This window comes from Tasmannia lanceolata, unplaced genomic scaffold, assembly GCF_043159265.1.
Source record: "Tasmannia lanceolata isolate RefF3 unplaced genomic scaffold, GAP_Taslan_0.1 ptg000044l, whole genome shotgun sequence".
Taxonomy (NCBI): domain Eukaryota; kingdom Viridiplantae; phylum Streptophyta; class Magnoliopsida; order Canellales; family Winteraceae; genus Tasmannia; species Tasmannia lanceolata.
This window is the reverse complement of record NW_027518721.1, coordinates 24,543,513-24,654,632: the sequence shown is the minus strand read 5'-3', so window position 1 is coordinate 24,654,632 and position 111,120 is coordinate 24,543,513. Positions and strand designations below refer to the sequence as shown.

General features: G+C 39.8%; 9 protein-coding genes and 4 pseudogenes across 15 annotated transcripts; 2 read left to right on the top strand and 11 right to left on the bottom strand.

Moving 5' to 3' along the window:
- Positions 1-1,685: 1,685 nt before the first annotated feature.
- LOC143863552 (trimethyltridecatetraene synthase-like) lies at positions 1,686-9,978 on the bottom strand (annotated as a pseudogene). The gene is made up of 3 exons (XR_013240899.1): positions 9,691-9,978; positions 3,165-3,788; positions 1,686-2,455 (listed from the first exon to the last, which is right to left on the bottom strand). The product of XR_013240899.1 is annotated as a trimethyltridecatetraene synthase-like (transcript).
- Positions 2,951-9,922, top strand: LOC143863553 (uncharacterized). Its single transcript, XM_077374260.1, has 2 exons — positions 2,951-5,926; positions 9,157-9,922. The coding sequence occupies exons 1-2, from the start codon at positions 5,221-5,223 to the stop codon at positions 9,222-9,224; spliced, it is 774 nt and encodes a 257-aa protein (XP_077230375.1). The 5' UTR covers positions 2,951-5,220; the 3' UTR covers positions 9,225-9,922.
- A 20,487-nt stretch (positions 9,979-30,465) lies between the features above and the next one.
- LOC143863619 (trimethyltridecatetraene synthase-like) lies at positions 30,466-39,216 on the bottom strand. The gene is made up of 2 exons (XM_077374342.1): positions 38,286-39,216; positions 30,466-31,231 (listed from the first exon to the last, which is right to left on the bottom strand). Exons 1-2 carry the CDS (start codon positions 39,198-39,200, stop codon positions 30,602-30,604), a joined length of 1,545 nt encoding a protein of 514 aa, XP_077230457.1. The 5' UTR covers positions 39,201-39,216; the 3' UTR covers positions 30,466-30,601.
- Positions 39,217-40,802: 1,586 nt separating this feature from the next.
- LOC143863718 (trimethyltridecatetraene synthase-like) lies at positions 40,803-48,428 on the bottom strand (annotated as a pseudogene). The gene is made up of 2 exons (XR_013240952.1): positions 47,557-48,428; positions 40,803-41,546 (listed from the first exon to the last, which is right to left on the bottom strand). The product of XR_013240952.1 is annotated as a trimethyltridecatetraene synthase-like (transcript).
- A 2,195-nt stretch (positions 48,429-50,623) lies between these two features.
- On the bottom strand, positions 50,624-53,201 carry LOC143863726 (trimethyltridecatetraene synthase-like). The gene is made up of 2 exons (XM_077374484.1): positions 52,270-53,201; positions 50,624-51,386 (listed from the first exon to the last, which is right to left on the bottom strand). The coding sequence occupies exons 1-2, from the start codon at positions 53,182-53,184 to the stop codon at positions 50,757-50,759; spliced, it is 1,545 nt and encodes a 514-aa protein (XP_077230599.1). The 5' UTR covers positions 53,185-53,201; the 3' UTR covers positions 50,624-50,756.
- Positions 53,202-55,089: 1,888 nt separating this feature from the next.
- LOC143863449 (trimethyltridecatetraene synthase-like) lies at positions 55,090-55,728 on the bottom strand. The gene has a single exon (XM_077374112.1). It carries the CDS (start codon positions 55,726-55,728, stop codon positions 55,090-55,092), a length of 639 nt encoding a protein of 212 aa, XP_077230227.1.
- A 1,336-nt stretch (positions 55,729-57,064) lies between these two features.
- LOC143863824 (heparanase-like protein 3) lies at positions 57,065-72,082 on the top strand. Of its 5 annotated transcripts, XM_077374600.1 has the most exons (7): positions 57,065-57,488; positions 65,428-65,521; positions 65,700-65,747; positions 66,620-66,764; positions 70,649-70,774; positions 71,360-71,459; positions 71,536-72,082. In XM_077374600.1, exons 5-7 carry the CDS (start codon positions 70,668-70,670, stop codon positions 71,905-71,907), a joined length of 579 nt encoding a protein of 192 aa, XP_077230715.1. In that variant the 5' UTR covers positions 57,065-57,488; positions 65,428-65,521; positions 65,700-65,747; positions 66,620-66,764; positions 70,649-70,667; the 3' UTR covers positions 71,908-72,082. The 5 variants fall into 5 exon arrangements, with proteins under 5 accessions (XP_077230715.1, XP_077230716.1, XP_077230714.1 ...); XM_077374601.1 differs by lacking the exon at positions 66,620-66,764; XM_077374599.1 differs by having other exon boundaries at positions 65,700-66,764.
- A 2,346-nt stretch (positions 72,083-74,428) lies between these two features.
- On the bottom strand, positions 74,429-75,121 carry LOC143863448 (protein FAR1-RELATED SEQUENCE 9-like). Its single transcript, XM_077374111.1, has one exon. The coding sequence runs from the start codon at positions 75,119-75,121 to the stop codon at positions 74,429-74,431; it is 693 nt and encodes a 230-aa protein (XP_077230226.1).
- Positions 75,122-75,139: 18 nt separating this feature from the next.
- Positions 75,140-76,847, bottom strand: LOC143863447 (protein FAR1-RELATED SEQUENCE 5-like). The gene is made up of 2 exons (XM_077374110.1): positions 76,623-76,847; positions 75,140-76,525 (listed from the first exon to the last, which is right to left on the bottom strand). Exons 1-2 carry the CDS (start codon positions 76,845-76,847, stop codon positions 75,140-75,142), a joined length of 1,611 nt encoding a protein of 536 aa, XP_077230225.1.
- A 7,664-nt stretch (positions 76,848-84,511) lies between these two features.
- LOC143863446 (trimethyltridecatetraene synthase-like) lies at positions 84,512-84,853 on the bottom strand. Its single transcript, XM_077374109.1, has one exon. It carries the CDS (start codon positions 84,851-84,853, stop codon positions 84,512-84,514), a length of 342 nt encoding a protein of 113 aa, XP_077230224.1.
- On the bottom strand, positions 84,854-85,204 carry LOC143863445 (trimethyltridecatetraene synthase pseudogene; annotated as a pseudogene).
- A 2,831-nt stretch (positions 85,205-88,035) lies between these two features.
- On the bottom strand, positions 88,036-90,615 carry LOC143863473 (trimethyltridecatetraene synthase-like). Its single transcript, XM_077374141.1, has 2 exons — positions 89,660-90,615; positions 88,036-88,798 (listed from the first exon to the last, which is right to left on the bottom strand). The coding sequence occupies exons 1-2, from the start codon at positions 90,569-90,571 to the stop codon at positions 88,169-88,171; spliced, it is 1,542 nt and encodes a 513-aa protein (XP_077230256.1). The 5' UTR covers positions 90,572-90,615; the 3' UTR covers positions 88,036-88,168.
- A 1,542-nt stretch (positions 90,616-92,157) lies between these two features.
- LOC143863846 (trimethyltridecatetraene synthase-like) lies at positions 92,158-97,808 on the bottom strand (annotated as a pseudogene).
- Positions 97,809-111,120: the final 13,312 nt, after the last annotated feature.

Below are 111,120 nucleotides of genomic sequence, written 5' to 3'. Positions count from 1 at the left end.
ACTAAACGAGCCGAGCCGACCACGAGCCTTCTGAAAAACTAAACGAGCCGAGCCCGAACACCCTAAAAGAAAGATGATACATTTAAGTAATAAAATCCGGGCGATGATATTTTCACTCCCCCTGCATTACGTATGCACCCCCTTTATAACTTGAATAGTGGGTAACTTTAACACTTTTTTACTTCAAATCAAGTCAAAAGGGGGGCGCAAACGTAATGCAGGGGGAGTGAAAATATCATCGCCCAATCCTTAACTCATCAAAAATGACAAAAGAGCCTTACATCTCAAGGGAAATTATTAAATACTCATATGTCATGAAAATTTTTCAAAATACTAATATAACCAAAACATTCATATCTCATAGGTGAGGAATGATAAATTGAAGGGTGCCCTTTCAAAAAAATACTACAAGGGCTCCCCCAATGGTCCTTACAAACAATTAAAGTGCATTTAATTATATGTTTGTTTGCACCATTTTATAGTTTTCGGTGCCCTTATTAATGCACTTTATTAGGGATGTACCCACGGGCCTTGTAGCTGGTCATCAAAGTATTCCTATCTTATAAAAAATAATAGACAGGGCCCCTATAATCAGTTTTGGACTCACAACTGGTTCTAAAAATAAAAAAATAGGAAAATTGCCAACATGGGACACCAAAATACGAGAATTCCCAACGGGGGGCACTCTTTTGAAAAATTATAAAGGGGGGTCGAAAACGGGATTATCAAGTCTAAAAAGGGGTTATCAAGTACGTCAACAGGGATTATCAAGTTCATAAAGACTTGATAACGCCTGTTTAGACTTGAAAACCCCTTGTGAGACTCAATAACCCTGTTGAGAACTTGATATCCCAGGGCGAGATTTGATAACCCTGTTTAGATTAGACTTGTTAAATCATATTTAGGCCTGTTAACGGGAAGCAAAGAATGGAATGTCTGTTCTATAACAAGAAGGTTGCTTGATTTGATTATTATTTTTCAAGAGCAAGCAATAAATACTCTGAAGATAACCCCCCTTTTAGACTTGATAACCCATAGTGGCCTTTTGGTCAGGTTTTCCCACAAATTCTGTTGTCGACCCCCATTTATAATTTTTCAAAAGAGTGGCCCCCATTGGCAATTCTTGTATTTTGGTGTCCCCCATTTGTAATTTTTCCTAAAAATAAACAGGTCGCAAATGAGGCTTGATGGAGACTTAATAAGGTACTAGAATCATTTGCTTAAGGTGATCTCAGCGTCATTTAGTTTTTTGTTTTTGGATGACGTAGGATGTCCCCACCCCCTTCGGGAGTAGGACTAGTCCCTACGGATACATGCAACGACCCACTCACCACGTGTATCAGGTAAGTTGGGGGCGGGATTCAAACACTCGTCAACAGGGAGCAAACCCGTGACTTTATGCCGAAGAGCCAACGCCTCGGTGGGTAGCGTCATTTAGCTGCCCTTATCTCAACAGTAAATAAAGCCTTTTGGGTCAATAAAAGCACTTTGCTTGACATTTTCATAAGGAAATAACCTCCCCAACCAAACAATTTGGACGGCTTTAACTCTTGGGCTCGTTTTGTTTTGGGATTTTAGTCCAAAACTGATTATTGGACTTAATTGTGTGTAATTTTTTTAATCAGTTCTGGACTCAAGCAATTCTCAAAATCCAAAACAAATAGGGCCTTAATTGTATCAATACGAGAGAAAATCTCAACAACCAATTTCCATAAATCAATTCACTTGATACAAACCAACTCGTTAGGGTAGCAAACTGCAACACTTTGAATTGCATATGACATATCAACCATAATTAAGTACTAAATCTGAAATATGATTTGTAATCACACTCGATAAACAGGAGCTGGAAGCCGAGGCTCAATGACAGCCTCGAGAGGGATCTTCCTAGTTGTCGAGAGCCCGAAGATCTCCTCCATGTTCAATTCCTCCGGTGAAATCTTGTCCTGCAATTTCCATTTGAACCCATGCAGCAGATTAGCCAGCGTTAATTGAACCACTTTTAGCCCCAAGCTATAGCCTGGACACATCCTCCTCCCTGACCCAAATGGCAGCAACTCAAAATCCTGGCCCTTGACGTCTATATCTTTCCCGATGAACCTCTCAGGATGGAATTCCTCGGGTGCATCCCAAATAGTAGGATCCCTTCCAATTGTCCATACATTTACGAACACACGAGTTCCCGCAGGTATATCGTAGCCATCTATGACTGAATCCTCTCTAGCGAGGTGTGGCGGTAGCAGTGTTGCCGGGGGTGCAACCTCAGTGTCTCTTTCAGAATAGCATCTACGAATGGAAGGTTAGGGATGTCTTTTTCTTCAACCCATCTCTCTTTCCCAATTACCTTATCGAGCTCTTTTGTTGCTTTTTCAAAGATATGCGGCTGTTTCAAGAGTTCAGATAATGCCCATTCAACAGTGAGGGCTGAGGTCTCTGTTCCCCCTGTTATCAAATCCTGGATCATCAATCATTGAAACATACAAGAAACAAGTGGGGGAAGATTAGATGTACAGAAGAAAAGGTTACTGATATTCACACCACCATGTTTTGATAGTTGCACAAACCTCTCTTGTCTTTTACTATTTAACCAGCTGTCCAAACGTTATTACAATTTTCAAAAAAACTCAAAGGAGGAAATTAAGGAAAAAAAAGACAAGGTGTGTTGAATTATTAGCCAATTTTGATCTGTTACATCAGTAAAAGGAGAATACGAGATGATGATGAATACGAGCATGTCCACACGTTAGTCTCCTTTGCGAAACCTATATCATTGTTCAGTCCAATATTTTCCACCAAATAGGATCGCCGCCCTTGAATTCAATTGAACTGCCTATTGACCATTTTTTCTTAACCTTGTATACACAAGATATATGGTGTATATAGATCTTAGTTCGACCACATAAACTGACAGATCAGATCAGATCAGATCAACCAATGGATGATCCTTCTCATAATTCATGTGCCACAATCAAGGAGTTAATGAACCGGGAGGATTCTTCGTGCGCTACAACTTCAATGAATCTTCCCGGTTCATTAACACCTTGATTGTGGCACAATCCGTCCGTTTTCAGATTGAACTGAGATCTATATTGTACACACTATGTCATCATCCATGGACCTAATCATAATTCCATGGTAGAATACTCTAGCAAAGGAATATTTACCTGCGTGAATGCCTTGACACCATTCCGACTGAGCTTGACATCGAGATTTGGGTCGTCAGCGAGCTGCAACAGAACGTCGACCATGTCTTTGGGGATGAAATCCTTGACCCCTTCCCTCTTGGCGTTGTGCTCGTCGAGCACTTGCTCTAGAAACCGATCGAAGTTTTTGCTAAGCGCTTTCATCCTCTTCACATACCCTTGCAAATCCAAGAAACCAAGCCATGGAATCGAGTCTCCGATGTTCAACACCCCGTTCAGCAAGAACCATTCGTCTACCATCTTCTTCAATTCCTCCGACGTAATGATCTGATTCTTCGATTTGGTCTCGTCCGTGTACGTTTTACCCAACACCATGCGGCTTATAATGTTGAGGCTAGCAGTAGAGAGGTGTTCTTTGACAAGGATGGCTTTTCGGGAAGCAACAAAGAGTCTGAACATCAATGAGTGAGTCTCTTCTACGCGTATGTACTGGTAGGATTCAAGTCGTCTAGCGCTAAAGAGCTCCATGAGGCATATCTTGCGGGCTTGGCGCCAGTAAGGCCCATAGGGAGCCCAAGCGATGTTGGAGTAGTTATAGTTGGCGTACTTGCCGGCGGCAGCTTTGGGGCGACAGGCGAAGGTGAGGTCTGTTGGGTATATCATATAACCCATGTATGTTCTAATATAAGCCAAATAGGTAATGGACCAGGTGTAGTGGGCTCATTTGGGCTGGAGCCATTAACCTCTTCTAACCCTAGTGTATCTCTATATATAGGGGCTGGAGGCAACAAACTTGGTATTCCAAATTAGATACCTTGGGTGTAATGCTTTAAGCATCCTTGCTTAAACCCTAATTCTCCTAACAATCTTAAAGCATTAAGATTTAGGGTTTCAATTTTTTTTGGATCTCTCTAACTCCCATAAAAGAAAACATCTGTATCTTTCTTGCCTCTCTTGGATCGATTTTGTGGCCGTCTCTAATTTCCGGTCGTGGGTTTCTCTAAAATCCATCGATTTGGGCGAAAAGGGGATTGCCTAACTCTCGTGGAAAAGCAAGGACGTCTGCACATCTCTTTCTCGTGTGATAAAAGAACATCAGGTTCTTTCTTTGTCTTGCTTGCTCATGGTGATTGGAATTAATTAATGGTGGCAACGACTTCTGTCTCTCTCGTGTGAAAGTGGGGACAATCTCACTGCCTTTTTTCTCATCTCGTTGCTTTCTCATCAATTTCTCTCACCCGTATATTTCCAACCGGATTTTCTTGAGAAAAAAAAAAACTCCTTTGTGGCTGTATTGGAGTCTTCCTCTAATTACTGGTGGTGGGGTGGATCAGAAACAAAAGGGGCGAATATTAATCTGGTTCGACGGATTATTTCCCCAAGAAAACCAACGACCACCTCTCTCTTGCTATGAGAGCCGACCTTGTCTTCACTTGGCAAGGATTTGTTGTTTGCTTTTCTATTGATCAAGGCTTGTCTTGGGCTACACCAAAATTGGCCGAACCCTCTTTGTAAGACCATCCCATTGGTTGTGGAGGTCGAACCTTGGTTTTGTAGTGGGCAGTATCACATCAAAATTGGATTCGGTTCTTGAAGCTGTCTTGGATTTGTTTCTTGGCGTTCGGCTTTGATTTGGTTCTTGGAGCTCAACTTGGATTTAGTTCTCTGCTTTCTTGGATTTGGCTCTGCATCTCCCATCTAGGTGCACTCTTTCCAATTTTTACTTCCTCTAAAATATACGATGGAAAAGATCTCTATGCCTTTTGAGATGGTCAAACTTCACTCCTTTGGTGGATCTGAGTTTACCTCATAGAAGCGAAAGACTCAATTCAGTCTAAAATACATGAACTGTTTTTACACTGTTTTGAGTACCTTTGCTGAGACGGATGAAGACGTTGATGAATCTCAATGGCTTAGAGATGAGGATTTCTGCAAAGACTACTTGTTGAATTGTCTTTCAGATCGTCTTGCATAAACTTATAGTAAATTTAACACTGCTAAAGCAATATGGAACAACTTAGATGCTCAATTCAAGAAGGAGGAGGAATTGTCCAAGACCCATCTGGTGGACAAATTCATGGATTTCAAGTTTCAAGAAGACAAGGAAATCACTCCTCAAGTTACTGATCTAGAGATTTTGAGATCTAAGTTGAATAATGAAAAAATAGCTGTCTGTGATTCTTTTCTTGTGGGTGCAATTATATATAAATTACCATCTGCATGGCACTCTTTCAAAACCGAGATGTATCGGAAAAAGGTGCAAGTGGGACTGGATGATCTCAAACGATTCATTCGAATCGAAGATGAGAATCGAGCTAGGAATAACTTGGAGATGGTTAGACAGCAACAGTCTGCTGCTAACGCGGTAACATATCCCAAGAAATTTCCTCGGAAATCCAAGTCACCTAAAAGTGACCATCCCAAGTTGGAGGCCAAAAAGACTATCTTTCAGAAAAAGAAGGGCAAGTGCCACAACTGTGGGAAATGGGGTCATTTTGCTGCAGAGTGTAAACAACCTAAGAAGGCTAAATCTGACACACCACAAAAGGAAGCTCATATGATGGTGGGCAGTGCTGCGCCTAAGAGTTTTATTGCCATGTTAGGCAATGGTAAGGCCAGTACTTCTTCAGACTGGTGGTTAGATACAGGAGCCACGTGCCATGTTTGCAACTCGAAGAAACTGCTTACGGATGCTGTTGGCGTGAAAGAGACCGTTACAGTGGCTAGTGGAGCTGAGGCAGAGGTGACTCACACTGGAACTGCGAACCTGGTTCTTTCTTCAGGTAAAATACTAACTTTAAAAAATGTTAAAGTAGTTCCTGCTATTCAAAAGAATTTAATTTCTATTAGTCTTTTAGACAATGCTGGCATGTGTTCATCTTTTTTGGGTGGTAGAGTAACTTTAACTGTCAACTCTTATTATTTTGGCTGTGCTTTCTTAATCGATGGTATGTATAGACTGAGTTTAGCAAATGAAACCGTTAGTCAGGTTAGTTCCACTTTGATTGATCCTCAGTTATTACACACTAGATTGGGACATGTGAACTATAGAAAAATGGTCAAACTTGCTAACACTTATAATATACCTTTAGATACATCGATTAGATTTGACAGATGTGAAGTGTGTGCACAAACCAAGATCACTAGAAAACCTTTTCGTTCGGTTTCTAGGAGCACACAACTTCTTGAGTTAATACATTCTGACCTCTGTGATTTTAAAAGTTTCACTACTCGAGGTGGTCGGAAGTATTTAATCACTTTTATAGACGATTTTTCTAGATATTGTCATATTTATCTCCTAAAATCGAAAGATGAAGCTTTTGATAAATTTAAAATTTTCAAGAATCGTGTTGAAAATCAATTGAACTTGAAAATTAAGCGATTTAGGAGTGATCGAGGAGGAGAATACACTTTGACAGAGTTCAAGGAATTCTGTGCCTCTCAGGGCATAATACTTGAAACTACTGCTCCTTACTCACCTCAATCTAATGGCATAGCTGAACGTAAGAACCGGACGTTAACTGAAATGTTAAACTCTATGTTATTGACAGCTGGCATGCCTACTAGCTATTGGGGAGAAGCAGTTTTAACTGCAAATCACATCCTGAATAGAGTACACCACTCTAAGTTGACCACTACTCCTTATGAGTTATGGCATAAACATCCTTGTAGATATGACACTCTTAAGACTTGGGGCTGTATTGCTTATGTGAGGATACAAGACCCTAGGGACCTAAGGTAGGACCTAGAACAAACACTTGTGTTTATCTAGGTGGTGCAGAAGATAGTGCTGCTGATCGGTTTTTGGATCTATCTACCAATTTGGTTATAGAATCTAGAGATGCAGTATTCTTTGAGAATAAATTTCTCAGAGATCATGGTTTGAACCTACCTGGCGATACTGAGATGGTTACAGAATCGCATGTAGAGTTTGAACAGAATACTTCTGACACCTGTCCTGCACTGATTTCTACATCAGAACCTTTAAGGGTTTCTACAAGAGATAGAGTACCCAAGAACTTTGGTGAGGACTTTGTGACCTACCATGTCGAGAATGATCCATCAACCTATAAGGAAGCGATGAGATCTAGGGACTCTTTGTTGTGGGCAGAAGCCATTGATGATGAAATGAGCTCTCTGCTACAAAATCAAACTTGGCAGCTAGTCGATTTGCCAAAAGGGGCTAAGACTGTGGGCTGTAAGTGGATTTTGAAGAAGAAACTTAATCCTGACGGATCCATAGCTCGGTATAAAGCACGTTTAGTAGCTAAGGGCTATACTCAAGTCAGTGGGATAGACTACTTTGATGTTTACTCACCGGTCTGTCATTTGGCAACGATAAGAATTCTTCTTGCTTTGGCTTCTATTGAGAAGTATGTTGTGCATCAAATGGATGTAAAAACGGCTTTCCTTAATGGAGACCTCACAGAGGAAATCTACATGAACCAACCTGAAGGGTTTGTCATGGAAGGTTTCGAGAACAGAGTTTGTAAGTTACACAAATCTTTGTATGGTCTTAAACAAGCACCTAAATTGTGGCATCAAAAATTTGACAAGGTAGTAAAGAGCTTTGGTTTTTAGACCAGTTATTCAGATAAATGCCTTTACTATCGTTCTGTGTCGAATAAGGTTGCGATTATTTGTTTGTATGTAGACGATATGTTGATTCTTGGTTCCGATCTCTCTGTAGTGAGTGACGTGAAAACCACTTTGGCTCAAGAATTCGACATGAAAGATCTTGGTGTGGTTGACACCATTCTTGGTATGAAAGTAAGTTTTGAAAGGCAAGGGATTACTCTTAGCCAAGCCCATTATATTGAAAAACTACTTTCTACATGGGGATACAGTGAGTGTAAACCGATTGAGACACCATTTGATTATACCAAGAAGCTGATCTCTAATGGAGGAGACAGTGTGAATCAGTTAGATTATTCTAAACTGATTGGTAGTCTCATGTATGCTATGAGTTGCACTAGACCAGACATAGCCTTTACAGTTGGCATGCTGAGTCGTTTCACTAGTAATCCTGGCCATGAGCACTGGGATGCCCTTATGAGGCTGATGAGATACCTTAAGGGTACTCAAGGATATGCTCTATGTTATACTGGCCATCCTCCTATCCTGGAAGGGTATTCTGATGCATCATGGGGATCAGAATTAGGAGACAGTAAATCTACCAGTGGTTATGTTTTTACACTGGGTGGAGCTGTTATTGCATGGAAGTCAAAGAGACAGACTTGTATTGCTCTGTCATCTATGGAATCGGAACTTTATGCTTTAGCTTCTACAGGAGATGAAGCAGAGTGGATAAGAGATCTGATCCTGGACATACCATTGACCCATTTAAAGATTAACTCTTTAAGTTTGTTCTGTGATAATCAAGCTACAATTACGATTGTGAAAAACTCACTCTTTAATGGTAAGAGGAGACATGTCAGGCTGAAACATGCCACGCTGAATTATCTTCTAGAACAAGGTATTATCACTTTGGTTGATGTGAGATCGAATGATAATATGGCCGATGCTCTTACGAAGGGACTGAACAAAGATCGAATATTCAAAACTGTGGGGGAGATGGGGTTAAAGACTGTGTAGACGTGTCTTAACCTACATTCATATTATTTTGAATTTTTCGAATCTCCCTATCTTAGCCAAGATAAGCACTTGATATGTTTCAATGATGTTTACAGTTATCTTTATGTCATTCCACATTTGATGACATGTCCTTCTTGGGAAAGGTTGTTTCATTCCAAACTTGATGATACAGCTTAACTCAATTTGGATATGATGCCTGTAACATTCCAAATGGAAACATGGAATGGTTCTTTGTAAAGAAACTGTTTAGGTCTGGTTCTTGATTGAAACTTGACATTGATGCTTATTGATATTGATATTTATTTTTCAGCCATTATGAAATTATACTAAGTTCTTGTGGTAGAACTAGATATTTTTAGTAAAATACACAAATGATTGGATTCATTTTTTAATGAAATTCATATTTGATAATTTACAGGAATTGGCGAAAATGGAGGAGATTGCCTCAATTTGGATCTTGATGAGGATGACTTACTTGATGAGTGAATCCTTATAGTGCAGTGGAACTATTATTTTCTTTTCCGTTGATTAAATAATTCACCTACATATAAAACTGCTTATGTTTGAGTTTAGATTATTTCTAAAACTCTTGGTTATTCTTTAAAGTATTTTTGTTTTTAGTTGGATTACAAATCTTTATTGATATGGTGATATGGATGATTCAATAATTTTGTTTGGACATCACATTATCTATCTATTGGATTGTGCTATATGTAGAACATAGGAGGAGATTGTTGGGTATATCATATAACCCATGTATGTTCTAATATAAGCCCAATAGGTAATGGACCAGGTGTAGTGGGCCCATTTGGGCTGGAGCCCATTAACCTCTTCTAACCCTAGTGTATCTCTATATATAGGGGCTGGAGGCAACAAACTTGGTATTCCAAATTAGATACCTTGGGTGTAATGCTTTAAGCATCCTTGCTTAAACCCTAATTCTCCTAACAAGGTCATGGGTTTTGAGGAATAGCTTGGCGGCCTCGACGGAAGAGCCCACGACGACGGGGAAGGATCCGAACTGGAGTTGCATTATGGGTCCGTATTTGAGGGAGAGTTGGTGGATGGACCGGTGTGGGAGAGATCCGATTAGGTTGAGATTGCCGATGATGGGCCATGGTTTGGGTCCGGGAGGAAGATTTAATTTCCGGCGACGGAAGTTACCGGAAAAGGCATTTAACAAGAAAATGAGTGATGCTAGGAAGGTCACTGCGTACAAGGGCCATGAAGCTGACTCCATTATTGGTTATCTGTGTGGGCTTTGTCATGGTAGTGATATTTATAGAGTTCTGCTAGGGAGACCGTGTGTGGAACCGAACAAATCCCCCACATGCCACATGTCACGGGAGGGGTAGTTTTGCCACATTTTCATTGTTGGCTCTCTATTGATAGTACTGTCTCCATATCATTTTCCTTTCCTTTAATTAGGTTTAGAAGTTGTTACAATTTCAAAGATGCTATCTAAACAACTAGTTAGAAAAGTAGTTAATAAATTGTGGACTGTAGACACCTCATTTTGACCGTGCCCTAAACCCTTCCAATTTTATGCAAAACCCCATCAAACCAATGTTTTAGGACTCCAAATTTCTCCCCAAGGTAAGTTAGGGTCCCAGCTAGGTCCCCGCAAAATTTCGTCAAAATCCGAGTACGTTTGCCTAGCGAACGAGCAGAGAAAGGACCGTAGTGTAAACCAGAAAAGGGGGGTGAATTATCCTGGAACGGTGCAGAGCAGATTTCGAATAAGACACGATTGGATGGTGCGCCCATCAATTTTCCCGCCAATAGTGCGCCCATCAATATTGGTAGTGCCAATATCACCACCCTGTTTTTATAAAATAAAAAAATAAAAAAAATCCATTTTTTAGAGAGAGAGAGGAGAATCGTCGGTTTTCTTTTGCATATATAAATATATATATATATATATATATATATATATAATATAAAAAAAAAACCATCATCATTGTCCCCCCTTTTTCTCTTTTCTTGAGCCCGCACCTCCCATTTGACGAAAAAAAAAAAAAACAAAAAACCATCATCACTGTCCCCCCTCCCTTTCCTTTTTTTCTTCATTTCCCCCTCATTTTCTTCACCTACCACCCCTCTTTCGTCAAACCAGAATAATATAAAAAAAAAAAACCATTGGAGGAGCTCTTCTGGTCTCGAACCCTCTGCAGACCGAGAACAGGAAAGAGCCACCTCCACCTTCTCTCGAACCCTCTGGAGACCCAAACCAAAAGAGCCACCTCCACCTTCTCTCGAACCCTCTGCAGACCACCTTCTCCGGCATCCTCTCAGCCAACCACCGGAGCTCCACCGGCATCCCATCTCCTCCACCCCACCTCCAGCGGGTCCTACATCAGCGGGTCCCACATCAGCGGGCCCCACATCAGCGGGTCCGACTCTGTCAACACCTTCTTGGATCTCTTGTTCCTCCTATAGCTAGCGTAAGTTCAGTTTTTATTTTATAATTATTCATTCTTGCACTACACGGGTCCCACAGCGGGTCCCACATCAGTGGGTCCCGCAGCGGGTCCCACATCAGCGGGTCCCACAGCAGGTCCCACAACAACGGGTCCCACAGCAGTGGGTCCCATATCAGCGGGTCCCTCAACAGCGGGTCCCACAGCGGGACCCACAACAGCGGGTCCCACAACGGGTCCCACAGCGGGTCCCACAACAGCAGGTCCCAGCGGGTCCCACATCAGCGGGCCCCACAGCGGGTCCCACAGCGGGTCCCACATCAGCGGGTCCCACAGCGGGTCCCACATCAGTGGGTCCCACAACAGTGGGTCCCCCAGCGGGTCCCACATCAGCGGGTCCCACAGTGGGTCCCATAGGGGTCCCACATCAGAATGTCCCACATCAGCGGGACCCAACGCCAGCGTGCTCCACACAAGCATACCGACTCTGTATTGGCAGCCACCTCATTTTTTTTTTTATATATATGTCAGCCCCCTCATCTTGATATCGTCAGCCCTCTTCACTTTAATAATGGCAACCCATTTCATTTTGGTTTGTACAGCCCTCTTCACTTTAATAATGGCAACCCATTTCATTTTGGTATGTGCAACCCTCTTGCAAATGGTGTTAACACCCCTATTTGCCCTCCATCTCTTTAAGAGACATGCCTTGTCTCATTAGCATATCTTTTTTAGAATTTCCAGTTTGAGAGTCAGTCCTTCAGTCAGTCCAGGAATTTTCCTATCATCATAGGGGTTAGGATTCTGTCCATCCTCTCATCAAGTCGTGATCTTTACCCGCTCCTGCAAGGTATAGGATGCTGTCCAACCCTTGCCGAGTTATTTTCCTGTTCGTTCCCCCGCAAAGTATAGGATGATGTCCAACCTTTGCGGGATTCCAGAAGTCTCCCTACCCTTATGATGATAGGATTTTATTCTCTGGTGTCAAAAAACAATAAAAACATTTCAAAAATACTTGAAAACAACAAAAACATTCCAAAAAACACTTGAAAATTCAAAAACATCTCAAAAACAATTCAAAATCCAAAAACATTTTAAAAATCAAAATTTAAAAAAATCTTGAGTCATGTGCAGAGTAGTTAGGAATTCTGGTCCGAACTACGTTGGCTTGATCCCTTTCAACAGGGTACGTAGTGCAGCTTGGGGTTCACATCCCAGGTCCAGCCAAACCTTTAAAAATAAACATTTCAAATATTCCCAAAAATACAAAAAACTTCAAAACTTCCATAAGCTTTCAAACCTTTAAAAATAAACATTTCAAATATTCCCAAAAATACAAAAAACTTCAAAACTTCCATAAGCTTTCAAACCTTTAAAAATAAACATTTCAAATATTCTCAAAATACAAAAAACTTCAAAACCTTTTCAAAAAGATCTTCCCCTAGAGTTAGGAGTCTGTCCTAGATATTTAGGGTGTTTTAGAGTTAGGAGTCGGTCCTGATTTGTATTGATATGGTGTGTCCTGTCGTGTGAGTGTCCCTAGAGTTAGGAGGCCTCAAGTCGATCGGTTAGACATTTAGTCGAATCGATGGCTAGACTAGGAAGCATATAGTCAACCCATGGTTTTCCTTAGAATGCACAGCCTAGGTACACATAGGATGTAGGGCCCACCTGCATTAGCCTAAGGCTAATCAACTTGCATTAGTTAGGGCATATAGAGTCCTAAAAATTACAATCCACTTGAATTTAAGCAATCGCACAAAAAGCTTTAAAAATCAGTCGAGTCTAGTGGATCGAGTCTAGGATAGCGGTCCTAGAGTTTTAGGCATCGTAGTTTAGAATAGGGCATTGAACTACGTTGACTCCGATTCTTCCCGAGGCCGGGATACGTAGAGCAGCTAAGATGGACGGCCATCTTGGTCCGAGTCAAGTCCTGCATTAGAGTTAGGATTTGTTTTCCTGTTATATATATAGTTTATTTGTGTTATGTATTTTGTTGTGTTTCTCTTATTTTTATGTACAGATCCTATACCTTTAGCTGTAACATGCATGTGCTTGTCCACCAGAACTTAGACACCAATTAGGCATGACACTCATAACCTAGCTATTCTTAGGCGACATATCTTTCATTTCTTTTGTGTGTGCTTCTTATTCATCTCCGAGACATGCATGATTAGCTAGACGTTATCTCGGAGATATTCGTTCCCATTTCGCATGATTTTCGCCCAAAACTCTTCAAAATTAATAATAAATGGCATAAGAGACCAGGTGCTAGCACTTGGGCGAATTGGGGGCGCCTAATCCCTTCCCCATTCGTCATCAGGCACGAACCCTATTTTATATCTCTGGTTATCCGTTGCAACAGAGCACAGCATGGGATCCAGGGCCCACTTCCTTGGATGGCGACTCTTCTTTGTTTAAGGTACGCCTCGAATCTGGGCTAGTCCCCGAATCGAGAGGTATCTCACTTTACATCGCCGCTCATGCTGTGAGGGGCACTCTTTCGAGAGTTCCTTGGTGGGGCTCTCCTTCACGTGGACGATCTCCTGAGACTCGCGTGGGGGCACGTCCCTCCACGCGGACTCGCGCGGGGGCACGTCCCTCTACGCCCGTCCCGGATCGGGGTCCACAGGCTGGCGACTCTGCTGGGGATTTCTTGAAACATTGCCTAACTCTGTAAAAATGCCATTGTTACTAATTTTGAGGAAATTTGGGCCAAAATCGAGTTAAATGGGAACTTTATCGTTAGAAATCCAGGGGCACCAAGTAGGCGCGTAAATAAAACAAGAGATTCACACATCGCACATCATACATTGTCATATTCTTTATTTCTTTCATCATTTTCATTATTGGCCTCAGGGAATAGATATGACGCGTACCAGATGGGAACCGTTGTATCTATTTCCGAGCTATGCGCCGGAGCTGCAGCCGTAGACACTGGGTGTGCTGGTGTTCTACAGCAGCCGATGAGCAATGAACATACTTTGTATAATGCTGGGTGTGCTGGCGTTATACATCAAGGGTATGGTCATAAGCATAGTACCCTGCAGAAATGCCCGGGCCCTACTTTTATTTCATTATATTATGTATATATATTAGTTTCTCCCTTTAGAACCAAAATTAGGGAACCCTTGCTAGGACACTATATATATGTACTCATATAGGACGAACATGTGCGACCAGCATATGTAAGCCTAGGATAGAAGTCAGCCTACCCATGTAGTGTAGAAGGGTAAGTCACACCGTGGTTACCCGCCGCGTTATCTAGTACACTCACAGACACTTCTGGGTCAAGATTTTCTTGGCTGCGCTAGATTAGACTAGGGTTGGTGCCCCTGGTTAGGATGTATATATATGTATATATTTATTATTAGATTAGGGCTTGCTTCTTAGTTAGGTTTCCTTCTAATCTAATCAATTTTTCCCCATCTATCCATTCTGTGGATTATCATCAGATTCTTGGCTCTTTTAGTCATGATCTGTTTTCCGTAAGCCTGATCATTTGATCGATCCTGATCAGATCACTCCGCATGTCGATTATGAGTCTATCTTGCCATCATCATTACCGGAGTGTGTGTTCTTGCTGAGAGCCCTGCTTTATCTTGACCATGACGGCATACTCTTCATGTTTAGTTGCTGAGACCCTCCTAGTATAGCCGTCATGCTGCCGATTTTCTTTCAGATACCTTGGGTTTGGTCATTATCCTTTAGACTTGCTCACAAACTCTATGTGCTTATCTTACCACATTTCCTTGCATAGATGTTATGCTGCCGGATTTTATCCATGGGAGGATATACTCGTATCATCTTTTGTCTCAGCTTGTATATGGGATTTTCATTTGATTGCCCTATATTGAACTCTAGTGTTTGTCGATTCCATGGCGAGAGTCTGACCTTATTGACCTCACTCATTTGCAGTACCTATTTCTATTCAACCCACACCAGAACCTATGGCTGAATCTGGAAATACTCTGGCCGAGATGAATGAGTTGATGAAGTCTATGCTCCAACAGATGAATAGTATGAGTGAGGAGATAGTCCGTCTGAAAAGTGATAGAGGTTCTGCTTCTGAAGAACCTGTACCCCGGCAAATTCCACTTATACCTCCCCCACCTCCTGCAATGGCCAGGCTTGCTGTTTTGAATGTCGAAGACGATGTCGAGGATGAGCAGTATGCAGAAGATAATTGTCTCCCTCATCTGGAGAGAGCCAATGAGGGCAGAGCGATAACAGATAGGTTGGATAAGCTAACCCGAGAAATGGAAAGCATGAAGTTCCAAGGCCCTAAGAAGTTGAGCATGTCCGACTTCATGATAGTCCCGGGAGTTGTTCTTCCTCCTAAGTTCACAGTACCTGATCTTGACAAGTATGATGGGACGGGATGCCCCACCAGTCATCTGAAATCTGTCATTCCTCTTCTACAGCAACATGGACTTTCTCCAGAGCAGATTGCCCTCGTATTCCCTCGATCTCTAGTCAGAACTGCAAAGAAATGGTTTTTGAGTCTGAAGTCTGAAGAGATCCGAACCTTAGAAGACATTGCTAACAAGTTTGTGGATCAATTTTCCATGGAGGAAGGGATAGAGGTAACCAAAAGGGATCTGAAAATGTTGAAACAGGGGCATAATGAAACTTTCACTTCCTTCATCCGAAGATGGAGGAGAAAAGCTGCTCAGATGACCCACAGATTGTCCGATGAAGATCAGATTAAAATTGTGGTGAAAAATCTGTCTCCACCGTATTACCATCATATGGCTATCCAATACTTTCTCGATTTCAACTATCTCATCAAGACGGGAATCCAAGTAGAGGATGCACTGGCTAAAGGCCTAAAGACAAGGACCTCAACTGATGTTAGAGACGGAAAGAGGACTATGGTAGCAGCTGAAGAAGTCAGTAATGTGGAGACCTCCCGTCAACCTTTCAAGAAGGTGGCTCAGAAAAGAAATAAGCCTATTCAGAAACCAGGTAAAGAGATTCCTCCATTGCCGAAGAATTTTGAAAAAGCTTTGAGAGGATTGGTCGAAGTGGGTAAACTTGAACTTCCTGAACCTTCTCCTCCTCCAAATCCTCTTCCTAGCAACTTTTATGAACGAGACTTCTGTGAGTATCATCGAGTTCATGGACATTCAACCAACAGTTGCCAAGCCTTGAAGCATAAGATCCTAAAACTTATCAAGGATGGTAAGGTAGTTGTTGGAGAACCCGGGGCTACCAAAAAACCAGTGCAAAGATCAGTTAGCCCTTTACCGATGGTAGGAGCTATCTCTACAGATGAACCATTATTGGATCCTGCATCCCTTATTCGTCCTATCTCAGAAATGCCACCTGTTCCATCAAACTTTCGACCAATGGAGGAATCTTTTGAAAGGTCGGCCCTCATCCGAATGGAAAACTGGATGGTTAAACTCTTTGGTCAGATGTCCATGTTAACTGAAGAAGTGAAGGAGATGAAAACTCAGATACGATATCTGTCTACCGGATGTGATTCAGCTCCTAAGCAGTTTGCCGATATGGGTACTATGACAGAAGAAACATCAGTTCAGAGTTTAATTCTTGACAGATATGTTGATTTGCATAGTGGGACGAAGCCTGTATTTGTTCCCAGTGAAGTTCAGAATGTTGAACCCTATCGTCAACCTTTTAAGAAGCCAATCATAGCAGTGGAAGAGAGGATGGGTCAGAGACTGAGGAGGGAATGTGCTCAGCTACCATGTTCTCAGGAAGTTATCATGAAGAAATGGGTCAGCGAAGGTCGTTTGACACTTTTAGATCCGAAGCTTATTCCTAACCCACTCCCCAAGCACTGGAGAAGAGATCAGTATTGCGAGTACCATAGAGGTATTGGTCATACAACAGAAAAGTGCCTGGCATTGAAACACAAAATTCAGGACGAGATAGATGAAGACTCTTCCCTTCTTCCTGAACTCTGTGCTTTCATGAATTATGCACCGGTTAGACCTATTCAACCCTTCAACGGTTCCACCACCTCTGTTTATGCTGCATCAAAGCAGAGGGATGCATCAAAAGGGAAAGAAAAAATGTCAGAATGTGAGCCTCCGAAGAATGTCAGGGCAGAGAGCATGATGCCACCAGCAGGTTTTCAGGGGCAGTTTGGGCCAGGTCGACAGAACTACATGGGACCACCTCTTCCGAGATTCCTATACCAGGACCGAAACCACTAGCCGACAACATCATGGAGAAAGACGTGTACTTTTGAACTTCAGTGCCTAGTCCTTGTCCGCGTCCAAGTGTCGTGTTTCAAGTGAGGTGTTCCAAATGTCATGTTTCAAGATTTAACTTCTATCGAGTGTATACCAACTCTTGTGTTGAAGGTTGGTGAGTCATAGTGTCAATGTCAAAAAAAAAGAAAAAAAAAAGAAGGGGGTGTCCTGTTTGTCAGTCTTTTTCATTTAGAGTCGGTGTTTTATTTTCTGTCAAGTCTGATGAAGAGCCCACTGAGGCGTGTTGAGAACTATTGATGTACTTGAAAGTTTTCAATTCAATAAAGTTTGATTTCAATATCTTCAATGTTTTATGATTCACTCTTGGATCTAATGTTTAAAATAACTAAAGACACCCTCCTCGGACGAGGATGCCGATGAAATTCTCCTCGTGATTTGAAAGATAATCAAACGAGAGGAAGAGCGTCGAGCAAAGCCACTTGCAGATGAAATCGATACCGTGGATAGTGGTATCGAAATCCGAAACTCGGGAAGTAAGGATTGGCAAAATCTCCCGAAGAGCGCAAAGAATCGATAAACCTATTTAGAGGGTTCAAAGAAGTGTTGCTTGGTCCTATGAGGATAAACCAGAAGCGTGCCTTGGCATCGTTCAATGTGAGTCACCCTCGGCTTCAGACAGGTCAAAAAAGCAAAAAAATTCAAATGAAGAATACCAAACATCAAATGCAGTGAATGAAAAATTGAGAGAAGACTTTCAGACAACAAAGTCATGAGCATAGGGCATGAACCCCAAAAAGAATACTTGGGCTATACATTGCGATGGAATTTCAAGTTAAAGCATTCCAGGCGTAGGGGCATTCCCCACATCCAAGCAAAAAAATAAAAATCAGAATGAACAAAGAAAAATAAGATAGAATCCAGAGAAGAAAGGAGAAGGGAGCATGCCCCACGTCAACTCCTCAAGAACGTCAGAATCGCAGGAAGCAGAGTCGATAAATGGATTGAAAATTTCAAAATCATCTTCAGCATTCATAGAAGACCCAGAGCCGTAGAATCCCGAATATCAGTGCGAGATCCCAAAGAAAAAGTGGGAATTCAATCAGTCTAGCTTGCACAGTGCAGATGAAGTCTTGCCAGGAAATGCCGCCAGACTCCTCAAAAAAAAAAGAGAAAGGAAAAAAGTTCAAAGCCATTGAACCTTAGCCATTCAAGAAGCTTGTATGCCAAAACATCAGAAGGCCATCCTTGGACGCCTGAGCCTTAAACGCCAAAAATCCCAAGTTCAAAAAAAAATCCTTTTGCGAACACCTTCGAGCCTCAACAAAATCAAACATTCTTTTCAAACACCCGCAAATTAGGGGCATTTCGGCCCGAACTACGTCTGACCTGATCCCCAACTCTTCGGGGGTACGTAGGCAACCTGATCAATTCAGGTTCGGTCAACCTTTGGGATAAAAATCAAATTATTCCCTTTCAACCTTTGGGATAAAAGTCAAATTATTCCCTTTCAACCTTTGGGATAAAAGTCAAATTATTCCCTTTCAACCTTTGGGATAAAAGTCAAATTATTCCCTTTCAACCTTTGAGCTTAAAAGCCAAATCATTCTGTTCCAAACCTCAGCGAACCACTCGAACCTGATCCTCCATTGTTGGGGTACTTAGGCAACCTGGCCAATCCAAGTCTAGTCGAAACTTTGAAATCCAAAAGAAATATCCAACCGTTTTGAACCCCAGCCCACTTAGAAAGTCCTTCTGGTGAACAAGCAGAGGTTCAAAGTCAAGAACAAAAAAACGATGGAATCTGAAGACCCGCTAGGCTGAAAACCCGGGAGGGCGGTCTAGGCAAAATTTAGGGTCATTCACCCGCTAAGTTGACAACTGAAAAGTCAGCTTAGGCAAAAGTTAGGGTATCGAGCCCGCTGGATTGAAAACCCGAAAGGGCGAACCAGGCAAAAGTTAGGGCAAGCGGTCCGTCAGATTGAAAACCTGAAAAGGCAATCTGGTCAATGGCAATGATTTCCAGCAAAAAGTGAATCATTGAGGTGGAGAAACAGTCTTCAACCAGGGTAAAATCTCGGAGTCCAAGTAGTGCCAGCAAGCTTACTTTAACATTCCTCTAAACTGAGGGCATCGAAACCGAGCAATCCAAAAGGGATAATAACCATGACATAAACACCGAAAAAGGAGAGTTGTGCATCTTGACACGGTCTTCGAAATACTCTAAGAGTGGCTAAGCCATACCCTTAAAAAATGACACATCAGATCCAAGAGTGAGTCAAAAGCGAGTCGAGTCCTTGGAACAATGAGAATCTTCTTTGATTGAGTCCTTGGAAATCTGTTCCTCCTTCATATTTGTGTTCCCTCTCCTTGCGAAGTCCAAACTGTCAGATGCTGGAAGAATGGGAGCGTGTCATCCAAAATGCGAAGAAAATTCAGAGTAAATCCTGGTTTAGGTATCAGAAGGGGCGGGAGACATCTTGTTCAAACCTACCAGAGACCTTAAGCCTCCAAAAGTGAGCAATGCGAAAGAAGAGATTTTCAGACTCAGCCATCATGGTTATTGTCCTATTCTCTCCATACAAAAGAACTTTACATCCTTGAGCCTTCATGAAATGAAGCATCTTTTCTTCAACCATCATTGTCCTGCCTCCTTAAAACTCCTGTCATGGAAACACAATATACTAGGGGCATCTTTTATGACTTGCGTCATAAAAGATATCAAGCACAAAAGGCAATCAGTGCCAATGTCTTCAGTAAGTTGAGATAAGAGATGTACGAGTATATCTCGAGCCAAACTTCAAACTTCTCAGACAAGTGCACTCTCTGAAAGGTCAACTTCCCCAGAAAATCAATTTCCTCAGTGGAGTCTAGAATTTGCTCGCGCAGCCTTCAATCCCCGGCAAAATTCAGTTCTCTCAGAAAAAATGGTCAATACTCAAAACCTCAGCAAGTTACCTGTGTCTGGTTCTCAACAGAGATCGCACACTCCTAACGTTCTCGGCAAGAGACGATCAATCTTGTAATGGACTCGATCACAATCTCGATTTCTTGAATCAAAATTGTTCCTTCTTGAGTTTCGTGTTCTTGGTTCCTAGAGTGGTTTGATCATGATGATTGTCTAATTATACCGCTTTGTTGATCTGCCTAGATGCTGTCTTCTCAGATCCCAATTTAGGTTTGATCATGATAACTGTCTAATCATTCCGCCGTGTTGATCTGTCAAGATGCTATCTTCCCAGATCCCAATTTAGGTTTGATCATGATAACTGTCTAATCATTCCGCCGTGTTGATCTGTCAAGATGCTATCTTCCCAGATCCCAATTTAGGTTTGATCATGATAACTGTCTAATCATTCCGCCGTGTTGATCTGTCAAGATGCTATCTTCCCAGATCCCAATTTAGGTTTGATCATGATAGCTGTCTAATCATTCCGCCGTGTTGATCTGTCAAGATGCTATCTTCCCAGATCCCAATTTAGGTTTGATCATGATAGCTGTCTAATCATTCCGCCGTGTTGATCTGTCAAGATGCTATCTTCCCAGATCCCAATTTAGGTTTGATCATGATAACTGTCTAATCATTCCGCCATGTTGATCTGTCAAGATGCTATCTTCCCAGATCCCAATTTCGGTTTGATCATGATAACTGTCTAATCATTCCGCCATGTTGATCTGTCAAGATGCTATCTTCCCAGATCCCAATTTAGGTTTGATCATGATAATTGTCTAATCATTCCGCCGTGTTGATCTGTCAAGATGCTATCTTCCCAGATCCCAATTTAGGTTTGATCATGATAACTGTCTAATCATTCCGCCCTGTTGATCTGTCAAGATGCTATCTTCCCAGATCCCAATTTAGGTTTGATCATGATAACTGTCTAATCATTCCGCCCTGATCATCTGCCAAGATGCTATCTTCTCAGATCCCAATTCAGGTTTGCATATCTTCGACCTTTCGGTTCATTCGCACCCAGGTCAATCCTTTGAGTTTTGACTCATTCGCAGTCTCGCTCATATCCTCGACCTTTCGGTTCATTCGCAACCAGGTCATAGGTTTGATCATGATAACTGTCTAATCATTCCGCCCTGATCATCTGCCAAGATGCTATCTTCTCAGATCCCAATTCAGGTTTGCATATCTTCGACCTTTCGGTTCATTCGCACCCAGGTCAATCCTTTGAGTTTTGACTCATTCGCAGTCTCGCTCATATCCTCGACCTTTCGGTTCATTCGCAACCAGGTCATAGGTTTGATCATGATAACTGTCTAATCATTCCGCCCTGTTCATCTGCCAAGATGCTATCTTCTCAGATCCCAATTCAGGTTTGCTTATCTTCGACCTTTCGGTTCATTCGCAGCCAGGTCAATCCTTTGAGTCTTGACTCATTCGCAGTCTCGCTCATATCCTCGACCTTTCGGTTCATTCGCAACCAGGTCATAGGTTTGATCATGATAACTGTCTAATCATTCCGCCCTGTTCATCTGCCAAGATGCTATCTTCTCAGATCCCAATTCAGGTTTGCATATCTTCGACCTTTCGGTTCATTCGCAACCAGGTCAATCCTTTGAGTTTTGACTCATTCGCAGTCTAGCTCGTATTTTCGACCTTTTGGTTCATTCGCAACCAAGTCAAAATCTTAGGCTTCCAACTCATTCGCAGTCAGGTCTATTTTCTAAACTCTTGACTCATTCGCAGTCAAATTAATCTCTTTGACTTCAGTTCGTTCGCAACCAAGTCATCATTCCGGCCTTTTTGGTTCATTCGCAATCGAGTCCAAATCTTAGACTCTTCGGCACGTTCGCTGCCAAAGTTCTCGCTGATTTCTTGATTCATTCGCAATCAAGATAATCTCCCGGACTTCGACTCCTTCGCAGTCGAGTCAATCTTTCAATTCTTAACTCATTCACAGCTAAAACCAAATTCCAGCCTTTTGGTTCATTCGCAACCAAGCTAAAATCTTAGACTCTTCGGCTCATTCGCTGCCGAGTTTCTTGCTGATTTCTTGATTCATTCGCAATCAAGCTAATCTCCCTGACTCTGACTCATTCGCAGTCGAGTCAATCCCTCACTTTATAGTTCATTCGCAACTAGGCCAGTATCCCTGATTTTGGCTCCTTTGCAGTCAAGTCAACCCTTCGCTTTTCGGTTCGCTCGCAACCAAGCAAATTTTGACCTTCCGACTCATTCGCAGTCAAGTCAATTCTCGGCTTCTGGTTCAATCGCTACCAAACCAATATCTTTCCCGGCTCTCTCGCAGCCAAATCAATCCTTTAAAGTTTTGCAAGAGAGGCTATCTCATCCATATATCCACTATTGAGTTACGAGTTCAAGAGAGGCTATCTCACCAGCGTTTGTGGAGTCAGAGTCCGGTGAAAGGCTATTTCACCATGTTATCTTTGTGAGTATCATTTTCAAAAATCCAAAAAAAAAAAAAAAAAAACAAAAAATCCAAAATTAAAAAAAAAAAAAAAAAAAAAAAAAAAACCCTCTGATTTTGGGCCAGTCAAAATGTGTTGTCTGTTCAGCTTTGACATTCGCGCGACAAGCACGCTCTGCCAAAGAGGGGCATCTGTAGACACCTCATTTTGACCGTGCCCTAAACCCTTCCAATTTTATGCAAAACCCCATCAAACCAATGCTTTAGGACTCCAAATTTCTCCCCAAGGTAAGTTAGGGTCCCAGCTAGGTCCCCGCAAAATTTCGTCAAAATCCGAGTACGTTTGCCTAGCGAACGAGCAGAGAAAGGACCGTAGTGTAAACCAGAAAAGGGGGGTGAATTATCCTGGAACGGTGCAGAGCAGATTTCGAATAAGACACGATTGGATGGTGCGCCCATCAATTTTCCCGCCAATAGTGCGCCCATCAATATTGGTAGTGCCAATATCACCACCCTGTTTTTATAAAATAAAAAATAAAAAAAATCCATTTTTGAGAGAGAGAGAGGAGAATCGTCGGTTTTCTTTTGCATATATAAATATATATATATATATATATATATATATATATATAATATAAAAAAAAAACCATCATCATTGTCCCCCCTTTTTCTCTTTTCTTGAGCCCGCACCTCCCATTTGACGAAAAAAAAAAAAAACAAAAAACCATCATCACTGTCCCCCCTCCCTTTCCTTTTTTTCTTCATTTCCCCCTCATTTTCTTCACCTACCACCCCTCTTTCGTCAAACCAGAATAATATAAAAAAAAAAAACCATTGGAGGAGCTCTTCTGGTCTCGAACCCTCTGCAGACCGAGAACAGGAAAGAGCCACCTCCACCTTCTCTCGAACCCTCTGGAGACCCAAACCAAAAGAGCCACCTCCACCTTCTCTCGAACCCTCTGCAGACCACCTTCTCCGGCATCCTCTCAGCCAACCACCGGAGCTCCACCGGCATCCCATCTCCTCCACCCCACCTCCAGCGGGTCCTACATCAGCGGGTCCCACATCAGCGGGCCCCACATCAGCGGGCCGACTCTGTCAACACCTTCTTGGATCTCTTGTTCCTCCTATAGCTAGCGTAAGTTCAGTTTTTATTTTATAATTATTCATTCTTGCACTACACGGGTCCCACAGCGGGTCCCACATCAGTGGGTCCCGCAGCGGGTCCCACATCAGCGGGTCCCACAGCAGGTCCCACAACAACGGGTCCCACAGCAGTGGGTCCCACATCAGCGGGTCCCACATCAGCGGGTCCCTCAACAGCGGGTCCCACAGCGGGACCCACAACAGCGGGTCCCACAACGGGTCCCACAGCGGGTCCCACAACAGCAGGTCCCAGCGGGTCCCACATCAGCGGGTCCCACAGCGGGTCCCACAGCGGGTCCCACATCAGCGGGTCCCACAGCGGGTCCCACAGCGGGTCCCACATCAGCGGGTCCCACAACGGGTCCCACAACAGTGGGTCCCACAGCGGGTCCCACAACAGCAGGTCCCAGCGGGTCCCACATCAGCGGGTCCCACAGCGGGTCCCACATCAGTGGGTCCCACAGCGGGTCCCACATCAGCGGGTCCCACAGCGGGTCCCACATCAGCGGGTCCCACAGTGGGTCCCATAGGGGTCCCACATCAAAATGTCCCACATCAGCGGGACCCAACGCCAGCGTGCTCCACACAAGCATACCGACTCTGTATTGGCAGCCACCTCATTTTTTTTTTATATATATGTCAGCCCCCTCATCTTGATATCGTCAGCCCTCTTCACTTTAATAATGGCAACCCATTTCATTTTGGTTTGTACAGCCCTCTTCACTTTAATAATGGCAACCCATTTCATTTTGGTATGTGCAACCCTCTTGCAAATGGTGTTAACACCCCTATTTGCCCTCCATCTCTTTAAGAGACATGCCTTGTCTCATTAGCATATCTTTTTTAGAATTTCCAGTTTGAGAGTCAGTCCTTCAGTCAGTCCAGGAATTTTCCTATCATCATAGGGGTTAGGATTCTGTCCTTCCTCTCATCAAGTCGTGATCTTTACCCGCTCCTGCAAGGTATAGGATGCTGTCCAACCCTTGCCGAGTTATTTTCCTGTTCGTTCCCCCGCAAAGTATAGGATGATGTCCAACCTTTGCGGGATTCCAGAAGTCTCCCTACCCTTATGATGATAGGATTTTATTCTCTGGTGTCAAAAAACAATAAAAACATTTCAAAAATACTTGAAAACAACAAAAACATTCCAAAAAACACTTGAAAATTCAAAAACATCTCAAAAACAATTCAAAATCCAAAAACATTTTAAAAATCAAAATTTAAAAAAATCTTGAGTCATGTGCAGAGTAGTTAGGAATTCTGGTCCGAACTACGTTGGCTTGATCCCTTTCAACAGGGTACGTAGTGCAGCTTGGGGTTCACATCCCAGGTCCAGCCAAACCTTTAAAAATAAACATTTCAAATATTCCCAAAAATACAAAAAACTTCAAAACTTCCATAAGCTTTCAAACCTTTAAAAATAAACATTTCAAATATTCCCAAAAATACAAAAAACTTCAAAACTTCCATAAGCTTTCAAACCTTTAAAAATAAACATTTCAAATATTCTCAAAATACAAAAAACTTCAAAACCTTTTCAAAAAGATCTTCCCCTAGAGTTAGGAGTCTGTCCTAGATATTTAGGGTGTTTTAGAGTTAGGAGTCGGTCCTGATTTGTATTGATATGGTGTGTCCTGTCGTGTGAGTGTCCCTAGAGTTAGGAGTCCTCAAGTCGATCGGTTAGACATTTAGTCGAATCGATGGCTAGACTAGGAAGCATATAGTCAACCCATGGTTTTCCTTAGAATGCACAGCCTAGGTACACATAGGATGTAGGGCCCACCTGCATTAGCCTAAGGCTAATCAACTTGCATTAGTTAGGGCATATAGAGTCCTAAAAATTACAATCCACTTGAATTTAAGCAATCGCACAAAAAGCTTTAAAAATCAGTCGAGTCTAGTGGATCGAGTCTAGGATAGCGGTCCTAGAGTTTTAGGCATCGTAGTTTAGAATAGGGCATTGAACTACGTTGACTCCGATTCTTCCCGAGGCCGGGATACGTAGAGCAGCTAAGATGGACGGCCATCTTGGTCCGAGTCAAGTCCTGCATTAGAGTTAGGATTTGTTTTCCTGTTATATATATAGTTTATTTGTGTTATGTATTTTGTTGTGTTTCTCTTATTTTTATGTACAGATCCTATACCTTTAGCTGTAACATGCATGTGCTTGTCCACCAGAACTTAGACACCAATTAGGCATGACACTCATAACCTAGCTATTCTTAGGCGACATATCTTTCATTTCTTTTGTGTGTGCTTCTTATTCATCTCCGAGACATGCATGATTAGCTAGACGTTATCTCGGAGATATTCGTTCCCATTTCGCATGATTTTCGCCCAAAACTCTTCAAAATTAATAATAAATGGCATAAGAGACCAGGTGCTAGCACTTGGGCGAATTGGGGGCGCCTAATCCCTTCCCCATTCGTCATCAGGCACGAACCCTATTTTATATCTCTGGTTATCCGTTGCAACAGAGCACAGCATGGGATCCAGGGCCCACTTCCTTGGATGACGACTCTTCTTTGTTTAAGGTACGCCTCGAATCTGGGCTAGTCCCCGAATCGAGAGGTATCTCACTTTACATCGCCGCTCATGCTGTGAGGGGCACTCTTTCGAGAGTTCCTTGGTGGGGCTCTCCTTCACGTGGACGATCTCCTGAGACTCGCGTGGGGGCACGTCCCTCCACGCGGACTCGCGCGGGGGCACGTCCCTCCACGCCCGTCCCGGATCGGGGTCCACATGGACCAATACAAAAGTGGAGATTGTATATGGTGTAAGCCCTTATAGTCTCTTATTTTTCAAAAAGTACTGTACAGACCACATCCTGGGATGATACAAACCGTCCATAAGATGGAACACAGCGTGTTCCCTAAAAATCATTTCCATACAATGATCCAAGCCCTCCGATCTATAGAGGTTCCCATAATAGCTTATGTGATGTTCAAGTAGAAGCATAAGTGACGGAAGAATGTTGAATCATAGTGTAAAAGATTTACGAAGTTAAATGATCTTATTCATAAGTGATGGAAGTCCCTAACAAGGGTTGTGCTACAATGTTTTACAGTGGTTAGTATTACAAAGATGTTCCAAAGCCTTAGTTGTGATAGTGTGAACAATATGCACTCTTTTCGCATAAGGATAAGGAATGAATCGGTCAGCATCTACGATTTCATTCTGGGTTTTCTTTATTACTATCTTTTTTTCTTCTTTTAAAAGATACAAAGATAAACCTTAATTTTCCTGGTTTGTATTGTTTTGGTGGGACAAACTTAGTTGCCACTTGCCAGGAAGGCCACATCACACTTCTCATTATCTAAATTTAACCAAATCACTACTCATTTTTAATAGCATTTATTTCATTATTTTTCCCCGGTCCATCGCACTGGGTTTCTTACTAGTGTTTATTTAAACCTATTGTTTGGAGGGATTTGCTTGGAAATATCCACACAGCTAAAATAAGGGAGAACTAATTTCGTCTCGCCCCTTACATTTATTTATCATAAGGTGATTTGATTTAGGGAAATGTTATTAGCACTACTGTATTTTGATGAGGGCACTCCTCACTTTATTCACTTTATTCAAAGTAGGGTATGGCCCACACCATAGGATGATCCAAACCGTCCATTAGATGGACCACAGTTTAAATAGGTTGTCCCCAAAATTATATCTATAGGTTGATCATAACCCTCGATCTATAGAGGGTTAGGACAAACCCTCTAACATTCAGATCGGAGGGTTAGGATCAACCTATGGAAATGATTTTTGGGGCACAACCTATTTAGGCTGTGGCCCATCTAATGGACGGTTTGGATCATCCTATGGTGTAAGTATCTTTACCCCATAGAAAATTAACCAAAATACCCTTGTCTCATAAAAAAAATACTTGTATCCCATGGGAAATGACAAAAATACTCATATATTACAAAAATAACCAAAATTTCCTTGTCACATAGGATATGTTCAAAATATTCATAAACATGGTTCCCTTCTCCGAGAATAAACAGGGCCTAAATGAGGCTTAATGGAGACTTAATAGTTCAACAGCCTAGAATCATTTGCTTGAGGTGATCTCAGTGTCATTTAGGCATACCAGAAAGGAGACTCTTCTCTGCCTTCTCTCTCTCTCTCGGTTCGTGTGGTTTTATTTCAGCGGAGCGAAAAGCAAGACGCTATTACGTCAGGCCGCACGTGACTTTGGATCAGGGTTTCAAGAAAAGAAGCCATGGATGTTAAGGAAATAACAGAAAGGCCATTCGGCCTTCGCTCTATTTTTGACCTTTTCCGGCTTTCGGTTACGTAGAGGGGTTCAGAGTCTCAGAAGGCCATTATTTATGGGGTAATTAATGATAAATTCGCTCCCCTGTAGGATGACTCACACCACTGTAAGGTGAATTGACGTTAAAAAAAGAGTATCATAGTCTGACAGGGGGGGGGGGGATTTATCCTACGTGGGGTGCGAATTATAATCTCCCTATTTATATCTCGACCGACAATTACGTTTCGGTTTGGTGGGCGATCTATCAACGTATGGATATCGGTGTTTTGGGACTTGCTAGGCAATTTCGCAGAAAGAGAATTCGCGGCTCACTTTTTTGAAGAGAGATCAGAGAACACTAGAACAGTCATCGAGTAGAAGATTTTGTCTTACTCATTTAGTTCATCTGAGGTGGCTGCTCTCTACTGAGAATGTGACCCGCACAATGGCTTTCTGCGAAATTGTCTATAAGGGTCATAAAAGGGTGCGAAATTGTCTATAAGGGTCATAAAAGCGATGAAATATCTGTCAAGACTAGCATTGTTTTCGTTAATGAGGGTCAGTTCCTTGTTTGTTACATTTATCCAATTGAGGAGAGAAATAATTTCTCCCGGACCCTTACATTATTTAGGGCAGTGATAAATCGACTCTCCATGTGTCTTTTTCTCTCTCTAAATTGACTCCCCAAATGGATAAATCGACTCCCCATGTGTCTTTCTCTCTCTAAATCGACTCCCATGTGTCTATCTCTCTCCTCTTCTCTCTCTAACCTAGAGGAGAGAGAAAGACATACGGGGAGTCCATTTATCCATTTGGGGAGTCCATTTATCACTCCCCATTATTTATTCAAGGTGATTTGATTTTTCTTCTTAAGAGACAAAATATCTCCTTCTCCTGAAAATGACAAAATATTCCTATAACATAAAATGACTTAAATACCCTTACTTATAAAAATTAACCTAAATACTTTCTTTCCGCTAGGTAAGCCCGAGATCCGGTTTATTAAATGAAAAGAAAGATGATACATTTAATAACAAAAATAACAAAAGAGCCTTGCATTTCAAGGGAAATTACTAAATACTCATATCTCATGAAAAATTTTCAAAATACTAATATAACCAAAACATTCATACCTCATAGGTGAGGAATGATAAATTGAAGGGTGCCCTTTCAAAAAAATACTACAAGGGCTCCCCCAATGGTCCTTACAAACAATTAAAGTGCATTTAATTATATGTTTGTTTGCACCATTTTATAGTTTTTGGTGCCCTTATTAATGCACTTTATTAGGGATGTACCAACGTGCCTTGTAGGTGGTCATCAAAATATTCCTATCTTATAAAAAATAATAAATTGCACCTCTACTCTAACTTCAATAATCAATTTTGGACTCACAATCGGTTCTAAAAATATAAAAAATAGGAACAATTGCCAACATGGGACACCAAAATCCGAGAATTGCCAATGGGGGATACTCTTTTGAAAAATTATAAAGGGGGGTCGAAAACGGGATTATCAAGTCTAAAAAGGGGTTATCAAGTACATAAACAGTGAGACCCTGACCAAAATGCCCCTAGGGGTTATCAAGTCTAAAAAGAGGTTATCAAGTACGTAAACATGGATTATCAAGTTCATAAAGACTTGATAACGCCTCTTTAGACTTGAAAACCCCTTGTGAGACTCAATAACCTTGTTGAGAACTTGATATCCCCGGGCGAGATTTGATAACCCTGTTTAGATTAGACTTGTTAAATCATATTTAGGCCTGTTAACGGGAAGCAAAGAAGGGAATGTCTGTTTGCTTGATTTGATTATTATTTTTCAAGAGCAAGCAATAAGTACTCTGTAGATAACCCCCCTTTTAGACTTGATAACCCATAGTGGCCTTTTGGTCAGGTTTTCCCACAAATTCTGTTGTCGACCCCCATTTATAATTTTTCAAAAGAGTGGCCCCCATTGGCAATTCTTGTATTTTGGTGTCGCTCATTTGTAATTTTTCCTAAAAATAAACAGTTTGCAAATGAGGCTTGATGGAGACTTAATAAGGTACTAGAATCATTTGCTTAAGGTGATCTCAGCGTCATTTAGCTGCCCTTATCTCAACAGTAAATAAAGCCTTTTGGGTCAATAAAAGCACTTTGCTTGACATTTTCAAAAGGAAATAACCTCCCCAACCAAACAATTTGGACGTCCTTAACTCTTGGTCTCATTTTGTTTTGGGATTTTAGTCCAAAACTGATTATTGGACTTAATTGTGTGTAATTTTTTTAATCAGTTCTGGACTCAAGCAATTCTCAAAATCCAAAAGAAATAGGGCCTTAATTGTATCAATACGAGAGAAAATCTCAACAACCAATTTCCATAAATCAATTCACTTGATACAAACCAACTCGTTAGGGTAGCAAACTACAACACTTTGAATTGCATATGACATATCAACCATAATTAAGTACTAAATCTGAAATATGATTTGTAATCACACTCGATAAACAGGAGCTGGAAGCCGAGGCTCAATGACAGCCTCGAGAGGGATCTTCCTAGTTGTCGAGAGCCCGAAGATCTCCTCCATGTTCAATTCCTCCGGTGAAATCTTGTCCTGCAATTTCCATTTGAACCCATGCAGCAGATTAGCCAGCGTTAATTGAACCACTTTTAGCCCCAAGCTATAGCCTGGACACATCCTCCTCCCTGACCCAAATGGCAGCAACTCAAAATCCTGGCCCTTGACGTCTATATCTTTCCCGATGAACCTCTCAGGATGGAATTCCTCAGGTGCATCCCAAATAGTAGGATCCCTTCCAATTGTCCATACACTTACGAACACACGAGTTCCCGCAGGTATATCGTAGCCATCTATGACTGAATCCTCTCTAGTGAGGTGTGGCGCTAGCATTGGTGCCAAGGGGTGCAACCTCATTGTCTCTTTCATAATAGCATCTACGAATGGAAGGTCAGGGATGTCTTTTTCTTCAACCCATCTCTCTTTCCCAATTACCTTATCGAGCTCTTTTGTTGCTTTTTCAAAGATATACGGCTGTTTCAAAAGTTCAGATAATGCCCATTCAACAGTGAGGGCCGAGCTCTCTGTTCCCCCTGCTATCAAATCCTAGATCATCAATCATTGAAACATACAAGTGTTATTGCACTATTACAGAGAAGTTTGTCACACAAACAAGTGGGGGAAGATTAGATGTACAGTTAAGAATAGGTTACTGATATTCACACCACCATGTTTTGATAGTTGCACAAACCTCTCTCGTCTTTTACTATTTAATCAGCTGTCCAAACGTTATTACAATTGCCAAAAAAGCTCATAGGAGGAAATTAAGGAAAAAAAAGACAAGGTGAGTGTTGGAAATAATCTTGGGTAAATAGATTAGTTCAACAATCTATTCAATATGTATTCCGGAAAAAATGAAATTGAAATTACCTTTGATGATCTTGAATGTAAACCTCAAACCCGTTAGCAAGAACCAAACTAAAAATAATAATAAAAATGAAATGAGAAATTTCAAATAGAGATGAGTGGTAGAGGCACGTTACGGATTAACGCTACCCTTAAGATAGATTATCGCCCCCTCCACGAATGGTATGCAATCGGGTTCTCTTGCGACCTATCTCCAGGATACAACACCACTATACTTGTCTTTGAAGGTGTGCACGCACCGGCTCGGACCTTGTGAACAAGAGTTGATGCCAATCAAATTGCCCACTTAAAAGAGAAACTTGCAAAGCTTTGAAAAGATTGAAACTTTCGAAACAGTACTCAAGAATAGAAAAGAATGAACAAAACTTCAAGAAGAGGAAAACGTGTGTGTGTCAGAGGAAAAGAGATAGCTACTATTGTATACACTGTTGTTGTGTATATATTAACACTCTTCAACGGCTCTTTATCTCTCTTAATGCACACAACGTTTGCAAAATAAAGACGAAAAATAAAAACGTATAAAATATTGAAAGGCATTAAAAGATTGCATAGTAACGATGAAATTTCAACCGTTTGAAATTTGATTCACATAAGACAAAAGAAAAAATCTTTAAAGCCAAAGCATTAAAAGCTTTAAATGATTAAAAAATTCAACAATCCCCCACATGAATCAAAATTCAAATTAAATATATTAAATCAAATATGGGCAAATTTGAAATATCATGCAATGGGTGAAGGTGTCTTATGGACTTGAACCTCCACTTAGTGTTCATATATTCCAGTCTATAAAGATTCCAAGTGAACTATGTCTTGAACTAAGAATCTTGAGTAATAGACCTTCATATATTACACACACGATATCGGCAATGTAACCGTGTTCTATCGGGGTAGCACATTTCGGCCATGCGCTGGTCCTGTTTCATGAGCGCTCTAGAGAACAAGCCTTAATTCTCATAGGAAGCGGCCCCACTTCCACACTCATATAGGTGAGTCCATCAAGGGTACCTGTAACCACGAACCCCGCTTATAAATAACTATAAACCTATTCAGAGCAAAGCTCTTCCTCCATATCGTTACAGTTAATACTATTTACATCTTAGGGATAGGCCAAGAGAAGTCTTTCATTCTCTTGATAATTTAAGTACAGTGCTTTCACCGATCACTCGAATAACTTGTTTTTCCCATTGAACCTAGTTCTTGGGATCTCCAGTCATATAGGTTGGGTTGCCATTATTGGTGATTCTATTTGATAGGCTTTAGCCCCCATCCCTCTTGATATTTCAGCCACTAGCTTTTTAGCTAGTCATTTGGTCAGTGGATCTGCTAAGTTTCTCTCTGACCTTATAAAGTCAATTGCAATCACTCCATCAAAAAGCAATTGCCTTACATTATTATGCATCAGACGTATGTGTCTGGATTTACCATTATATGTTCTACTCTTAGCCCTTGCTATTGTAGCTTGGCTATCACAATGAATAGATATAGCTGGAATTGGCTTGCACCATAGAGGAATATCTGCTAACAGATTCCTATTCCATTCCGCTTCTTCACCTGCTTTATCTAAAGCAATAAATTCAGATTCCATGGTGGAACGTGCTCTACAGGTATGCTTGGTAGATTTCCAAGCGACAGCACCACCACCCAAAGTGAAAACATATCCACTTGTGGATTTAGTTTCTTCTGAATCTGAAATCCAATTTGCATCGCTATATCCTTCTAATAAAGCGGGATAACGACCATAGTGGAGTCTAAACTCCATTGTGCCTTTCAAATATCTTAAAATCCTGATAAGTGCATCCCAATGTTCTTGACTAGGGTTGCTAGTGTATCTACTTAGCCTACCAACTGCGTAAGCTATATCTGGTCTAATGCAATTCATTAGATACATTAAACTGCCTATAATTCTGGAGTATTCTAATTGGGATATACTTTTTCTAGTATTTTTCTTAAGTTTTGAACTAAGATCATATGGTACACTCAAGGGAGTAATATCAAATTTGTTAAATTTTTTAAGGATCTTTTCAACATAATGAGATTGTGTTAAAACAGTCCCTTCTGAATTTCTAATTATCTTAATCCCTAAGATTACATCTTCCAATCCAAGATCTTTCATGTCAAAGTTCTCTGACAAAAGATTCTTGGTGTCATTTATAACATCTAGACTCGTACCAATGATTAACATATCATCGACATACAAGCAGATCAAAACTCCAGAATTACCTTCAAATCTACTGTATACACATTTATCAGAATCATTTATGGTAAAATCATTTGATAACACTACTTTATCAAATTTCTCATGCCATTGTTTTGGTGCTTGTTTTAAACCATAAAGAGATTTTATAAGTTTACACACTTTACGTTCTTGACCAGGGACTGCAAATCCCTCAGGTTGTTCCATGTAAATTTCTTCTTCTAATTCTCCATTTAGGAAAGTGGTTTTAACATCCATTTGATGGATTTCTAAGTTATAGATAGCTGCTATAGCTATCAACATTCTTATTGTTGCAATCCTAGTTACAGGAGAATAGGTGTCAAAAAATCTATCCCTTCTTTTTGTTTAAAACATTTGGCTACTAATCTAGCTTTAAATTTTTCTATAGATCCATCGGTTCTAAGTTTCTTTTTAAAAATCCATTTACAACCTATTAGTTTGCACCCATGAGGTAAATCTGTTAACTCCCATGTGTTATTTGACATAATTGATTCTATTTCACTATTTATAGCTTCTTTCCAGAAGTTTGCATCCAAAGAAAACATAGCTTCCTTAAAAGTAGATGGATCATCCTCCACCAAGAAAGTATAAAAGTCAGAGCCAAAGTTAGTAGCTTTCTTTGCTCTTAGACTTCTTCTAGGTTCTATTTCTAGGTTACCTTCTTCTCTACCTCTTTTTCTTCCTTTAGGTTCTTGGTTTTTTATTTGAGGAATACCACGACTACTAGATGCAACTTCTGCTTAAGGTATTTGAGATTGACTCACACTAGTTTGTTTAAGAGGAAACACATCCTCAAAAAATTCTGCATCTCTAGACTCTAATATACTGTTTACATATATGGAATTATGTTCAGTTTTTACCACCAGAAATCTATAAGCTGCACTATTTTGTGCATACCCTATGAATACACAATCCAATGTTTTAGATCCTAACTTTGTTTTCTTAGGGGGAGGTAAGCTTACTTTAGCTAAAAACCTCCACACTTTAAGGTATTTAAGACTTGGTTTTCTACCTTTTCATAACTCAAATGGAGTTCTATTTTCATTTTTATAGGGTATTTTGTTTAGTATATGACAAGCCGATAATAAGGCTTCCCCCCACATGTTAAGTGGTAGCCCTGAACTAGTTGGCATGGCATTTACCATGTCAATTAGAGTCCTATTTTTTCTTTCTGCAACTCTATTTTGTTGTGGAGAATAAGGTGCCGTCACCTCATGAATAATTTCAAATTTTCTACAATATTCAGAAAATTCATTTGAGGTATATTCACCACCTCGATCTGATCTAAGTATTTTAATTCCTTTTTCTAACTGATTTTTCACTTCAGTTTTATAGGTTATAAATTTTTCTAAAGCTTCATCTTTATATTTAAGAAGATATACCATTGCAAATTTTGATTTATCATCTATGAAGGTAATAAAATATTTATTTCCTCCTCTAGTAATAGTGTTCTTTAGGTCGCAAACATCACTATGTACTAGTCCTAGAATTTCTGAATTTCTTTCTATTGATTTAAATGGTTTTTTGCTAAATTTTGATTGAACACATATTTGACACTTTGATTTTTATTCAATAGAAACATTTGGAATCATACTTAAGTTCACCATTCTTTTTATAGATTGTGAATTTACATGTCCTAATCTACCATACCACATATCATACGATTCAATAATATAAGCAGAAAAATCAAAAAATTTATTGATTTCATTGATGGATACATTGAGCTTGAATAAACCTCCACAAGCATAACCCTTTCCAACAAACATCCCACCCTTGGTGAGAATAAACTTATCATATTTGAAGACGAGCTTGTAACCGTGCTTGTTCAACAAGTAGCCAGAAATTAAGTTCTTCCTGACTTCTGGAACATAGAGAACTTGGTGCAGTGTGAGAACCTTGCCGGAAGTGAGTTTGAGATCAACCTTCCCTTTCCCCATGACTTTAGCCGTTGAGGAGTTACCCATGAAAAGCATTTCGCTTTCATCTACTTGATGACAGGTGACGAACGCACTTCTGTCACAATAGACATGTATAGTGGCTCCAGTGTCTACCCACCAATCACTCACATTGAACACCATGTTCACTTTAGAGTCTACGGTTATAAGCTTCTTCACTTCTGTTCCGTGAATAACAGTTCCGGATTCCACCATATTGGCTTGAGGAGCGGGTTTCGCTTGAGAGTTTTCGACATTTTGGAAAGTGTCTTTCCCCTTTCTGTGTCGACATTGTCTAGCATAGTGTCCAAGTTTTCCGCAATTGAAACAACCCTCTTTCTTCTTATTTTTTTCTATCTTTTTGTTACTTTTGAAGTGATTTCGGTTCTACATCTTCTTCTTGTTTTGATGAGACCCAAAGTTTTTATTTGTCTTCTTCTCACTAGTCTTAACAAGATTGGCCTTAGAAAGGAGTTCCGATTCTTTGTCATTTTGATCACGATTCCTATGTTCTTCTTCTATTCGGAGTGTTACTAGGAGATCTTCTAAAGATAATTCATCTTTTCTATGTTTAAGACTTTTTCCGAATTCCTTCCATGAAGGTGGAAGTTTATTAATAATGGCCACCGAATGGAAACGGTCATCCATTTTGATCCCTTCCGCTAGGATCTCATTCAATAGGAGTTGGAATTCATGAACTTGTTCTAAGACGGTTTTCCATCTACCATCTCAAATCTAAGATAGTTTCCAACTACATGTTTTTTCACTCCGGCATCTTCGGTCTTATACTTTTTATCTAAAGCTTCCCACATTTCTTTGGCGGTATTCATTCCACAATACACGTCATACAAGGAATTCGTCATGGCACTAAGTATATAACCACAATACAAAAAGTCATCATTTTCCCATTTTTGAGTAACCTCAGATTGAGCGGGCTCATGCTCTTTGGGACTAGGCTTGGGTGTGGTCAAGACATAGGCAATTTTAAGAGTTGAAAGCCAAAAGAATAAGCGTTGTTGCCAATGCTTGAAGTTCAATCCGTCAAACTTCTCTGGACGAGTGTAATCTTCACCGGCCATGTTGAACTAATCCAATAATCTATCTTAAGATTGTTGGAAATAATCTTGGGTAAATAGAAGAGTTCAACAATCTATTCAATATGTATTCCGAAAAAAATGAAATTGAAATTACCTTTGATGATCTTGAATGTAAACCTCAAACCCGTTAGCAAGAACCAAACTAAAAAAAATAATAAAAATGAAATGAAATTTCAAATAGAGATGAGTGGTAGAGGCACGTTACGGATTAACGCTACCCTTAAGATAGATTATCGCCCCCTCCACGAATGGTATGCAATCGGGTTCTCTTGGGACCTATCTCCAGGATACAACACCACTATACTTGTCTTTGAAGGTGTGCACGCACCGGCTCGGACCTTGCAAACAACGGTTGATGCCAATCAAATTGCCCACTTAAAAGAGAAACTTGCAAAGCTTTGAAAAGATTGAAACTTTCGAAACAGTACTCAAGAATAGAAAAGAATGAACAAAACTTTAAGAAGAGGAAAACGTGTGTGTGTCAGAAGAAAAGAGAGAGCTACTATTGTATACAGTATACACTGTTGTTGTGTATATATTAACACTCTTCAACGGCTCTTTATCTCTCTTAATGCACACAACGTTTGCAAAATAAAGACAAAAAATAAAAACTTATAAAATATTCAAACGCATTAAAAGATTGCATAGTAACGATGAAATTTCAACCGTTTGAAATTTGATTCACATAAGACAAAAGAAAAAATCTTTAAAGCCAAAGCATTAAAAGCTTTAAATGATTAAAAAATTCAACAGTGAGTTGGTGCAATTATAAAAACATGGTAGTGCCAATATTAGATGCCTAGTGTGTTGAATTATTAGCCAATTTTGATCTTTTACATTAGTAAAAGGAGAACAGTCCTAGAACGGATTTCCCTTTTGGACAGGTCTTTTATGTAATGACAAATGTATATACTGCTTGTATGAAAAAGTCTTGCTGTCGGATCAAATTTCATGGGCGAGATGATGAATACGAGCATGTTCACACGTAAGTCTCCTTTGCGAAGCCTAATCCGAGCTCACCACTGTTTTTCATTTTTCCGAGTGATGACAAAATCATTGTTCATGTCCACACGTAAGTCTCCTTTGCGAAGCCTAATCAGTCCAATATTTTCCACCAAATAGGATCGCCGCCCTTGAATTCAATTGAACTGCCTATTGACCATTTTTTTCTTAACCTTGTATACACAAGATATATGGTGTATATAGATCTTAGTTCGATCACATAAACTGACAGATCAGATCATATCAGATCAACCAATGGATGATCCTTCTCATAATTCATGTGCCACAATCAAGGAGTTAATGAACCGGGAGAATTCTTCGTGCGCTACAACTTCAATGAATCTTCCCGGTTCATTAACACCTTGAATGTGGCACAATCCGTCCGTTTTCAGATTGAACTAAGATCTATATTGTACACACTATCTCATCATCCATGGACCTAATCATAAATCCATGGTAGAACACTCTAGCAAAGGAATATTTACCTGCGTGAATGCCTTGACACCATTCCTACTGAGCTTGACATCGAGATTTGGGTCGTCAGCGAGCTGCAACAGAACGTCGACCATGTCTTTGGGGATGAAATCCTTGACCCCTTCCCTCTTGGCGTTGTGCTCGTCGAGCACTTGCTCGAGAAACCGATCCAATTTTTTGCTAAGCGCTTTCATCCTCTTCACATACCCTTGCAAATCCAAGAAACCAAGCCATGGAATCGAGTCTCCGATGTTCAACACCCCGTTCAGCAAGAACCATTCGTCTAGCATCTTCTTCAATTCCTCAGACGTAATGATCTGATTCTTCGATTTGGACTCGTCCGTGTACGTTTTACCCAACACCATGCGGCTTATAATGTTGAGGCTAGCAGTAGAGAGGTGTTCTTTGACAAGGATGGCTTTTCGGGAAGCAACAAAGAGTCTGAACATCAATGAGTGAGTCTCTTCTACGCGTATGTACTGGTAGGATTCAAGTCGTCTAGTGCAAAAGAGCTCCATGAGGCATATCTTGCGGGCTTGGCGCCAGTAAGGCCCATAGGGAGCCCAAGTGATGTTGGAGTAGTTATAGGTGGTGTACTTGCCGGCGGCAGCTTTGGGGCGACAGGCGAAGGTGAGGTCATGGGTTTTGAGGAATAGCTTGGCGACCTCGACGGAAGAGCCCACGACGACGGGGAAGGATCCGAATTGGAGTTTCATTATGGGTCCATATTTGAGGGAGAGTTCGTGGATGGACCTGTGTGGGAGAGATCCGATTAGGTTGAGATTGCCTATGATGGGCCATGGTTTGGGTCCGGGAGGAAGGTTTAGCTTCCGGCGCCGGAAGTGGCCGGAAAAGGCGCTTAACAAGAAAATGAGGGATGCTAGGAAGGCCACTGAGTGTAAGGTCCATGAAGCTGACTCCATCATTGTTTATCTATGGGGGCTTTGTCATGGTAGTGGTATTTATAGAGTTCTGCTAGGGAGACCGTGTGTGGAACCGAACAAATCCCCCACATGCCACATGTCACGGGAGGGGTAGTTTTGCCACATTTTCATTGTTGGCTCTCTATTGATAGTACTGTCTCCATATCATTTTCCTTTCCTTTAATTAGGTTTAGAAGTTGTTACAATTTCAAAGATGCTATCTAAACAACTAGTTAGAAAAGTAGTTAATAAATTGTGGACCAATGCAAAAGTGGAGATTTTATATGGTGTAAGCTCTCTTATTTTTCAAAAAGTACCGTACAGACCACATCTTGGGATGATCCAAACCGTCCATAAGATGGAACACAGCGTAAATAGGCTGTTCCCCAAAAATCATTTCCATACAATGATCCTAGCCCTCCGATCTATAGAGGTTTCCATAATAGCTTATGTGATGTTCAAGTAGAGGCATAAGTGACGGAAGAATGTTGAATCATAGTGTAAAAGATTTACGAAGTTAAATGATTTTATTCATAAGTGATGGAAGTCCCTAACAAGGGTTGTGCTACATTGTTTTACAGTGGTTAGTATTACAAAGGTGTTCCAAAGCCTTTTCGGGTAAGGATAAGGAATGAATCGGTCAGCATCTACGATTTCATTCTGGGTTTTCTTTATTACTATCTTTTTTTCTTCTTTTAAAAGATACAAAGATAAACCTTAATTTTCCTGGTTTGTATTGTTTTGGTGGGACCAACTTAGTTGCCACTTGCCAGGAAGGCCACATCACACTTGTCATTATCTAAATTTAACCAAATCACTACTCATTTTTAATAGCATTTATTTCATTATTTTTCCCCGGTCCATCGCACTGGGTTTCTTACGAGTGTTTATTTAAACCTATTGTTTGGAGGGATTTGCTAGGAAATATCCACACAGCTAAAATAAGGGAGAACTAATTTCATCTCGCCCCTTACCTTTATTGTTCAGATCGGAGGGTTAGGATCAACCTATGGAAATGATTTTTGGGGCACAACCTATTTAGGCTGTAGCCCATCTAATGGACGGTTTGGATCATCCTATGGTGTAAGTACCTTTACCCCATAGAAAATTAACCAAAATACCCTTGTCTCATAAAAAAAATACTTGTATCCCATGGGAAATGACAAAAATACTCATATATTACAAAAATAACCAAAATTTCCTTGTCACATAGGATATGTTCAAAATATTCATAAACATGGTTCCCTTCTCCGAGAATAAACAGGGCCTAAATGAGGCTTAATGGAGACTTAATAGTTCAACAGCCTAGAATCATTTGCTTGAGGTGATCTCAGTGTCATTTAGGCGGTTTTACTGATCATGTAAAGAAGCCTTTTGGGTAAATAAAAGCACCCGGCATTTTCATCAGGAACTACCCTACCCGGCCAAACCATTTGGCCTGCCTTAACACCTAGGCCCCCGTTTGTTTTGGATTTTGAATTCAAAACTGATTATTGAACTTAATTGCGTGTAATTTTGAGTTCAATAATCAGTTTTGAACTCAAAATCAATTCTCAAAATTCAAAGCAAATAGGGCCTTAATTGTATTCAGACAAAAAGAAAATCTCAACAACCAAGCTCCACAAGCAAATTTACTAGATAGAAACCAACTCGTTAGGGTAGCAAACTTAATTATACAACACTTCACATAAGACATAACAATCACAACTAACTACTAAATCACACTCCATAGACATGAGATGGAAGCCGAGGCTCACCGATGGCCTCAAGCGGGATCTTCCTCGTTATCGCGAGCCCAAAGATCTCCTCCATGTTCAATTCCTCTGGTGTCATCTTGTCCGGCAATTTCCATTTGAACCCATGTAACAGATTCGCCAGCGTTAATTGAATCACTTTTAGCCCCAATGTATAGCCTGGGCACATCCTCTTCCCTGAGCCAAATGGCAACAACTCGAAATCCTGGCCCTTGACGTCGATCTCTCTACCGATGAATCTCTCAGGACGAAATTCCTCAGGTGCCTCCCAAATAGTTGGATCTCTTCCAATTGTCCATGTATTGATGAGAACCCGAGTTCCAGCAGGTATATCATAGCCATCGATGACTGAATCCTCTCTGGTGAAATGTGGTGCTAGCATTGGTGACGAGGGGTGAACCCTCATCGTCTCTTTCATAATAGCATTGATGAATGGAAGGTTAGGGATGTCTTTTTCTTCAACCCATCTCTCTTTCCCGATTACCATATCGAGCTCTTTCGTTGCTTTTTCAAAGATTTGTGGGTGTTTCAAGAGTTCAGAAAATGCCCATTCAACATTAACGGCCGAGCTCTCTGTCCCCCTTGCTATCAAGTCCTGGATCATCAATTATTGAAATATATGAGTGTTATTGCTCTATTACAAAGAAGTTTGTCACACAAACAAGTGGAGGAATATTAGAGATACAATTAAGGAAAGTTTATTGATATTCACACTACTATGTTTTGATAATTGAACTAACTAACCTTGTCTTTTACTATTTAACAAGCCGAACATTATTACAATTGCCAAAAGAAATTCTTTGATAGCGATTAAAGGAAAAAAAGACAAGGTGAGTTTTTGCAATTATCAAAACATCGTAGGCCCAATAGGCCAATAACATCAGCCTTAAGGAAAAACTGAAGAATTAGAATGCCAAAATTCAGATGCATAGTGTGTTGAAAGATGGCCAATATGATTGCATGATCTTTTTCCTAAGAAATATTAGTAAAAGGAGAACACTTCTAGAAAGGATCTCCCTTTTGGAAATTAAAACTAGGAAGTTAAATGACCAAAATACTTTGAGTCAATGGTTAAATTTTCAAAGGAATGTCACATCAACAAAGGAGTGAAGCTTCTTTCATTTTGGTTGGTCAATAACCACAAATCATAACTATTGATTGGTGAGAATCTCGGCTTGAGTTGGATTTAGAATATATTTATATATTCACGATGATTTCAGAATATTAAATTCCGAACTACTCTTTCCGATACAGATCTAAAAATAATCATAGTATAAAATATGGTTAGCTCCATGGCCTCTAATTTCCATATAACGGACACGACGGGAATAAAGGCCCTCTTTAACTTCCATTTTGATCGACTGGATATCTCTCGTAAGAAATCGAAGGAAGATTCGACGATTTATTCCAAGAAATCCCCAACGGAAAATACACACGACTCACTCCAATTCATTGGTTTAATCCAACATAAATCTAAGAATAAGATGGGATCATCCACTTGACAAACATGGATATATATATATATATATATATATATATATATATATATATATATATATATGGAGAGAGAGAGAGAGAGAGAGAGAGAGAGAGAGTGTTAAGTGAAGCTACACATACGTCTAGCTAACTTAGCTACACCGATGGCTTAAAATACAGTGGGCCCACATTGTTTGGGTGATCCAAACCATTCATTTGATACGCCCTCACATTAATAGGGTGTGCCCAAAAAATCAGCTCCATTGGATGATCCCAACCGTTCAAACTATGGAGGAAAAAATGGACAGATTTGTGAAGGTTTTTACACGTCCATTTTTGCCTCAACAAATCGTAGGGTTGGGATGATCCTATGGAGCTGATTTTTTGGGCACACCCTCTATGTGAGGGCCCGTCAAATGAATGGTTTACAACACCGAAACAATGTGGGGTCCACTGTATTCTAAGGCGTCGGTGTAGCTAAGTTAGCTACACGTATGTGTAGCTACACTTTTCTCATATATATATATATATATATGAGAAAACAGTTCTTACACACATGTGTAAATAAGTTCTCTACACACTAGCTTAAAATACAGTGGGGGCCACATTATTTGGGTGATCCAAACCATTCATTTTTAAGGCCCTCACATAGATAGGATGTCCACAAAAAATAAGATCCATAGGATCATCCTAACCATTCGAACTGTGGAGGCAAAAAATGGACTAATTTGTGAAGGTTTAAAGACATCCATTTTACCTCCACAAATCGTATGGTTGGGATGATCCTATGGATCAGATTTTTTGTAGACACCCTATCTATGTGAGGGCCTTTAAAATGGATGGTTTGGATCACCCAAACAATATGGGCCCCCACTGTATTTTAAGCTAGTGTGTAGAGAACTCTCTACACATATGTGTAGGAACCATTTTTTTTCTCTCTCTCTACACATATGTATTTTAAGCTAGTGTGTAGAGAACTCTCTAATACAATAAGCTGGGATGAAAAGAAGAGAGTTTTTTCCATTTTTTTGAAAATCACATGAGAATTACACGTCACATTTTTTGACTTTTTTGAACAAATGCAGCCATTCAACTCATATAATTTCAATCCTACCCCCCTCCCTTTATGCTTTTAACAAAGGCACCCATTAAATCATATAATTTCAATCCTACCCCCTCCTTTATGCTTTTAACAAAGGCACCCATTAAACCCATATAATTTCGATCTTACCCCCCTCCTTTATGGTTTTTTAATTAAAAAACTATAGGGTGATCTTGACCATCCGATTTAAGATAAGAGGAATTACGGAAACATCTATAGATTGGAGGGCTAGGATCGGCCTATGGAAATGATTTTTGGGGCACAACCTATTTATGTTGTGTTCCATCACATGGACGGTTTGGATCAACCTATGGCGTGGTCCGTTGGTTTTTTAATAAAAAATCTATAGGGTGATCTTAACCATCCGATTTAAGAGGAATTATGGAAACATCTATAGATTGGAGGGCTAGGATCGGCCTATGGAAATGATTTTTGGGGCACAACCTATTTATGTTGTGTTCCATCACATGGACGGTTTGGATCAACCTATGACGTGGTCCGTACAGTTCTTTGTCGGCCCGTGCATCGCACGGATTTTTTACTAGTATATATATAAGCTGGGAGGAAAAGAAGTGAATTTTTTGATTTTTTTGAAAATTATATGAGAATTACACATCACTTTTTTTGACTTTTTTTAACAAATGCACCCATTCAACTCACATATTTTCAATCCTACCCCCTCCTTTATGCTTTTAACAAAGGCACCCATTAAAGCCATATAATTTCAATCTTACCCCCCTCCTTTATGGTTTTTTAATAAAAAATCTATAGGGTGATCTTATCATCCTATTTAAGAGGAATTATGGAAACATCTATAGATTGGAGGGCTAGGATCAGCCTATGGAAATGATTTTTGGGGCACAACCTATTTATCTTGTGTTCCATCACATTGACGGTTTGGATCAACCTATGACGTGGTCCGCACAGTTCTTTGTCGGCCCGTGCATCGCACGTGTTTTTTACTAGTATATAATAAGGAGGATTGCCTGTTTTACTGTTCATTCATGCTTACGTGTCAGTCTCCCCTTTAGTCTTACCATATATTTTCTACGTTTTTAATAAACTTGGCTGACAAGCCCCTTTCGTCTTACCATATATTTTCTACGTTTTTAATAAACTTGGCTTACGTGTCAGCCAGCCCCTCTGCCTGATATTTTCGAGATTTTCTCTCGATATTTTCTCCCTCTTTCTCTCTCGAGATTTCAGTTGGTATCCCCACCTAAACGTTTTCTTTCTGCCAGAGTTTTACGAGATTTGCACGTGAGAGGCCTAAAATCTCCGGCCGAGATTTTTTATATTTTCACACGAGATTTTCTCTATCTCTTTCTCGGTTTCGATTGGTCTCCCCAAAAGACGTCTCTTTACAGCTTCTATTCCTTTTATTATCTTCCATTTCCTTCCTTTCTCTGATCTTCTTTGCGCATCTTTAGGGTTTTGAAACATCTAGGGTTCTTATTCCTTTTATTTTCTTCCATTTCCTGCCTTTTTTTTCTGATCGATTCGTGTTTATGCCAATCTGTGTATATCTGCCTTTTTTTCTTCCATTTCTATTTTTATAGAAATGCTTCAAATAAATGCTTTTTTGTCTTCTATTTTTATATTATCTTTTTCTTCTATTTCTATGTATATCTTATATAGTTATATGATTGTTTTCTATTTTTGTTTCGTTTGGGTGTTCTGCAGGATAACTAAAGTCGGATCATGATTTGTTCAACCACTTGCAAAGGAGTAGAAGAGTAGATGGGAGGAGAAGCTGATTGTTTGTAAGTTCTGATTGTTTTAAGTACTTTTACTATTACAGAGACCTCAAGGTATTTCAAGATTTTATTTTATTTACCCCTGTTTATATTGGAAAAGCAGCTATATCTCTTTCTATTTAGCTATCCAAAAGCAGCTATAAAAAGACTTAATTATCCTGCTATGTGTTTTTTTTGGATTTTCTGACTGAAGAGGGATTCAGTCATTGAGTGTGGTAGCTATAAAAAGACATTGAGTGTAGCAGTTTACATGCCATTATTCTATGCTATTCTCTCTAAAATACCATGTCTTGGTAGTTTCTTATAAAATTACCATGCTCTTATACAAGACAATTTCCAGGTGCATTAGTTTGTTATGTACAACTCATTTCCCATGCTTTTGGCATGCTAATATTTATGGGAATGTGACTTAATTTTGCAAGGAAATCATTTCACTCCTTGCATGGACGCACAGGGGTTCATGTTCGTACTAGCAATAGTAAATAGTTTCACGTCATGTATTCTATTGAAAACAGAAAATTAGGTGTGATTTCAGACTGATGTAATTGAATTCATTCTGATGCTGCTTAATTGAATTCATTCTTATAGAACTTAATTGAAGGACTCATGTATTGGAATACCTGTTCGATGGGATTATACATATTTTGATTATAAATGTTTTGGAATGAAATGGGAATTATTGAGTTTTTCAACATTCCCTTTCAGTGTTTGTTTTTCAACTTTTCCTTTCAGTATTTTCGGGTTTATGTGTTCTCTTTCCTCCCGTGCATCGCACGGGTTTCTTACTAGTATATATATATACACACACACACACAGAATAGTGTTCATGCACAGCTGCTCAGATAGCTTATCTGAGCAGCTGTTTCAAAAACTCATGTGGCCCACATTTTTTGGAAGATCCAAAGCATTCATTTGAAAGGCCCTTCCATGGATAGGGTGTATACAAAAAATCAGCCCTATAGGATCATCCTAACCCAATCAAAGGTGGAGGGGAAAATGGACAGACATTTTTTCTGACTATTTTTTCCCTCCACAAATGACAGGGTTAGGATGATCCTAAAGGGCTCATTTTTTATACACACCCTATCCTTGGAAGGGCCCTCCGATTGAATGCCTTAGATCACCCCAAAAATGTGGGGCCACATGAATTTTTGAAGCAGCTGCTCAGATAGCTTATCTGAGTAGCTGCGCAGGAACACTTTTCTTATATATATATATATATATATATATATATATATATATATATATATATATGAGAGAAAACGGTTCCTACACATATGTGTAGATAAGTTATCTACACACTAGCTTAAAATACAGTGGGGGCCACATTATTTGGGTGATCCAAACCATTCATTTTTAAGGCCCTCACATAGATACGGTGTCCACAAAAAATCAGATCCATAGGATCATCCTAACCATTCGAACTGTGGAGGCAAAAAATGGACTAATTTGTGAAGGTTTAAAGACATCCATTTTACCTCCACAAATCGTAGGGTTGGGCTGATCCTATAGATCTGATAATTTGTAGACACCCTATCTATGTGAGGGTCTTTAAAATGGATGACTTGGATCACCCAAACAATGTGGGCCCCCACTGTATTTTAAGCTAGTGTGTAGAGAACTCTCTACACATATGTGTAGGAACTCTCTAGCTTAAAATACAGTGGGGGCCCACATTGTTTGGGTGATCCAAACCATTCATTTGAATGGTCCTCACAGAGATAGGATGTCCACAAAAAATCAGATCCATAGGATCATCCCAACCTTACGATTTGTGGAGGTAAAATGGACGTGTATAAACCTTCACAAATTAGTCCATTTTTTGCCTCCATAGTTTGAATGGTTGGGATGATCTTATGGATCTGATTTTTTGTGGACACCCTATCTATGTGAGGACCATTCAAATGAATGGTTTGGATCACCCAAACAATGTGGGCCCCCACTGTATTTTAAGCTAGTGTGCAGGTAACTTACCTACACAAGTGTGTTAGAAATGTTTTCTCATATATATATATATATATATATAGAGGAAAGTGTCTCTAGTCTCTCCCCTAGATAAACTTATCTACTCCTCCCTTTAAAAAAACACAGTGGGCCCACGCTGTTTGGATGATCCAAAGCATTCATTTGATATATGTGTCCAAAATGGGTACCACAAGGCACCATCTGTGGGCCTTTACTTGATTCCATGGTTGATTGTTTATCGTCCACCGATCAACCTGTGTATATGCGCGCGATACACTAGAATACTCTAGCAAAGGAATATTTACCTGTGTCAATGCCTTGACACCATTCCGACTGAGCTTGACATCGAGATTTGGGTCGTCAGCGAGCTGCAACAGAACGTCGACCATGTCTTTGGGGATGAAATCCTTGACCCCTTCCCTCTTGGCGTTGTGCTCGTCGAGCACTTGCTCGAGAAACCCATCGAATTTTTTGCTAAGCGCTTTCATCCTCTTCACGTACCCCTGCAAATCCAAGAACCCAATCCACGGAATCGAGTCTCCAATGTTCAACACACCGTTGAGCAAGAACCACTCCTCTATCATCTTCTTGAATTCTTCCATCTGGGTCTCCGATTTGGACCCGTCCATGTGCTTTTTTCCCAACACCATTCCATGTTGAGGTTAACAGTAGAGAGGCGGTCTTTGCGAAGGATGGCTTTTCCGGACGCAGCGAAGAGACCAAACAGCATCGAGCGTGTCTCTTCTACGAGAATGTACTCATAGGAATCGAGTCGTCTTGGGCTAAAGAGCTCCATGAGGCATATCTTGCTGGCCTGGCGCCAGTAGGGCCCATAGGGAGCCCATGCGATGTTGGAGTAATTGTAGGTGGTGTACTTGCCAGTGGCCAATTTGGGGCGGGAGGCGAAGGTAACATCATGGGTTTTGAGGAATTGTTTGGCGGCGTGGACGGAAGAGCCCACTACAACAGGGAAGGATCCGAACTGGAGTTGCATTATGGGGGAGAGATCCAATTAGGTTGAGATTGCCGATGATGGGCCATGTTTTGGGTCCGGGAGGAAGGTTTAGTTTCCGGCGACGGAAGTTACCGGAAAAGGCATTTAACAAGAAAATGAGTGATGCTAGGAAGGTCACTGCGTACAAGGGCCATGAAGCTGACTCCATTATTGCTTATCTGTGTGGGCTTTGTCATGGTAGTGGTATTTATTGAGTGCTTTGTCATTATTTGTCTTTATAATATGCTATTTGTTAACAGAGTAGTTGGAAACTTGGAACCGAACAAATTTCCACATGCCACAGGGCATGGGAGGTGTAGCTAAAAAAACAACAAGATTTCTAACGTGTGAAGAGGCTATTTGTTCAGTTCCACTCACGGTTCCCAACTCTGTTACCATAACATTACTCTAATCTATCTATCTACAATCTTACTAAGCATGTTTTTTTCCATTTTCATTCACTTTCTTTCTAAGAAATAGATTAGGGCATCAGCTTTCCCTTCGAGATCTGACCGAAGCCCAAACCCGAGAGTCTGTTTCCGCGCATTGTAAGATACTCATGCCCTAGATGGAGAATTGTTTGTCGGTTCTTTGCTGCTCGGCCTGTTGCTTCATCCGATGTTGGGTACGTTCCAAGTTTTGCTTGAGTTGACGGAGGATGTCGTCCCTTGTGCGTAATTCGTTGTCGACTACATTTTCCCCAGAAATTGATGGCACGTAGTCTAGAATGGCTGGTGGTGCTCGGCCGTATACGGCCTCAAATGGCGTCATACCGATCGCTGAATGTTGTGTGGTGTTGTACCAATACTCCGCCCAAGTGAGGTAGTTTGTCCATTGTCGTGGATGATCCATGTAGAAGCTTCGTAGGTATTGTTCCAGGCAACGGTTCAGGACTTCTGTTTGGCCGTCTGTCTGAGGATGGTAGGCACTGCTCATGCAAAGTGTCGTGTGGAACAACTCTTTCCAGAAAGAGCTGAAAAACAGTGGGTCACGGTCGCTGACGATGCTACGAGGTATCCCGTGTAATTTGGCCACATTGGATATAAACGTGTCTGCAACTTTGGCTGCAGTATAGTTTGGGGCTAATTCCATGAAGTGGGCATATTTTGTTAGACGGTCCACCACTACGAAGATGGTTGTTTTCCCATTTGAAGTTGGTAGGTTGGTGATGAAATCCATTGCTATATCCTCCCATTGCTATATCTTATAAAAAATAATAAACAGGGCCCCTACTCTAACTTCAATAATCAGTTTTGGACTCACAATTGGTTCTAAAAAAAAAAAAAAGGAAAAATTGCCAACATGGGACACCAAAATACGAGAATTGCCAACGGGGGACACTCTTTTGAAAAATTATAAAGGGGGGTCGAAAACGGGGTTATCAAGTCTAAAAAGGGGTTATCAAGTCTAAAAAGGGGTTATCAAGTACGTAAACAGGGATTATCAAGTTCATATAGACTTGATAACGCCTGTTTAGACTTGAAAACCCCTTGTGATGCTCAATAACCCTGTTGAGAACTTGATATCCCCGGGCGAGATTTGATAACCCTGTTTAGATTAGACTTGTTAAATCATATTTAGGCCTGTTAACGGGAAGCAAAGAATGGAATGTCTGTTCTATAACAAGAAGGTTGCTTGATTTGATTATTATTTTTCAAGAGCAAGCAATAAGGACTCTCTAGATAACCCCCCTTTTAGACTTGATAACCCATAGTGGCCTTTTGGTCAGGTTTTCCCACAAATTCTGTTGTCGACCCCCATTTATAATTTTTCAAAAGAGTGGCCCCCATTGGCAATTCTTGTATTTTGGTGTTCTCCATTTGTAATTTTTCCTAAAAATAAACAGGTCGCAAATGAGGCTTGATGGAGACTTAATAAGGTACTAGAATCATTTGCTTAAGGTGATCTCAGCGTCATTTAGCTTTTTTTTCTTTTTTTTTTTGGATGACGTAGGATGTCCCCACCCCCTTCGGGAGTAGGACTAGTCCCTACGGATACACGCAACGACCCACTCACCACGTGTATCAGGTAAGTCGGGGGCGGGATTCGAACACTCGTCAACAGAGAGCAAACCCGTGACTTTATGCTGAAGAGCCAACGCCTCGGTGGGTAGCGTCATTTAGCTGCCCTTATCTCAACAGTAAATTAAGCCTTTTGGGTCAATAAAAGCACTTTGCTTGACATTTTCATAAGGAAATAACCTCCCCAACCAAACAATTTGGACGGCCTTAACTCTTGGGCTCGTTTTGTTTTGGGATTTTAGTCCAAAACTGATTATTGGACTTAATTGTGTGTAATTTTTTTAATCAGTTCTGGACTCAAGCAATTCTCAAAATCCAAAACAAATAGGGCCTTGATTGTATCAATACGAGAGAAAATCTCAACAACCAATTTCCATAAATCAATTCACTTGATACAAACCAACTCGTTAGGGTAGCAAACTTCAACACTTTGAATTGCATATGACATATCAACCATAATTAAGTACTAAATCTGAAATATGATTTGTAATCACACTCGATAAACAGGAGCTGGAAGCCGAGGCTCAATGACAGCCTCGAGAGGGATCTTCCTAGTTGTCGAGAGCCCGAAGATCTCCTCCATGTTCAATTCCTCCGGTGTAATCTTGTCTTGCAATTTCCATTTGAACCCATGCAACAGATTAGCCAGCGTTAATTGAACCACTTTTAGCCCCAAGCTATAGCCTGGACACATCCTCCTCCCTGACCCAAATGGCAGCAACTCAAAATCCTGGCCCTTGACGTCTATATCTTTCCCGATGAACCTCTCAGGATGGAATTCCTCGGGTGCATCCCAAATAGTAGGATCCCTTCCAATTGTCCATACATTTACGAACACACGAGTTCCCGCAGGTATATCGTAGCCATCTATGACTGAATCCTCTCTAGCGAGGTGTGGCGCTAGCATTGGTACAACGGGGTGCAACCTCATTGTCTCTTTCAGAATAGCATCTACGAATGGAAGGTTAGGGATGTCTTTTTCTTCAACCCATCTCTCTTTCCCAATTACCTTATCGAGCTCTTTTGTTGCTTTTTCAAAGATATGCGGCTGTTTCAAGAGTTCAGATAATGCCCATTCAACAGTGAGGGCCGAGCTCTCTGTTCCCCCTGCTATCAAATCCTGGATCATCAATCATTGAAACATACAAGTGTTATTGCACTATTACAGAGAAGTTTGTCACACAAACAAGTGGGGGAAGATTAGATGTACAGTTAAGAAAAGGTTACTGATATTCACACCACCATGTTTTGATAGTTGCACAAACCTCTCGTCTTTTACTATTTAACCAGCTGTCCAAACGTTATTACAATTGCCAAAAAAGCTCATAGGAGGAAATTAAGGGAAAAAAAAGACAAGGTGAGTTGGTGCAATTATAAAAACATGGTAGTGCCAGTATTAGATGCCTAGTGTGTTGAATTATTAGCCAATTTTGATCTTTTACATTAGTAAAAGGAGAACAGTCCTAGAACGGATTTCCCTTTTGGACAGGTCTTTTATGTAATGGCAAATGTATATACTGCTTGTATGAAAAAGTCTTGCTGTCGGATCAATTTTCAAGGGCGAGATGATGAATACGAGCATGTCCACACGTAAGTCTCCTTTGCGAAGCCTATCAGTCCAATATTTTCCACCAAATAGGATCGCCGCCCTAGAATTCAATTGAACTGCCTATTGACCATTTTTTCTTAACCTTGTATACACAAGATATATGGTGTATATAGATCTTAGTTCAACCACATAAACTGACAGATCAGATCAGATCAGATCAACCAATGGATGATCCTTCTCATAATTCATTTTCCACAATCAAGGAGTTAATGAACCGGGAGGATTCTTCGTGCGCTACAACTTCAATGAATCTTCCCGGTTCATTAACACCTTGATTGTGGCACAATCCGTCCGTTTTCAGATTGAACTAAGATCTATATTGTACACACTATGTCATCATCCATAGACCTAATCATAATTCCATGGTAGAACACTCTAGCAAAGGAATATTTACCTGCGTGAATGCCTTGACACCATTCCGACTGAGCTTGACATCGAGATTTGGGTCGTCAGCGAGCTGCAACAGAACGTCGACCATGTCTTTGGGGATGAAATCCTTGACCCCTTCCCTCTTGGCGTTGTGGTCGTCGAGCACTTGCTCGAGAAACCGATCGAATTTTTTGCTAAGCGCTTTCATCCTCTTCACATACCCTTGCAAATCCAAGAAACCAAGCCATGGAATCGAGTCTCCGATGTTCAACACCCCGTTCAGCAAGAACCATTCGTCTAGCATCTTCTTCAATTCCTCCGACGTAATGACCTGATTCTTCGATTTGGACTTGTCCGTGTACGTTTTACCCAACACCATGCGGCTTATAATGTTGAGGCTAGCAGTAGAGAGGTGTTCTTTGACAAGGATGGCTTTTCGGGAAGCAACAAAGAGTCTGAACATCAATGAGTGAGTCTCTTCTACGCGTATGTACTGGTAGGATTCAAGTCGTCTAGTGCAAAAGAGCTCCATGAGGCATATCTTGCGGGCTTGGCGCCAGTAAGGCCCATAGGGAGCCCAAGCGATGTTGGAGTAGTTATAGGTGGTGTACTTGCCGGCGGCAGCTTTGGGGCGACAGGCGAAAGTGAGGTCATGGGTTTTGAGGAATAGCTTGGCGGCCTCGACGGAAGAGCCCACGACGACGGGGAAGGATCCGAATTGGAGTTTCATTATGGGTCCGTATTTGAGGGAGAGTTGGTGGATGGACCTGTGTGGGAGAGATCCGATTAGGTTGAGATTGCCTATGATGGGCCATGGTTTGGGTCCGGGAGGAAGGTTTAGCTTCCGGCGCCGGAAGTGGCCGGAAAAGGCGCTTAACAAGAAAATGAGGGATGCTAGGAAGGCCACTGAGTATAAGGTCCATGAAGCTGACTCCATCATTGCTTATCTATGGGGGCTTTGTCATGGTGGTGGTATTTATAGAGTTCTGCTAGGGAGACCGTGTGTGGAACCGAACAAATCCCCACATGCCACATGTCATGGGAGGGGTAGTTTTGCCACATTTTCATTGTTGGCTCTCTATTGATAGTACTGTCTCCATATCATTTTCCTTTCCTTTAATTAGGTTTAGAAGTTGTTACAATTTCAAAGATGCTATCTAAACAACTAGTTAGAAAAGTAGTTAATAAATTGTGGACCAATACAAGAGTGGAGATTTTATATGGTGTAAGCCCTTATAGTCTCTTATTTTTCAAAAAGTACCGTACAGACCACATCCTGGGATGATCCAAACCGTCCATAAGATGGAACACAGCGTAAATAGGCTGTTCCCCAAAAATCATTTCCATACAATGATCCAAGCCCTCCGATCTATAGAGGTTTCCATAATAGCTTATGTGATGTTCAAGTAGAGGCATAAGTGACGGAAGAATGTTGAATCATAGTGTAAAAGATTTATGAAGTTAAATGATTTTATTCATAAGTGATGGAAGTCCCTAACAAGGGTTGTGCTACAATGTTTTACAGTGGTTAGTATTACAAAGATGTTCCAAAGCCTTTTCGGCTAAGGATAAGGAATGAATCGGTCAGCATCTACGATTTCATTCTGGGTTTTCTTTATTACTATCTTTTTTTCTTCTTTTAAAAGATACAAAGATAAACCTTAATTTTCCTGGTTTGTATTGTTTTGGTGGGACAAACTTAGTTGCCACTTGCCAGGAAGGCCACATCACACTTCTCATTATCTAAATTTAACCAAATCACTACTCATTTTTAATAGCATCTATTTCATTATTTTTCCCTGGGTTTCTTACTAGTGTTTATTTAAACCTATTGTTTGGAGGGATTTGCTAGGAAATATCCACACACCTAAAATAAGGGAGAACTAATTTCGTCTCGCCCCTTACATTTATTTATCATAAGGTGATTTGATTTAGGGAAATGTTATTAGCACTACTGTATTTTGATGAGGGCACTCCTCACTGTATTCACTTTATTCAAAGTAGGGTATGGCCCACACCATAGGATGATCCAAACCGCCCATTAGATGAACCACAGTTTAAATAGGTTGTGTCCCCAAAATTATATCTATAGGTTGATCCTAACCCTCGATCTATCGGAGGGTTAGGATCAACCTATGGAAATGATTTTTGGGGCACAACCTATTTAGGCTGTGGCCCATCTAATGGACGGTTTGGATCATCCTATGGTGTAAGTATCTTTACCCCATAGAAAATTAACCAAAATACCCTTGTCTCATAAAAAAAATACTTGTATCCCATGGGAAATGACAAAAATACTCATATATTACAAAAATAACCAAAATTTCCTTGTCACATAGGATATGTTCAAAATATTCATAAACATGGTTCCCTTCTCGGAGAATAAACAGGGCCTAAATGAGGCTTAATGGAGACTTAATAGTTCAACAGCCTAGAATCATTTGCTTGAGGTGATCTCAGTGTCATTTAGGCGGTTTTACTGATCATGTAAAGAAGCCTTTTGGGTAAATAAAAGCACCCGGCATTTTCATCAGGAACTACCCTCCCCGGCCAAACCATTTGGCCTGCCTTAACACTTAGGCCCCCGTTTGTTTTGGATTTTGAATTCAAAACTGATTATTGAACTTAATTGCGTGTAATTTTGAGTTCAATAATCAGTTTTGAACTCAAAATCAATTCTCAAAATTCAAAGCAAATAGGGCCTTAATTGTATTCAGACAAAAAGAAAATCTCAACAACCAAGCTCCACAAGCAAATTTACTTGATAGAAACCAACTCGTTAGGGTAGCAAACTTAATTATACAACACTTCCCATAAGACATAACAATCACAACTAACTACTAAATCACACTCCATAGACATGAGCTGGAAGCCGAGGCTCACCGATGGCCTCAAGCGGGATCTTCCTCATTATCGCGAGCCCAAAGATCTCCTCCATGTTCAATTCCTCTGGTGTCATCTTGTCCGGCAATTTCCATTTGAACCCATGTAACAGATTCGCCAGCGTTAATTGAATCACTTTTAGCCCCAATGTATAGCCTGGGCACATCCTCCTCCCTGAGCCAAATGGCAACAACTCGAAATCCTGGCCTTTGACGTCGATCTCTCTACCGATGAATCTCTCAGGACGAAATTCCTCAGGTGTGTCCCAAATAGTTGGATCTCTTCCAATTGTCCACGTATTGATGAGAACCCGAGTTCCAGCAGGTATATCATAGCCATCAATGACTGAATCCTCTCTGGTGAAATGTGGTGCTAGCATTGGTGACGAGGGGTGAACCCTCATCGTCTCTTTCATAATAGCATTGATGAATGGAAGGTTAGGGATGTCTTTTTCTTCAACCCATCTCTCTTTCCCGATTACCTTATCGAGCTCTTTCGTTGCTTTTTCAAAGATTTGTGGGTGTTTCAAGAGTTCAGAAAATGCCCATTCAACATTAACGGCCGAGCTCTCTTTCCCCCCTGCTATCAAGTCCTGGATCATCAATTATTGAAATATATGAGTGTTATTGCTCTATTACAAAGAAGTTTGTCACACAAACAACTGGAGGAATATTAGAGATACAATTAAGGAAAGTTTATTGATATTCACACTACTATGTTTTGATAATTGAACTAACTAACCTTGTCTTTTACTATTTAACAAGCCGAACATTATTACAATTGCCAAAAGAAATTCTTTGATAGCGAATAAAGGAAAAAAAGACAAGGTGAGTTTTTGCAATTATCAAAACATAGTAGGCCCAATAGGCTAATAACAGCAGCCTTAAGGAAAAACTGAAGAATTAGAATGCCAAAATTCAGATGCATAGTGTGTTGAAAGATGGCCAATTTGATTGCATGATCTTTTTCCTAAGAAATATTAGTAAAATGAGAACACTTCTAGAAAGGATCTCCCTTTTGGAAATTAAAACTAGGAAGTTAAATGACCAAAATACTTTGAGTCAATGGTTAAATTTTCAAAGGAATGCCACATCAACAAAGGAGTGAAGCTTCTTTCATTTTGGTTGGTCAATAACTACAAATCATAACTATTGATTGGTGAGAATCACGGCTTGAGTTGGATTTAGAATATATTTATATATTCACGATGATTTCGGAATATTAAATTCCGAACTACTCTTTCTGATACAGATCTAAAAATAATCATAGTATAAAATATGGTTAGCTCCCTGGCCTCTAATTTCCATATAACGGACATGACGGGAATAAAGGCCCTCTTTAACTTCCATTTTGATCGACTGGATATCTCTCGTAAGAAATCGAAGGAAGATTCGACGATTTATTCTGAGAAATCCCCAACGAAAAATACACACGACTCATTCCAATTCATTGGTTTAATCCAACAGAAATCTAAGAATAAGATGGGATCATCCTCTTGACAAACATGGATATATATATATATATATATATATATATATATATATATATATATATATATATATATTATAATAAGGAGGATTGCCTGTTTACAGTTCATTCATGCTTATGTGTCAGTCTCCCCTTTCGTCTTACCATATATTTTCTATGTTTTTAATAAACTTGGCTGACAAGCCCCTTTCGTCTTACCATATATTTTCTACGTTTTTAACAAACTTGGCTTACGTGTCAGCCAGCCCCTCTGCCTGATATTTTTGAGATTTTCTATCGATATTTTCTCCCTCTTTCTCTCTCGAGATTTCAGTTGGTATTCCCACCTAAACGTTTTCTTTCGGCCAGAGTTTTACGAGATTTGCACGTGAGAGGCCTAAAATCTTCGCCCGAGATTTTTTATATTTTCACACGAGATTTTCTCTATCTCTTTCTCGGTTTCGATTGGTCTCCCCAAAAGACGTCTCTTTATAACTTCTATTCCTTTTATTATCTTCCATTTCCTTCCTTTCTCTGATCTTCTTTGCGCATCTTTAGGGTTTTGAAACATCTAGGGTTCTTATTCCTTTTATTTTCTTCCATTTCCTGCCTTTTTTTTTCCTGATCGATTCGTGTTTATGCCAATCTATGTATATCTGCCTTTTTTTCTTCCATTTCTATTTTTATAGAAATGCTTCAAATAAATGCTTTTTTGTCTTCTATTTTTGTATTCTATTTTTCTTCTATTTCTGTGTATATCTTATATAGTTATATGATTGTTTTCTATTGTTGTTTCGTTTGGGTGTTCTGCAGGATAACTAAAGTCGGATCATGATTTGTTCAACCACTTGCAAAGGAGTAGAAGAGTAGATGGGAGGAGAAGCTGATTGTCATGTAAGTTCTGATTGTTTTAACTACTTTTACTATTACAGAGACCTCAAGGTATTTCAAGATTTTATTTTATTTACCCCTGTTTATATTGGAAAAGCAGCTATATCTCTTTCTATTTAGCTATCCAAAAGCAGCTATAAAAAGACTTAATTATCCTGCAATGTGTTTTGTTGGATTTTCTGACTGAAGAGGGATTCAAAATTTTTTATGCTTTTAAATTAGGTATTTTGCTATTTCATCTACCATTTAGGATTTTCCAATGAATTGTTTTACTGTTGTACTCACTACTCACAATTCCTGCATGTATCTTTTTTCAGGTTTATAGGTGTAAGCCCAAGGGTTCCCCATGGGTTCATTCAATCACCTTGTTTTGATGATTAACAAACACAAATTGATTAGTCGTTTATGGACTGATCAGTTGCCTTGAGTGTTGTGTCTTAGACAGGAACTTGACATGCTTGACATGTCATATCGCCATTACACAATGCAACACAACACATGCTTGAGGATCAACATGCAAAGGAGCTTGAACACATTGGTGGCATCATCCTTGGAAGATGTTAAAGCAAGGAGCTCAAGTGAAGATCCCACAAGCAATCCAAGAACCACATTGAAGATCAAATGAAGATTGGCTCAAGAGTTCATTCAAGAGAGTGTTCAAAAGGGTAGTATGTATCACCTTTCTCTCTTGTGTTTTCTCTTGATCAAGGCACATTGTTTAAACCCCTAAAAATATGTTTTTCAAAGAGACTAACACACCCTTTAAGGACTTAAATGGATAAGTGAATGGCCATGGTGGTGTACCAACATGTTGGGACCCATATGGCATTCAACACAAGAATGAACAAAACAGAGTTCCGAAGCAACAACCTGGACCAGCAACTAAATCCTATCAAAAATTATTTAAAACATTTTCAAATATTTTTGAAAATATTTTTAACAGATAGCTTTCATTTTTCTCATATCCGTAGAGTATAGAAACGTCAAAATCCAGCGAGAAATGAGGGAGATATGAATTTTACAAGTTCAACACTGTTTGCTGGAAACCAGTCTCGGAACTCCGAGAATTATTCTCGGAGCTCCGAGCTCGGAACTCCGAGAACATTCTCGGAGCTCCGAGAAATGCACCAGGTTCCAAAATTAAAAGCTCTGTTTGAATTCTCGGAACTTTGAGAATTCTGCTCGGAACTCCGAGAAATTTCTCGGAACTCCGAGAAATGTTTTTCTTCAAAAAAATATAGCCGTTGGGGTGCAACGGCTAGTTGATTTTTTAACCCAGTTTTGACTGTTTTACCCCTCAAACGGTCACATGGAGTTGTGACTTTATATATACCCATTCAAGGGTCCAAAACACTTGAGGAACATTGTCCAACTTCAACAAACCATAGAAAATCATTTGTGAACTATTTTTGGGTTAAATTCTCTCACCAACCAAACTCTTTGTGCCTTGATTTGAGAAAATCTTTTGAGATTGGTTTAGGCTTAAACTTGTTTATTCTTGAGAGCATCATTGGAGCTTCAACTTGCATTGTAGCCTACATAGAGGCAAAGCTTTTATCTTCTTCTTTATTCGATCGGTGGCAAGGGCATCCGTTGTTTTTAATTCCCTTGGGTGAACCGCTTAGAACTCGGCGGAGAAGGAGAGTCATTGTAAAGGTGGAAGGGCATCCTTATTTAATTCCCTTGGAGTGTAAAAGCCTCGGAGCCGGGCATCGTGGAGGTCTCAATAGTGGAAATCCTCAAGTGCGACCTTGAGAAGAGTGGAGTAGGCCGTTTGCCGAACCACTATAAATCTTTGTGTCACTTGTGTGATTGGTATTTCTCTCACTCCCTCTGACTCTCTTATTTGATTATTTGTGCTTAGAATTGAGTGAGTAGTTAGCATTGATAATCAACCTAAATATCTTAACCTTGCTAACTAGGCTATATTAAAATTACCTAATTAAGTTTGCTAATCAACAAGGGTTTTGAACTTATATTAATTTGTAATATTGTTTAAGTTCAACTATTTCAAACTTAATTAAACAAGGGATAAGTCTTTGGTGAAATCTTAGGAAAAATTTTTAAAAGGTAAAGATTTTATAAACATCCTATTCATCCCCCTCTAGGTTGCCAAACCAAGTCACTACTTGGATTTCAATTGGTATCAGAGCTTGGGCTTTTGATTAAGACCCTAACCGGTTAAGAGTTAAAAGATCAAATTTTTTGGCAACTTAAAAGATGGGATCTAGACTACCTATTTTGGATGGTTCGGATTATGGATCATGGTTGATCCATATGAAGACATACTTAAAAGGTCTAGATAAAGATATGGTAAAGATAATTGAAAATTGATTTATATTAAATGCTAAATCTAAAGGATTAAATGAATATAATAAAAAATTATCTTTACTAAATACAAAAGCCCTAATTGCAACATGTTGTGCATTACCACCACACATTTATGAGAAAGTATCCTCTTGTAAAAATGTTAAAAATATTTTGGACTCTATTGAAAATCTTCAAAATCAAAACATGTGCTTAATGGGATTATCTAATGAAGACCCCTTGGATAATGCCGAATTCACACTTGAAGAACTTGTTGAAAATGTCCAAGAATTACATAAGAAACTTGAGGATCAACTAGCTAAGAATTCAAACTTGAAAAATAATTTAGCTAGTATTCAAAAGGAGTTTAGGTCACTAGAAATAGATCATGCACATCTTAGTGAAGAAAATGAAATTTTTAAAAAAGATTTTATTGAACTAAGTAATACCATTGCTTCACTAAGAGAGGAAAATCAACTCCTTAAAGAAGAAGAAGAGAAAATCAAAATGCTTTCATCTCTTGAATTAATAAATTTTAAAACGGAAATCAATGACTTAAACATCAAGAATGAAATATTAAGGTTGGAAAATCATAAGTTACAAGAGAATGTAAAATTCAATTGCCATCATTATCACTCTTGTAATTCATCATGTTCATCCCGTCCATCTACCTACCCTTATGCATCTTGTGACTATTGTGATAGATTTGGACATTACAAATCTAAATGCATGTTTAGATTTGTAAAAAGTAGTAAGTTTATTTGGGTTAGAAAAGATAAATTAACTAGAACAAACTTGCTTGGAACCAACATGGTTTGGGTTCCAAAATCCCCTACTTGAATCACATCATATGATTAGTAGATTTAGGGGTAATGAGCTTAAAATGAAATATCTTTTGATAGATTTGTTTGTGTAGATACCATGTACTTATTCTTGTTTGATTCTCATGTATCTATGCGTTCTACTCTAAGTGCACACACTATGATTTAGATCTTATTGCACTTAGTATTCATCCACATTCATGCCACTATAGAATTTAATGTGAAAACCATAATTTGATCCTAATAGAATATACAACCACATCACTTGCCCATGTGTTCAAATTAAATCTACAAGTATATCCTTAGCATTTGAACCCATATTGGTAGTTGCTAGTAATTACATTAAATGATCACATCTTTCTAGCAAAACCAAAGGAAACCCATAGGTTTAAGACTTGAACCTAAATGGTTTTAAAATCCTTGGTCTCTTCCCAAAATTCATAAAAGGATATAATTTGTAAGGAAGTTGAAAATATGCCTAGATTCAATGTATCACTTGAAATGAAAATATCATAGGAATCTAGAATCATATTTGGGCATTTACTCACTTGAGTAAAATTAAAATTCACTATGGTGGTTGTGTACACTAGATTATGATGGGAACATATATCTCCCACACATCTTGGTTTTCAATGGGCTTATGCACTATGTGCTTAATGCCTTATCTTTACATTTGTGGTATGTGAATGTAGGAAGAAGATGTTTGGACCATGTACCTTATGTATCATGATCATTGTGTCCAAACATGGTAGACTATCCATGGAAGCTTTGATATAGATCATATCTTCCTCATGATTACCCATAGTGGTATACTCTCACTCATGAGCCATGGATGTCTCTCTTAGACATGGTTCTTTAATGTCCATTCTTCTATGTCTAAGTTCTATAGAATCAAGTCAAATTGGAATTCTTATATATATATTCTATAGATATCACCCCTTGGTTGATTATATCTACATGTATGAGATGTCAAACTTTAACTTAAAAGTCACTCAATTGGTGCCCTTAGCCTTCTTAGATTCTAAGAGGGAGATGGTACACTCACCGTAATTAAAATATCTAACAAATTGGCATTGTGCCAACCTCTCAAACATGAATAGGTATACATTTACATGTGATCTCCCTGGCTAGTTATATATGTTGCATACTTAGGGAAGTAAAACTTAAATTTGAAAAATATTATATCACATTTAGGGGGAGCATGAGCCAAAGATTGAACATCTTTTGTGCTATGCTTGTTTATCATGATGAGCTAGACTATGACTATCATTTTATCATGATAAACCGACACTTGGAGAGTAAAGTGTCTTCGTAGCCCAATGGTTGATCTAAAATCATTCATTTGAAGATCCCTTAGAGTCTATGTTAGGACTACCCTTTGGATTCATGCATTGCATGACTCTCTTTCAAAGGGGGAGCTTAAAGGTCAAGATTTGTCCTTAGTGGCTTATCATATGATACTCAATGTATATATCATTTGGATTATGATAAGTACACCCATTAAGAGCCATGATTGCTCCATATGTGGTTAGTTCGGGCTTGTCTTATGCTCCTAAATTGGTATCATCTAGCATGTGACTGTTTTAAGACAAAAAGCCCATAGCCTAGGACTTAAAGTCATATCTTTTAGGCTTTTAGACTTATCTTGGATGATCTAGATTGGTATCATCTATTCCAAGAATAAGTTTTGATGGCCAAGCATTCAATTGTCATATCTTTGGCCTATTGTGTAATGTCATACCTTGTTTTTATATAAGGCAAATGACAAATACAAAGGGGAGAGATTACCTTTGCTATATTCATGTTTAAAATGACTATAATGACTTGCTTATATAGTTCATTTTTTCATTCCCCACCTATATGTGCTTATATGTTCATACTTTAACAAAAAAAAAACAAAAAAAAGGCTTAAATGTTCATCTTTTTGAATTTTGTGCTCAATCTTGAATATCTTTCTTGTTTCCCATTCATAGGAGAAAATTATACTTTGTAATCTTAATCTCTATGAATTTGATTGCTTATCATGTGTACTTTCACTTGAAAATTTGTATTTTCATGATAAGTTTCACTGTCATGCCATATATCCTAATAGTTAGCCATATTATGATCAAATGTCCATTTCTATGCATGACAATTTAAGAATATATTTTTAACTTGAAATATATATATTCTTGCTTATCATGATGAGTCTATACTTACACATCACCTCATGATAAGATTCTAATAGGAATTTTAAAAACAAAAGGGGGCTTATCATGCTAAGTCTAAAACTTGTTTAATTTCTTTCATGATAAGTAAAATATAAGCTTTAACTTGCTAATTTATTACTATATTATGGGTCATAGGGTAGATTTATATTGGAATTATATATATACTAAGATATACCCTAAAAAGTTGTGCTAAATTTGGAATGTCTCTTTGTTTTTCCAACATAGGCTTGATTTGTTTTGTGTCATTCCTTTCCTATGTTGATTATCTCTTATCATGCCATATATACATTAATTTAATTGGTAAATCATGACAAAAAACTAGGGGGAGCATCATATTCTCATTGTATATCTTGATGCTTTATGTATTGTGCTTAAGTGCTTAATTCTTCCTTTTTGCTTATGCCAAAAGGGGGAGAATTTGTATAATTGATTAGATCCATTATCATATGCATTCTTGTATTATACCTTGTTGAATATATCTCATGCATATGTTGAGGGGGAGTAGTCATGATTAAATTGTCCATCTAATCCTCATAAGAGGTTCCTCCCACCTATCTAATCAATTTGGTTTGTCATCATAAAAAAGGGGGAGATTGTAAGCCCAAGGGTTCCCCAAGGGTTCCCCATGGGTTCATTCAATCACCTTGTTTTGATGATTAACAAACACAAATTGATTAGTCGTTTATGGACTGATCAGTTGCCTTGAGTGTTGTGTCTTAGACAGGAACTTGACATGCTTGACATGTCATATCGCCATTACACAATGCAACACAACACATGCTTGAGGATCAACATGCAAAGGAGCTTGAACACATTGGTGGCATCATCCTTGGAAGATGTTAAAGCAAGGAGCTCAAGTGAAGATCCCACAAGCAATCCAAGAACCACATTGAAGATCAAATGAAGATTGGCTCAAGAGTTCATTCAAGAGAGTGTTCAAAAGGGTAGTATGTATCACCTTTCTCTCTTGTGTTTTCTCTTGATCAAGGCACATTGTTTAAACCCCTAAAAATATGTTTTTCAAAGAGACTAACACACCCTTTAAGGACTTAAATGGATAAGTGAATGGCCATGGTGGTGTACCAACATGTTGGGACCCATATGGCATTCAACACAAGAATGAACAAAACAGAGTTCCGAAGCAACAACCTGGACCAGCAACTAAATCCTATCAAAAATTATTTAAAACATTTTCAAATATTTTTGAAAATATTTTTAACAGATAGCTCTCATTTTTCTCATATCCGTAGAGTATAGAAACGTCAAAATCCGACGAGAAATGGGGGAGATATGAATTTTACAAGTTCAACACTGTTTGCTGGAAACCAGTCTCGGAACTCCGAGAACATTCTCGGAGCTCCGAGAAATGCACCAGGTTCCAAAATTAAAAGCTCTGTTTGAATTCTCGGAACTCCGAGAATTCTGCTCGGAACTCCGAGAATTCTGGTCGGAACTCCGAGAAATTTCTCGGAACTCCGAGAAATGTTTTTCTTCAAAAAAATATAGCCGTTGGGGTGCAACGGCTAGTTGATTTTTTGACCCAGTTTTGACTGTTTTACCCCTCAAACGGTCACATGGAGTTGGGACTTTATATATACCCATTCAAGGGTCCAAAACACTTGAGGAACATTGTCCAACTTCAACAAACCATAGAAAATCATTTGTGAACTATTTTTGGGTTAAATTCTCTCACCAACCAAACTCTTTGTGCCTTGATTTGAGAAAATCTTTTGAGATTGGTTTAGGCTTAAACTTGTTTATTCTTGAGAGCATCCTTGGAGCTTCAACTTGCATTGTAGCCTACATAGAGGCAAAGCTTTTATCTTCTTCTTTATTCGATCGGTGGCAAGGGCATCCGTTGTTTTTAATTCCCTTGGGTGAACCGCTTAGAACTCGGCGGAGAAGGAGAGTCATTGTAAAGGTGGAAGGGCATCCTTATTTAATTCCCTTGGAGTGTAAAAGCCTCGGAGCCGGGCATCGTGGAGGTCTCAATAGTGAAAATCCTCAAGTGCGACCTTGAGAAGAGTGGAGTAGGCCGTTTGCCGAACCACTATAAATCTTTGTGTCACTTGTGTGATTGGTATTTCTCTCACTCCCTCTGACTCTCTTATTTGATTATTTGTGCTTAGAATTGAGTGAGTAGTTAGCATTGATAATCAACCTAAATATCTTAACCTTGCTAACTAGGCTATATTAAAATTACCTAATTAAGTTTGCTAATCAACAAGGGTTTTGAACTTATATTAATTTGTAATATTGTTTAAGTTCAACTATTTCAAACTTAATTAAACAAGGGATAAGTCTTTGGTGAAATCTTAGGAAAAATTTTTAAAAGGTAAAGATTTTATAAACATCCTATTCACCCCCCTCTAGGTTGCCAAACCAAGTCACTACTTGGATTTCAATAGGGCTTCCTATTTTGATAGATATGCTTTCCTTCGAACAACAAATAAATGCATTTTTTTCTTCTATTTTTGTATTCTCTTTTCCTTCTTGTTTTTTTTTAATTCCCTAATTATTGAATGCTCTTTTCCTGTGTTGGGTTTTTTCCCCTTTCTCTTATATGATTGTTTTCTATTGTTGTTTCATTTGGGTGTTCTGCAGGATAACTAAAGATTGGGTGGATTTCTTCTGGAAAATGGCCGAGTTGTTTTTCGGTGCTCTGAAGGACGGGTTTTTTATATTTATTAATGACCATGTATTTTTCCTATTTTTTGATCTTATAGATCCTCAGACCAAGGTCTAGGGTTTTCTATTTCCATCAACAACATATAATCATGATAGTATAGTGTTTGAAGATATTGTTTTGGATTTTTTCCATTTCTCTTATATGATCTTTTTTTTTGTTGTTGTTGCTTCGTTTGAGTGCTCTGCAGGAGATTGGATGGACTTCTTCCAGAAAAGAAAAACAATTAACAAATAAGGTCGAGTTATATTTATTTGTTTTATTTTTTTCATTGTTTTCAACAACAAAGTATGTTATTTTGTTCTATTGGAAATGCAGCCATTTTTAGAAAATTACTAAGCGAACGAGCTAGAAGTACTGGAAAATGGGTTAGAAATATCTTTTCCTGGAAGAATTAAATCTGATTTCAAAAGTTTTCGTTGAACTCAAAATTTAGGCCCTGTTTGGATTCTCTGCTCTCTCTGAAATTCAATAAATAGGTTAGGCTTGGAGATATAGAATTATTCTCCATTTTTTTTCTCTTCAATTCAAGAAATCTGTTGAAACACATTGTTTGCTTTAGATCTTTCTCTTGATAAGATGATGGCCTTTTTGGAATTTGGTTTCGAGTGTTTAATATCACCCTTCTTGGAACTACTAATTTCCTTGGAAAAGCATGCTATGCCGATGTCGGAATCAATGCTAAATCATACTGTGGGCATCTCTTTTTCCTATTTGTTTCTTCAATAAGAGTTGTCTTCTAGAGAGATATTTAAGTTGAATCTGGTGAAAACATGTCATGGTCCCTCAATGTTGGACTGATAAATTTAACTCTTCATTGACCTTTATAAAATCCACGGCTGTGAAAATCCATGATAGAGGGTGAGCTTAATTTGGGGATTTTTAATTTCAAAACAAATATGATTGTTTCAGATGCTCAGGACCTATTCGATCACCTTCAACACCTTTTGAAAGAGATATTTGTTGCCTCCTATGCGGCATGCGCTAACAAGACTCGAGAGTTAATTTAACCTTTCACAACTGTCTTTCTCCAGATTAAATTTTGGATTTTTTAATTTATAAAGGAAAATTTTGACTGGAATTTTTTCTTTTTGGGTTTTGTAATCCTAGGTATGTTATTACCGCGACAGCAGTAGCATCAACATAAATCCAATATAAGACGTACCATATCTCATGCTCTTCATAATTTATATCCATGGTCTTCATTTTGGACTGAAAAATCAGTTTTGAGATAGTGGGATGTTTGAGCATTCAGGTAAACATTTATGTTAGGCTTTAAGTGTTTTCCATATTTTCTTGAAATGATTAACATAAATCCCATATAAGACCTACCATATCTTATGCTCTTCATGCTCATCACTATAATTTATATCCATGTTCTTCATTTTACACCTTATTTTATGTCGAACACAATTTTTTACAAATTTCCTGAATCATGCACTTGCTGCATTCCCATCCTGAAGCTACTCTGTTTTCAGTTTAGTTGGATAACCTACACTTCTCATACTAACTTATTACACAAGTGCATCTTTGCAAGAAATAAGAAAAGAAGGATTAGTTTGGGGGCAAGGGGTAGCTTGGCTATCATGCTCGGACAAATTTATTCCCAAAATTACCCTAGCCGTTGTTCACCAAATTTCTTCTGCTATTATGGTATTCATGAATAGAGGTCAATGTTGATATAAGACAACACGTCTTTCCAAAACAAAATTAACCCATGCTTGCTACTCTGACGGAGAACATCCCACAAGAAGTCAATATTTGGGTACAAGACACTTTCTTTTGGATTCTATGAGTATTTCTAGGACTTGCATTTCATTAACAAATTAATAGGTATTTAGTTCAAAACAAACAACTTATATGTATTGATTAGGTTATTTGTGGGCATTCACAGATATGCTTCCTGTATATGTGGGTACATCACAGAAATAAATATCAAAAGACATTGAGTGTAGTAGTTTACATGCCATTTATTCTATGCTATTCTCTCTAAAATACCATGTCTTGGTAGTTTCTTATAAAATTACCATGCTCTTATACAAGACAATTTCCATGTGCATTAGTTTGTTATGTACAATGTCATTTCCCTTGCTTTTGGGATGCTAATATTTATGGGAATGTGACTTAATTTTGCAAGGAAATCATTTCACTCCTTGCATGGACGCACAGGGGTTCATGTTCGCATTGGCAATAGTAAATAGTTTCACATCATGTATTCTATTGAAAACAGAAAATTAGGTGTGATTTCAAACTGATGTAATTGAATTCATTCTGATGCTGCTTAATTGAATTCATTCTTATAGAACTTAATTGAAGGACTCATGTATTGGAATACCTGTTCGATGGGATTATACATATTTTGATTATAAATGTTTTGGAATGAAATGGGAATTATTGAGGTTTTCAACATTCCCTTTCAGTGTTTGTTTTTTCAACTTTTCCTTTCAGTATTTTCGGGTTTATGTGTTCTCTTTCCTCCAGTGCATCGCACGGGTTTCTTACTAGTATATATATATATATATATATATATATATATATATATATATATATATATGAGAAAGCTTTTCCTAGTCGGCCCCTTAGAAAACGTTTTCTACTCCTCCCGCTTAAAACACCATTCGATGAAAATGGAATTGATCTCAGCCATACGGTTGAAAAACCCATTTTGTAACTCAAATGATAAAAACCCTCATCTCAGCCTCTCTCTCGCTGTGTCTCTCTCGTTCTCTCCACCCTCTCTCTCAGCCATACGGTTGAAAAACCCCAAATGAGAAAAACCCTCATCTCAGCCTCTCTCTTGCTGTGTCACTCTCGTTCTCTCCACCCTCTCAGAGACGAAGCAGCCATCAGAGACGAAGCAGTCATCATCTCCACCCTCAGAGACTGACCGCTCTCTCTCTCTCTGTCATCTCTCTCTGTAAGTTTCTTAATACAGCCTTTATAATGTATAAATGGGTGGATATTATTCTGAAAATCCCTCAAAAATGTATAAATGGGTTTTCTTCAATCCCTCGAAAATCTATATATGGGTTTTCTTCAATCCCTCGAAAATCTGTAAATGGGTTTTCTGAAAATCCCTCGAAAATCTATAAATGGGTTTTCTGAAAATCAAAATGTATAAATGGGTTTTCTGAAAATCCCTCGAAAATCTATAAATGGGTTTTATGAAAATCAAAATGTATAAATGGGTTTTCTGAAAATCCCTCGAAAATCTATAAATGGGTTTTCTTCAATCCCTCGAAAATCTGTAAATGGGTTTTCTGAAAATCCCTCGAAAATGTATAAATGGGTTTTCTGAATATCCCTCGAAAATCTATAAATGGGTTTTCTGAAAATCCATCGAAAATCTATAAATGGGTTTTCTGAAAATCCCTCGAAAATCTATAAATGGGAATTGTGGGTTTTCTGAAAATATCTTGAAAATCTATAAATGGGAATTGTGGGTTTTCTGAAAATCCCTCGAAAATGTAGAAATGGGTGGATATTTTTTCTGGTAAAGCCTGTATAAATGGGCGGATATTTTTTTCCTGCTTATCGCATTGGATATTTTTAATGGAATGGAGCTATTTTTTTGCAATGGTAATGGCAGTGGAACACATTTTTTCTGATATTTTCTCCACCCTCGAGGGGTTTTCTTCAATCCCTCGAAAATCTATAAATGGGTGGATATTTTTTCTGGTAAAGCCTGTATAAATGGGTGGGTGGATATTTTTTCCTGCTTATGGCATCGGATATTTTTAATGGAATGGAGCTATTTTTTTGCAATGGAGCTATTTTTTTGCATTTGTAGCCTGAATGGGGTGATTTTACTGGTTTAATGGCGTGATAAAGCTCATAAAAATGGCTGTTCAGGTTTCATAGCTCCATTCCATTACAAATACCTCTATTAATGTTTACATTGAAACATTAATAGATGAAAGACAAATTTTTTTTTTAAAGAAAATGTGTACATAACAATTGTTAGTGGTTGTATTTGTTAGAAATTGAGGGTTCATTTTTTAAGGAAAATTTGTACAAAACAATTATTATATGAGGGTTCATTTTCTAATATTTAATTTATTTTTTGCAACGAGGTAAAAGAAATTGATGCCTTCATCTTCCAACAGTGATGGAAGGTCAACCCTGTTCAGAGTCCCCGTGCTTCTATGTAAATGTAAGAAGAAAGCTACTCTGAAAATAGCCGAGACTAATGTGCATGCTAATCAAGAACCGGTTTTCTACTCATGTCATTTCAACGTAACTAAAGATGATTTAAGTGATATTTTATTTGTAGGCAATTTTAGAGGTTGAACTGACATCTGTATAACGCGTAGGATGGTATTACTTGGAGGTGCGATTATTTTTTATGGGTGGAAGATGTGTTAAACAACCCGGATTTTAGGTGTGAATGGCAATCCAATAACCATTTGAGAAGGTTGGGAGAAGAGATAGGCAGATTGAACATGTCGACGCAAGAGGCAGCCCTTGCGGTAGCTGATTTGGGAGATGAGGTATCGAGATTGAACGTGTCGGTTCAAGAGGCGAATGAAGCGCTAGCTGAATTGAAGCTCTTGGTGCGACGCTCGAAAGTCCCACAGAATGAGAAGGGGTGGAATAAAGCAGTTGGAGTTCTTGCCCTTTTTTTCTTGATTTGTTGGTACCTCTTCTATTGTATCTCTTCAAAAGTTTCAGGCCGTTATCTTGGATTGCCATGACCCTAAAGCTGTTATGATTGGATGAACTTAACCTTTAATATTTTTTTTATGTTTATGTTTGTTGTATGGACACTTAATTGTAAATTGGGTTGACTATTATGTGATGCTTTATTAGTGTTTTAGCAATGGCACAATGAAGCTTTGTTTCAATAGCTGTTCGTTACGTTATGTCCTTTTAGTGGATTTCCTGTACCATTTTATTGCTGCATTTCAATCTGTTCGACTATTTCAACTTGGGTGTCCCAAGTAATGAACAGGGGCTCATTTATCATTTCCCTTTTTTTTCATGGTTGCCAACCATGACCAAAATGTTAAAATGTAAGGACACTGGAGAATTGCCCCTCACATTTGTATTCAGTTTCTGATAAGCTAGCACTAGTTGATTTTGATATCTCGGGGCTTTATGATCTATTTCCTTGATATTTGATTGTACTTTAATTGATAGGTACTTGGATCAGCTTGGCATGTCATCAACGTACAACACCAAAACTTATTGCAGACAGACTTTAATTGGCGGAAACTATGGGCTACTCAACACAACCACCTTCAAACCGAATCCTGATTACTACAGGTTAAATCTTTTACCATATTGAATTTTTTAACTACATGAAATCAAGCTCAGATTCACTCACTGAATTATGATACTTGTTTCATGATTTCACATTTTCTATTTTTGCAATCTCAAATCCATAATGAATGCAGGCTCAGTTATTTCCATCAAACCATACTCAAGACCTAGCTTCAAAGTAATTAATCATTTCTGTAAACAAAGTTGCCACTTCCCTATCAGTTGTATTTGTGATGATTAATCCCCTCCAGGGGGATTCTCTTGTAAACCCTCAATACCATTTGGTGAGCCACCAGTTCCTTTTGGATCAGTATTTTCAATTATTTGGAAATTTATAGGTGAATGTCCACCCTTCATGAAGGCTGTTCTTCAGTGAGTGAGTCCTGCTTTTTGATCTGTCGGTCAACTGTTAATCCTTTATCTTGTGCAATTAAGAACCCAAATTGGAAAACTCATCGCTGTTTCGTTTTGGCCTAGTAGCTAAATTAAAGTTCCAAACAGGTAATTAATATGCATCAATTTGGATTGATATCAACAATGTGAGTCCAATAGTAAACGTGAGATTGATGTTCTGGTTCCTTGATGCAGTGCTCTCCTTTGGCATCGATTAATGGGAAGAAATGTTCTTTTGACAACCTTCTCAGGGACTAAGAATATACGAGCATATGCACATTGTGCTAAATATTCTGTAAGTTGAACTTTACTTTCTTCTGAGGATTTTTTCTATATATTCTTTCTGATTCATTGTCTTGGATTTCTTACAGCAAGGGATCACATTGCTCTTGATCAACCTCGACAACAGCACCACAATTCAAGTGCAAGTAACTACTGAGTCTGGTGTTAGTGGAGCAAAGAAATATAGTCACGGGGCGGCTCCAAGGACAAAATTTAACAGGATGCATCGAGTTAAGAAAATCATTGGAATTATGAGGGAGGAATATCATCTAACTGCTAAGGATGGAGACCTGCAAAGCCAAATTATGCTGCTAAATGGCAACATCTTGGATGTATCTTTAGATGGACAAATTCCTTCCTTGCAACCTGTAAAGATTAACTCATCAGAACCCATAACTGTTGCTCCCTTCTCAATTGTATTTGCTCACATTCCCAATATTGATGTGCCTGCTTGTAGGTAGCTATGATGGGTGAAAATCTATCAAGATTCTGTGCATGGTGGAAATCTAATAGCGCAATCCTATACTTGGTTGAAAAAGGGTCTGACCCCAACCATGTTGGAATGTGTGGAAACTGTAAGTTTGTTTGAAAATCATGATTAAGTAATAAATGGAGGACAGAGAAGATTTACATGAAGCCCAATAAAGCAATTTGGAAGTCTGTTGTACTCTATTGATCATACTCTTCATTTCTGTTCAGAATTTAATGGAAGAAAAAATAAATGAAAGATTGACAGATGAATAAGAAATAAAGAAATGGGAGTGTAATAGATACAAAAATTCTTTGTATGTACAAACACATGGAAAACCCGTGCCCTGTTTTTTTGGATTTTGAGAATCAATATTGAGTCCAAACTGATTCTTGGGCAAAATGAGGCGATTGAATCGCTGTGTAGAATCATTTTAGACTCAAACTAATTCTATATCCAAATAATGTGTATTTTCGTTAGGATGTAGAATCGATTTGAGTCCAAAATTGATTCTACAGCTGTGAACCAATCACTCAATTTTGCCAAGAATTACTTAGGCCCGATTCGTTATGAATTTTGAGCATCGATCTTGATTCTAAAAAGGATTTTTTTTAACTCAAAATAAAGTGCAATTTTGAGTCCAAAACTGATTGGAGTAATGTGTTAGACAAGGGAAAACACCCTTGTCTCACTAAAATACCCCCAAAACACTCTCGCCCCCAAATTTATCAGAGCCGAAATAGTTTTTATTTTGTAAAGGTGCAATTTGGACCTGTCTTTCCCTAAAGCTTAGGTATAAATCCATCTTTTCTTGTTTCCATTTCTCAAGCTTAGGCCCCATGAAAGGTGCAATTTGGACCTGTCTTTCACCTACATAAATTTTGATGACAAGAAGTTCCTATATTCTAGGTCCAATCCAATAAGGCCCATTTCTAAAATGTGGGCCATTTTCTGTCGAAAGAAACAGAGTCCAAGCAAAAAAAATGCACAATTAATGTCAATTAATTCAATTTCCTTCTGTTTTGGTCAGTTCAAGCAGATCGAAATCTGGTTACAACAAGCAACCCAACAGGGACTAGATCAAACAGACTCTCTCACTAAGAGAGTGCTCTTTACAGCTTGGTTTCACTTGTGATTTTGGGCATAGCAGAACCTGAAATTTCGGTAAAAAAAACCAAATTTCAAACCTGTGTCGAATAAGGTTTTGAGTAAGACTGCTGTCAGCCTCAGCAATATATATTCTCAATGAGTGCAAGATATGCTAAAAAGTTCAGATTCATACCCTTTTCAATGCTTCCAATAACATATCTGGGATGTCATCATATGCGTTTTTCTTTAGAACAGCAATTACTTGTTTGACTATCTCTGCCACAGTTGCTCCGTGCATGACAAAATGAGAAATGATCTCTGGACCAAGATAGTCCTGCAGGAATATTTATCACTAAATAAGATTCAAAGGGAATATTCATACCCTTTAAGCAACGGCATTTCTTGTCCAGTTGCAGTGTAACGGGCAGTAACCACAAAGGCTAAACATATAAGGTTTCCACTGAGCTGTGTGTTGTTGGTGAACATAAAAAACCAAAGTAAAAGAAATAACACTACTCACTAAATTCATCATCCAAGAGACAAAAATATGGAGGAGTTGGCAGGGTGGGAGATGATGAAATCCTCAGGAGAGATTTTTTTGCATCTATTAAATGCATATTGCAGCAAATACAGGAAGGATATAGAGAAAACAAAACATTGAATTGCATCTGTTATAATAGGTCAAAATATCCATAGAATGTGTGTTGTCGATGACCTGCTGAAATTTATTATTACAACTAAAACATAGTAAAGCACATGGATAACAAGAACAGGGATGTCCACAGGATCTACAATCTAAACAAACAAACATGCACCATCTATGCTCTGCCATCCAAAGTTGGGATGTCCACAACACCATCTATGCTCTGCCATTTAATCTGTAACATAGTGAAGCACATGTAAGTTATATATAGCAGACACATTAAAAGGAACAAACAAACCTGTTGTAGTTGTTCAATCTGCCATTAGGTCCTCCTCCGCTTCCTTTTCCTGTCCCTCCTCATTTGATTCCTCTTGATCATTTTTTGTCCACATCTATTGGCACACATAGAAAACACCCAAGTGATATATATGTTATCTCTCCGAAAAAAACTACAGAAGGAAGTAGAAATCCATACCTTTGAATTCTTGTTACAGGTTCTCATATTATGGCTTAATTGTCCACATTTTTTACACCTCCGTCTCTTGGATCCGGCTTGGGATACCTCTATCAGAGATTTAAACCGTGTAACATTTCTCGGACGGCCCTTGGTTTTCACAATCTGGGGGTCATGAATAGATATTTCTGGGGTTTCCATGACAATGTTAGAATGTACTTGGCTTCCACTAGTTGACAAGGCATTTTGCCTCTCTTTCTTATGCCGTTCACCATCCGCAATCCACTCATTAAGAGTTTCATCCATCTTCTTGAACAAGCTCTTCGGTCATTGATAATCATCTAAATATCTTTGATACTTTGAAATTAGGAACCATTTATGAAGAGGTGTCATCTCATCATTATCTTCTTCGGCGGCCATAGACACCCCACCATCGAAAACAAATCTTGCCTCAATTGTCCATCTACTCAATATATATCGCTCGGGAATGCTTCTTAAACGCCTCAGGGACATTATGCGAAGGATGTGCTTGCATAAAATCCCCTCCATCTCGAACTTGGCACACTCACATGTAGCCATCACACCTTCTTTAGCATCTTCAAAGACAACCTTGCACCATCTCCAAATCTCCTCATCACTCAATCCTACACTGTATTCTGTCACTTTGCCATTCTCACCTAATAAGTCAAACCAACAATCATTGCTATCCTTCATCTCTATCTGGAATAGTGTAAACATTGACCTTGTATAACATTTACCAGCTTGTGCTTCCAATTTGTTCCTTGAAGACAATAATATTGTGTTTGAAGATTTTGTCCTGAAATCTTCTTCAACTTCTTTTTTTCGACGATCTTCAAGTGCCTTATCATATTGTTCGACGAATTCTTGTAGAGTAGTGCTATGGTTAACAAATCCATCAAAGAATGAGTTGATACTTTCGCTACGTGAACTGGATGACATGCCAGCAGTGAAAGTGTCCCTAAAATAAGCTGGCACCCAATGACTCTGTAGCTGCCACATGTTACATAGCCAACTGTTTTATTCAATCCCATATTTCTGCTCAAATTTGCCCCATTCTTCCTCACATTCGTGTATGTTTTTCTTGAAATACCACCTATTGTAATCCTTAGTGAACTCACTATCAGAATCTCGCATGTGTGCAATATGCTCAACTAAGTGCCTCTGTATGTGCCACGAGCAAAACCTATGACGTGTGTTTGGAAAAACGGTTCTGATAGCATTTCTCATAGCAATGTCCATGTCTGTGATAATACAACCAGGAGCTTTACCAAAAATGCATTTTAACCATTGCTCAAATAACCATGTAAATGTCTCCTCTCTCTCATCTGCTAACAACCCACATCCGAATAAGGTAGATTGCCTATGATGGTTAACTCTAGTAAATGGTGCGAAAGGCATCTGAAACCTATTCGTCCTATAGGTCACATCAAACACAATGACATCAGAGAAGGCCAAGTAAGCATTCCTAGCCCGTGAATCGGCCCAAAACATGGAACCCAAATTCCCCTTCTTATCTATCTCCATGGCAAAATAGAAATTTGGGTCTTCTGCTCGTCTCTGATGGAAATGTTGGACTACTAGGAATGCTTCTTTCCCCATATTGTTCTGCCTGCGTACTCTCACATGGGACACAACTTGATGTGCTGTGACAGCACTAGCTTTAGATGTGGAAGTAAGAAACCTAGCAATTTTAGAAGATTGAACCCCGTGTCCACTAAGAGTGTCTATCAAATTTTGGGAGACCACATTCTTAACGAAGTTATTCTGTGAACGATGCATTTGTCTTTTGCCAGGAGAGGTGAGTTCATGACAATGTTTGACTTTAAATTTAGACACAACCCACTTCTTATTTTTATTTCTAATCTCCAACTTCGCTCCACAACCATCTCTTACACTTCGATGCAACTTCACTTCTTTTCCGATTTGCCTCTTATCTTTAGTGTTTTTGAACCCCTCTCTAGCACAAACAAATCTTCTCATTATAATTTCATGATTTGCCTTCGACTTTTCGGTCTTGGATTTTCTTATATCAAAACCAGTGGCCAACCCATAAAGATTATAAAACTCATACGCAGCTTCTACACTTTCAAACTCCTGGTTAAGAAAGGGTTCCTTAAATACATGACTCTCACCATCATCTTCACTAGTGTTACCACTACAATCCTCCTCGTTGACCATAAAAAGTAAGGCATCATCATTTGGATTTCCCCTTTCCTCATCCAAAAGTAACTGATTGCCGACAGAATCATTGGTTATTAAACCAAAAGCTTCCCCCTCCTCCTCAAAAAGTAACCTATTAGCATCAATGTCATCAATTGATAGCCCAACAATTTGCTCAAAGTTACTATCCATCAAGTAGTCCCTTATAATAAGAAAAACCACAATCAAAGGACATTTCAGAATCTTCATAATCAGATAGAATAAACTAGAAATTTAATAAAGTAAATTAATGATATAGGAAAATGATCGATAATAGGCGTTGTTGAAATAACCTTCACACCAAAAACCAACATAAGCCAAGTAAAGAAACTATAAACTGAACAGACACAATGCAACTAGAATGTGCATAATTCAAGTGCAACTGAGAACTGAAACAAGCATTCAGTAAAGCAATGATAGACAATAGTGATACCACAGGGCACGAAAGAACACCACACAAGTTCCCTTCAGAAAATGCCTCTAGAAACATTAATAGAGGCATTTTCTGAAGGTAAAAAACTGCCATTACCATTGCAAAAAAATAGCTCCATTCCATTAAAATTATCCAATGCGATAAGCAAGAAAAAAATATCCACCCATTTATACAGGCTTTACTAGAAAAAATATCCACAAATTTCTAGATTTTCGAGGGATTGAAGAAAACCCCTCGAGGGTGGAGAAAATATCAGAAAAAATGTGTTCCACTGCCATTACCAGAAAAAAAAATTCCAATCGGAAAATATCTAATGTCATAACCAGGAAAAAAATATCCACCCATTTATACAGCCTTTACCAGAAAAAATATCCACCCATTTCTACATTTTCGAGGGATTTTCAGAAAACCCACAATTCTCATTTATAGATTTTCGAGATATTTTCAGAAAACCCATAATTCCCATTTATAGATTTTCGAGGGATTTTCAGAAAACCCATTTATACATTTTCGAGGGATTGACAGAAAACCCATTTATAGATTTTCGAGGGATTTTCAGAAAACCCATTTACAGATTTTCGAGGAATTTTCAGAAAACCCATTTATAGATTTTTGAGGGATTTTCAGAAAACCCATTTATACATTTTGCTTTTCAGAAAACCCATTTATAAATTTTCGATAGATTTTCAGAAAACCCATTTAAAGATTTTCGAGGGATTGAAGAAAACCCATTTATACATTTTCGAGGGATTGAAGAAAACCCATTTATACATTTTCGAGAGATTTTCAGAATAATAACCACCCATTTATACATTATAAAGGCTGTATTAAGAAACTTACAGAGAGAGATGACAGAGAGAGAGAGAGAGAGAGCGGTCCGTCTCTGAGGGTGGAGATGATGGCTGCTTCGTCTCTGATGGCTGCTTCGTCTCTGAGAGGGTGGAGAGAACGAGAGAGACACAGCGAGAGAGAGGCTGAGATGAGGGTTTTTCTCATTTGGGGTCTTTCAACCGTATGGCTGAGAGAGAGGGTGGAGAGAACGAGAAAGACACAGCGAGAGAGAGGCTGAGATGAGGGTTTTTCTCATTTGAGTTACAAAATGGGTTTTTCAACCGTATGGCTGAGATCAATTCCATTTTCATCGAATGGTGTTTTAAGCGGGAGGAGTAGAAAACGTTTTCTAAGGGGCCGACTAGGAAAACTTTTCTCTCACACACACACACACACACACACAGATAGAATAGTGTTCATGCACAGCTGCTCAGATAGCTTATCTGAGTAGCTGCTTCAAAAACTCATGTGGCCCACATTTTTGGGAAGATCAAAATCATTCATTTGAAAGGCCCTTCCATGGATAGGGTGTATACAAAAAATCAACCTTATAGGATCATCCTAACCCAATCAAAGGTGGAGGGGAAATTGGACAGACATTGTTTCTGACTATTTTTTCCCTCCACAAATGGCAGGGTTAGGATGATCCTAAAGGGCTCATTTTTAGTACACACCCTATCCTTGGTAGGGCCCTCCAAATGAATGCTTTAGATCACCCCAAAAATGTGGGGCCACATGGATTTTTGAATCAGCTATTAGCTTATCTGAGCAGCTGCGCAGGAACACTTTTCTTATATATATATATATATATATATATATATATATATATATATATATATATATATATATATATAAGAAAAAGAAAAGAAAAAAAATAATTTTTTTATCCCTTGATCCTCAGGCGCGCTTGATTGAAAAAGAATTTTTTTTTCAAAATGATAATGCCACCGAGAATAATCCATATTTAAATCGATGCTTCAATGAATCCTTGATTGTAGCCCATGAAGAATCCTCTCCATTCATTACCTCCTAGATTCTGGCACATGAATTATGGTAAGGATAATCATTTCGTTGATCTGATATGTCCATTTATGTGATTGAAATAAGGTCTTCTATGCAAGTTTAACATTTTGGTTTCGGTACTGGTTTCGGAACCCGAAATTTTGAAATTTCGGTCAAAATCTGGAACATAACCCGAAACCAATATTTTATTTAATATTAAATTTCGGCCGAAATTTCGGTAATTTTGGTCGAAATTTCGGTAAAATATTAAATTAATATATTAAAAACAGTTTTTTGGGGTCAAATTTCGGAAAAACCAAAATTTCGGCCGAAATAAATGACCGTTTCGGTTTTGGTCGATTTCGGTGTTGGTCTCCACCGAAATCCGAAATTGGATTTCAGTCGAATTTAAAACCATGCTTCTATGTTATATACACTATATCACCATCTGTGGGCCTTTACTTGATTCCATGGTTGATTGTTTATCGTCCACCGATCAACCTGTGTATACGCGATACACTACAATACTCTAGCAAAGGAATATTTACCTGCGTGAATGTGATAGAACTACAGCTCAACAGAGTATAACGGAAGACTCTGTGATGGATAATCTGGTGGAATCTCAACAAGAAAAGGCAAGTCATGAGCAGGGGAGAAGAACCAAGCGAACCCCTGTTTGGATGAAGGATTTTATTAGTAAATAATTAGTAGATAATTAGGATAAATCAGTATTAGTGGTCTAATATGTTTTGTAATCTGTCTTTTACAAAGAAGGGGGAAAGCAAGTTGTTACTGTCATCTGACAGAAGAGAATCAATCCGTTAGGGACTGATCCTTTATAATCATGTACGAGATCATGGAAAGAACAAGAAAATAGACAAAAATTCCTTTATTCTCTCTTCCTCTTCGTCTTCTTCCCCTTCTTCTTCTTCTAGATCTGAAACTTCCTCACTATTAGCAGTCTCCCTGAGATTTATACCAAAGAAGTGTATCATTTGGTGCTTTCATTGATTTCGAACTCTAATGGCGGAGAATACTCGTGCGCAAGCCAACCTCAACGAGCAACTTAAGCAACATCAACAACAAATCGATGATATCCGGCTACTTCAATCTCAGCAGCATGAAGAATTGGTGAATATGATTAAACAATTACAGCTCCGCGCTCCACAGCCACAATTTCAACATTCCACTTCCAATGATACCTCTTCCAACAGCGCGGCGGACGCCATTGTTCCAATTCCACCAAACTTCAATCGATTTATTCGGATGGATGTTCCGCGGTTTGATGGATCCGATCCGGTGGGCTGGACATTCAAAATTGAGCAATTTTTCAATTTCTATAGCACTCCAGAGGAACAAAGAATGACAATCGCGTCGTTTCACCTTGACGGCTCTGCTCTATCATGGTATCAGTGGGCAAAAGCTAACAACCTCTTGAATTCCTGGCACGGTTTTCTAGACGCTATTCAATTACGGTTCGGTCCTTCCCTCTATGATGATCCCAAAGGGGAATTATCAAAACTCCATCAGATTTCCACTGTAGCAGATTACCAAACCAGATTTGAGACAGTTTCAAACAAGGTCAGCGGTCTTCCGGAGTCCTTTCTTATAAGCTTTTTCATTTCTGGGCTCAAACCAGATCTAAAAAGGGAATTAATGGTTTTACAACCATCTTCTCTCTTGCAAGCATTTTCTTTAGCTCGCATATATGAAAAAAAATATGAGGATTTAAGAAAAACATGGAAGTCATCCTTCACTCCAACCATGAATGGCCCTGGTTTGCTTCCAACCCCCACCAACCCACCTATGAAGGCAATAGCCGCTACCCCACTTCAACAAAACCCTATCCGCACTCGTCAGCTAACTAAAGACGAAATGAAAGCGAAAAGAGAGAAGGGGCTCTGTTACTACTGTGATGATAAGTACACCCCTGGGCATGATTGTCGTCGCCGATTGTACCATCTGGAAGCTATTGAGGAGAACTTGGAATTTGTCTCAGCCAACGATGTTGATATTGGGGATTCTAATTCGCCTGACGAATTCACAGGGGAACATTCTGCGGAAATTAGTTTTCAAGCCCTAGTGGGGCAACAAAATCCCAGCACAATTCGTGTAACAGGAAGGTGCGGTACTCAATCCTTACACATTTTAATTGACAGTGGATCCACTCATAATTTCGTCAAAGAGAAAGTAGCTACATCTATGAACTGGCCTATCCTCCCTACTACACCATTCAAGGTGCTAATTGGCAATGGGGATTCTCTGCTTTGTACCAAGAAATGCTCCCCTGTCAACATATCCTTACAGGCTCATGAATTCACTTTTGAGTTATTCCTTTTACCCATTAAAGGAGCAGATATAGTTCTTGGCATTCAGTGGTTAGCGGAATTGGGACCGATCGTCACAAACTACAAGATATCCACGATGGAGTTCAATTGGAAGGGCATGCCAATTAGGCTCACCGGCGAAGCTTCTTTAAACCCTTACCCGCTCAAAGCGACTCACCTGAAGAGTCTCACCAAAACAGATTCGATTGCTTCATGTTTTCAATTGGTTTGCATCCCCACTCACCTAACCAATGAAATTGACCTGGCCTCCGATGTATTACCTCCTGATCTTCCCAAAGAAATATTTCATCTTTTCCACAGATTCGCAACTGTTTTCCAACTTCCAACCACTCTTCCTCCTTTCAGGGAAGTAGACCATCAAATTCACTTGTTGCCGGGTTCTAGTCCTGTTAATGTTAAACCTTACAGGTACCCACATTTTCAAAAGAATGAGATTGAACGCCTCGTTCAAGAGATGTTGCGTACTGGTGTAATTGTTCCCAGCCATAGCCCATACTCCTCGCCAGTTCTTCTGGTTAAAAAGAAAGATCACACTTGGCGTTTCTGTGTTGATTACAGAGCTTTAAATTCGATCACCATCAAAGATCGTTTTCCTATTCCTACCATTGACGAGTTAATGGATGAGTTACATGGCGCCATTGTCTTCTCCAAGTTAGACCTTCGATCAGGCTACCATCAGATCCGTATGAGGACAGAGGATTGCGCCAAAACAGCATTCAGAACACATGAGGGCCATTATGAGTATGTGGTTATGCCTTTTGGCCTAACCAATGCTCCGTCTACATTCCAGAGCACGATGAACATGGTATTTAAACCCTTCCTTCGTCAGTTTGTCATCGTTTTCTTTGATGACATTTTGGTTTATAGCAAGTCCATGGCTGCCCACATCGATCACTTGCACTCTGTTTTACAATGTTTACATACCAACAAACTCTTTGCTAAATTGTCTAAATGTCAGTTTTGTCAACTCAAAATTGCATACTTAGGCCATCTAATTTCTGGAGTGGGTGCCCAACCTGACCCGGACAAGGTACAAGCAATGCTAGATTGGCCCACTCCTACCAATCTGAAACAGTTGAGAGGATTCTTAGGACTCACTGGTTACTACAGAAGATTTGTCAAACATTATGCTACGGTGGCAGCACCCCTCACTGACCTTCTAAAGAAAGACTCCTTTCAGTGGAACCAAGAGTCACACACTGCATTCAATGATTTGAAGCAACAAATGACTGAAGTTCCTGTTTTGGCAATGCCGGATTTCTCGCAGGAATTTGTTTTAGAGACTGATGCCTCTAGCATAGCGATTGGTGCTGTTTTGATGCAGGAGAGACACCCAATTGCTTACTTCAGCAAAAAGATGACACCTACGATGTCCCTAGCTTCTGCTTATGTCAAAGAGCTCTACGCTATCACCGAAGCTGTTAAAAAATGGAGGCAATACCTCCTGGGTAGACATTTTGTGATTTATACGGACCATCGTAGTCTCAAGAACTTGATGGCTCAGGTCATTCAAACCCCTGCACAACAACAATATTTATGCAAGTTGTTGGGCTACAACTATTCTATTATGTATAAAGCGGGCAAAGAGAATCAAGCTGCTGATGCTCTCTCCAGAGTCGATGAAACTTTGCCTTCCAGTGCACTTGCTGTTCCTCATAATCTACAGATGGCCTTGTCCCGTCCCATTTTCGATATATCCAGTCAATTGCAATTAGCCAATTCTACAGATGCAGAGTTACTAGATATACATGCACAAATTCACCAAGGAACAGCTTCCTCTGAGTTTACAGTAAGAGATGGCCTCATTCTTCACCACAATCGATTATTCATTGGCTCAAAATCTACCCTAAGGCACCTGATCATGTTCGAATACCATAACACTCTTCAGGGTGGACACGCGGGTGTTTTGCGCACCATTTTACGTATTTCTGCAAATTTTTATTGGTCCACATTGCGCAAGGATGTTAAACAATTCGTCAAGGATTGTCTTATATGTCAGCAAACGAAGTATTCTACTTCTCCACCGATGGGGTTACTTCAGCCTCTACCCATTCCACAGCTGATATGGGAAGACATTGCCATGGATTTCATCACCGGATTACCAACATCCAATGGGTTTACTTGCATCTTGGTTGTTATTGACAGGCTATCAAAATATGCACATCTGGGGGCTCTACCTACAAACTATACGGCAGTGAAGGTCGCACAATTATTTGCAGACATGGTTGTTAAACTTCATGGTATTCCTAAATCCATTGTTTCTGACAGAGACCCCATCTTCCTTAGCAAATTTTGGTCCGAACTCTTCAAATTCAGTGGTACTTCTCTAAACCATTCTTCGGCGTATCATCCACAAACTGATGGCCAGTCAGAAGTTCTGAATAGATGCATCGAGCAATATTTGAGGTCTTTTTCTCAAGAGAATCCCACGCACTGGCATAACTATTTGCTATGGGCTGAGTATTCTTATAATACTTCATTCCATTCCGCAATAAAAATGAGTCCATTTGAAGTAGTTTATGGCAGGCCACCACCATCAATCACTCCCTACATTTCCGGATCCTCCTCCATTGAAGCTGTGGATACGGAACTTCAGCACCGAGATGCCATTTTGCGCCAACTTAAGAGCAATTTGCTTCAGGCTCAATCTCGCATGAAATGTTTGGCTGATCGCAAACGCCTCGACAAGCAGTTGGAGGTAGGAAGTTGGGTTTTACTCAAACTACAACCCTATCGTCAGCATACAGTTGCTACTAGGGTCTCTCAGAAACTAAGCAAACGTTTTTATGGCCCATTCCAAATTGAATCCAGGGTGGGTCAAGTGGCGTATAAACTAAAATTACCAGAAGGCAGTAAAATTCACCCCATTTTTCACATCTCTGTGCTTAAACCGTTCTATGGACCCACACCTACTTCACCCTGTACCTTACCAGTTCAGAGCTTCAATAATCAACCCCTTATTTCCCCTCTTGCCATTGTGGGTCGAAGAACAGTTCTCATCAACAATATACCAGTGCGCCAACTCCTAATTCAATGGTATGGACTTCCTCCAGAGGAAACATCTTGGGAGAACTTACATGACCTGCAATCAGCTTATCCAAATCTGAACCTTGAGGACAAGGTTAGTTTCGAAGGAGTGGGCAATGATAGAACTACAGCTCAACAGAGTATAACGGAAGACTCTGTGATGGATAATCTGGTGGAATCTCAACAAGAAAAGGCAAGTCATGAGCAGGGGAGAAGAACCAAGCGAACCCCTGTTTGGATGAAGGATTTTATTAGTAAATAATTAGTAGATAATTAGGATAAATCAGTATTAGTGGTCTAATATGTTTTGTAATCTGTCTTTTACAAAGAAGGGGGAAAGCAAGTTGTTACTGTCATCTGACAGAAGAGAATCAATCCGTTAGGGACTGATCCTTTATAATCATGTACGAGATCATGGAAAGAACAAGAAAATAGACAAAAATTCCTTTATTCTCTCTTCCTCTTCGTCTTCTTCCCCTTCTTCTTCTTCTAGATCTGAAACTTCCTCACTATTAGCAGTCTCCCTGAGATTTATACCAAAGAAGTGTATCAGAATGCCTTGACACCATTCCGACTGAGCTTGACGTCGAGATTTGGGTCATCGGCGAGCTGCAACAGGACATCAACCGTGTCTTTGGGGACGAAATCCTTCACCCCTTCCCTCTTGGCGTTGTGCTCATCAAGCACTTGCTCAAGAAACTGATCCAATTTTTTGCAAAGCGCTTTCATCCTCTTCACGTACCCATGCAAATCCAAGAACCCAATCCACGGAATCGAGTCTCCAATGTTCAACACACCGTTGAGCAAGAACCACTCCTCTATCATCTTCTTGAATTCTTCCATCTGGGTCTCCGATTTGGACCCGTCCATGTACTTTTTCCCCAACACCATTCAGCTTATAATGTTGAGGTTAACAGTAGAGAGGTGGTCTTTGAGAAGGATGGCTTTTCCGGACGCAGCGAAGAGACCAAACAGCATCGAGCGTGTCTCTTCTACGCGAATGTACTCATAGGAATCGAGTCGTCTTGGGCTAAAGAGCTCCATGAGGCATATCTTGCGGGCCTGGCGCCAGTAGGGCCCATAGGGAGCCCATGCGATGTTGGAGTAATTGTAGGTAGTGTACTTGCCAGTGGCCAATTTGGGGCGGGAGGCGAAGGTAACATCATGGGTTTTGAGGAATTGTTTGGCGGCGTGGACGGAAGAGCCCACTACAACAGGGAAGGATCCGAACTGGAGTTGCATTATGAGTCCGTATTTGAGGGAGAGTTGGTGGATGGACCGGTGTGGGAGAGATCCGATTAGGTTGAGATTGCCGATGATGGGCCATGGTTTGGGTCCGGGAGGAAGGTTTAGTTTCCAGCGACGGAAGTGACCGGAAAAGGCATTTAACAAGAAAATGAGTGATGCTAGGAAGGTCACTGCGTACAAGGGCTATGAAGCTGACTCCATTATTGGTTATCTGTGTGGGCTTTGTCATGGTAGTGGTATTTATAGAGTGCTTTGTCATTATTTGTCTTTATAATATGCTATTTGTTTAACAGAGTAGTTGGAAACTTGGAATATCGTTTTGCTATTTGTGGAGGTAATCGATATCCAGCCTGACGCCTGTTAAATGGACGGTCTGGATCAACCAAAAGTCGAGACATTGTGCAACAATAAGTATGCCTACCATACCAACGGTCTGGATTGCCAAAGGTGTGTCACATGCATGGTAGGCCATCTCAGCCCACGTTTAATGCGTGGAAACTGGAATTTTGGATTTTCATAGCATCTCTTTCTTTTATCAAGGGTTCGACCAATCGATATGTGTCTACAAGTAATTGAAATTCAATTTCTTGATCTGTATCTTGCTTGATCATTTGCACCTATCGCCTCCAATGAATCGATAGACAAGTGACGCTCTTGTTAGTGATTGCCCTGATACATCGAATGCCTATCTTGTTGAATGAGGATGCTTCTTGGTGTTGGGTAGGATGCTTTTAAGCTTGAAAACATTCTTCCCTTCTAGGTCTAGCTCCTCAATTTACTTAAGATGGTGATGGGGACCGAGGATTCGCCACTGCTGGGGAGACCGAGAGTGAAACCGAACAAATTTGTTCAGTTCCACTCACGGTTCCCAACTCTGTTACCGTAACATTATTCTTATCTATCTATCTATAATCTTACTAGCATGTTTTTTCCCATTTTCATTCACTTTCTTTCTAAGAAATAGATTAGGGCATCAGATTTCCCTTCAAGATCTGACCGAAGCCCAAACCCGAGAGTCTGTTTCCGCGCATTGTATGATACTCATGCCCTAGATGGAGAATTGTTTGTCGGTTCTTCGCTGATCGGCCTGTTGCTTCATGCGATGTTGGGTACGTTCCAAGTTTTGCTTGAGTTGACGGAGGATGTCGTCCCTTGTGCGTAATTCGTTGTTGACTGCATTTTCCCCAGAAATTGATGGCACGTAGTCTAGAATGGCTGGTGGTGCTCAGCCGTATACCGCCTCAAATGGCGTCATACCAATCGCTGAATGTTGTGTGGTGTTGTACCAGTACTCCGCCCAAGTGAGGTAGTTTGTCCATTGTCGTGGATGATCCATGCAGAAGCTTCGTAGGTATTGTTCCAGGCAACGGTTCAGGACTTCTGTTTGGCCGTCTGTCTGAGGATGGTAGGCATGCTCATGCGAAGTGTCGTGCCTTGTTTGTGGAACAACTCTTTCGAGAAAGAGCTGAGAAACAGTGGGTCACGGTCGCTGACAATGCTACGAGGTATCCCGTGTAATTTGGCCACATTGGATATAAACGTGTCTGCAACTTTGGCTGCAGTATAGTTTGGGGCTAATTCCATGAAGTGGGCATATTTTGTTAGACGGTTCACCACTACGAAGATGGTTGTTTTCCCATTTGAAGTTGGTAGGTTGGTGATGAAATCCATCGCTATATCCTCCCATCGCTATGTCTTATAAAAAATAATAAACAGGGCCCTTACTCTAACTTCAATAATCAGTTTTGGACTCACAATTGGTTATAAAAATAAAAAATAGGAAAAATTGCCAAAATGGGACACCAAAATACGAGAATTGCCAACGGGGGACACTCTTTTGAAAAAATTATAAAGGGGGGTCGAAAACAGGATTATCAAGTCTAAAAAGGGGTTATCAAGTCTAAAAAGGGGTTATCAAGTACGTAAACAGGGATTATCAAGTTCATATAGACTTGATAACGCTTGTTTAGACTTGAAAACCTCTTGTGATACTCAATAACCCTGTTGAGAACTTGATATCCCCGGGCGAGATTTGATAACCCTGTTTAGATTAGACTTGTTAAATCATATTTAGGCCTGTTAACGGGAAGCAAAGAATGGAATGTCTGTTCTATAACAAGAAGGTTGCTTGATTTGATTATTATTTTTCAAGAGCAAGCAATAAGGACTCTGTAGATAATCCCTCTTTTAGACTTGACAACCCATAGTGGCCTTTTGGTCAGGTTTTCCCACAAATTCTGTGGTCGACCCCCATTTATAATTTTTCAAAAGAGTGGCCCCCATTGGCAATTCTTGTATTTTGGTGTCCCCCATTTGTAATTTTTCCTAAAAATAAACAGGTCGCAAATGAGGCTTGATGGAGACTTAATAAGGTACTAGAATCATTTGCTTAAGGTGATCTCAGCGTCATTTAGCTTTTTTTTGGGATGACGTAGGATGTCCCCACCCCCTTCGGGAGTAGGACTAGTCCCTACGGATACACGCAACGACCCACTCACCACGTGTATCAGGTAAGTCGGGGGCGGGATTCGAACACTCGTCAACAGAGAGCAAACCCGTGACTTTATGCCGAAGAGCCAACGCCTCGGTGGGTAGCGTCATTTAGCTGCCCTTATCTCAACAATAAATAAAGCCTTTTGGGTCAATAAAAGCACTTTGCTTGACATTTTCATGAGGAAATAACCTCCCCAACCAAACAATTTGGACGGCCTTAACTCTTGGGCTCGTTTTGTTTTGGGATTTTAGTCCAAAACTGATTATTGGACTCAAGCAATTCTCAAAATCCAAAACAAATAGGGCCTTAATTGTATCAATACGAGAGAAAATTTCAACAACCAATTTCCATAAATCAATTCACTTGATACAAACCAACTCGTTAGGGTAGCAAACTACAACACTTTGAATTGCACATGACATATCAACCATAATTAAGTACAAAATCTGAAATATGATTTGTAATCACACTCGATAAACAGGAGCTGGAAGCCGAGGCTCAATGACAGCCTCGAGAGGGATCTTCCTAGTTGTCGAGAGCCCGAAGATCTCCTCCATGTTCAATTCCTCCGGTGTAATCTTGTCCTGCAATTTCCATTTGAACCCATGCAGCAGATTGGCCAGCATTAATTGAACCACTTTTAGCCCCAAGCTATAGCCTGGACACATCCTCCTCCCTGACCCAAATGGCAGCAACTCAAAATCCTGGCCCTTGACATCTATATCTTTCCCGATGAACCTCTCAGGATGGAATTCCTCGGGTGCATCCCAAATAGTAGGATCCCTTCCAATTGTCCATACATTTACGAACACACGAGTTCCCGCAGGTATATCGTAGCCATCTATGACTGAATCCTCTCTAGCGAGGTGTGGCGGTAGCAGTGTTGCCGGGGGGTGCAACCTCAGTGTCTCTTTCAGAATAGCATCTACGAATGGAAGGTTAGGGATGTCTTTTTCTTCAACCCATCTCTCTTTCCCAATTACCTTATCGAGCTCTTTTGTTGCTTTTTCAAAGATATGCGGCTGTTTCAAGAGTTCAGATAATGCCCATTCAACAGTGAGGGCCGACGTCTCTGTTCCCCCTGTTATCAAATCCTGGATCATCAATCATTGAAACATACAAGTGTTATTGCACTATTACAGAGAAGTTTGTCACACAAACAAGTGGGGGAAGATTAGATGTACAGTTAAGAAAAGGTTACTGATATTCACACCACCATGTTTTGATAGTTGCAGAAACCTCTCTCGTCTTTTACTATTTAACCAGCTGTCCAAACGTTATTACAATTGCCAAAAAAGCTCATAGGAGGAAATTAAGGAAAAAAAAGACAAGGTGAGTAGTGCCAATATTAGATGCCTAGTGTGTTGAATTATTAGCCAATTTTGATCTTTTACATTAGTAAAAGGAGAACAGTCCTAGAACGGATTTCCCTTTTGGACAGGTCTTTTATGTAATGGCAAATGTATATACTGCTTGTATGAAAAAGTCTTGCTGTCGGATCAATTTTCAAGGGCGAGATGATGAATACGAGCATGTCCACACGTAAGTCTCCTTTGCGAAGCCTATCAGTCCAATATTTTCCACCAAATAGGATCGCCGCCCTTGAATTCAATTGAACTGCCTATTGACCATTTTTTCTTAACCTTGTATACACAAGATATATGGCGTATATAGATCTTAGTTCGACCACATAAACTGACAGATCAGATCAGATCAGATCAACCAATGGATGATCCTTCTCATAATTCATTTTCCACAATCAAGGAGTTAATGAACCGGGAGGATTCTTCGTGCGCTACAACTTCAATGAATCTTCCCGGTTCATTAACACCTTGATTGTGGCACAATCCGTCCGTTTTCAGATTGAACTAAGATCTATATTGTACACACTATGTCATCATCCATAGACCTAATCATAATTCCATGGTAGAACACTCTAGCAAAGGAATATTTACCTGCGTGAATGCCTTGACACCATTCCGACTGAGCTTGACATCGAGATTTCGGTCGTCAGCTAGCTGCAACAGAACGTCGACCATGTCTTTGGGGATGAAATCCTTGACCCCTTCCCTCTTGGCGTTGTGCTCGTCGAGCACTTGCTCGAGAAATCGATCGAGTTTTTTGCTAAGCGCCTTCATCCTCTTCACATACCCTTGCAAATCCAAGAAACCAAGCCATGGAATCGAGTCTCCGATGTTCAACACCCCGTTCAGCAAGAACCATTCGTCTACCATCTTCTTCAATTCCTCCGACGTAATGATCTGATTCTTCGATTTGGTCTCGTCCGTGTACGTTTTACCCAACACCATGCGGCTTATAATGTTGAGGCTAGCAGTAGAGAGGTGTTCTTTGACAAGGATGGCTTTTCGGGAAGCAACAAAGAGTCTGAACATCAATGAGTGAGTCTCTTCTACGCGTATGTACTGGTAGGATTCAAGTCGTCTAGTGCTAAAGAGCTCCATGAGGCATATCTTGCGGGCTTGGCGCCAGTAAGGCCCATAGGGAGCCCAAGCGATGTTGGAGTAGTTATAGTTGGCGTACTTGCCGGCGGCAGCTTTGGGGCGACAGGCGAAGGTGAGGTCATGGGTTTTGAGGAATAGCTTGGCGGCCTCGACGGAAGAGCCCACGACGACGGGGAAGGATCCGAACTGGAGTTGCATTATGGGTCCGTATTTGAGGGAGAGTTGGTGGATGGACCGGTGTGGGAGAGATCCGATTAGGTTGAGATTGCCGATGATGGGCCATGGTTTGGGTCCGGGAGGAAGATTTAGTTTCCGGCGACGGAAGTTACCGGAAAAGGCATTTAACAAGAAAATGAGTGATGCTAGGAAGGTCACTGCGTACAAGGGCCATGAAGCTGACTCCATTATTGGTTATCTGTGTGGGCTTTGTCATGGTAGTGGTATTTATAGAGTTCTGCTAGGGAGACCGTGTGTGGAACCGAACAAATCCCCCACATGCCACATGTCACGGGAGGGGTAGTTTTGCCACATTTTCATTGTTGGCTCTCTATTGATAGTACTGTCTCCATATCATTTTCCTTTCCTTTAATTAGGTTTAGAAGTTGTTACAATTTCAAAGATGCTATCTAAACAACTAGTTAGAAAAGTAGTTAATAAATTGTGGACCAATGCAAAAGTGGAGATTTTATATGGTGTAAGCTCTCTTATTTTTCAAAAAGTACCGTACAGACCACATCTTGGGATGATCCAAACCGTCCATAAGATGGAACACAGCGTAAATAGGCTGTTCCCCAAAAATCATTTCCATACAATGATCCTAACCCTCCGATCTATAGAGGTTTCCATAATAGCTTATGTGATGTTCAAGTAGAAGCATAAGTGACGGAAGAATGTTGAATCATAGTGTAAAAGATTTACGAAGTTAAAATGATTTTATTCATAAGTGATGGAAGTCCCTAACAAGGGTTGTGCTACAATGTTTTACAGTGGTTAGTATTACAAAGATGTTCCAAAGCCTTAGTTGTGATAGTGTGAACAATATGCACTCTTTGTGGGATAAGGATAAGGAATGAATCGGTCAGCATCTACGATTTCATTCTTGTTTGTATTGTTTTTGTGGGACAAACTTAGTTGCCACTTGCCAGGAAGGCCACATCACACTTGTCATTATCTAAATTTAACCAAATCACTACTCATTTTTAATAGCATTTAATATCTCATGAAAATTTCAAAATACTAATATATTATAAAAGAGAAAACGGTTCCTACACACTTGTGTAGATAAGTTATCTACACACTAGCTTAAAATACAGTGGGGCCCACATTGTTTGGGTGATCCAAAGCATTCATTTGAAAGGCCCTCACATAGATAGGGAATCCACAAAAAATCAAATCCATAGGATCGTCCTAACCATTTGAACTGTGGACGCAAAAAATGGACCAATTTGTGAAGGTTTATACACGTCCATTTTACCTCCACAAATCATAGGGTTGGGATGATCCTATGGATCTGATTTTTTATAGACACCCTATCTATGTGAGGGCCTCTCAAATGAATGGTTTGGATCACCCAAACAATGTGGCCCCCCACTGTATTTTAAGCTAGGGTGTAAATAACTTATCTACACAAGTGTGTAGGAACCGTTTTCTCATTATAAAAATAACCAAAATTTCCTTGTCACGTAGGATATGATCAAAATATTCATAAACATGGCTCCCTTCTCCGACTACAATAATAAGTTTTGGACTCGGAATCCATTCTGAAAATAAAAAATAAACAGGGCGTAAATGAGGCTTAATGGAGACTTAATAGTTCAATTTGGCCTGCCTTAACACTTAGGCCCCCGTTTGTTTTGGATTTTGAATTCAAAACTGATTATTGAACTTAATTGCGTGTAATTTTGAGTTCAATAATCAGTTTTGAACTCAAAATCAATTCTCAAAATTCAAAGCAAATAGGGCCTTAATTGTATTCAGACAAAAAGAAAATCTCAACAACCAAGCTCCACAAGCAAATTTACTTGATAGAAACCAACTCGTTAGGGTAGCAAACTTAATTATACAACACTTCCCATAAGACATAACAATCACAACTAACTACTAAATCACACTCCATAGACATGAGCTGGAAGCCGAGGCTCGACGATGGCCTCAAGCGGGATCTTCCTCGTTATCGCGAGCCCAAAGATCTCCTCCATGTTCAATTCCTCTGGTGTCATCTTGTCCGGCAATTTCCATTTGAACCCATGTAACAGATTCACCAGCGTTAATTGAATCACTTTTAGCCCCAATGTATAGCCTGGGCACATCCTCCTCCCAGAGCCAAATGGCAACAACTCGAAATCCTGGCCCTTGACGTCGATCTCTCTACCGATGAATCTCTCAGGACGAAATTCCTCAGGTGCCTCCCAAATAGTTGGATCTCTTCCAATTGTCCATGTATTGATGAGAACCCGAGTTCCAGCAGGTATATCATAGCCATCGATGACTGAATCCTCTCTGGTGAAGTGTGGTGCTAGCATTGGTGACGAGGGGTGAACCCTCATCGTCTCTTTCAGAATAGCATCGATGAATGGAAGGTTAGGGATGTCTTTTTCTTCAACCCATCTCTCTTTCCCGATTACCTTATCGAGCTCTTTCGTTGCTTTTTCAAAGATTTGTGGGTGTTTCAAGAGTTCAGAAAATGCCCGTTCAGAAATTCTTTGATAGCGAATAAAGGCAAAAAAGACAAGGTGAGTTTTTGCAATTTTCAAAACATCGTAGGCCGAGTAGGCCAATAACAGTAGCCTTAAGGAAAAACTGAAGAATTGGAATGCCAAAATTCAGATGCATAGTGTGTTGAAAGATGGCCAATTTGATTGCATGATCTTTTTCCTAAGAAATATTAGTAAAAGGAGAACACTTCTAGAAAGGATCTCCCATTTGGAAATTAAAACTAGGAAGTTAAATGACCAAAATACTTTGAGTCAATGGTTAAATTTTCAAAGGAATGCCACATCAACAAAGGAGTGGAGCTTCTTTCATTTTGGTTGGTCAATAACTACAAATCATAACTATTGATTGGTGAGAATCACGGCTTGAGTTGGATTTAGAATATATTTATATATTCATGATGATTTCGGAATATTAATTTCCGAACTACTGTTTCTCATACAGATCTTAAAATAATCATAGTATAAAATATGGTTAGCTCCCTGGCCTCTAATTTCCATATAACGGACACGACGGGAATAAAGGCCCTCTTTAACTTCCATTTTGATCGACTGGATATCTCTCATAAGAAATCGAAGGAAGATTCGACGATTTATTCCGAGAAATCCCCAACGAAAAATACACACGACTCATTCCAATTCATTGGTTTAATCCAACATAAATCTAAGAATAAGATGGGATCATCCTCTTGACAAACATGGATATATATATATATATATATATATATATATATATATATATATATATATATATATATATATATTATAATAAGGAGGATTGCCTGTTTTACTGTTCATTCATGCTTACGTGTCAGTCTCCCCTTTCGTTTTACCATATATTTTCTACATTTTTAATAAACTTGGCTGACAAGCCCTTTCGTCTTACCATATATTTTCTACGTTTTTAATAAACTTGGCTTACGTGTCAGCCCCTCTGCCTGATATTTTCGAGATTTTCTCTCGATATTTTCTCCCTCTTTCTCTCTCGAGATTTCAGTTGGTATCCCCATCTAAACGTTTTCTTTCGACCAGAGTTTTATGAGATTTGCACGTGAGAGGCCTAAAATCTCCGCCCGAGATTTTTTATATTTTCACACGAGACTTTCTCTATCTCTTTCTCGGTTTCGATTGGTCTCCCCAAAAGACGTCTCTTTACAGCTTCTATTCCTTTTATTATCTTCCATTTCCTTCCTTTCTCTGATCTTCTTTGCCCATCTTTAGGGTTTTGAAACATCTAGGGTTCTTATTCCTTTTATTTTCTTCCATTTCCTGCCTTTTTTTCTGATCGATTCGTGTTTATGCCAATCTGTGTATATCTGCCTTTTTTTCTTCCATTTCTATTTTTATAGAAATGCTTCAAATAAATGCTTTTTTGTCTTCTATTTTTGTATTCTCTTTTTCTTCTATTTCTGTGTATATCTTATATGATTGTTTTCTATTGTTGTTTCGTTTGGGTGTTCTGCAGGATAACTAAAGTCGGATCATGATTTGTTCAACCACTTGCAAAGGAGTAGAAGAGTAGATGGGAGGAGAAGCTGATTGTCATGTAAGTTCTAATTGTTTTAAGTGCTTTTACTATTACAGAGACCTCAAGGTATTTCAAGATTTTATTTTATTTACCCCTGTTTATATATTGGAAAAGCAGCTATATCTCTTTCTATTTAGCTATCCAAAAGCAGCTATAAAAAGACTTAATTATCTTGCTATGTGTTTTTTTGGATTTTCTGACTGAAGAGGGATTCAGTCATTGAGTGTAGTAGCTATAAAAAGACATTGAGTGTAGTAGTTTACATGCCATTTATTCTATGCTATTCTCTCTAAAATACCATGTCTTGGTAGTTTCTTATAAAACTACCATGCTCTTATAGAAGACAATTTCCATGTGCATTAGTTTGTTATGACCAACGTCATTTCCCTTGCTTTTGGCATGCTAATATTTATGGGAATGTGACTTAATTTTGCAAGGAAATCATTTCACTCCTTGCATGGACGCACAGGGGTTCATGTTCGCAATGGCAATAGTAAATAGTTTCACGTCATGTATTCTATTGAAAACAGAAAATTAGGTGTGATTTCAGACTAATGTAATTGAATTCATTCTGATACTGCTTAATTGAATTCATTCTTATAGAACTTAATTGAAGGACTCACGTATTGGAATACCTGTTCGATGGGATTATACATATTTTTATTATAAATGTTTTGGAATGAAATGGGAATTATTGAGTTTTTCAACATTCCCTTTCAGTGTTTGTTTTTTCAACTTTTCCTTTCAGTATTTTCGGGTTTATGCATCGCACGGGTTTCTTACTAGTATATATATATATATATATATATATATATATATAGACACACACACACACACACAGAGAATAGTGTTCATGCACAGCTGCTCAGATAGCTTATCTGAGTAGCTGCTTCAAAAACTCATGTGGCCCACATTTTTGGGAAGATCCAAAGCATTCATTTGAAAGGCCCTACCATGGATAGGGTGTATACAAAAAATCAGCCCTATAGGATCATCCTAACCCAATCAAAGGTGGAGGGGGAAATGGACAGACATTGTTTCTGACTATTTTTTCCCTCCACAAATGGCAGGGTTAGGATGATCCTAAAGGGCTCATTTTTGGTACACACCCTATCCTTGGAAGGGCCCTCCAAATGAATGCTTTAGATCACCCCAAAAATGTGGGGCCACATGAATTTTTGAAGCAGCTGCTCAGATAAGTTATCTGAGCAGCTGCGCAGCAACACTTTTCTTATATATATATGAGAAAACTGTTCCTACACATATGTGTAGATAAGTTATCTACACACTAGCTTAAAATACAGTGGGGGCCACATTATTTGGGTGATCCAAACCATTCATTTTTAAGGCCCTCACATAGGTAGGGTGTCCATAAAAAATCAGATCCATAGGATCATCCTAACCATTCAAAATGTGGAGGCAAAAAATGGACTAATTTGTGAAGGTTTAAAGACATCCATTTTACCTCCACAAATCGTAGGGTTGGGATGATCCTATGGATCTGATTTTTTGTAGACACCCTATCTATGTGAGGGCCTTTAAAATGGATGGCTTGGATCACCCAAACAATATGGGCCCTCACTGTATTTTAAGCTAGTGTGTAGAGAACTCTCTACACATATGTTTAGGAACCGTTTTCTCTCTCTCTCTCTCTCTCTCTCTCTCTATATATATATATATATATATATATATATATGAGAAAACGGTTCCTACACACATGTGACTTATCTACACACTAGCTTAAAATACAGTGGGGGCCACATTATTTGGGTGATCCAAACTATTCATTTTTAAGGCCCTCACATAGATAGAGTGTCCACAAAAAATCAGATCCATAGGATCATCCTAACCATTCGAACTGTGGAGGCAAAAATTGGACTAATTTGTGAAGGTTTAAAGACATCCATTTTACCTCCACAAATCGTAGGGTTGGGATGATCCTATGGATCTGATTTTTTGTAGACACCCTATCTATGTGAGGGCCTTTAAAATGGATGGCTTGGATCACCCAAACAATGTGGGCCCCCACTGTATTTTAAGCTAGTGTGTAGAGAACTCTCTACACATATGTGTAGGAACCGTTCTCTCTCTCTCTATATATATATATATATATATATATATATATATATATATATATATATATATATAAGATAAGAAAAAAAATATTTTTTTATCCCTTGATCCTCGAAGGATGATCATTCTTTAATGAAAAGTTTTCTATTTTCTAGCAACCAGAGTCTGTTTGCCTGGTCGATGCGGTGTTTGTGGAAAACCCGGAGAGTGAGTGGCTGTCGGAAAATCTTTTTAATATCTACATAATTATGTGTGTTGGGAAAGAAAAAGGAATTTCTTTTTCAAAATAATAATGGTAACTGTTATAAGAGGAATGCCAGATTCTCAGGCGCGCTTGATTGAAAAAGAATTTTTTTTTCAAAATGATAATGCCACCGAGAATAATCCATACGCGATACACTAGAATACTCTAGCAAAGGAATATTTACCTGCGTGAATGCCTTGACGCCATTCCGACTGAGCCTGACGTCGAGATTTGGGTCATCGGCGAGCTGCAACAGGACATCAACCATGTCTTTGGGGACGAAATCCTTCACCCCTTCGCTCTTGGCGTTGTGCTCATCAAGCACTTGCTCAAGAAACTGATCCAATTTTTTCCTAAGCGCTTTCATCCTCTTCACGTACCCATGCAAATCCAAGAACCCAATCCACGGAATCGAGTCTCCAATGTTCAACACACCGTTGAGCAAGAACCACTCCTCTATCATCTTCTTGAATTCTTCCATCTGGGTCTCCGATTTGGACCCGTCCATGTACTTTTTCCCCAACACCATTCGGCTTATAATGTTGAGGTTAACAGTAGAGAGGTGGTCTTTGAGAAGGATGGCTTTTCCGGACGCAGCGAAGAGACCAAACAGCATCGAGCGTGTCTCTTCTACGCGAATGTACTCATACGAATCGAGTCGTCTTGGGCTAAAGAGCTCCATGAGGCATATCTTTCGGGCCTGGCGCCAGTAGGGCCCATAGGGAGCCCATGCGATGTTGGAGTAATTGTAGGTGGTGTACTTGCCAGTGGCCAATTTGGGGGAGAGGCGAAGGTGACATCATGGGTTTTGAGGAATTGTTTGGCGGCGTGGACGGAAGAGCCCACTACAACAGGGAAGGATCCGAACTGGAGTTGCATTATGGGTCCGTATTTGAGGGAGAGTTGGTGGATGGACCGGTGTGGGAGAGATCCGATTAGGTTGAGATTGCCGATGATGGGCCATGGTTTGGGTCCGGGAGGAAGGTTTAGTTTCCAGCGACGGAAGTTACCGGAAAAGGCATTTAACAAGAAAATGAGTGATGCTAGGAAGGTCACTGCGTACAAGGGCCATGAAGCTGACTCCATTATTGCTTATCTGTGTGGGCTTTGTCATGGTAGTGGTATTTATAGAGTGCTTTGTCATTATTTGTCTTTATAATATGCTATTTGTTTAACAGAGTAGTTGGAAACTTGGAATATCGTTTTGCTAGTTGTGGAGGTAATCGATATCCACCCTGACGCCTGTTAAATGGACGGTCTGGATCAACCAAAAGTCGAGACATTGTGCAACAACAAGTATGCCCACCATACCAACGGTCCGGATTGCCAAAGGTGTGTCACATGCATGGTAGTAGGCCATCTCAGCCCTCGTTTAATGCGCGGAAACAGGAATTTTGGATTTTCATCAGAATTAGTCATTTTGACTAACATATTTAGTTTAAAATGCATATCCTTTTAGGAGGCTTCAATGACCATAGATCGAACCTATCCAATTTTTACAGTGCGCTCGTTCAGGTTCTACATTTGTTCGAATAAAATGCTTCATAGCATCTCTTTCTTTTATCAAGGGTTCGACCAATCAATATGTGTCTACAAATAATTAAAATTCAATTTCTTGATCTGTATCTTGCTTGATCATTTGCACCTATCGCCTCCAATGAATCGATAGACAAGTGACGCTCTTGTTAGTGATTGCCCCGATACATCGAATGCCTATCTTGTTGAATGAGGATGCTTCTTGGTGTTGGGTAGGATGCTTTTAAGCTTGAAAACATTCTTCCCTTCTAGGTCTAGCTCCTCAATTTACTTAAGATGGTGATGAGGACCGAGGATTCGCCACTGCTGCGGAGATCGAGAGTGGAACCGAACAAATTTCCACATGCCACAGGGCATGGGAGGTGTAGCTAAAAAAACAACAAGATTTCTAACGTGTGAAGAGGCTATTTGTTCAGTTCCACTCACGGTTCCCAACTCTGTTACCATAACATTATTCTTATCTATCTATCTATAATCTTACTAAGCATGTTTTTTTCCATTTTCATTCACTTTCTTTCTAAGAAATAGATTAGGGCATCAGGTTTCCCTTCGAGATCTGACCGAAGCCCAAACCTGAGAGTCTGTTTCCGCGCATTGTAAGATACTCATGCCCCAGAACCTCCAACTAGTAGGGCCAATTCAGGCGTGAGTCTTGCTACAAATCTGTCACTCAAAGGCATGAAACCCTGACCCATAGTTCTGTCAATCCCTGTAGCTGAAAAAAGAAAGAAGAGAAATTGGGCCTGGGATGAACTTTTCATTATGCCTCAAGTTTTTGTCCCGAATAGGGTTGGAGCCAACAATTTATCCACAGAAATAGCATGGGTGGGGGCACCATTTTACACTTGATCTGGTGGGCCCACCATCTGTAACCAAACATCAGCGTATCATGGGGCTCACTATTTTACACCTATATCTGCTATGATGAGGGAGGGACCCAACATTTTATAATCATGTTTTGACGTGGTGGGCCCACCATCTCCACCCACACCCATGCGGCCATGCATAGGGGCATAGGGCCCATCAGTTAACTCCTCATGTTTGTACGAGGCCTATCATTTTACACATCAAGCTTTGATGGGCTGGGGTCAACCATCTGTGGACCTATGCATAAGGTGGGGCCACCATTTGAAACCTCATGTTTTATTGGTGTGGGCCCACCTTTTTACACAGAAATAGCATGGCCTCTCGCCCCCTATGTACATTTACCCAAATAAAGTGATTTGATTTCTCTTCTTCGAGGGACAAAATATCTCCTCATGAAAAATGACAAAATATATTTATCTCATAAAAATGAATAAAGTACGCTTAACTTATAAAAATTACCCAAAATACTCTTGTCTCATCAAAAATAATAAAAATACTTATATCTGTTGGATAAGTTTCCTATTAAAATCTTTTATTTTTATTCGATAGTATCATTTATCTTGACTGTTTCACGTCTCCCACTTAGGTTTCCTATTAAAAATACTTATATCTGTTGGATAAGTTTCCTATGTACATAGCTGTTGTATTTTTCAACGTTGAGTGCCAAAGAAATATAAGCAATAACTATTACTCGTGGATTTGATTCTATGAGAAATTATATCTCTCCATTTGGAAATAGTCATATTTTGAAAACTCATTTGGTAGAATCCACTCACCATTGGAGTTCACCATTTTGGAGTTCATCTGAAACCGAGCCTATTGGCTATTGGCAGTAAAGTTTGATCATGAAAATAAAAATCTTTAGTTCAATCGAAAGATGGTTTTTTTTTTTTTTTAGGGATACGAGAGTTATCCCTTATAAGGGTAGCCCCGGTCCTCATTTTCTGGTATAAATCCATAGAAGTGTGCCATGAGAGTAAGGCTGCAAATGAACCGAGCCGGCTCGCGAACATGTTTGGGTTCGGCTCGTTAAAAGCTCGGCTCGGGCTCGTTCGTTTACTAAACGAGCCGAACACGAGCCCAAAAACTAGGCTCACCAAAATAAACGAGCCGAACTTGACCTTTGTATAGTTCGGCTTGGAAAAGCTCGTGAGCTTTTTAGGCTCGGTTCATAAACGAGCCGAGCCGAACTGAGCTCTAAAGCTTGGATTATGTTTATTTTTTATATATAAAATAAAAGAATGTGGGTTGTTTATTACAAATGAAGGTTTGGCCGAGTGGTTAGGGCATTGGATTTAGAGGGGGCTTGGGTTCAAATCTGACATATGTATGTTTTTATCATTCTTGAGACGAGCCGAGTTTAAGCCGAGCCGAGCTTTTTCGAAAACTAAACGAACCGAACCGAACACGAGCCTTCTTAAAAACTAAACGAGCCGAGCCCGAACACCCTAAAGCTCGGCTCGGCTCGGCTCATTTGCAGCCCTTGATGAGAGGGTCAGTTAACACCGGTTCTGTTTCACTATTAGAGAAAGACAATTCACATAGAGAGTGCCTTTAAACACACAACTTCTTGATTGTTAAGGCCACCCCTAATAACAATTGAAACATCTTTATAAATTGTGTGGCTTCTGTTTTAATAACAACACCCTGTAGTGTTAAAACCCAAAAATTGGTATGCCTCTGTTTCATAAAACGACTCTATGCTGAAAGAGCTATATAATTAATTCTCATTCATACTGTTATGTGATATCATATGATGTGTTTTTACTGCATTGTAATCTACTAGATGTTTATGGTGTACAAAATGTATATGGTTCATAACAGTCTTATTGCATAATATGATACTAGTGGTTGGGACATTTGATCCACCTAATGACAAGGTTAGGGGTGTTCATTATTCGGTTATAACCGAATAACCGAACCAAACCGAATTGGTTTGGTCAGTTCGGTTTGGTTCGGTTTTTTTCCTTTTCGATTCGGTTTCGGTATTTATTTTTTTTGGAAATTCGATTATTCGGTTTTGATTTCGGTTATCTAAAAAAAAAAATCGGTTAACCGAATAACCAAAATTATGATAAAAACAATTATTTTTCAAGAAAAAATGTTATATGGGCACTCCGTACGGTGATCAAAACAGTCCATTTGATTGATCACAACGTAATTAGGTTGTGCTCAAAAAATCATTTCGATAGGATAATCCTAGCCCTCCAATCCAAATCGAGATTTTGCTTTTTCCCTCTTTTTCTCCCACTATTCGGTTATTCGACCGAATAACCGAATTTTTAATCGGTTCGGTTTCAGTTCGGGTTTTAGAAATTTCAGTTCGGTTTTGGTTATCGAAATTTGATAACCGAAATTATTTCGGTTATCAAATTTCGGTCTTTTCGGTTATCAAATTTCGGTCTATTCGGTTCTGTTATAACCGAACGAACACCCCTAGATAAGGTACTTTGGACATTTTGGAAGGGCAACTGTTTGATAATGGCACCCAATAAAAATATATTGGCGTCGGAATCCGGGTCTGTGATCGCGCGGTGGGTAGAGAGCCTTTGCGGGGTCTGCAATCACAAACAAAGGGGTCAGGAGGTCCGGGATGGGTCTCGGACGACCACTTCGACACCCAAGTCAGATTCTTGACCAACAATATAAAGAACAGCGAGAAAAGGCAGAGGTTTGGTCAGGTTTACCAAGGCCAATGTGCAGGTTCTTTATTTGGTATGGGGGTGGATGGGTCGGAGGGGACTAACAGGGAGAGTGGGACTAAGCTCCCGGCCTCCTCTGTCTTTGCCTTCCCTCTTTCTTTCTTTTCCGATTGTCTTGAGGGAGATTCCAATCCGTCTTCTTCTTCCCTTCTCCTCCTTTTAAGGGGTGGCGTGCGGGCCTTTTCATCATCATGGAGAGAAAACCTTCCTTCGCAGGATTGGGCCGTTCTCCTGTTTTGACGGCCCGCGTGGTTTCGCTGGATAATCCCGTCCATAATTTGTGATGATGAGGCTTGGACGGCGAGAAGGTGACACGTGTCGTAATCGTATGGTCTTGCCGTTTATCAGCACCTTTCTTCATGATGGTTAAGCTCCATTGGTGCATGGACGACGCGTGGCGATATTTGGGAGTCACGCGGTCTTTATGTCCCATCATAATACCCCCTTACTCCTTTGGTCCATTGAATGGGCCAAGGGAGTAATGTCTGGTCAAACGATGCCACGGAGAGGGCATTTATGGGGGCTCCGGAGTACGAGGAGGCGTGCCGTTTCATCCGGCGGTTATCTCCCGGGGAATGGTAACGTCATTATGTGGCTTCCGGCCGGTCACCCGATAGGGAGGAGACACGTGTCGGGTGGGTTGCCTCGTTTTGAGACCCAAGGGTTTCTCCCTCGGGTTTATAAAAGGAAGACCATCCCGGCATTTTATCATTGCTTTCTTTTTGAGATAGGTCGTTTCTCCGCATCTTTTTCCTTTTTTCGGTAACATGTTTGGTTCTCCTTCGCGGGTTAGAGGCAAAGCCCCTCTTTCTCAAGAATCCTCAAGTGACCCCGACCTGTCCTCTGACTCAGAGGAGGACCTTACGGCCCGTCGGAAAAGGGCTAGGAGGGACTCGGGCTTCCCCCCCCCTTCGCCTTTCCTCCTTGCCTAGCAAGGACAAGTCGTCTCGCTCCTGCGTTGCCAAGGAGTGGTCTTTTTTCTCCAGGGCCTATCAGCAGGGGATGGAACTGTGTGACCGGGTCTCGAAGATGGGTAAGGAGATTGAGGGCTTGAAGCGGGAAAACGAGGCGTTATAGAGAAAGGTTCACACCCTCAACGAGCTGCTGCTTAAATATGAGGTGGACCCCTTGCTGGAGAGCTCCTGGGAGGAGGAGGGACCCTTCGGGAGAGGAGTCTTCTTCTGGTCGTTCGAGCGATTAGTTTCTGGCTTCCTTTGTTTTCCTGTTTCTTTTTCCTTTCTCCCCCCTTTTTGTCGGGGGTTTTGGGGCCTGCGTGCCCTATGTTTGGTTTCTTATCCCCTGCCCCTTTTTTTGTAGGCCTGTGGGACAAAAGGATGTGAATGGATGGTTTCTTTAGTCCTCAGCATGTTTCGTCGGCCAAACCATCATCATGATTTCTGCAATAATAGTATGCACGCTTTTGAAAAAGAAAAGGATATAACATTTTATTTATTATTCTTAAATACATTATTCTAAATTTCCCTTTTAGGGTTTCTCTTAAGTGAAGCATTCTTAGGCATTTACTTTTAAAGGAACTGTGCGAGTTACCGATACTTCAAGGTTTTTCCTATATTCTTTTAAGGGTCTGTTCACTTGTTTTCCCGGGAAAGGAAAAGAAAAGGTTTCCCGAGAATCTGACGTGGCAAAAGGAAAAGAAATCCCGAGAAACTGTGTAGGAAAAGGTTTCCCATGCCTGTTCACTTGCGCAGGAAATCCCGGGAAATTGTGCAGGAAAAGGTTTCCCACGCCTGTTCACTTGCCAATTAAACATTGGTGGGAAACCTAAACATAAAAAATCATTTTAAACATTTTAATCATTTTTGAAAGATACATGTTCTCATTTTCCTTCCTACTTTTCCATAGATTGTTGAAGCATTAATGCATATAAACCAATATTTTTCAAAATTACATTAAACCACGGATGATCCAAACCGTCCATTTGGATTACAACATAAATAGGAGGTTCCCCAAAAGTCATTTCCATAGCATGATCCTAACCCTCCGGTCTATAGAGGGACTGGACGTTGTGGGTCTGTTCTAGATTAGAGGGCTAGGATCATCCTGTCCAAACATTTTTCGGGATAAAAAGGGTCACATTTCTAACTCTACGGTTTGAGGATAAAAAGGGTGGTTCCCAACGAATACCACCCTTGATATTTGATCCAACGGCAGCCTCTTAAAAAGTGTGCTGCTCTTGGAACAATTGTCATGGGTGGTACCCTTTCAAGGTACTTGATGGTTGGGCGCACCATATAAAAACTTGGTTTTTCTAACTCATCCCATCTTTTGTCTCCATAACAGAGTTTACAAAGGGATGTTTTGTGTCATTTTAACACTTCTTGCACATAGATGTTTTGAAGAATATGAGGAATCCCTAAAGTGGTTACTACAAACTATTGCTATGAGGCTTCTTATAAATCTGGGGAGCACTTTGCACCTAGAAGTAAAGAAATCATATCAACCATCATCATTGACATTTCTATAAACATAAACCCGAGGGGGCTTGCCATTATTTTAGTACATAACATGCTTTAAAATGGTTACTGCAAGAACAACTTTCAACGCTAAGATTTCAAGGCAACAAAGTAATATTTGTTTTTGGTAGGCAACAAAGTAATATTTCTATACACTGAATGGTGTTCAGGTACAATCATAAAAAGCAAGTGGTTTCTCATGATACCATCTCTCATTTCAGTTCTTGCTATCCATCTCATTCACCACTAAATATTTCATTCATATATGTCACAACGGCAACACTGGTCAAAACATTTGATGGTCAACATTTGTCAACATAAGCTAACCTCCAAAACATAGACGCAAAAAAACAAACTTGTGTACTCCCTACATACACGAGTTAGCACTGAAGCATATTAGCCCACAACGAAAACTTACTACACGATGAACCCGTCAATCAGAACTTGTCGAGCCTGCTATCTTCTCTGGGCCCACTATTGGCTTGTATAAATGCTCGAAGGGCAACCTCTGCCTCATCCCTAGTACCGTAGGACCGGTAGCAGGCTCCAATAAACTTGTTCACTTGATCGTGACAGTCTTGCCAACTGTCATATACACCTACCTGCCTTCCCTTGAAGACCACATAAAATTTTATTTTGCCCATTAACCCGCAGGAATGCAATTCAAAATAATATAAAAAAATAACATACAAGTACTAATAACCACTACTAACATAAACAACATAACCATAGTTTGTCATCATACCATCAATTTCTCACCACCTACATAAGCAACACAAACCTGTTGGACATACCCACCGACATAACGAAAAGTTTCAAACATAACCGTATCCAAACAACACAACATAACCAACCATAACAGTATCCAACCATAACATCAACCATAAACAGAACCCAAAAATAACATGAGTTTCCCACCACCAACATAAGGTTGAGAACCCACCATAACAATATCCAAAAAACATAACATCAAAATAAGAAATAGTCAACCCACCATCAAAAGAGCGAAATACTGGAAAGACCAAAACCAGATATAGGGAGAAGCTACTGCTCTAAAATAGCGATAACTACCTCGTGACTTCCCTCATCCTCCTGGGAAAGGAAGACCTCGGCTTCCTTATGATGGTTATGGAGGTAGATGTAGGCTCTAACCCGCTCCCTGTAGGAGAAATTCTCCATGCTCATCACCGAGTCTTTAAGATGACTGAGGTCGTGCACCTCAGCAGTCGATGTGATGGCATCAGCCATCATCCTGATACTGTCAGATAGCCTATCCATATTTTGTCCAAGCTTTGCATCGCCACCCCGCCTCCTGTGGACCTCGATCCGAGAGAGAGGCGGCGGTGGGAGACGAGCCCCACGCGCTAAGGTCTCTAATGGATCATCCACGTGAATGGAGAGCTCTACCAAGGAACTCTCGAAAGAAATGTGCCCTCACAGCATGAGTGGCGATACAAAGGTGAGATACCTCTCGATTCGGGGACTAGCCCAGATTCGAGGCGTACCTTATACAAAGAAGAGTCGTCATCCAGGGAAGTAGGCCCTGGATCCCACACTATGCTCTGTTGCAACGGATAACCAGAGATATAAAATAAGGTTCGTGCCTGGTTACGAATTCGGAAGGTCTAAAGAGCACCTCATCCGCCCAAGTGCAAACACATGGTCTCTTATGCCATTTACTTAATAATTTTGAAGAGTTTTGGGCGAAAATCATATGAAATGGGAATGAATATCTCCGAGAAGACGTCTATCTAATCATGCATGTCTCGGAGATGAAATCAAAGGCACACAAGATAAAATAAAAGAAACATGTGCCACCTAAGCATAGCTAGGTTATAAGTGACATGCCTAATGGGTGTCTAAGTTCTGATGAACAAACACATGCATGACACACCAAAAAAGTATAAGGTCTGCGCAATAAAGTAAGAAAACACTGCAAAACATAGAAAATGACTCGATACCATACAACCCTAAGACTCTAATCTATACCTAGGCCCGAGTCTTTAGATGATCTGATGTTCATCCAAAGAAGCCTACGTATCCCCGCCTCCACGAGAATCAAGGCAACGTAGTTCTTCGCACCTATTCTAAGCTATGATGCCTAAGACATCTAGACCTCTATCCTAGACTCGATCTAAAAGACCGGACTAGTTCTTAAAGCTTCTTGTGTGATTATTTAAATTCCAATGGATTGTAGATTTTTAGGACACCCTATATGCCCTAACTAAATGCAGGTTAGCTCTAAGCTAATGCAGGTGGTTCCTATAATCTATGTGTAACTAAGCTGTATATCCTAAGGAAAACAGTAGGATCTATCGCATCTTAGACCTAGTCATCAATTGGCGATGTGGATCGCCAACTGACCGGACGGAGGCGTAAAACTCCTAGCTAGGACTCACTCCTAACTCTAACACAAACAAAATAAAACACACAACAAACAAACAACGAACGAGGGAGCAACTCCCGACTCAAAAACTCTCTAACTAGGACAACCCCCTAACTCTAGAGGAAGATCCTTTCGAAAAAACAATATTTTGAAAGATTTTTGTAATTTTTGAAAGATTAAAAATGCTTATTTTTAAAGGTTTGGCTGGACCTGAGATATGGATCCCAAGCTGCACTACGTACCTCGTGGAAGAGGATCAAGCCAACGTAGTTCGGATACGATTTTCCTAACTACTCCTAATGACTCAAGATTTTTAAGATTTTTGGTTTTTCAGATGTTTTTGTTGTTTTTAAGTATTTTTTGACTCAAGGGTGACAAATCCTATCATCATAAAGGGAGGACAGACTCCTGATATCCCGCAAAGGTTGGACAGCATCCTATGCTTTGCGGGAGAAAGAACAGAAACACGACTCTGCAAGGGTTGGACAGCATCCTATACCTTACAAGAGCAGATAGAAAAACACAAGATTTGATGAGAGGTTAGATAAAATCCTAACCCCTATGATGATAGGACTGACTCCTGAAAGAAAAACAGACTCTCTAGCTAAGGACAGACTCCTAGGCTAAGGACTGACTCTGAAAATCGGATTCTAAGAAGGAGGTGTTAATGAGACAAAGCCTGTCTCCTAAAAGAAAAAGAGATAAAGAAGGGTGCTAGTGAGACTATTAAGCTAAGATAAAACTCACAAGTAACAAGGAAAAAGAGACCTTGCGCATATTTAGCAAAGGTAAAACATCCAGCCGGGCCGGACAGCTACCTAGCCCTAGGGTGCAACAAATGTGCAACCCAATACCCATAAGAGTAAGGGGTATGTTGCCAAGCCGAGTAGGATGTTCTCCCAAAACCAAATGATGCACAAAGAGGAGGTTTAGCAAGAAAATGAGACTAGGTAAGTCTCTTAGACACAGAGGTAGGATAGAGAAAAATACTAACAAGGAAAAAGAGACCTTGTGCATATTTGGCAAAGGTAAAACACCCAGCCGGGCCGGACAGCTACCTAGCCCTAGGGTGCAACAAATGTGCAACCCAATACCAATAGGGTAAGGGGTATGATGCCAAGCCGAGCAAGGTGTTCTTCCAAAAACCAAGAGACGCACAAAGATGAGGTTTAGAAAGAAAAATGAGATTGGGTGAGACTCCTAAACAAAAAGATGAGCTCCAAGAGAGGTGCTGATGAGACATGGCATGTCTCCTAAGGATAGACTCACTAATGAGACAAAGCTTGTCTCTAAATGATACAACTTTCTCTGTCTGAGACATAGCCTGTCTCCCTAAATTGAGGCTCTAAATGACAAAGTTTAAGGGTATCTCAAAAGACTGGGCACGTCTTAAAAACAAACGAGGGAAGGGCTACTCGGACTTTGAGAGTTCCCTAAGGATGGGCTTAGGCTAGCGCCTTCATCGCCCTTGCAATGATAAGGAATTCTAATATCTAAAGAATTTTAACAAAAATCTAAAAGACTGTGTTAGTCTATCAAAGAGAGAAGGAAAGTCTACCAGATAATCACAAATTCCATTCTATTCTTATAAAAATAAATCAAGTACTAAACAAAGAAAAATTTTCAATAAAACAATACACGATCTATAGCAATTATAAAATGATAAACAACATTAATTAGTCCAGACCAGCCGCTGGATAGCCTAATAAAGTAAAAACAATATCAAACACTTCAAAACCAACCACAAACCCCAATACGGGGACTCCAATGAAATCAGATGATGCCAAAGTAATCATCTGATATCAAATACACATGATAATATTTCTAATCCCGCCTTGAGATCAGACAGTACTCATGTCGATAATATCGAACAGAGTAGTCATCTAATCTCCTTCTTCCTATTAACAATTTATTTAAATAACAAAGAATAATATTACAATTATCTATCATTGCAAAACTCCTAAACACTAATCAATACTATAACTGGAGTTCAAAATTGATTAATATTAATCATAACTAAAACATTGCAATCAAATTAAACGTAAAATTATTCCACAAAAAAAAAAAATCATTCAACACAAAGTATATTTAAAGCAAAATTGAGATAAATACCTGAAAATGTTCATATCAATACCTCTTTTTCCGAAATCTATATCTCTATGCAGCAATCGATTGTTCAAGCTCTTAGATCTCCTTTCCTTTACAGGTTTAAGCAAAACCTCTTTCAAGATATAATGAAACACCTTAGCAGATACTTGATACCATAGATTGAAGTTGCAAGTTCTCAGATTTCAACCAAAAGCCATTGAATCTACAAAAAATGGATCTTTGAAGAACCAAGCTAGGGTTTGAATTGATGGAAGGTGCACAGGTGAAATTGTCAGAGTCAACGGATTCCGGCGAAGTCACCGGAGCTGAAGATAAATGACCGAAATTCTTAAAGAAAGCGATTGTGCTTCCTTCTTCTCCCCTTGCAATTTCATTATTATAACCTTTGATCTGAATCAAATCTCCTAAATTAAACCCCTTCTTTTTCTCAACTTTCTTCTCCACAGGTCTCTCTCTCTCTTTCTTAGCTATTTTACTCAGATCTTTCCCGTTAGAAATGAGATCCGTAAGCAACTGAGATATTCTCCAATTAATTCACAACACAAAGGAATGGTCGGAGCTTGATGACCGGAAAATGAGGCGAGCTCACCGGAGAAGAAGAAGAAAGAAGGATATGATCGGATGTTGCAGATGTTGTCAGAGCTTGCAGAGGATCGGATTTAAAAGCGAGGACGGATCGCCGGGCATCGTTGGAGGATCGGCCATCAGAACCAGAGAATAAATCCGAGTCTAGATCTGTTGATGTTGATGCCGGCCGGAGCTCCGGTAAGGTACAGATCCAGGGTTTAGAGGTTCTGAAGCTAGAGAGGAAAAGGATCTAGGATTTGCACAGATTTAATGGAGATCCACCAAAGTTAGGGTATGAAATCGACAGATTTTGCAGAGGAAAAGTTAGATCTAAGGTTTTATAATCTTGATTCGAAGTTAGGAAGTGTAACCGGAGCTCAACCGGAGCTTGAGCGGAGAAGAAGGATCGGAAATAAGGTTTCGGAATTTCGCCCTTCTCTCTCTCTTTCTGCAAACGAAAATAAGAAAAATCCTCTTCTCCAAGCAGCATTTATGCCATGCTCTGCACAGATCACCTCCTGAAACTTGGCTCTGATCTGGTTCCCGTACTAGCTGCCCGGAGAAGATGAGCTTTGCTTAGGAACCCTAGCTCCTCTCTTTCGCTCCCTCTCTCAGATCTGCTTTGATTTCTCAAGAGAAACCCAAACGAAAATCCTCCTCCTACAATCAGATTTTTTTTTTTTTTGAAATCAATGAGAAAATTCAGCTGGATTCCGTTGGCCGGCGGCGAGTGATGACCGGAGAAGGTGATCTCTGCTCTCTCTCGCTCTCTCTCTGTTTCCAAAAAAATTTTCCCAAAAATGAGAATTCTCCCCTCTGCATACGAATTTTTTTCATTTTTATAAGGAAAAGGGGAATTGATAATAGCACTACCATTTGATGGGCGCGCGGAAAACTGCTATGGCGCGCCCGTCAAATTTGTCTCATTCGGCCCAGGTTCGGCCTCGTCCAGGATAATCCACCCCCCTTTTCTGGTTTACCCTATGGACACTCTCCCATCTCGTTCGCTAGGCAAACGCACTCGGAATTCGACAAAATTTTGCAGGGGCCTAGCTGAGATCTTAAGCTAGCCTAGGGTGATGTTTGGGATCCTAGCTGATTGATTTGGTTGGATTTTTGCTCAAACACGGGAGGCTCAAGGTACGGTCAAAATGGGGTGTCTACACCTCCTCTTTCCGCTGCTACCCGGAGTAGGCGCTTTCACAGGGGATGAGTTACCGAACCCCATGCTAGCGTCTCTAACAGGAGAAGAATGGCGTGATCTGGAACATTGTGGAGGGCCAGGAGGAGTACCTACAGGGGGAATCTGTCGGCCATATCATCGAGGCCCACTAGGTCGCTGGAAGGAAAAGTACCCAACTCATCCTGGGAAGGGGCATGGCTGTCGTCAAGAAACTCTCCTGTACCATGATCCTCCCCAAACACATACTTCCATTCTTCATAAAGGGGGTAACGGGTGTTAAAGAACCAAAGGTGTCCTGGAGTACTCTGCAAAAAAATGGTGTAATTGTAAGTAATGAGTGGAAACTGATTACAGAGAAAAACAAATCAACCACAAAAGTATTGGAGATTACCTGCAGATAATCATTCTTCACTTCATCTTCAACACTTATTCTGCATTGTATTGTATCCCAACCAAAACCGTTGTGACTGATGATAGTGTGAACTATCTGTAGACACCCCATTTTGACCGTACCCTAAACCTCTCATGTTTGAGCAAAACCTAACCAAACCAATATTTTAAAACTCCAAATTTA

Excerpts from the sequence above, each read along its gene's own strand:
- LOC143863553 (XM_077374260.1), top strand. The coding sequence starts at position 5,221 with ATGGATTTCAAGTTTCAAGAAGACAAGGAAATCACTCCTCAAGTTACT. Across the intron at positions 5,927-9,156 it reads GAACCTGGTTCTTTCTTCAG|GAATTGGCGAAAATGGAGGA; the intron begins GTAAAATACTAA and ends GATAATTTACAG.
- LOC143863619 (XM_077374342.1), bottom strand. The coding sequence starts at position 39,200 with ATGATGGAGTCAGCTTCATGGACCTTACACTCAGTGGCCTTCCTAGCA. Across the intron at positions 31,232-38,285 it reads GTGTCAAGGCATTCACGCAG|GATTTGATAGCAGGGGGAAC; the intron begins GTAAATATTCCT and ends TTGATGATCTAG.
- LOC143863726 (XM_077374484.1), bottom strand. The coding sequence starts at position 53,184 with ATGATGGAGTCAGCTTCATGGACCTTATACTCAGTGGCCTTCCTAGCA. Across the intron at positions 51,387-52,269 it reads GTGTCAAGGCATTCACGCAG|GATTTGATAGCAGGGGGAAC; the intron begins GTAAATATTCCT and ends TTGATGATCCAG.
- LOC143863449 (XM_077374112.1), bottom strand. The coding sequence starts at position 55,728 with ATGATCCAGGACTTGATAGCAGGGGGGAAAGAGAGCTCGGCCGTTAAT.
- LOC143863824 (XM_077374597.1), top strand. Across the intron at positions 70,775-71,359 it reads CCGAATCCTGATTACTACAG|TGCTCTCCTTTGGCATCGAT; the intron begins GTTAAATCTTTT and ends TCCTTGATGCAG. Across the intron at positions 71,460-71,535 it reads CACATTGTGCTAAATATTCT|CAAGGGATCACATTGCTCTT; the intron begins GTAAGTTGAACT and ends GATTTCTTACAG.
- LOC143863448 (XM_077374111.1), bottom strand. The coding sequence starts at position 75,121 with ATGTGGCAGCTACAGAGTCATTGGGTGCCAGCTTATTTTAGGGACACT.
- LOC143863447 (XM_077374110.1), bottom strand. The coding sequence starts at position 76,847 with ATGGCAGTTTTTTACCTTCAGAAAATGCCTCTATTAATGTTTCTAGAG. Across the intron at positions 76,526-76,622 it reads TTGGCTTATGTTGGTTTTTG|ATTCTGAAATGTCCTTTGAT; the intron begins GTGTGAAGGTTA and ends CTGATTATGAAG.
- LOC143863446 (XM_077374109.1), bottom strand. The coding sequence starts at position 84,853 with ATGGTGTTGGGGAAAAAGTACATGGACGGGTCCAAATCGGAGACCCAG.
- LOC143863473 (XM_077374141.1), bottom strand. The coding sequence starts at position 90,571 with ATGGAGTCAGCTTCATGGCCCTTGTACGCAGTGACCTTCCTAGCATCA. Across the intron at positions 88,799-89,659 it reads GTGTCAAGGCATTCACGCAG|GATTTGATAACAGGGGGAAC; the intron begins GTAAATATTCCT and ends TTGATGATCCAG.